This window comes from Notolepis coatsorum (assembly GCF_963971535.1).
Source record: "Notolepis coatsorum genome assembly, chromosome: 11".
Classification (NCBI taxonomy): domain Eukaryota; kingdom Metazoa; phylum Chordata; class Actinopteri; order Aulopiformes; family Paralepididae; genus Notolepis; species Notolepis coatsorum.
This window is the reverse complement of record NC_140175.1, coordinates 112416279-112560457: the sequence shown is the minus strand read 5'-3', so window position 1 is coordinate 112560457 and position 144179 is coordinate 112416279. Positions and strand designations below refer to the sequence as shown.

At 42.0% G+C, this 144179-nt stretch overlaps 1 protein-coding gene across 1 annotated transcript; it reads right to left on the bottom strand.

The window, feature by feature from the left end:
• Positions 1–33677: 33677 nt before the first annotated feature.
• On the bottom strand, positions 33678–124419 carry LOC311236958 (uncharacterized protein). The gene is made up of 6 exons (XM_084324765.1): positions 124406–124419; positions 74992–75154; positions 65075–65185; positions 61351–61464; positions 52642–52757; positions 33678–36418 (listed from the first exon to the last, which is right to left on the bottom strand). Exons 2-6 carry the CDS (start codon positions 75137–75139, stop codon positions 34640–34642), a joined length of 2268 nt encoding a protein of 755 aa, XP_084180891.1. The 5' UTR covers positions 75140–75154; positions 124406–124419; the 3' UTR covers positions 33678–34639.
• Positions 124420–144179: the final 19760 nt, after the last annotated feature.

The window sequence follows — 144179 nt, the reverse complement described above, 5'->3', positions numbered from 1 at the left end:
ACATCAGGGTCCCCCATTTTCAATTCATAGTGACATTTATGACATACACAACATGACATTGATGGCATAGGGACATACATGACATACAGGTATTTAGTACTGTTACATTTGTGACATATACGATATGCAAATATACAGTACTGTTACCCATAGATCCTGACAGAGTATATTATATATACATATGATGGGGAGGGGACTGTACATTAGGAGGGGGTGGGTGGGAGAGAAATATACATATGGTTACAATTAGCCTTCTGAAATCTAGTCGCCAAATGAATTTTCAGCCCTGGTTATACTAAAATGTACCTGTGCTTTGCATAGCAGTGATCCACGTGATCCTCCATCGCGTGTGCGTCCTTCCTTGCAACGAGGGAAGGATTCAAGGATGAGTCATGTTGTTGTAAATATGTTATTACAGTTCTGCGTTTTGTTTTCATGTGAAAAGTGATAAGTGATGCTGCTGAGAGGGTCGTTTCTTGACTCAGAGTGGCGTTGCATAAGATTTACATTTAGTCAGCTAGCTGATAACTGCATAAGCAGCATAAGATGACTGCGTTTCTTGACTCAGAGTGGCGGCGCGACAATATTATAAAATACAATATTATAAAGCACTTAGCAGCACTTAGCACTTACTTGATGTGAAAAGTGATAAGTCGTTTCTTGACTCAAGATGACTGCATTTCTTGACTCAGAGTGGCGTCGCGACAATATTATTAAACAAGAGCAAAGCTCGACAATATTATAAAATACAATATTATAAAGCACTTAGCAGCACTTAGCACTTACTTGATGTGAAAAGTGATAAGTCGTTTCTTGACTCAAGATGACTGCGTTTCTTGACTCAGAGTGGCATCGCGACAATATTATTAAACAAGAGCAAAGCGAAAGTCTCAGAAAGCTCAAGTCGAAAGTGAACGAGAACTGGCGGTGATGCGGGGGGCGTGCCAGCGTAGGGTCACGTGGGCGTCGTGGCCAATCAGAGGAACCCGGAAACCGAACGGCGTTGTATTTGGCATAGCCGCGTCCCACGTGCGTCTATACTTTCCGTAGCCGCATTTCTGGCAGACGTTCTCTGATTGGCCGACGTCAGTTTCTACACTGGTTAGGCTTAGGCACTCTTCGAAGTTGGTTAAGGTTAGAGTTTGTCTTTAAGCATGACGGCAAGTTCTTTCGACGGTTAAGCTTAGGCACTCTTTCAAAGTTGGTTAAGGTTAGAGTTTGTCTTAGAGCATGGTGATAGAACGCCAGGTAGTTTGCAGGCTGTTCGACGCGGAAATGGGCAAAGACACAGCTCGTCACGCTATTGGGCCAACGCGTCAGTGGCCAATCAGAGAGCGTCAGTCAGTGCCAATCAGAGAACCAATCATTACATAGGCCCAATGGAAAAGAAAACCAACCCAGTCTATCTCAGGTTGTAAAACATTATCCCTGATACAGATCAGGATTATAAAAATAGTGCAGCTATCTAATTATATGTAGGATAAACTAAGAGCAAAATGGATACCACATCAGATACATCTAACATGTCACCTACTAAACTATTATCCTCCTAATATGTCACATTATGGTAATTTCTACTCCTCAGCATTTTGGAGACAGGGTAAGGGAGAATTCTACTGTAGGATCTGATTCCAGACCAGAAGGGGTATGTGGCTCCAGAGGGTGGGGACACCATCTCTGGGCATTTCACATCTAGACCATCTCTGAATCTAACACCAGTAATGTTACAACCCCAATAAATCAAGGGCAAGGGGCAACTAGCATACAAGATGATTGTGTTGTAACCTGGGATAAATGAACCAAAGAAAAAATTAACCAAGGTCAACAACAAATGAGGTGAAAGAAAGTGATATATTTAAGCATTACATCACGCGCAGGAGTGGTTTGTGAAAAATAAACCATGCCTAGGGGTGGTCGTTAGACCCCCCTAGGCATGGTTTATTTTTCACAAATCACGACTGCAAGTGGTGTAATGCTTTTATACAACTGCCACATTCATCCAACCTTATTGCTATACAATAAATACACATTAATCGATTTTTTTTTGAAAAAAACATCCGCCACAAAAAGTAGTTCCCACAACAACAAAAAAGAGAAATTGCCTCCATGTAGAAGCAGCTCAGAAGTGCATCCAACCAACTAACACATCCAACTGTCTTTCAACTAAGACATCCAACCAACTAACACATCCAACTGTCTTTCAACTAAGACATCCAACCAACTAACACATCCAACTCTCTTGCAACTAAGACATCAAACCAACTAACACATCCAACTGTCTTTCAACTAAGACATCCAACCAACTAACACATCCAACTTTTCTTTAGTTTTTAATTATGAAGTTAAGTTAATGAGGTTGTTATTGGAATGATTGATTGATTGATTGAAAATGTTATTACCAGATGCAGAATGGGTACAATACAGTACGGCTCAATACACACAATTGTTAAGGGGATGCAGACCTACTTTCTATAGAACTTCATTCTTAGATGCTTCTATAGAAAGTAGGTAAAACAAATTAAAACGTTTTCTTTGCCCTATAGGAAAAAAAAAGTTTTCTTCGCCCTATTTTTTATTTATTTTTTTAAACCTACTTTAGAGGGCCTAAACTTAACCAGTTGGAAACCAGGCATACAGTAATACAATTAGCAATCAATCAATCAAACCAATAGGCCATGCTCACTTAAGACAGCGCAGCACTCAGCTGCTTCTATGTCTCTCAGTCTGACTCTCCTCCGCCGTTGCAGACAGGAGTGTGTGTGTGTGTGTGTGTTGTAGTGTAGTGTAGGACTACAACTCCCCTGATGTTAAGGTGTCACGTGTCTTGCTTATCATTGGTTACTGTTACGTGAACCAGAGGCGCCCCGGAGCGCTCTGTGTCAGAATAAGGTAGCAGCCAGAGGGACTGGCTGCGGTTTCACTGTTTACCTGTATGAATACCAACTGTGAATAAAGCACAACTGAGCACTACCACGGTGTGTGTGTGTGTGTGTGTGTGTGTGTGTGTGTGTGTGTGTGTGTGTGTGTGTGTGTGTGTTTGTTTTTCTATCCTGCTGGGGACCATGACCTGACATATCACTCACGCCGTGGGGACCCATTTTTCCCGTGGGGACCGAGTCCTGGTCCCCACGGGCACGAGCATTGCAATCAATAGAAAACAGCTTGCTGATATGCCTGGTGCTATTTTTTTTGAGAAAAAAAAAAGGTCCCCTGGAAGTAAATTTTCAAGACTTTGTGTGTGCCCTTGTGGTCACACGGTATTGCGGTGTGTGAGTTTGCTTGGCGGGGTCCGGTTCCTGAATCTGTGTGTGTGTGTGCCCTTGTGGTTACACACGGTATTGCATGTGTGCGCTCTTGTGGTTACACACGGTATTGCGGTGTGTGTGTGCGCTCTTGTGGTTACACACGGTATTGCAGTGTGTGTGTGTGTAAGTGTGTAACATTTGGTCATTTGTGCACATAGTACCACTATAAAAACAATAGTCCTCATTTCATTGGACTGTAAATTTAATTACTGTATTCAAAGGATTGAAAATGTTATTAACAGATTGCACATTACACACTGGTGCTGTAGAGACATCACATTACACACTGTGTAGTGCTGTATACATTGATTGATTGATTGATTGATTGATTGATTGATTGATTGTACATTTTATTAACAGATTGCAGAATGGGTACAATACAGTACGGCTCAATACACACAATTGTTAAGGGGGTGCAGACCAGAGAAAGACTTTCGTCTTGTTTACATCAGGGTCCCCCATTTTCAATTCATCATAACATACATTACATACATGACATACAGATAGACAGTACTGTAGACCCTGGCGTTGGAAACTCTGATTAATAGACAGTTTCTAAGAAGAGAGTACTGTTACATTTACATTTGAGAGTATATACATTTGAGGGGGAAGAAACTGTACATTGGAGGAGGTTGGGTAGGTGGGGTGGGGGGGGGGGGTGAGTAGGTGGGGTGGGAGACGGGGACTCTGTCTGTAAATAAACAGTACTGTATATTTGTATATCTTGTATGTCATAAATGTTATGATTTGACTGCCTCTTTGAACTGCTCAGGCAAGCGATACCGGAGTCTCAGGGAAAGCACAGAGATACTCAGAAGGAGCTTCTATCCCCAGGCCATCAGGATCGATGCTCAACGACAATAACACTATGTAACAAACCATCAAATACACTCACAGCACACACATCCACACGTACACACTCACTTTAAATAAACAACTCACTGTAGCACCCACTTTAGACACATTAACACACTTTATATTTATTGGTAAAGAGATTTGCACTACAACTGATACGTCATTGCACCTTACCCTAAGTTGTACCTCATCCCACTTCTGCATTGTACTGTATATTGTATTGTAACTCAGTAACTTTTTCTCTACTCTGCATTGTATATTGTATATATCATGCATATTGAACACTTTTGTTTACACTTTCTATTTTATACTTATTTTATACTTATCTATTTTTATCTAGCACACTCTCAGGAGCAAAACAGAAAGAAGCATTTCATATAAAAGTATTCTGTATTTTTGTATGACAACTAATAAAGAAACTTGATTAATTGAAAATGGGGGACCCTGATGTAAACAAGTCTTTCTCTGGTTTGCATCCCCTTAACAATTGTGTGTATTGAGCCGTACTGTATTGTACCCATTCTGCAATCTGTTAAATAAAATGTTCAATCAATCAATCAAACCATACAAGCTAGCTGTCTAGTTAGCTTGCATTAGCTCACTCTAATTAGCTCGCTAGCTAGATTGCTAGTTAGTATGATAAGCCAAAAGCTTATCATAAAAAAACACATATTGACAGAATCATTGGTCCAAGTCATAACTGGTAGCTAGCTAATGCGATCTAGCTTGCTAGCATGAGCTATCTTACTAACTACATAGTTAGCACAAGCTAGCTTGCTAACTAGCTAGCGCAAGCTAGCTTGCTAAACAGGAAGCTGACTTGCTAACTAGCTAGCGCGAGCTAGCTTGCTAAATGGGTACAATACAGTACGGCTCAATACACACAATTGTTAAGGGGATGCGGACCAGAGAAAGACTTTCGTCTTGTTTACATCAGGGTCCCCCATTTTCAATTCATCATAACATACATTACATACATGACATACAGATAGACAGTACTGTTACATCCAGACATTTATGACATACCAGATCTACAAATATACAGTACAGTACTGTTTAAGAGTACAATGCCTGTCATATATTGTAGACCCTTGCGTTGGAAACTCTGATTAATAGACCGTTTCTAAGAAGAGAGTACTGTTACATTATATACATTTGAGAGTATATACATTTGAGGGGGAAGAAACTGTACAACTGTACATACAAAACTGTACATTGGAATATTGACAAGACCATACTTGGTAATTTACTGTACATTGGAGGGGGTTGTGTTAGGACAATTACAGGGGCCAGTTTCGAATTGCAGTCTCCCGGATCTATTGTACATTCAAAGGAAAGCTGTAGCAGCCAATCAACTATAGATGTAGGCAAAGAAGTTTATGCCTGTATTTTTTTACTGTTGTGAAGCACTTTGAACTGCAATTTCTGTATGAAAAGTGCTATACAAATAAAATTATTATTATTATATTATTATATTAATATGTATTAATATGTAATATGTACCTACACAAATAAAAAAATGTGTCCATTGAGCACATTAACTGTACGTTATCTCTCCAAACAAACAAGCACACGTTGTCAAGAACATGTCCTGACTTTTGCCCAAGCCCAGAGCTGCTTAAAAATATACTGAATTCTGTGGACCCCACGTTTACCAACGCTCTAACCGCATTCGCCCATCCCCCACCCAGGTGCAATTCACACACACCGGTCCCCATCATGGCTACGCCCATCCCCCCACTTAGCTTCACCTCGAGGGAGTCGAGGCTGCAGTAACCTCGTTCCCAGCTTTATCGTGAGAAGGTGCTGTGAGCAGGTACTTTCAGTTCAGACTGGACTGAGAGGGAAGTAGCATGTACTCACAGAGACCAATATATGAAGATACATTATTGCTAAGGAATGCTAAGACAAGGTAAGCCAATTAAAAAAAAGCGAAATATGTTGGGCCAGTATATTGGTAGAATTGATTGGTTCATGACTTCATGGTTAAACAACGATTAGCATGCTAAGCTAGTTTCTGTTTAGACTATACTGAATTCGGCCGAATACGTTAGTCATAACTGGTAGCTAGCTAATGCGATCTAGCTTGCTAGCATGAGCTATCTTACTATCTTGTAGCAATTTAAAGGTGGCTACAAGGCTCATTCTGATAGTGGCTTTGGCAAGTCAGATCACGCATCCATTTTCCTTACACCAAAGTACAGACAAAGAATTAAAAGTACTCCCGTAGTCTCGCGAGAGGTGCAGAAATGGGATGTGACGTCAGAGGATACACTAGTGTCAGTGTTTCACAACACAGACTGGATTGTATTCCGCGACACAGATAACATTAATGCCTACACGGAGACAGTGCTGGACTATGTCTGTACTAGGGTGAAAGAAACAATCCCCACTACCAAAATGAAAGTTTACCCAAATCAAAAACCCTGGGTAGACAAATCCGTCCGTGAAGCTCTGAGAGAGCGCACCAAAGCATACAATGACGGCCTAGTGGCAGGCAACATGAACGACCACAAGGTGGCGCAACACAACGTAAGGAGGACAGTGACAGAGGCCAAACGACGCTACAGGGATAAAATTGAACTCCAGTTTGAACAAGCTGACTCTAGAGCTATGTGGCAGGGGCTCAAAACGATGACAGACTACAAAGGCGCCTCCCTCAAACTGAACAGTGACATCTCCTTAGCAAACGACCTCAATACCTTCTATGCGAGGTTTGATGCTGGTAATAACAACACCAGCTCACAAGCCTCGGCAATGGGGGGGGGGGGGTCGGCTGCTGATGGAGGCGCAGTGTTCAGGGTAACAGAGCATGAGGTGAGGCGGACCTTTAAAAAAGTGAATATCAGGAAGGCAGCAGGTCCGGACGGCATCCCCGGCCGCGTCCTAAAAGTCTGTGCCGACCAACTGGCCCCAGTATTCACTGACATATTTAACCTGTCCTTAGAACAGGCTGTCATCCCCACCTGCCTGAAGAAGTCCACTATTATCCCTGTACCCAAAAAATCCAAGCCTGCTTGCCTCAACGACTACCGCCCTGTAGCTCTCACCTCCATAGCCATGAAGTGCTTTGAGAAGCTAGTAAAGGGCTACATCTGCTCCTCCCTCCCCATCAACATGGACCCCCTGCAATTTGCATACCGCCCCAACAGGTCCACGGAGGACGCCATATCCCATGTGCTGCACACAGCAGCATCACACCTGGACAAGAGGCAGGGGAACTATGTGAGAATGCTATTCATCGACTACAGCTCGGCATTCAATACCATAGTCCCCTCCATACTCATAGCCAAGCTCAGGGACCTGGGCTTGGGCTATGACCTCTGCCAGTGGGTCTTGGACTTCCTGACTGGCAGACCCCAGGTGGTGAGAGCAGGCAACTGCACCTCCTCATCCATCACCCTCAACATAGGGGCCCCCCAGGGCTGTGTTCTGAGTCCCCTCCTCTACTCCCTGTACACACACGACTGTGTGGCTCAGCGGAGTAGCAATACAATCGTCAAATTTGCTGACGACACAGTGGTGGTGGGCCTGATCTCTGCCAACGACGAGAGGGCCTACCTGGAAGAGGTCAAGGTCCTGGCGGGATGGTGCCAGGAAAACAGCCTCTCCCTGAACGTCAGCAAAACAAAGGAGATGATTGTGGACTTCAGGAGGTCGGGGGTCAAGGACTACAGCCCCCTCAGCATCGACGGGGCACCGGTTGAGAGAGTCAACAGCTTCAAGTACCTCGGAGCCCACATATCCGAGGACTTGAAATGGACCATACACATTAACAGTGTGGTGAAGAAGGCACGACAACGCCTCTACTTCCTCAGGCGCCTAAGGAAGTTCCAAGTCAGCCAGAAGATCCTTAAGAACTTCTACTCATGTACAATAGAGAGCATCTTGACCGGCAACATCACCTCCTGGTTTGGGAATAGCACTGCAAAAGACCAAAGCAGACTACAAAGAGTGACACGTGCAGCCGAACGCACAATCGGAGGGGGGCTCCCCACCCTCCAGAACATTTACTACAAGCGTTGCAAGGGGAAGGCTAAGAGAATTATTAAGGACTCGAGCCACCCGAACAACTGCCTCTTTGAACTGCTGCCGTCAGGCAAGCGATACAGGAGTCTCAAGGCGAGCACAGAAAGACTCAGAAGTAGCTTCTATCCCCAGGCCATCAGGCTGCTAAACGAACAATGAATGAACACTACACAACAACAACCACCAAACACACATAGCACACACATCCACACGCACACACTCACTTTAAACAAACACACTGTAGCACCCACTACACACACTTTATAGCACACACCCACTTTAAACAAACACACTGTAGCACCCACTCCCCACACTTTATATTTATGGATGAAGGATTGCACTACAACTCGTACACCTTACTGTAAATTGTACCTAAAATTGTACCTCATCCCATTTCTGCTTTGCACTAGATAGTACTGTACATTAGTACACTGCATAGTTGTGTATTGTATATTATATGGTAACTCAGAACATTGTACATATGTCTATACCGAACAACTGTGACCTTTTTTTCTCTTCTAAATTCATGCTATATTATGTTATTATGTTATTTGATACTATCTTGTCTAGCACAGTCTCTGGAGCGTAACAGTAAGAAGCATTTTGTATGAAAGTATTCTGTACTTCTGTATGACAACTATTAAAGAACTTGAACTTGAACTAACTACATAGTTAGCACAAGCTAGCTTGCTAACTAGCTAGCGCGAGCTAGCTTGCTAAATAGGAAGCTGACTTGCTAACTAGCTAGCGCGAGCTAGCTTGCTAAACAGGAAGCTAACTTGCAAACTAGGTTGCAAGCTAGCGACACAGCTATAACTTGTATGGTAGTAATACATAATGGTAGTAAGACTAGATTACAGTAATAGCTTGCTAGATATACTGTTCAGGCTAAAGGATCATGCTAATCTGGCCAAAGGAACTAGCTATTTGCTAGACATCACAAGCTATAGCTCTATGCAGTAACTAACTATACAAGCACATCAAGTCCTTTCAGACTATAGAAACCCTAACTCTAACCCTAACCCTAGGGTGAAAGGTGTAATACATTTATGCAGTTTGCTCAGTGGTGGCCATTATTTTAACTGCCAAGTGTTTAACCCTTAGAAGTCAACGGGGCCTATTGCTCCCGTGGGCGGAGAACAAAAGAATTAGAATCTCTCACAAATGCTCAGGAAGTCCCGTTTTTCAAAAATCTGTAAAAATAGCACAAAGACAATTTCGAGTGCATAATAGTGTAATCTATATGTATCCTTACTTGCTAAACATAATACGACTTGTAAATATGTTTAATTCTTGCTCAATTGTATAGTTCTAAATATCCCTGTATTCCCCCGAAACTACAACGCGTCACGTACATGCACGCGCGCACACACACACAGCGCATAGGTGTTAATCACTGAGTGATCTAATATGCATATTCTTCAGCGCGAGAGGGGGGGGGGGTTGTGTTTCTCACTGTCTGTCGTTGATAATAATAGTCGTGCAGTTCGCAGTTCATTCATTCACGGTGATGACAGCTCTCTAGTCTAGAGTAGAGAGGTGGCCTGTTACTGTCCCGCGCTACTGCGGTCCGTTCTTGACGAGTTCGAATCCCATTCAATCTTTTTTTTTAACGTGATTTTTTTTTTACACGTGTATTCTTTACTGTACTGATACAATAGTGCATATTCAGAGAGAGATATAGGGAGAGGCAGCGTCGAGACGAAACTTGTGTCGAGTCTGCTTCTATGTGCAACAGAAACTCCTGAACGAGTATACCGAGGCGCTTTGTGAAGGAAAGATGACGTCGTCTCTCTCTCTCTCTCTCTCTCTCTCTCTCTCTCTCTCTCTCTCTCTCTCTCTCTCTCTCTCTCTCTCTCTCTCTCTCTCTCTCTCTCTCTCTCTCTCTCTCTCTCTCTCTCTCTCTCTCTCTCTCTCTCTCTCTCTCATGTTTCACAGACACACACACACACATACACACACACACATACACAGACAGACAGACACACATTTACATTTACACATTTACACATTACATTTACATCTAGTCTAGTTTGCTTTTTTTTTTGATATGGTACAGTACTGTAGATACAGACACAGACACACACACACACAGAAACACACACAGGCTAGGCCTCCTGCTGGGTCCATTCACTGGAATAACAAAGGAATGACTGGGCCTTTGCTCAGGTGTGAAATGGTGCTAGTGACAATGATCACATTGAATTCTGGGAGTGTAGTTCTCTCATCAGATAGCTGAATGAACTTGGATCTAGTTCAAAGTCCTATACTGAAAAGGTGTTAGGATTTTACCAGAATGTTTGATAGGACATTGATTGAAAACTATCGTCTCAAATTTGACAATTGATGGCTTATTTTGAAGGTATGAATCTGTAATTTTATATTATGTAACAAAAAAAAGGGGGAAATTCTCAGGAGGAGGAGCTATTTAGGTTAGACTTCTAAGGGTTATTAATTATTAGAACACTTGGCATATTTAAGAGTTTTCAGTTGTTGTTGTTGTTCTTCAATTGACCATTAAAATAGTATCACTGTTAGCTAGCCAAATTCGTTAGCTGATGTTAGCTTCTGCAGGGCAGTATCACTGGCAGTGTTAGGTATCCTAGCTAGCTGACTGTAAAGGACAGGAACAGTCAATTATCATGTTTTTGTTTCATTTTGTGAAAAATGCACTTTGTAATATATTTGCTTTTCAAAAGCTCATAAACACTGTTGGTGACTTGAGCATAATTATTAACTTAGCTACTGTAGCTGTTCTTGTCATTTTAAGCTATCATGAATGCAATGCTTTTTACTATAATTATATAATTTTCTTATCTCTCCTAGGGTCATTATTGAAGTATTTTGGCACCCCACCTCCTGCCTATAATGTGCAAGAGGATATACCAGCCCAGGTGGATATTGACCAAGCTCAGGAGGACACACTAGCCAAGGTACATGATCCCTTTCAAAGTGCTCATATTCATAACTGTTCTTAAAGTCTTACATTTAATAATCACAATTTTGGGCCCTAAAAAGTCAGTCTTAAATGGTATTGATTAGGAAATGACTTCTATGTTGCGATAACTTCTCTCTATCATGTTTAAATGTGTTTGGGGGGGAAATGTCGGGGCTGCCTGAATACTTTAGACAACAAATGTTTGTTTCCGCGTCTCTGATTGGCCAGGTCATTTCTGGTCATGTGACATGTACGCCCAATCGTGGGACCGTAAGTGTCTACACTGGTTAAGCTCAGGTGCTCTTTCGGAGTTGGTTAAGGTTAGAGTTTGTCTTAGACTTAGAGCATGGCGATAGAACACCTGCCCTTCTTTCGACGGTTAAGCTTAGCCACTCTTTCGAAGTTGGTTAAGGTTAGAGTTTGTCTTAGAGCAGTGGTGCCCAACCAGTCGATCGCGATCGACAGGTAGATCGCGGGCTGATTTCAAGTAGATCTTGATTAATAAAATTTGATTATTAAAAAAAAAAAAAAAAAAAAAATTTTTTTTTTGCTAAATCAACTCTTCCTCTCCTTGTTAACTACAACAAGCAATGCTGTTTGTTATTTAAGATGAGGTCGGACTCGGCACTGACAGATTTGTGTTCATTATGCTGCTTTTATAAAGCCTCAAATGACGGCTTACAATATACAATTTTGGCTGGTAGCTCTCGGGCTAGGTGGTAAATAAAAAAGTAGATCTTGGTTCAAAAAAGGTTGGCCACCCCTGTCTTAGAGCATGGCGATAGAACGCCAGGTAGTTTGCAGGCTGTTAGACCCGGAAATAGGCGCAGAACTTGCTGTCCCACGATTGGCGCACATGTCACATGACCTGGCCAATCAGAGCGCAAAACTCGCACGCGGAAACAAACATTTGTTGTTGAAAGTATTCACCCGTCCGGGCTGCAGAGTAACAGCCTATCAGGCCAATACATATGGAATTACTTCTTAGTCATTTTCCTTAATAGTTCTTTAGATATTTATTAGATTCCATTGAAAGGGGTCTTAAAAAGGTCTTAAAAATTCTTAAATGTAACCTGTTGAAACTTGCAGGAACCCTGTCCGTTACCTTCAGTGAGACCATAACACCTGCCCATCATGAAGATGACGTGTCACCCACCTCTGCAAGCAGCAGTATCACCATCACCACTAAAGGTTTGACCTCACAAGACCCTGCACTATGGCCAAGTGTCATAGGCCATACCCAACAATGTTGTAATAAACGTTGTTATTTTGCTACCTTTACGATTAATTGCGAATATTTTCATCTTGAGCTATAGATTGTGGATAAATACGCACAGAAAGGTACACCATGCCAACGTTAATGCTTTATTTATCTAAAACGAGACTATTTAGAAATGGTAAATGGGGAAATACATTGCATTCCACAGAGGGTGGAACAGGAAAAAAACGAAAATGACGTAACCACTACACCTCCCTATACAGGTCAAAGATAGTTTCCTCCCCAAAATACAGCGAACATGGCTTCTGTATTCGGTTAGCACAGACTCAGTCTTCTGTTTGATATTATAAAAAAAAAAAATTAATAAATGCCTTGTAGTTAAAAAAAAGCTTGAATTTCTGACTTCTTTATTACATTTCTTTTTTTTATCTCTCCCGTCCTCCCCAATTTTTTAACTAACCAGCCACCACTGACACACAATGGGGGATGTTTAAAAAAAATAATTGTCTACTGTCTAACTGTATCCATGCATGTTTGAATGTGCCTGCAGGTGAGAACTCATCAAGAAGGTGTCTCAAGTGTACCTACACAATCTACAGATGGACGACAGCACAGTCTGCAGCATGTGAGCCCACAAAGGCAGCATTTATTGACCCAGAGACCTCAGACAGCCACAGCCGGTCCACGTCTGAGAGCCCAATAGCAGAGGCCACTGGAGGCCAGAGCAACCAGGATCGTTCACCAGGTCAGAGCCGGTATCAAAGAGTCAATTATAGGCACAACTCCCAATATTATACGTGTACAAACACTGTGGGCTAGATCCACAAAGAATGGATTGCATGGTGCTAATTGCACCATTACTTACAATTCATCATGGATTGAAAATGGGGGACCCTGATGTAAACAAGACGAAAGTCTTTCTCTGGTCTGCATCCCCTTAACAATTGTGTGTATTTAGCCGTACTGTACTTCTCTGGATCATGTTTAAATGTGTTTGGGGGGGAAATGTACAGGCTGCAAAGTAAGCAGTATGGTAATAGCGAATACATGGAATTACTTCTTAGTAATTGTCCTTAATAGTTCTTTGCTGGTATGGCAACATATTAGATTATATTGAAAGTGGTCTTAAAAGGTCTTAAATGTAACCTGTTGAAACTTGCAGGAACCCTGTCCGTCAACATCCACCTTCAGTGAGACCATAACACCTGCCCATCATGAAGATGACGTGTCACCCACCTCTACAAGCAGCAGTATCACCACCACCACTAAAGGTTTGACCTCACAAGACCCTGCACTATGGCCAAGTAGGCCATACCCAACAATGTGGTATCAAGGGGACCAATACAGGTCAAAGATATTGTTTTTCCCCAAAATCCAGCGAACATGGCTTCTGTATTCGGTGTAGTCAGTCTTCTGTTTGATATTATAAAAAAAATATATATGATGAATAAATGCCTTGTAGTTAAAGAAAGCTTGAATTTCGGACTTCTTTATTACTTTTAATCTCTCCCGTCCTCCCCAATTTTTTAACGTACCAGCCACCAATGACACACACATTGTGGGATGTTTTAAAAATAAAATGTTTGCTTCACCAAAAAATTTGGTCAGCAGCCGCCACTGCACATCACATATACCATTTACCATTTACCATATAGTCCCTTTTGAGCCATGTCTTCAGGCTGGACTTGAATCTAACAGCATTGACTACGATTTTCAGGTCACTGGGCAGACAGCTGCAGAATACAAAAATTACTCCTTCCCCATACAACTCCTGTATCTGACTGGCACAACCAAGATATTTCACAGATGTTTTGTCGGTGAGAACAGTATCTCCTATTCTAATGTTAAAACCTGGTGATTTTCTGAGCCTGACCTTTGACCCAAATAGGATGGACTCAGTCTTCCCCACATGGAGGGACAGCTTGTTGTAGCCTAGCCAGTCACTAACCATCTCTAGTTCTGCACTCAATATCTGCTCAACCACTTGTTTGTCTTTATGAGACACTAGTAAGACCTCGGTTTACTGTATTACATGGTCAACAATTGTGGTTATAATTTCATTTGAGACAGATGTTCTTCTGCCTCCTTGGCCACGACCCCGTCCATGACCCTGTCCTTCGTTGTGCAACCTCAGCTGCACCAACTTGCTCCATGTTGCTCCTTTCTTCAGGTTTATAAGCAGCTTTTTATGTAGTGGTGAAGATATTATCAATTGTATTGCAATGCTACTCACCTGGGCAAGGCTGTTGAAGGTAATGAGACATTAGTACAAACACCTGTTGGAATTGATTTAGTGATCTGGGGTTACTGGGGTGTCACGAAGAGCGCTATATAAATCCAATCCATTATTATTATTATTATTATTATCTGCCTGTGTAGCAATAAGCAATTGAACATTGATGTAGTATTAGGTGGCTGTATTCTGAGACTGGAGCATATGATTTAGAGTTTTGCACTTTGTATTAACAGTTTTGCACTTGATATGTAAGCATAGCATTTAGTATCTTAGAGTATGCATTTTTAAAGTCAGTTTAGCAATTAGCATTTTGAGTTTTGCACATTGAAACTCTGATGTGCAAAATGCGTCAAAGCAGTCGTAAAAAACTGTAACAAGAGCCCCAAACAATGGAAGGTAGTGTATTGTTTTGAATTGATTGTATGTTATGTGCAGTGCCTAACAGTGGTGTTACAAAGGATCAGATTAAACCGAATATATATATTTATTTATTGATATATATTGCATAGTATTTGTATATCGTTTGATATCCCCTGTATATTCCTTGTACATATACACGGAATACCCCTTTAGCCCAGACCATAATAGTTCATTCTCCTATTGGACAGCGGTCCACCGGCGCCAGGGACCGGCCTCCGGAGCCAGGTTCAAAGTCACCGTCAAGATGTGTCTGGACATGCCCGGCCTTGCCCAGGGATACGCGACAGAAGTGAGAGTGGAACTAGTTTTGTTCACCGTGCGTATAAATACGGCGCAGGTGAATGTAGAAGCCCCTTACCTTCCTTAGCATGTTACCGATAAGTTGAAGCCTCACCCACTATGCAACGTGCGGTGAAGTGGGCCCGTATTGCCCCAAAATAGAGTCTTGTTTTATCCTAATACGTTTGTTCAACGTATCGTTCGCTCCTTTACTAGTAAACCTTCATTACGAGTCAAAGACCAAGTGAAGTGAGTAATTGTGCGTCTAAATAGAGCACTTATAGCCGCGTGCGAATAGGATAGTAAAGTATCATAGCTTAGTTGAATAACGTCAAGTTCGACTTGGTTGGTGTGGAGTACCGCGCAACGGAAGATCTACACCGGTGATTGCAGAGCCCCTTTCCGGCTGGATTATTATTCTTATTGCTTTAACCAGGCTGTTTGAGCGGAGAAGAATCGTCTACACCCACTGCTGTGGGACCTGCCCGTGAGGACATCACTCGAGCCCGTCTCTATTGGAGAGGCTGACCGGCTTTCACCTGTGCGCGCACGCTGGGATTACAGCTGCCTTTCGTCCGCTGATACAGGGAGTAGTACCGCCTCCAGGAGCCTATTGATTCCCCGCTGACCCGGACTTTGCATTAGAGCATTGCCTCCCCCTGCTGGCTTACAACCGGTGGAACCCCCCTTCCAGTATCTCTCGCTATATATATATTACTAGTGTACCATAGATATAATTCCCTAAGATTCAGGTTGTATAATTACCTCCTGCGTAACCAGAGAATGGACATTCGTTATTGATTTGCCTACGCATACTCCTTTGCCTTACAAGTGCATTCAAAGAATAATGTAAAGTATCCTATGTACCTTTTGCTCCATTAAATACTTGATTAATACCTTTGACTGGAACCGATTTCATTGTGGGAAGTGTTCATCATATTCATATATATATCGTAATTAAAGTACATAAAGCGGTAGTGGTTTAATGATACCATACTTATCAATACAGTCAGGGAATTGTACCCCTCAGTTACAATTGGTCCTTCGAGCCGGATAATAATTAGCGTAATATTAATATAATATTAATATTGACATGGCCTATGATGAACACTCCACAAAACGGTTCTCCTAAAGTAGATCGCCCGCAGCGTAGACGGCAGACACCTCAGTACTTAGAGGATTACGTTGCCAATATACTACCTAGCCTTCTACAGACGGTAAACGCGGAAAAAGTAGATAGTAAAATTATGTCCGACCCTATCGCCCAGGCTACCCCGCCAATAGAGGCCCTAGTGGGTTCTAACGTAACTGACCAAGCTCACGGTAGGGACCAGGAGGGACCTGACACGACTTTACCCCCCGCCAAGACCGAAGAAGTAGTCCCCGGAGAGCTCCAGGATAAAGACAGCCCTCCAGGGATGGAACCCGACCCACCACAAGAAGAGACGCGCACCCAGGAGATGGATCTCCTCGGTACGCGACAGGAGAACGGATCTCCAACGAGTACTGCCGGGAGCCGATCGCCTCGACCGGCGTCTTCCCCCAGCGAGGCGGACAAGATGCTGGCGCAGGCACTCATCGCCACCCTGGCAGCCTCCACCGAACGTGATCGACTCCAAGCACAGACGCTTAGTGAGCGCGAACATTCCTCCATGGAAAGAGAACGCCTTCAGGCGCAGCAACGGAGCGACGATGATCGCATAAGACTGGAGACCAGACGCCTTCAGATGGAAGAGAACATAGAAAGAAGCCGCGCCGATGCACAGCACGCCGCCGCTAATGCACAGCGCGACGTCGCAAATGCACAGCTCCACGCCGCCCAGGCCAGCGCCAATGCGCAGCGCGACGCCGCCAACGCACAGCGCGACGCCGCCCAGGCCAGCGCCAATGCGCAGCGCGACGCCGCCAATGCCCAGCGCGAAGCAGCGCGCGACGCAGCCCATGCCCAGCGCGAGGCAGAGCGCGACCGGCTGCAGGCGCAGCTGATGGACAAATTGGTTGCTCCCAGAGATCGTCACGACACGGGTCTAGGACGCATTCCCCTACCCGACCAAGCGACCCGGGACCCCGCCAACAGGAGGATCCTGTCCACGTCTCCGAACCCCTTCCCCGACCGGTCCATACGAGACCCAGCAACCGGGAAGAACCGGACCACGCCGAGAGACTGAACAGAAGACTCCAGGTCCTCGCAGAGGAAGAGGAGGAGGAAGAGGAGGAATGTCAAGCCGACCAGCAGCAACGTACTCTGGACCAGGAGGCCCAGTACAGCCCCGACCAGCAGCAACGTACTCTGGACCAGGAGGTCCAGTACAGCCCAGAAGTCAGCCCCGAGGCACTGCGCTACAAACCCCCGACTCAACTCACGGGTGAGTTTGACGCACCGCCAGCCCAGAGGAACAGCACCTGGGTACCCGGCCCTTGGTACCCACCAAGTACCAGCCCAAGACGACACGTAAGGGGAGACTCGCCTAGGAGGCCTCTCCCCCAACGCTCACCGATGTGCCAGTCATCCATGGCATTGTACCTTGGCGCACCGACGTTCCCGGACTTCACACACGAGAACCGAGCACAGTACACAGAGCTACGAATGTGCTTAGAGACAATGATGTCCGATGTAGTTGATGAACCGTACAAATATGCTATCCTACTGAAGCACCTCAAGGTGCCCCGAGCGCACAATATAGCGCTGGCCTATGCCACCTCTACTACCCCATACACCGCGGCTCTAGCAGCACTCGACCAAAGATATGGACGCATATGGGACTACGTAATACAAGAGATAAGGCATATTGACCGCCTACCCCCAGCCACAGACAATCGCTCACTAGATGACCTGTCTATCAAGGTACAATCCCTGGTAGGGATGCTGGGGGCGCAAAGAGAAAAGGGTATGCACGAACTGTACTCGAACTCTAATGTCGAGAGGATTTTAGAGAAGCTTCCGCCCGCCCGACAAGAGCGCTTCAGGCGGCAAAGAGACCACCGTGATCATAACGGTCCCGAGCCATCCCTCCTAGACCTAGCCGACTTCCTGGCGAGAGAAGTCAACAGCCTACGGTTGGATACGTTCATGCGGAGCACACCAAGCTCCAACAGACATTGAGTAGTGGACCGTGCGGTTAATCTGTCTCTGCTTAGCTAATTAGGTGGGACTAATTAGGGGGCGGCTGTTACAAAGGATCAGATTAAACCGAATATATATATTTATTTATTGATATATATTGCATAGTATTTGTATATCGTTTGATATCCCCTGTATATTCCTTGTACATATACACGGAATACCCCTTTAGCCCAGACCATAATAGTTCATTCTCCTATTGGACAGCGGTCCACCGGCGCCAGGGACCGGCCTCCGGAGCCAGGTTCAAAGTCACCGTCAAGATGTGTCTGGACATGCCCGGCCTTGCCCAGGGATACGCGACAGAAGTGAGAGTGGAACTAGTTTTGTTCACCGTGCGTATAAATACGGCGCAGGTGAATGTAGAAGCCCCTTACCTTCCTTAGCATGTTACCGATAAGTTGAAGCCTCACCCACTATGCAACGTGCGGTGAAGTGGGCCCGTATTGCCCCAAAATAGAGTCTTGTTTTATCCTAATACGTTTGTTCAACGTATCGTTCGCTCCTTTACTAGTAAACCTTCATTACGAGTCAAAGACCAAGTGAAGTGAGTAATTGTGCGTCTAAATAGAGCACTTATAGCCGCGTGCGAATAGGATAGTAAAGTATCATAGCTTAGTTGAATAACGTCAAGTTCGACTTGGTTGGTGTGGAGTACCGCGCAACGGAGGATCTACACCGGTGATTGCAGAGCCCCTTTCCGGCTGGATTATTATTCTTATTGCTTTAACCAGGCTGTTTGAGCGGAGAAGAATCGTCTACACCCACTGCTGTGGGACCTGCCCGTGAGGACATCACTCAAGCCCGTCTCTATTGGAGAGGCTGACCGGCTTTCACCTGTGCGCGCACCCTGGGATTACAGCTGCCTTTCGTCCGCTGATACAGGGAGTAGTACCGCCTCCAGGAGCCTATTGATTCCCCGCTGACCCGGACTTTGCATTAGAGCATTGCCTCCCCCTGCTGGCTTACAACCGGTGGAACCCCCCTTCCAGTATCTCTCGCTATATATATATTACTAGTGTACCATAGATATAATTCCCTAAGATTCAGGTTGTATAATTACCTCCTGCGTAACCAGAGAATGGACATTCGTTATTGATTTGCCTACGCATACTCCTTTGCCTTACAAGTGCATTCAAAGAATAATGTAAAGTATCCTATGTACCTTTTGCTCCATTAAATACTTGATTAATACCTTTGACTGGAACCGATTTCATTGTGGGAAGTGTTCATCATATTCATATATCGTGTACTGTATGGCCAGTAATTAAAGTACATAAAGCGGTAGTGGTTTAATGATACCATACTTCAATGCATCAATACAGTCAGGGAATTGTACCCCTCAGTTAGAAGTGGTGTTGATAGTATGCCAATGAACATAACAGAGATAATTTTGTTTGGCCCCCCCTCTTCCACCCAAACACTCTCCAACAGCCTAGGACAACTCTCCACCCACCTCAAACCCCACGTCAAGAGCCTGGGTGTAATCTTTGATCTTCAAGGCACTATCGGGTGCAGTACCCCTATACATCACCGAGCTCATCACCCCCTACGTAGCACCCAGGTCACTAAGATCCTCCAACCAGGCTCGGCTGCCCCCCCCCCCCCCCCCCCCCCCCCCGCACCAGACTAAAAAAGAGAGGCGATCGCTCCTTCAAGGCCGTAGCCCTCAAACTATGGAACCAGCTTCCCCTGGAGATTCGATCTGCCCCTACGCTGGAGACATTTAAGGCCCGTTTAAAAACCCACTTTTATTCCCTAGTCTTCGATTAATCCTGATTCTCGGATACCCTAACCCACACACTCCCATGCAATTCTATCCTGGCCCCTCCCTCTTGTATCTCTTCTTGTGCTCCTCTGTCCCCGGTGTGCTATACTGTACTTTGTGATCCCCTATCCGCTTGTCCTTTTGTACTGTCCTGTCCTGTTGTGCCTTTTTATATTTGTGTATTTTATAGGACATTGATTTTATGCTTTGACTGTACTGTACAGCACTTTGGTTGGCTCTCGAGCTTTTAAATGTGCTCTATAAATAAATTACTTGACTTGACTATAACCTGTATACAGCCTGATGGGATCCAGCCTTTCTAAAGGGTCTAGAGACATGATTTTAACTGCTAAAATCATTATATTTGTTTGTTAACACACAAAAAAAAGAAACATGAAATCCCTCCCCCCCATGGGGACCGGTCCCCATGGGGGTAGGGATTTCAGGTTTCTTTTTTTTTAAGAGTTGGGAAAATGTCAAGTGGTATACAGTCATGTGGTCCCCATGAGGTAGTATAAACCAGTAGATATCAGATTTTTTTTTTGGGGAGTTTTGAAAATGTCAAGTGGTTTTTGTGTTAACAAAAAAATATAATGATTTTAGCAGTTAAAATCATGTCTCTAGACCCTTTAGAAAGGCTGGATCCCATCAGGCTGTATACAGTCATTGGTCCCCACGATGTAGCATAAACCCGTATAGGGGGGGGGGGGGGGGGGGGTGTGGGGTGTGTGTGTGTGTGTGTGTGTGTGTGTGTGTGTGTGTGTGTGTGTGTGTGTGTGTGTGTGTGTGTGCGTGTGCGTGCGTGCGTGCGTGCGTGCGTGCGTGCGAATAATTTTTTTCCAACATTGTGTAAGAGACTAAGACATTTGTTAAGCTAAACAGGCTACAACAGAGGGAGCTCATCATGCGGTCAGCCCGTACCAGTCTCTGCGGTCACAAAGTGGCCATTTTCAAAGACTTTACGCCAGAGGTTCAAGCACAGAGAGGCGAATACAAAGTGGTCATGGCCAGGCTGTGGAAATTGGGCCTGAGGCCTACGGTGCTCTTCCCCGCAAGATTATCTGTGCTGCTTAAGGACGATGAACGTCGATCTATTTGGTCGTTGGCTAGAGCGGAGGAATATCTCGGGGGGGTAGCCGAGACCGTAGCTTAATAACTGTGTCGGGTGAGTGACATGACGATGTGGGCCTAATACATTGATATGGCTGAATAATCACAAATGTCTAATATCATGCCCAAACAGGCTAACTAGCCCTTGCCCATCCAAACTAGCGGGGCATCCTAATGACTTCTGTTACTTGCTAGCCTCGTGGCCGCACATGTGTATCGCCTCTATGAATGCTAGCGAGCTAGCTGGATTCATCACTAGCTGACGCGCTAGCCTCGGGCTAACTAGCATGCAGTGGAGGTTTCTCTATGACAACACGTGAAACACAAATTCACTCATAATTCATAATTATTATTAATTTACATATATATATATATATATTTTTTTTTTTATTATTATTATTTTTTTTTTTTTTTAGAAATGGTTTGTGAATGTCTAAACAGGGCCCTTTTCCCCGTACCTGGTTCAACTAAGTCGATCAAGAGTCCCATTATCCAGATTCAATTAACCCGATGTTTGAATCCGGGATTTTCCTGTTCCTCGAACGCTGATTCAGTCTCGTTCATTCGAACCAGACTTGAGACTCAGGATAATTGCGGGCGGCCGCCTCAGCTGAAAAGACAGCAGGTGTCGATCGCAGAAATCCATCAATGGACAAGAGACCCGTGTTTCTAATATTTTTTTTTTGAATGAAGTTTTATCTCTTTATTCTCAAATGCATTAATGTGACGTCAACGGCTCATTCAATTGCTCAAATCCGTCAAACAGCGCATCTCATCAGACATTTTAATCCCAGTTACAATATCACAATAACGTGTGAGTGATGATACAATTCAACAATCCTCAGATTCCTCGTAATTCATAATCCACAAAGACCACAATCCACGCATAGACACTTCAATTTTATGCTTGAATGAAACACAATCCGGGCGCTCCGTTAAGCAAATCTACAGCGGAGAATATATGAAACTAATCAGAGCCAAACGGCCGATTTCATTAATAAAAAATATTAGATAGATCTATCTGCAGCCTTCGACACAGTCAACCACCAGATCCTCCTCGCGGCCCTCGCAGGAATGGGAGTGGCTGGCTCTGCGCTGACATGGTTGTCATCATACCTCAATGACCGCTCCTACCAAGTGTCATGGAGAGGGACCCTGTCGGCCACCCGCCCCCTGCGGACGGGTGTCCCCCAGGGCTCGGTTTTAGGACCCCTTCTCTTCTCCCTCTACACTAAATCACTGGGTAACATTATCACGTCTCATGGCTTCTCCTACCACTGTTATGCCGACGATACTCAACTCTTCCTCTCCTTCCCTCCCTCAGATATCCACGTCTCTGAGCGGATCTCGGCCTGTCTGTCCGACATCTCCGCCTGGATGACGACCAACCACCTCAAACTGAACCTAAGCAAAACAGAATTGCTCCACCTGCCGGCCAAATCCTCCCCCCTGACCGACCTTTCCATCACAGTCGAGAATGCAGCTGTGACCGCGTCCCCGACCGCCAAGAACCTTGGTGTTGTCCTCGACGACCAGTTGAACTTCTCTGCTCACATCGCAGCAACAACCAGAACCTGCCGATTCCTCCTGAGCAACGTCAGAAGGATACGCCCCTTCCTGACAAAAGAAGCCACCCAACTCCTCGTCCAATCAACAGTCATCTCCCGCCTCGACTACTGCAACGCACTGCTCGCTGGCCTCCCGGCCACTGCCACTAAGCCTCTTCAACTCATTCAGAACGCAGCGGCCCGCCTGATCTCAAACCTACCGAAGTCGGCCCATGTCACCCCACTTCTTAGGGACCTGCACTGGCTCCCCATTGCTGCACGAATCCGCTTCAAGGCCCTTGACCTAGCATACCGTGCGGCAAAGGGAACTGCTCCCGCCTACCTCCGGTCAATGGTCTCTAACTACACACCCTCAAGACCCCTACGCTCTGCATCTTCTGGCCGCCTCAGACCTACTCCTATCCAAGCTCCGGGAGGGTCATCAAAGAGAAGTCGCCTATTCTCAGTCCTTGCCCCACAATGGTGGAATGAACTACCCACCCCAGTTAGGACAGCCGAAACACGTCCAATCTTTCGCCGTCGACTAAAGACTCACTTCTTCAACCATTATCTGAATTAAAAAAAATAAAAATAAAAATCTAACCCTAACTAACCATACTGTCATGCACTTGTCCTAATAAACTAACCTACACTGTAGCACTCAACACTTTGATGAACATTGTTACTCAGCTGATAGAGTTGTGCTCTTCCTGATGGCTTGTCGTACAGAACTTGTAAGTCGCTTTGGATAAAAGCGTCAGCTAAATGACTAAATGTAAATGTGTAAATGTAGACTGTGAGAAATATTTCAGGAAGCGAGCTGGCATTTCTTTGCGAGGGCGTGGCCATGCAGGTTATCCAGCTAACTGAACTAAACCCTGCCCTCGACCAAGTTCAAACTTTCTGATCTGTTACCATGGTGATTTAGAAAATCCGACTTCGGGGAACGGAAAGGTCTGGCTTAAGTCAAGCTATGCTGAAAATTATCCGGCTAACTCAGTTAGCCAGGTACGGGGAACGGGGCCCTGGGCTGATGGCATTGATGAAGATGATATCAATAACAACAATGCCTCTCCATGGCCCTATCTGGAATGAATGAATGGAAAAGATGACGTTGTGGGATGCATGCAGCAGGCGCGGCGCATCTAAGGTAAGGGACAATAATAATGTTGTTGTTTAAACTGCCGCCGTGCAGCATCAGGCATTGGGCTGTGTTGGCACTTTCTTCGAGAGTATATATTTTGGTGTTTATTTGATTGATTTGGCCTTTTATTTATTACGTTTCCACAGTTCTTGCTAGCTAACGTTATGTTGTAACGTTATGCAAGTCTTGTGAATGTCTAAACAAACGGCATTGTTTGATTGATTGAAAACTTTATTAATGATGCAATGAAGCATATAGCACTAGTTAGAGGGGAAATTCGGATTCCTCTCGGATTCATTCATTGAGCAGAACTGCAATTCGCTCAGCTGCAGAAAAGTTGAGGAGACAATACCCACAGGACTTGGAGGAGAACTTTGTTTTCACTGTCTGTCTATTGTCTACACATTCTGCCGTGAATTTAATTGAATTTAATTGTAAAACTTTATTAACAGATTGCAGAATGGGTACAGTACAGTACAGCTCAATACATACAATTGTTAAGGGTATGCAGACCAGAGAAAGACTTTCGTCTTGTTTACATCAGGGTCCCCCATTTTCAATTCATCATAACATATAGGACATACATGACATACAGATAGACAGTACTGCTACATCTATACATTTATGACATACCAGACTTGCAAATACAGTACTGTTTGTGATATAGAAAGAGTCCAAAAAAGGGAGTATATACATTTGACGTAGAAACTGTACATTGGAGGAGGTTGGGTAGGGGGGGGGGGGGGGACTGTACATTGGAGGTGGGGGTGGGGGACATACACTGTACAACTGTACAAACAAAACTGTACATTGGAATATTGACAAAACCATACTTGGTCATTTACTGTACATTGAGGGGGTTGTGTTAGGACATTTACAGGGGCCAGTCATAGCATACTGTGTTATTTTTTGATGGGCCCGAGCCATACTGTACATGGTCTGCTTGGTTTGATCGGGCCGCCGAGCCACTGTATACTGTACATGGTCTGCTTGGTTTGATCAGGGGCCGCCGAGCCACTGTATACTGTACATGGTCTGCTTGGTTTGATCAGGGGCCGCCGAGCCACTGTATACTGTACATGGTCTGCTTGGTTTGATCGGGCCGCCGAGCCACTGTATACTGTACATGGTCTGCTTGGTTTGATTTAGGGGAGTGGTCTGCCCTGCGGGGGGGCCCCGACATATTGCGCAACGCCACTGCATACCATTGACTCAGAATGGTCTGTTTTATTGAAATCGTCACAGCAGTATAGTTTGTTTATACTTCAGAAGGATGATATTTAAACATAGTCCCCAAAATGAATGGAAGCGAATGAGGAGCCTGACACTTGGGAGGAATGGGGGTGTTGCAGCGTTGGGGATGTTTAAAAAATATAATTTAATATATAATATAATAATTTGTGCTTCACCTAAAAATTTGGTCAGCAGCCTCCACTGCTAGCATGCTATATCTATCGCCCTTATCGGGACATTCGAGACCCGTTAATGTTTAAATTTTTTTTTTATTGTTGCTGTTTAAATAACATCTGTTTGCACAATTTAACTGTGATCGGGTCCTGCCTTAACTAACTTCTTGTATGCTTTAATTTTTTATATCCATTTGTATTTGAGTGTCGGGAGTGGGACGCTAAAAGCTGATCATGCAGGAGCAACGCACTGTGGTAACCGGAGGTTTTGAGCACATGCTCATTTGCTTATTACACTTGTGTTTATATAAATGCTTAATGTGGTTACAAGTGTTACTGTCGGCGGTGATTTAGATTCAGATACAGACGCTATTTGCTGCTGGCTGAAGCATTAGGATGGCGATACGCAGATTCAGAAGTAGTTAGTTAGTTACAGGGATGGCGTTATTATATAATAATAGCACATTTTTCCCTTATGGTTGGGTCATATTAGGGCCAATTTTCACGTTTGTTTTCACTAGTAATACCTTCGGTCGATCTGTTTTGCTTTAGACTGGGTTTGACCAGATTTGAGCCTTAGGTTCAGGTCATTGAATGTCAGGTTATGTATATATAATATATAATATCAGGTTGTGTCAGGTATAGCTTATTACTACCTCCAAGTTAATGAAGGTGTTTACTCCTATTCTTACATAGGATTTTTGTCATTTCCAGCCTATGTGCCTGACCAGAGGGACTGTGGTGCACCTTGACCAATAACTTTATTGTTTTGTTTCTTAGACTAGTGGGGGGTTTAATCAGGGTTTTATCAAAAGAGGGGGTCGGAGTGAAAAGCGTCTTATTGGATCCATGATTCCAGTGGGAAGCGGTAGGAAGATGACCATACTTAGCGGATGGATCATAGGGAGGGGATTAGATAGTGGGTATAGGAAGGTTAATATTAGGATGGGTGGGTTAGTGTATAGAGTAGAAGTAGGGAGGGTTGTAATTGGGGAGGTATATTTCTGTGTTTTCTGTACTGTTGTCCTGTGCGTGTGTAATTGTTCCTCCTCCGAACTTTTGGGATTGACCGTGTGTGTGTTCATGTGTGCTTGTGTGTGGAGAGATCAGTGTTCTGATGGCCTGGGGGAAGAAGCTGAGTTGGAGTCTCTGTTCTTGCAGCATGTATGCGGAGGCGCTTGCCTGACCGCAGCAGCTTTAACAGGCTGTTGTTGGGGTGGTGAGGGTCCTTCATTATCCTGCAGGCTCTGCACCTCCTGGTGTACAAGTCCTGCATGGGTGGTAGTGCAATACCCGTAGTACGCTCTGCTGAGCGCCTGTAGAGCCTTCCTGTCCTGAGCAGTGCAGTTGCCAAACCAGCATCATTTGTTGTGTATTTAGTCTGCCTTTGGTTTATTGTACACACTGTACATATCAATTGCACAATATATCACGTTCTTTCACCTCATTTGTTGTTGGCCTTGGTTTATTTGTCCTTTGGTTAATTTATCCCAGGTTACAACACAATCATCTTTTATGCTAGTTACCCCTTGCCCTTGACTTACTGGGGTTGTATCATTCATTACTGGTGGTAGATTCAGAGATGGTCTAGATGTGAAATGCCCAGAGATGGTGTCCCCATGGAGCCACATACCCCTTCTGGTCTGGAATCAGATCCTACAGCAGAATTCTCACTTACCCTCTCTCCAAAATGCTGAGGAGTAGAAATGCTCATAATGTGACATATTAGGAGGATAATAGTTTAGTAGGCAACATGTTCCATGTATCTGAAGTGGTATCCATTTTGCTCTTAGTATATCCTACATATAATTAGATAGCTGCACTATTTTTACAATCCTGATTTATATCAGGGATGACCATATTTTACAACCCGAGACTGGCTTGGTTTTCTTTTCCATTGGGCCTATGTAATGTAATGGTACAGGAAGGGAAACCTCCTCCCACCTGGGACACCCTGTACTGTAAATGAACCATGTGCGCCCTCTGCCTGTCAGCTGGTGAATAGCCATCACCTGCTGCATGACCTCCTACACAGTGTACCCTAACCACTCCCATAACCCTATCCCTAACACTCTCATAACCCTATCCACTCCCTAATGTTTAAATACATGTAAACATATACTGGGCTTGCAGGCCCCATGGGTGCATTTAGTCTCCTGATGCTGAAATGTGAATAAGTAACTTCAAAGTAACAAGAATGAAACAAAAGATTAGCAAAGCTCGAGATTCTGATCGTAATGACTCCTCACTGTTCTCTCTCCGCTGAGACAAAGAACTGGCACAGATGAAAGGAATGCAGGCCATCCTTGGAGGTGCCAGTCATTCCCTGTAAATCTGTCAATGTTGTTTTCTCTACCAGACTCCATCTTCTTCAGGCGTCTCAGGTCAGGTTGCCTTGGTAAGGTGTCCTGATGATCATTTAAATGATGATCTTCATACACAGGAGGAGATATTGTCTCTTTCTGCATCCTGCCCTGCTCTACCTAGGAGCCACCCCTCTAAACCACATGCAGTATTTCCCACTGAGTCCGGTTACAAAGCTTACAGATGTCAAAGAATAGTTGGGAGGGACGCAATCTTTCAAAACTTAAAAATGCATTGTTGCATCTATATTTAGCACATATGATTCAATAGAAAATAAACAAATAATAAAATACAATTACCAGCAGCCAGAAAATGGCAGGTGCTCAAGCACCATGTTGGAAGAGAGGATTAGAGAGCAAGACCTCTATTAAAAGCATGAAACTGGTTTTTGAAGATGAGTGTCAGAAGTTCTTCTGATGCAGATCACATTAGTTGGATTGCTGTCCAGGATGAATGTGTTGTTAACCTGTTAAGCCCGAGCCATATTTTCAGAAGATTCGCCTAAAAATACGTAAATGGAAGATTGCACTTCTACAAGGTCCATTTGCATGTTCCTGGTATCTACGGATCTATGGATTTCAGGGAATGTATCCCCATTGTCAGAAATATTGTGTCCGTTACTAGGCTTGAGTAAATTGTAATGAAGCAAAGGAGAATATACTTTTTTTTTTATATTTGACAGTGAATAACACCATGCTAACATTGACCAGACGTGAAATATTGCCACTGAGCTCATTCACCACCTCCTTGAGATCAGGTGTACAATAAATCTAAGCAAATGAATAAAGGGCAGATGATTTACAGGGGGCTTTGTAGATAAAGTACTGAATTTTTCCATCCGGACACATGCAATTTGAAATATGAATATAGAATATCAGGCCTATAAATTACCTTATTATGGTCACACATCTATGGATCGGGACAAATCTCCCCTTTCCAGTGGCAGAGTTCAATCTGGATTTAGTACCACTAGGCGCCCCCGAAAGGGCAGCAAAAACCGTGAATAAAATCTACTGTAAGTACAGTACATCCATTTTTCATCAGATTGCAATGCATTTTTTTTGCTAGACGTTCACAGACAGGTAGATAAACTAACTGCGTTCTGACTGATGGCAATAATGTTCAGGTTTGTTCGACCCGTGAGATATGTTCCCAAAATAACGTAAAAAAATTAAAAGTTCACGCTGGAAATCAGACGATTGACAGCGGCTGGCGTGATCTGGAAAGTGTAGTTTTATGAAATTTGAAAAGCCATCAAAAGCCCTGGGTTTCAGGGGGACCCTGATGTAAACAAGACGAAAGTCTTTCTCTGGTCTGCATCCTTAACAATTGTGTGTATTGAGCTGTACTGTACTGTACCCATTCTGCAATCTGTTAAAAGTTTTCAATCAATACACTCAAGTTAGGTTGCCCCATGTCCTCGCATCTATATACGCCGGATTCCACCTCAATGCGCTGAGATTTCTATAAACTCATATGAATTCATATAACACTTAAAATCATTGGTAAACAAACAGTGCTGAAAATATACACTTTGACTGCTGTTTTGACAGGTGTTACATCCCAATGTATGTGCTTCCCCAGTGTGTGTTCTCCATTTTGTTTCCTCCCTCCAGCCAGAACCTGTCCTCCACCATTGGTCCCTGCTAGGCCTGCCCTTCCATTAGCAGCACAGCACCGATTGGTGGATGGGTTACAAGACTCCAAGACTCAATCAACAACCATCACCCACCACCCAATCATGGATCACCACACACCTGTTAAAACATGGCTTCTCACTTCAGTCACGCTCTCTCTCTGGCACGAGGCTAGGCCTAGTGATACTTTGTGACATTGACTTTGATATTTGCATTTGTTTATTGGCCTTTGTGTTTTTATTTTTGTTATCTACTTTTTCTCCCATTTTAAATTTTTCTCCCATCCCAATTTCGTATCGTCCAATTCTACCCTCCCCTGTCTCGATCGTTGTATAAGACCATGCCTCCCACTGGTCGGCTGCAATGTGGACAATGCCTTACATCACGTGTCCCCTCCGGTACTCGAGGAAGCAGCAGTCGCATCTTTTCACCTGCACAGCGCAATCTCTCAGCGGCGGGGGTCTGCGTGGGAGGGACACGCCGCCCCCGTCGCTTCCTGATTCTGCTGCGCAGGCGCACCAACCGACCTGTAGGAGTCGCTGTCCACAACGTCCGATCCCCACCAATCAGCTTCCCACCCCCTAATACTGCCAATTGTATTAGTATGAACGACCAGCCAAGCTGATAGCAATGCGGAGAGCTGGGCTCGAACCCAGCGTCTCCTGCATTTGTGGTGAGCGCCTTGCCCACTGCACCACCTAGCCGCCCGGCCTTTGTGTTTTTGGACATTTCCTGTGTGTATGGCCACAGAGAGAGCATTGTTAGCTTTAGATTGTTTTGTATATATTTTGCCATTCTTGTCTGTACCATTAATGTGTTTTCTCTCTTTTCAGGAAGCACAGATGGGGTGAGCTGCCATTTCATTTTGGATATAGTTTTTTCCTGTTTTGGTTAGGTAAGGGTAGTTTAGGTAATGTAATTTCTTTTACCATAGATTATGTTGGTTTATTTGGAGAATAGTGGTGTTTGTTTGTTGTTTTGGCCTTGGCTCACCCTTGAGCTACATGTGCTTCCTTTGCATTTACCAATAAATATCCTTGTGTTTACAAACCTGGTCCACCATTTCTTTCAACCAACTGTTATGTTACAGGCTTACAGCCCTTTACCCTTAGGCCCACAGGGGTCGTAACAACAGAGTTAGGGTCTTTACTCTTGGCTACATTTGAAAAATAAACGCAACATGAATGAATACGTTCTGTATTAATCTATTTATGGCATGATATCAATCTCGAACCGGTACCGGACCACTCAGGCTTAAACTCTTTAGCCCAAGCGGTCTGTTGGCGGACCGCAAATGACGTCACTTCATAAATCCATATCTACAGACTGTATGGAATAATGTTGCGTTGTAGCCAAGAGTAAAGACCCTAACCATGTCAAAACAGCAGTCATAGTGTATATTTTCAGCAATACATTTGTTTACCAATAGGTTAAAGTGTTATTAGTGAACTATTAGTTTGGAAAATGTATTCATAAATGAGCGAATATCCGCCATTTTGTTTGTAGTCATATGAGGAGAGGACACCCAGAGGTTTCGATGGAATTTCGAAAAACTACACTACCCAGCTCAAGCCAGCTCCTGTCAATCAAATGATTTGTGGAATAACTTTTTTATTTACACAAGAGTTACCTTTGTGAACCTGTTAAACTGCACTCTACCTAAACCTTTACGATCACCTTCCAGAAAACCCCCTTCTCGGGGTAAAAGAGAGAATTTCCACACAATCTCTTTAAATCCAATGATTTTTTTATTCAAGCTTAATTATTTTTGCACATGGGGAAATAAGCCACAGTTCAAATTAAATAAGAAAATAGAGTAAACTAATTAAAACAAATTAAAATCATAAAACTGTGACTGAGTATATAACCATTCTGGGGGAGTTTAGTAGACTGATCAGATCGACCTTACCTCCCCTTATCCAGCTCAGATGATGTATTCCACCAATAAGCCCGATGCCCAGTACAGGGAGTCGGACCGTGGGCCAATGCCCTCGGTCGAGCAGGGAGAGCGATGGACCAGAGGAGAATTATAGCCTCGCACTCAGCTAGGGACTCCGAGGGTTTACCTGGGTCGAGAGTGCCTCCCCGTGCCCACAATCCTGACTTGAAACAAGACGGGAAAGTAAGCTGTGAACGCACTCAGTTCGACCCGCAGCTCTCAATCCTGACCAATGGAGCCTTGTATACTCACTTGTCGGAGCTGCTAATGATCCCCTTGAAGAAATCCTCCGATCCTCATCTGGTTGGTTCAGGCAGAGGACAACTTACCCTGAGAGCTGATCCCAGCGCTCTGCCTAAAACTAGTAAAACAGCCTTTTATATAGGCCTTCCGATCCGCCTGGTCCTCCCTCCTTTATCTGCTCAACCAATAACAATTTTTTTTGTTCTGACCAATCTTACTAGAACGTTCCTTTACGACCTCCCATCTCATCCCATATGAATTGCCCCACGCGGGATCAATAAAATTATCTGAATCTGTTCTTGCCCAGACACAGCATGAGTCCCTTTTTCTGTGGGCCATTTCCAGCATGAGTCATTCTTTCCATGCAGTTACGGCCCTACTCAGTCACAACCTGCTTGAATCATGTTACACACAGTACACTTTATTCATTTATTTTTCCTTCAGTATCACACTTCCCTTGTAGATACGGTTTTGTCTTTGCTGATTATAATACATTTATAATCATGTTTCTGTGTATGTTGATTATAATACATTTATTTCATTTCAGTCATACTTGACATTGATTATTAGTATTCGCTCCTTTCATCGCCCTCTGGAGGCTACTTGTGTTTGTTGCATTTATTCTTCTTGGTACCTACTTTGTATTCAGCACCAGTCCTTTAACTCATTCAACGCCTGACCCGATGATAGTCGGGTTAACTCAGCGGCAATCACGAGTATAGTCAGGTTTTAATCGTTATTTCGATTAGCGTTATCCATTCATTTTCATCCATCCAACCTGTTATCGTTGGGAATGGGTCTGAGCTCGCAAGAGGGCAAATACCGCCGCCTACGCCTTCCAGCTGATATTGCACTCCATTGGGAATGGTGTAGTTTATTTTCTGGGACGATCCACGCCGAACAGTCACACCGCCCGCACGCCCATATGTAACGGTCGGTAATGTGGTACGGACCTCCACGAGCAGTATTTGGAATGGCGATCAGATAATTGGATTCTTTCTTTTGATATCAGATACAAGGTAAGAACACTATATATACATTTGATCGTTGATCTGATATTTATTTTTACCCCGATCGACGCTGTCTCTGTGTGTGTGTGTGTGGCTGTTTACCGTTGAGTGCAGGAGGTGGGGGTGGGGGGGGGGGGCGCCGCGGTCCAGGGCTCTTTTCATTCTTGCACGAGGAAGGATAATAATGATGATCTAGCGTTGATTTCAGGAAGATTCGATAATCAGGCGAAAAATTACAATGTGTTTAGTGTATTCCACTAAAGGGCTATTGTCGCGTCTTTTCCTGGAATTACTAAGAATCACCAAAACTATAAAACGAAAATGTACAGATGAAAAAACTATCCGTTTTGTACATGTTGACTGGAAGCAACTTACTGATAATCGACAGGTGTATTAGACCCATAGCTATAATTTAAGATATATTTTAAGCACTCGCAAATCTCGCAGTCCCCCCATTGATTAAAGCGGTGGCGTTCTAGCGCCCTCTCGCGCACTTAAAGGGGAACTCCAACATTTTGGGAAATTAGCTTATTTAACATCTTCCCTGGAGTTAGACAAGAAGATACATACCTTTTTTGTCTCCGTGCGTGCATTTTAGCTTTGGGAATAGACGCTCCGTTAGCATAGCTTAGCTTCATCACTAGAAGTGAGGCAGGACAGTAGCCTTACAGTGCCTTACAGTGTATTGCAAGGTCCGACATTGACCAAATTTTATATGCATGACCTTGGTGGGCTCTAGGTCAACTCCTGAAAAGGGGGTCAATGTCAGACCTTGCAATCAAAAGTTAGGGGGCGCACTGAAATTATGGCAAGGGTTATTAGCCCCCTAACTTTTGATGCACAGTCTGACATTGACCCCCTTTTCAGGAGTTGACCTAGAGCCCACCAAGGTCATGCATATCAAGTTTGGTCAATGTCAGACCTTGCAATACACTGTAAGGCTACTGTCCTGCCTCACTTCCAGTGATGAAGCTAAGCTATGCTAACGGAGCGTCTATTCTCAAAGCTAAAATGCACGCACAGAGACAAAAAAGGTATGTATCTTCTTGTCTAACTCCAGGGAAGATGTTAAATAAGCTAATTTCCCAAAATGTTGGAGTTCCCCTTTAAGCGATGGGCGCAGAATGAGTTAACAAATTGTCCATTGTCATGGTATTTCCAGTATATCATCTGGAATCTCATAATCTGGGGCATGTATTTCATCTAAAATCTCGTCATTCTCCGGCCCTTCCTGGATCCCCAGGATCAGTGGCGCTGAATCAATCATCTTGATCTGCTTTTCCTTCTGCTTGGTCTTTCTGGGCCTGTTCCATCTCCAGGAGTCCGCAGTCTGCAGTTCTCCTAGACCAATCACACTTTTCTCCATCTCACCTGATTCTGGGTTTCTTGTCAGCCATCCCTCGGTTGGGCTATAACTTGGGGCCAATGGTGGGCTGTAGTTTAGTAGGAAGAGTGAGTAGAGCTCCTGTCATACGGCTTCGGGCTGCACTCTAGGATCTGTGGGATGAAGATCCATCTCTAGAGTACTGTCCGATGATTCTGACAGCTGTTGTTCCACCCCTCTTCTCTCTGAGTTGCAGGCCCAGTTCCACCTGGTCCTGGTCTTCTTGTACCTTGGTTCACTCACCTTATTCTCTACCATCACCCTTGGTCTCTTGGGTGATGGTTGTTGGTCTGGGGACTCTGGGCTCTCATACTGCTGGAACCACTCCAACGTCCCTGGCTGAGGGGGGTCTCCTGGATTCAGCCATGCCATCACGTATTCTTCTGCTGGGTCCTATAGGACCCGCTCTCTTACCCATTTCGGCTTTGGTCAGGTACAGATCCCCTGGTGAGGTCCAGTTTGTCCTGGCTGGGAAGGTTGGGATTCTTGATTATTCAGGTCTCTTGACAGTATGTTGAGTTTTTAAGCATATTCCTACACGATTTTAGGGTTTGACACCTGAATGAATATATTGGTGCTTCTTTAAGTGGTAAGGGTTCTCTCCTGTATGTATTCACTGGTGTAAGTTTCTCTCCTGTATGAATGTGCTGGTGTGTCTTTAAATTGAATGTTTCCCACACTGTCTTTAAGGCTTCTCTCCTGTATGATTACGCTGGTGTGTCTTTAAGTTTCCAAGTTGACTGAAGCTCTTCTCACACTGGTCACAGTGGTAAGGCTTCTCTCCTGTATGAATGCGCCGGTGTGTCTTTAATTCTGCAGAGGTCTTGAAGCTCTTCTCACACTGGTCACAGTGGTAAGGCTTATCTCCTGTATGAATGCGCTGGTGTGTCTTTAAACTTCCAGAGATACTGAAGCTTTTCTCACACTGGTCACAGTGGTAAGGCTTCTCTCCTGTATGAATACGCTGGTGTTTCTTTAAGTCTGCAGAGTTACTGAAGCTCTTCTCACAATGGTCACAGTGGTAAGGCTTCTCTCCTGTATGAATGCGCTGGTGTATCTGTAAGCTTCCACAGACACGGAAGCTTTTCTCACACTGGTCACAGTGGTAAGGCTTCTCTCCTGTATGAATGCGCCGGTGTCTCTTTAATTCTGCAGAGGTAATGAAGCTCTTCTCACACTGGTCACAGTGGTAAGGCTTCTCTCCTGTATGAATGTGCTGGTGTGTCTTTAAACTTCCAGAGGTACTGAAGCTCTTCTCACACTGGTCACAGTGGTAAGGCTTCTCTCCTGTATGAACGCGCTGGTGTGTGCTTAAGCTTCCATAGGTACTGAAGCTCTTCTCACACTGGTCACAGTAGTAAGACTTCTCTCCTGTATGAATGCGCTGGTGTTTCTTTAAGTTTCCAGAGGTACTGAAGCGCGATCCACATTGATCACAGTAGTAAGGCTTCTCTCCTGTATGAAAGCGCTGGTGTGTCTTTAATTGTCCAGAGGTAATGAAGCTCTTCTCACACTGGTCACAGTGGTAGGGCTTCTCTCCTGTATGAAAGCGCTGGTGTGTCTTTAAACTCCCAGAGGTACTGAAGCTATTCTCACACTGGTTACAGTGGTAAGGCTTCTCTCCTGTATGTATGCGCTGGTGTTGCTTTAAGTGGTCAGATTTGCGAAAGCGCGTTCCACACTGGTCACAGTAGTAAGGCTTCTCTCCTGTATGAATGCGCTGGTGTGTCTTTAAGTTTCTAAGTTGACTGAAGCTCTTCTCACACTGGTCACAGTGGTAAGGCTTCTCTCCTGTATGAATACGCTGGTGTTTATTTAAGTCTCCAGAGTTAGTGAAGCTCATCTCACACTGGTCACAGTGGTAAGGCTTCTCTCCTGTATGAATGCGCTGGTGTATTTTCAAGTTTGCAGATTGACTGAAGCTCTTCTCACACTGGTCACAGTGGTAAGGCTTCTCTCCTGTATGAACGCGCTGGTGTATCTTTAATTCTGCAGAGATACTGAAGCTCTTCTCACACTGGTCACAGTGGTAAGGCTTCTGAGGCTTCTGTCCTGTATGAATGCGCTGGTGTGTCTTTAAACTCCGAGAGGTACTGAAGCTCTTCTCACACTGGTTACAGTGGTAAGGCTTCTCTCCTGTATGTATGCGCTGGTGTTTCTTTAAGTTTGCAGATTGACTGAAGCTCTTCTCACACTGGTCACAGTGGTAAGGCTTCTCTCCTGTATGAATGCGCTGGTGTATTTTCAAGTTTGCAGATTGACTGAAGCTCTTCTCACACTGGTCACAGTGGTAAGGTTTCTCTCCTGTATGAATGCGCTGGTGTATCTTTAATTCTGCAGAGGTACTGAAGCTCTTCTCACACTGGTCACAGTGGTAAGGCTTCTCTCCTGTATGAACGCGCTGGTGTTTCTTTAATTCTCCAGAGGTACTGCTTGTTGTTGGGGAGAAATGCAGCAATTGTACCTGGAGAAGAGAGAAGTACACCAATGAAGGTCAGATTTTGTAAGTTCTCAAAATGTTTTATGCTCCAAATTTTGTTGTTGATGTGATTTAAAAGTGAATCTGCTCCAAGGGCGGTCATTGAAAACTGGCCAACATTAATAAAATACTGAGATGAAGATCCATCTCTAGAGTACTGTCCGATGATTCTGACAGCTGTTGTTCCACCCCTCTTCTCTCCAAGTTGCCTGCAATATGACATTGTGGTTTTATCCGCCCTTGTAACAATATCATTGTTGTTCCTAGTTTGTGTTGTTCTGGGGAGCAATTAAGAGTACACAGACCACTAGTACAGATAATTATTATTATTACATATGAATCCATGTATTGTTTAGCTTTAGCCAAAGAGTAGCCTATTGATAATTCGTTTGTAATATGTTTATCAGATCAAGAATTAAGATCACATTTTGCCTGTTTCTTTCAACAGTCTTATAGTATCCAGCATATTTCCACCTATAACCTTTTAGTCTGCCCAGCACCAAGACAACTGTTGGCATTGATGTTGCTTGTTAATCCTGTTGGAGGAAATACTTTTTCTGTTGATTTGGTCACATCTGTCTGTCATAGTAGTTACCTCTGTGGCCATAGATGTAAATAAGCGTGTGAACTGTTGTATAATTTGTCAGATTTCAAAAGGAATAAAAACCACAGACATCCTTTCCTCTGATAGTTGTTTCCTATAAACTGAATCCGTTACGTCATTCTCCCCACTGAGTCCAGGGCCCTATTCCCCGTACCTGGTTCAACTAAGTCGATCAAGAGTCCCATTATCCAGATTCAATTAACCCGATGTTTGATTCTCCTGTTCCTCGAACGCTGATTCAGTCTTGTTAACTCAAGACAGCATGTGTCGATCACAGAAATCCTGATTTTCTAACGGCATTGATTGATTCATTTAAAACTTTATTAACAGATTGCAGAATGGGTACAATGCAGTACGGCTCAATAGCCTCACCGACAAGTTAAATGCATAATCTATAGGCTAATTTTAAGTCCCGCATTACCCCAATCAATCAGATTATATTTCTTTAAACGTGCCTGCTGGCAGTATGTTTATGGAATGGATAATCAAATGAGATCTTGCTAGCGAAAATAATTAGTTCAACTCTTTCAGAATAATGATAAAAACAAGCCCAAATAGTATATCTAATTGATACGAATTATATTATTTTTTATTTAATTTTTTTATTATTTTTTAAACAAACACATAAACAAACATGACGACACACGATAAGATATACAAGCATTAATTGTCAGAGCACATCCAATGAAATCACATTTTAGTTAATTGTCTTATATAAGATATACCCCTAATACCTGTTATCTAAAAACCTACACACATATGCTCCAGCTCGAACCCCCCCCTCCCGGACCCCACCTTGGGAAGTACCTCCATTATCTCTCGCACCTAACCAGACACTACCATTATAAGCTAGCTTTTATTCTCTCCACCACTTCTAACCACATTGACATTTTGGATTCATTGAGACCCAGAATTCTTGCTGTAGATATTTCTTGATAAATCACATCGAGATATGTAAGAAACCAAACTTTCCGGCAAATTTTTTCCGGTTGAAACCAGCGTGATGCGATCAGCTTTTTAGCTACTGTGATACCCGATAAAACCAATCTCTTTAGTTGTGGATTTACTGAAAACTCAAAAATATCATTCAATAGTAATACCGAGGGGTGTCCCAAGATACGAGTTTTGATAATTGTTGGGTCACATCTTTCCAGAATGCCTTAACTGGTGGGCAGTCCCAATACATGTGCATAAATGTCCCTTCGTCCCCATTTGTACATTGGGAGCATTTGGAGTCTTGTTTAAGACCCATTCTGCACAGTCTTATAGGAGTCAAGTATGTCCTGTGAATATAGTTAAGATTGATTTGTTGATGATCCGGGTTCCTTGATGTAAGTCGGACATTTGCCCAGGCTCCTTGCCAATCAAAGTAATTTTCCAGGTCTGGTATATCCCTCCTCCAGACAGAGTCTAGTTGGAGGGTTTCATACGAGGACGTTAGTAATTGATGATAAAAATCTGAAACAAAACCTCTCGATGTCTCTCTTTCATAGAAGAATTTGTAGTATCTGTGGTGTTCAATTGGTATGTCTAATGGAACACCGTGAGACTTCAAACATAGCTGTAACTGTATGTAAAAAAGCCATGTGGACTTGGTGAGATTACATTTTTTGCGTATTTCTTTATCACTACAAAAACCCTGTTTGTTAAAAACATCCCCTAATGAGTGTATGCCTTGCTCTTCCCATATAGGGAATCTTATAGGTCGTTTTTCAATTAAGAGTGCATTGTTATTGAATAAGGGAGTATGATTGTGCCATTTATGTGGGTTAGGATTTTTTTTTTGTGATTCACGCCATATCCGGATCGCATGAGTAATTATGGGGCCAAATTTCCGTTCACAGTGCTTGATTGGTAGTTTAGTGTATGCTATGTCCTTCAGTCTATGTGGGGCTACTATGTTTTCTTCTAATTTTCTCCAGGATACTAATGCTTGGGGGTCAAACCATGTTGTCAATGGTCTTAATGTGTACGCCTTAAAATATTGGAAAAAATCTGGAAATGCCATGCCACCATCTGCTTTATTTCTCTGTGCGGTGGATCTTTTTATACGTGGTGGTTTGTTATTCCAAATAAATTTGTATGTGGAGGAGTGTAATCTTTTCCAGTAACCCTCTGGAGGGGGTAACGGTAGCATTGAACTGAAGAAGTTGATTCTAGGTAGTACATCCATCTTAACTATTGATATCCGTGCTTGTACTGTGTTTTTAAGTTTTGCCCATCTATCAAGGTCGTCTTTGATTTTGTTTTGGATTTTTGTGTAATTGTGCTTCACCGTTTGTCTTATGGTGGGGAATATTTCCACTCCCAAGCATCTAAAATGTTTTACCATCGGTATCTCTCCTGGGAGGGTTATATCTTTTTTTGCAGGGGTGTTAAGTGGAAGGAAAGCCGACTTCGGCCAATTTATCTTAAATCCCGATAAATCACCAAAGTTCTCAATCAACTTGAGCAGATGAGGCAATGTGGTGTTGGGGTTTTGCATGAACAATATTACATTGTCCGCATATAAACTAATTTTTTGTTGTGTGCCCTTGATTACGATTGGTTCTATGGATTGGGATTGTCTTATATATTGTGCTAAAGGCTCTAATGATAGATTGAATAGTCCGGGACTAAGAGGGCAACCCTGTCTGGCAGAGCGTGATACCGGAAAGATTTGAGATGATTGTGCCTGTTGTAATCATGGCCGATGGGTCTTTGTATAATACTTTAATCATATCAATGAATCCTTTTCCTAACCCCATCCTTTCTAATACTGCCCATAGATACGACCATTCCAGCCTGTCAAAGGCTTTCATAGCATCCAGGGACAGCATCGCCTTAGGTATGGTGTCATCCTTGTCGGCATCTAGTACGTGCAGTATTCGTCTTATGTTATCAGTGATCAGGCGGCCTCTTATGAAGCCAGTTTGGTCCGGGTGAACTAAAGACGTCATATGCTTTTGTAATCTGATGGCTAATACCTTAGAGTACAGTTTGATATCGGTTCCGAGGAGGCTTAAAGGTCTATAACTACCGCACTCGTTGGGGTCTTTGTCTTTTTTAAGGAGGACTGTTATGAGTGCAATATTGTCATTCTTATGGAAGTTCCCCTCCTTGACTGAGTATAAGATCATATTTAGTAATAAGGGTCCAATTATGTCCCAACAAGAAAGGTACATTTCTGATGGGATACCGTCTCTTCCAGGAGCCTTACCACTTTGCATTGCGGTTATGGTCTTCTTGAGTTCCTTTCATTATATTATGAGGATATCTGTATGTGCTTAGGTATTATGTACTATATAAATACATGGTTTCCAAAGAGAGGCTTGGAGGGAGGCTTGCAGTTACACTATTAATCAGGTTTTAATCTGTTTCGGACCTAATCCATACATGCATTGAATTGATTACCATTTGGTTTATACCAGTGACACCTCATGTTCATCATCAGATAACAGTGCTTGAAAAGATAAATGCATTTTCTCAAATTCATTCATCAAAAACGCCAAAGGCTCATTCAATTTATCAAGTCACGTCACGTCATCAAATCCATCAAACAGCGCATCTCCTCATATATTTTAATCCCAGTTACAATATCACAATAACGTGTGACACTGTCACACGACAGTGATACAATTAAATACTCCACAGATTCAGATTCCTCATAATTCATATCCACAATCCGCGCATAGACGCTTCAGCTTGAATGAAACGCATCCGGGTGCTCCGTTAAGCAAATACACAGCGAAGAATATTAAACTAATCAGAGCCAAACACCCGATAGGTTTCATTCATTAAAAATATCCCAGCGGGATTCACATTTGCAATGATCCGTTTAGTCCGTTATTAAAATAACTGTGTGTCGCGACTCGCGAGCGCCGTATCCGTATAAATATGACGTGCATTATATAGGACAAAGTAAATGCATAGGCTGAATATGATTTATTATCAGCATTACTGCAGACCTATTATTTTACATTTCAAACGAAGCACAAAAACATAATTCAGAATGGCATAATGGGATCTAGACTATTTCAGGAAGGGAGCTGGGATTTCTTTGCGGGGGTGTGGCCATAGTTCATCCAGCTAACTGAACTTAACCCTACCCTCGACCAGGTTCAAACTTTTTGATCTGTTGTCATAGTGATTTAGACAATCGAGCGTCAGGGAATGGAAAGGTCTGGCTTAAGTCAAGCTATGCTGAAAGTTATCCGGCTAACTCAGTTAGCCAGGTACGGGGAACGGTGCCCAGGTCTTGTTACCTCGGCATGCAAGCCTCCCTTCCTATTTGGCAACGATATTGCAGATCTGACAATAACGACCAGTGTTACGGGAAGTATTGGTACGAGTTCGGTACAACAGGAAAAAAAATATTTATAATTATTAAATATTTATAATAATAATAATAACAATTAAATAGAATAATTTTCTATAGGCTTGCCGTGGTAGTCAGTGATACTGGTGTCATTCTGTGTTCAGGCATCCACTGAGTAAATTAATTGCCTACTACCCCCTTAACAACTTAGGCTTGTTGAGTTTCAGTTTCACTTTTAGAGAGGTGAAGCCGAGACTGAAGACTTAAGAACAGATGACATGTTACACAGCAATGGCAGCGGATTTATCAATATTTTGGATTTAATCTATCTATGCCAATAACGTTCAGTATTGTGATAGATAATCCAGATAAATAAAAAAAAGAATCATACAAGTAATTTGCTTGCAGGAAGCTGCAATTCGCTAGGAAATGTAGTTTTTTGAAATATCAACGCTCATTGAGAGCTCTGGATGCCCTCTCCTCATATGACTACAAAACTTTTAGCGACGTAAATTCAAAATAACACTTTACCTTATTGGTAGACAAACATATTGTTGAAAATATACACTATGACTGCTGTTTTGACAAGATTATAGTCTTCACTCTTGGCTACATTTGAAAAAGAACCGCAACATTATGTCATACAGTCTAGAGAGAATGATTTATGACGTGATCTGCCATTAACTGTTCTCTTAATGCTATGGTCGAATAAAGAGCGGCAGCACAGCCGCATCTCTCCCGCCTGATAATAAATATGCTACACAAGGCTAGTAAAGACCGCTCGGGCTAAAGAGGTTAATTGAACTCTCAGTAGACTCAGTTAATCTTTAGCCTTGTGTAGCCATATTTATTATCAGGCGGGAGAGATGTGGCTTTGCTGCTGCTCTTTATTCGATCATAGCATTAAGAGATCGGAACAGTAATACAAAGGTAGCGTCAGTGACGTCATGTCCTGGACGTACTGCATACAACATCGCCCTCTGTAGGACACAATGAGTAAGAGCGCACATAATGTTGTTACATTTAACACCCCCACTCGAACTTAGCTTATTGTGGTACAAGTACATAACTGGGAACAAACTAAAATATTCTCCCTCTTTGGCCTTCAATACAAAATAAATAACAAAAACACATGGCACACACATGCTTTTCTTGCACTCTAAGTGCCAAACAAATACTGAGCAAACTTCTTAAGTTGTAGCTTAGTGGCTGGTTTTGTCATCACATCAGCAATCATGTTGTCAGTAGAACAATATTCGAAACCAAGACCACAGTGTCAAACACTCTCTAATGCTCTCCACCTGATCAACCAAGACCACAGTGTCAAACAGACTCTCTAATGCTCTCCACCTGATCAACCAAGACCACAGTGTCAAACAGGCTCTTTAATGCTCTCCACCTGATCAACCAACACCACAGTGTCAAACAGACTAACTCTCTCCACCTGATCAACCAAGACCACAGTGTCAAACAGACTCTCTAATGCTCGCCACCTGATCAACCAAGACCACAGTGTCAAACAGACTAACTCTCTCCACCTGATCAACCAAGACCACAGTGTCAAACAGACTCTCTAATGCTCTCCACCTGATCAACCAAGACCAGTGTCAAACAGACGAATGCTCTCCACCTGATCAACCAAGACCACAGTGTCAAACAGACTAACTCTCTCCACCTGATCAACCAAGACCACAGTGTCAAACAGACTCTCTAATGCTCTCCACCTGATCAACCAAGACCACAGTGTCAAACAGACTCTCTAATGCTCTCCACCTGATCAACCAAGACCACAGTGTCAAACAGACTGACATTGTCCACCTGGTCAACCAAGACCACAGTGTCAAACAGACTAATGCTCTTCACCTGATCAACCAAGACCACAGTGTCAAACAGACTAATGCTCTTCACCTGATCAACCAAGACCACAGTGTCAAACAGACTCTCTAATGCTCTCCACCTGATCAACCAAGACCACAGTGTCAAACAGACTAATGCTCTTCACCTGATCAACCAAGACCACAGTGTCAAACAGACTAATGCTCTTCACCTGATCAACCAAGACCACAGTGTCAAACAGACTCTCTAATGCTCTCCACCTGATCAACCAAGACCACAGTGTCAAACAGACTGACATTGTCCACCTGGTCAACCAAGACCACAGTGTCAAACAGACTAATGATCTTCACCTGATCAACCAAGACCAGTGGGGCTGCTCACCAAACTCACTATGGGCACTGGTAACCGGTAATAAAGATAAGATTCATAGGGAGATACGAGGCAATCCAATTATCTATAACTCTATCAGAGTGTGGCGACAGATTACCATCTACACAGGGAGAGGAGACCTAAGATCATTGCTAATACCAATCTCTAGCAACCATGAATTTGGACCTGGGTGCAGTTCGGCCATCTTTAAGACCTGGCACTCACTAGGGCTTCGTGTATTGGGGGATCTGTTTAGGGATGGTGTGTTGATGTCGTTTCAGAAACTGCAAACACAATTTAACCTCCCAAGAGAATTCTTTTTTGGTTTCTTGCAAATACGACATTTTATTAACTCACTACAGCTGCCAACACCAATGGGCTCCCTTTACAGTAAAACAGAGAACTTCTTATCCAACTGTAGTAAGGTATCACATTTCATCTCGGCGTTTTACTCACTGCTGTACTCACTGGACTCACAGGAGTTACCATCCCTCCGCAAATGGGAACGAGATTTTAACAGTGAATATATTGAAGATGACTGGCAGGAGGCCATTGACTCAGTTAAAAAGGTTTATACTTGTAACAGACTAAGAGAGACACAATATAAAATTCTTCACAGATTACACATCACACCTGTGTTACTAAACAAAATGGACCGTTCAATATCTCCATTATGTTTGAAATGTCAAACAGATCTGGGCACCTACTATCACTACTTTTGGGAATGTAAGTGTATATCCAGGTTCTGGGGCCAAGTGGCACGTGAGCTGAGCGACATTTTCAAGGTGAAAATAAAGAAGGATCCAGGAGCTTTTTTACTGGGACTCCCATCAAAGGAAATTAATTTGACACCCTTACAATTCAAACTATTTGATAAACTTCTGCTTTCAGCCCGGAAATGCATTCTGATAAACTGGATTAAGGATAGGCCCCCATCCATACAGATGTGGTACAGAGAGATCTTCGGTGTGCTACCCCATGAAAGACTGTGCAATGCATAGAGGCAACGACGCTTCCTTTCAGGAGGTGTGGGCCCCACTATTGGACTACTTTCCTGCTACAATTTCTCAGATCCTTCTAAAGGCCCAATGCCCCATTGTATGGACAGACTTTGGATAGAAAAAAATAATATATGTATATATATGTATGCCTACATGTGAATGGGCTCGAGGCAAGTGCAGTACTGTGCAGTGCCTGTCTGGGTTAGATTTCCTTTTTTTTTTGGCTTGTTTTTCTTTTGTATCTGTTTTTGCTGGCATGACGGCATAGATTAATTGGAGGAACCCCCCCCCCCCTTCTGTCCCAATGTGTGTTTTGTAATGTAAGTAACTATGTGAAAAATCTTTTAAAAAACCAATACAAATATCAAAAGAGAACCAAGACCAGTGTCAAACAGACTAATGCTCTTCACCTGATCAACCAAGACCATAGTGTCAAACAGACTAATGCTCTTCACCTGATCAACCAAGACCAGTGTCAAACAGACTAATGCTCTTCACCTGATCAACCAAGACCACAGTGTCAAACAGACTAATGCTCTTCACCTGATCAACCAAGACCAGTGTCAAACAGACTAATGCTCTTCACCTGATCAACCAAGACCAGTGTCAAACAGACTAATGCTCTTTTTTTTTTTTTTTTTTTTTTACTTAATTTTTTAGCGTTTATCGCTTTTCTGGTCAAGCATGACCGACAGTTGTAGGGTGAAACGGGAGAGAGAGCAGGGGGAGACATTCGGCAAATGACGGCGAGTCCGGGAATCGAACTCGGAGTCAACCAGATCCGTGACGCAGCACGGAGTCCCGCGACGCAGCGCGGTAACATGGTGTGCTACTGGAGCACCCGACTAATGCTCTTCACCAGATCAACCAACACCAGTGTCAAACAGACGAATGCTCTTCACCTGATCAACCAAGACCACAGTGTCAAATAGACTAATGCTCTTCACCTGATCAACCAAGACCAGTGTCAAACAGACTCTCTAATGCTCTCCACCCAGGGATTAAAGCAAAAAAAAATCTCCTGACTGAAATTTTTTTCAGGCCAAGTCATATTCTTATTTTAACCTCCACTGTATTTCTTTTTAATAGCGTTGGCGTTTTAAGGGAGCCTACTTGTTTCGGTTTCGTCGATAATCCAATGTACAGTTACCCCCCCACCCCGCCTACCCAACCCTTCCCTCCCCAACCACCTCCAATGTACAGTCCCCCCCCCCCTCCACCCAACCTCCTCCAATGTACAGTTTCTTCGTCAAATGTATATGCTCTCTTTTTTAGACTCTTATTGTATCACAAACAATACTGTGTAAATCTGGTACGTCATAAATGTATAGATGTAGCAGTATTATCTATCTGTATGTCATGTATGTCATATATGTTATGATGAATTGAAAATGGGGGACCCTGATGTAAAGAGGAAAGTCTCTCTGGTCTGCAACCCCTTGACAATTGTGTGTATTGAGCTGTACTGTATTGTACCCATTCTGCAATCCGTTATAACAATCAATCAATATTTAACCGATTGCAGAATGGGTACAATACAGTATGGCTCAATACACACAATTGTTAAGGGGATGCAGACCAGAGAAAGACGTTTGTCTTGTTTACATCATCAGGGTCCCCCATTTTCAATTCAGTGACATTTATGACATGCATGACATTGACATCATGACATTTATGGCATAGGGACATACTACAGGTATATAGTACTGTTACATTTGTGACATATACGATATGCAAATATACAGTAATGTTACCCATAGATCCTGACAGAGAATATATACGGTGGGGAGGAGACTGTCTACAGATACACCTGTGTGATGTTGCTACGGAGTTAAGCTAATAAACGTATACTCACAACCACAGCAGGGGACTCACATATTGTACTGTGAAGTAACACGACAATGACAAACGTGTTGTTTCTGTTTTTCTTTTTGACATCGTTGCGGCACACGGAACAAGTTAACTCACCACTACAGCCCCCAGTAGCGCTGCCTAGCCAGTCTCTTCAAACGTCCTCTCCTCTCGAAACTTTTTGTTAGGTGGTCCCGCTGATCCTTTTCATCTGAGAACCCCGCGGTGGGTTCTCTTTTTAGTGGCCGGCTTACTCCTTCCATTTAACAGACGCTATTAAGCTAACGTTAGCTAATCGGTATATAGCAGCGAGTGCAAGCAGCGTGGTGGCTGTGACGTTGGTAAACAAGCAGTTGACGCGTGAGGCTGCAAAAAAGGCGACCTGTCTCTCGAGTCGCTGAGTGATGATGACTGCTTGGCGCGATAGGAAAAAAAAGCCCTTTTCCATATTTGGCGCCTCTGATTGGCTCAATTTTGTTTCAATCTGTATGCATCTACAAATCATGCAAATACTTCCGTCAGACTGCGAATCAAATGGACGGATCTCCCCAATCAAATTGACGGAAATCCGTCTGGAGACGGAATGCTTTAATGCATGTCTCCACCTGATCAACCAAGACCACAGTGTCAAACAGATAAATGCTCTCCACCTGGTCAACCAAGCCCAAAGTTTCTCTAAAAAAAAGTCCTGCAAATCCACCTGGTCCCACCAGGTCTCTGATATCAAGGCCACCCTATCATCACTTCCCCTTAATTGGTTGGTATCAATCCCCGTTTCCTGAGCCTTTCAGCCATTGTTCAGTTCAGTTCAGACTTTATTGTGCCTCAAGGGGACATTTTCTTTGCAGCAGTGGTAGAGACAATAACAACAACAAATAACAACACAAGAAACATCACATCTTATAGAATCCAACCAGGAGAAAGAAAAGGGAAATGAAAATGCATTACTGTTATTTTAAAGGAAGTTATGTGCATTTAGTGCCCTGGGGATGTATGAAAATGTAAATCTGCTCTTTAGCCTGGGGAGCCTATATCTCCTGCCAGAGGGGAGGGGGACAGACTCCTCCAAGAGAGGATGGTCAGAGCTGTCTAAGATCGTCTGAGCCTTCCACAGAATTTCTGTTATAAATGTCTGTCAAGGAAAGCTGCTGGGTCCCAATTATCTTGCTGGCCATCTTGACTATGTTGGCCAGACTGTTTTTGTTCTGTATTGACAGGTTGCCATACCAGGAGACAATACAAAAGGTTAAAATAGACTCAACAAAAGATTTGTAAAACAAAACCATAAGTGTTTGTCCACATTAAAAGTGTTTAGTTTGCGCAGGAAGTCTCTGCAGACCTTTTTTTGCAGATTGCAGATGTATTCTGATTGTGGTTTAACTTGTTATCAACTACTGTTCCTAGGTACTTGGAGTGATCAACCTTCTCAACAGATGAGCCCTTAATTATGGTTGGGATGGATGGGTGGGAGGTTTTTCTGAAGTCAATGTCCATCTCTTTCGTTTTTGTCACGTTTAACTTCAGGAAGTGGTTGTCACACCATTCTATAGTGTTCCACAATGGGCCCATGACCAACCTCTCAATCCTGAAGCAGACTGATTAAAACAGTGTCATCTGCAAACTTCAGTATTTGCCTGTCATCGTGGTTGCTCCTGCAGTTGTTAGTGTACAAAATGTACAATAATGGGGACAGGACACATCCCTGGGGTAAGCCTGTAGATGAGACCCGCTTCTCTGATAGAGCACCATTTGCCCTGACTACCTGGGGTCTACATGTTAAAAAGTCCAGGATCAATTTCACCAAACCAGCATCAAGGTTGAATGTTGACAGTAGCTTCCTAACTAGAAGATGTGGTTGGATCGTATTAAAAGCTGAGGAAAAATCTACAAATAAAAGCTTTGCATGGGTTTTTGTCTCCTCAAGATGTTTGTATAAATAGTTGTATAGTGTGATTGTAGCATCATCAACCCCTCTATTAGGCCGATATGCAAATAGCGTAATATGCAAGTTGTGTAATGTGATGTGTGCCTGGTGCCAGTGTCTCGCAGCCATTGAGCCTGTAGCCCATGGTTGGGTGCTACCCATTTATTGATTGAAAACTTTATTAACAGATTGCAGAATGGGTACAGTACAGTACAGCTCAATACACACAATTGTTAAGGGGATGCAGACCAGAGAAAGACTTTCGTCTTGTTTACATCAGGGTCCCCCATTTTCAATTCATCATAACCCAGAGGTGAGGGAGGCCATTTACATCCTACACTGTAAAGTGCTAGGAGTGTCTACAAAAGAACTATATAAATACAATGATAATTCATTCATAGTTTCAGGTCATGACCATGAATTACATGCAATAGTATTGATTCTGAATTCCAACTCAACTCCTAACATGAGGCAACAGTGGCTCAGGAGGTAGAGCGGTCGTCTGGTAATCGGAATGTTCCCGGTTCGATTCCCACTCCTGTCCTTGAGCAAGAAAACGTAACCCTAATTGCTCCCAATGAGCAGGTTGGCACCTTGCACCGTTGCCGTGTGAATGTGTAAGTGAATAAGTGAATGTGAGGAACAAAATCGTAAAGCGCTTGGGATGAAATCGCTATATAAATGCACCATTTACCATTTAACACACACATAAGAAAGAGACATAAAGAGATAAAGTAACACTCTTGTCCGATCCAGATTTGACCGTTGGGCTTTAAGGTTAAAACCACTCTGATTTTCTAATTCTCTCTGACACAAAAGTCAAAACACCACTTCAGAACCCTGACTTGTATTGTTAAAAGTAGAAGTGTTTACACTCATGAGAACAGATATTATGGTTAGATGATGCCTCAACCACAATCTAAATTTTTTATTGATTTTCTTGATTTATTAGGATGTATCTTAGCTAACCGACTAATCGTCCAAGAATCAGGAATAATCCAACACCAATCTCTCTGAGCAGGGTTTTGGTCTGAGCCGGGTTTTGGTCTGAGATTTGTTAAAAAGGTACATTGTACATCCCACTATTGAAGCAGGGCCGGACTGGGGAAATAATTCATACCGGGAGATATAGCGCAAAATATAGCCCCAGTCAGGCCACTTTTTAAGCGGGGGGTCTGGGGGTCCCCCACCATGATTTTTTTTGTTACAAAGACTTACTTTCCTGCATTCTGGTGAATTTTAGTGCATGTGAATCACAAACTAATGAGCCAACAATTGCTTAGTACAATGTACTGTTATGGACCTCAAATAAAACTGTTGTGGCACTAGCAATGCTACTCTCTCCACCTTCAAAAAGAAAAAAGCAAGAGCACAACATATTTTTCTATTTACTATTATAATACAGTTAACCACTCTCTCCTGTAAGGGCCTTTCTTTTTCTTTGTTTTATCCCTCTCTCCTCCACCCTTTCTCTTTCTTCCACTGTCCATCTTGACATCAACGTTAATTAACTTTCGCTCTACTGTATCTCTCCCGAGTCCCTCACTACCTGGCTCATTGCCTGGCTGTTATTCTGCATCTGAGTGCCGTCTGCCATTCCATTCGCCGCCTCCACTGTCAATCAGTTGTATCGCCTGGTCCCGCCTCCACCAATCACAAGCGGCAGCACGGCTCCATTGTGTGTGTGTGATCCGCTGGCCCGTGAGAGAGAGAGTCAGATAGTTCTCCAACTCTGTGGCAGACAGTGAAATCCTGGTTGTTCCCCACCCATCTAGGTTATCTAACTATCGCGCCGCGCCGCCGCCACAACTAGAAACAATCGCCTGGCAAAAAAATAATAATAATAATAATAATAATAATAATTTTTTTTTTTTTTTTTTTTTTTTTAATATACTTTTTTTTTTTTTTGTATCTGTGCAGGCCAGGCCACCGGGAAAACTCCCGGTGCTCCCGATGGCCAGTCCGGGCCTGTATCGAAGTATCGACTTTTTAATCTGCTGTGCAAACTAAACTGAGTGTGTTTGGTTAGAGCAGGGGTGGCCAACCAGTCAGAGACTAAGAGCCACAAAAATGACTGTGGTACCACAAAGAGCCACACCATATACCAGCGTTTCTCAACCTTTTTTTTCAGTCACGGCACCCTTCATGTGTTTATAGGTCTCACCCTCTGGCCTCTGAAGTTGCTAATGTCTTTTTTATTTGGGCCTCACAGGGTTAAAAGTACCCTGTGAGACCCACGGTTGCAAAATTACAAAATCACTTTTAGCCATTTAAAAAAATTATGTTTATTTAAAAATTTTTAAAGGGGAACTATTTTACTATTTCTTTCACTATTTGGGCACTTTTACACAATTCCTGTGAGTCTATGGAACACCTAGGTTTTTTTTTTTTTTTTTAAATGCATTGTTTTGTATTTCTAATCAAGTACTAAAAACCGCATTTTTCTACCTCAAGATCTTAAGCCGTTTTTGAGGCTGGGCGCCAACCACTGTGTGGCCTGGTGCCAACTGCCACATCAACTGCCACATTATTATGCAGCTGAGAAATCTCTGACATCACAGATATGCACATTTTCAGATGACTCAGTTCAGTGAGGGTGAATATTGTGAGAGGAGAATTGGAAGAATGCGCCAATATGAGAATTAGAGACATATATCCTATTAATATAAGTCCACATAGCTAAGAAACAATGGTAAACACTGTAAAAGGCCATTTATAAGATAGTTCCCCTTTAAGCACATGTATAGTCAATTGGTCCTGTTGTTCAGCCTCACAATGCTATTTTATAGTAAATGTGTTTATATGTCCCACCCTCTGGCCTCTGAAGTTGCTAATTTCTTTTTAATTTGGGCCTCACAGGGTTAACCTCTTAAGCCCGAGATATACAGTAAAAGTGTATATTTTCAGCATTACGTTTGTTTACCAATTATTTTAACTGTTATTAGTGAAATATAAGATTATAGAAATCTCAGGGCATTGAGTCGGAAACCGGCGCATATTGACAGGAGGAAGTGGCACAGCCAAAAGTGAGTGTAGTCTTTTGAAGGAAGAGACTCAGGGCTTTCAAATTTCGAAAAACTACCCTACCCAGCTCACACCAGCCCCTGTCAATCATCTGACTCCTGGATTTACTTTTTAATTTCTCTTATTTTTTCGGATTATCTCCCACAAACCTGAACGTTATTGCCATAAAACAGAACGCAGTTAGTTTCTCTACCTTTCTGTGAACGTCTTGCAAAAAACGGTGTTGCAATATGATGAAAAATGGTGGAGAAATTTACATTATAAAAAAGATGGCAGATTTCAGTACTGTATCTACAAAACCTTCTGTTTAATCATCTTCCCTTTATTCATTTGCTTAGATTTCTCAGGTCTGGTGAATTTTAGCATGGTGTTATTCACAGTCAAAGATAAAAAAAAAATTAAATAGAATTGATATTCTCCTTTGGTTCATTACAATTTTCTCAAGCCTAGTAACAGACACACTATTTCTGACACTGATCCATATATGTCCCTAGATTCAGATACCAAGAACATGCAAATGGACCATTTAAAAAAATTTGTAAATGTTTATTCTACGTCCTTATGGAATGAGTGACATAAAAAAAAAAAAAAAAAAAAAAAAAAAAAGTAAAAAAAAAAAAAAAAAAATTATGGATGGAAGAGCCGCACATTGACGGGCAAAGAGCCGCATGCGGCTCGCGAGCCGCGGGTTGGCCACCCCTGGGTTAGAGTGTCTCTCTCTCCACACCTCTCTCTTGCTAAGAGACAGTAGGCTACAGACAGACACCCAGTCAAGCCCAACTCAGCTAGGAACAAGACTAGACAAGCCCAGTTAAGCAAGACCCAGCCAATAACAAGACTAGGCAAGCCTAGTTAAGCAAGACCCAGCCAAGAACGAGACTAGGCATGCAGAGTTAAGCAAGACCCAGCCAAGAACGAGACTAGACAAGCCTAGTTAAGAAAGACCCAGCCAAGAACAAGACATGGCAAGCCTAGTTAAGCAAGACCCAGTCAAGGACGAGACTAGGCAAGCCTAGTCAAGCAAGACCCAGCCAAGGACGAGACTAGGCAAGCCTAGTTAAGCAAGACCCAGCCAAGAACGAGACTAGGCAAGCCTAGTTAAGCAAGACCCAGCCAAGAACAAGACTAGGTAAGCTTAGTTAAGCAAGACCCAGCCAAGAACGTGCCTAGGCAAGCAATTATTATTATATATATTTTTTAATACAGTATATCTATATTTTTATCATGTAAAAGTTTATATATAAAATCTGCAAATGGATTATGCAAAACAACTCCCAATGTAATATTTCTTCCCCATCTTACCGCTGACAATCTGTTGAGCGGGATTTCCAAGAGTCTTGTCTGTAGTTTAGCTCCACTTTTCTCTCCAAGCTCCTCATAACCTTGGATTACAAACCAGTTTGTGTCCTTTTCTGAAACTGAGAGAACAGTCATATTTTTATTTGTTTATTAAAAAAGATCGCCATTAGCTGATGCCAATGGCACCAGCTAGTCTTCCTGGGGTCCAAAGTACCACATATCAATATATACACATACACACATGCACATATATACACACCAGTGTTTCCCTTATATGCATTCAGCAGTGGCGCTGAATCAGGACCGCTGCTGCTATGAACTAGAGTCTAGACTACCCCCCGGAATTATTTTTTTATTATTTTTGAATTTTTTATCATTCCATTTGGGCTGTGGGTGTGCTTAATGTCTGAAGGAGTCGACTGAAGGCTTCTTGTCCTCTGCGAAAGCATGCAGATGGATACATCTTGATATTTGTCTAGTGTGTTCATTAGACAGGTAAGGCGAAATCCTCTTTCAGTGCCTCTGTGCCCGTTTTCTTAGGCAGTTAGTAGGGATGCCCCGATCACGTTTTTTGCCACCGATACCGATCACCGATCATTGTGAGCCATATCGGCCGATACCGATCCGATACCGATCGTTTGATAATTTTTTTTTATTTATTTTATATAATTTTTTTAATTTTTTTATAAAATATATATATTATATAATTAGACTTGTACTTGTATTATCTGCGAGACATCGCCACCACGCAACAAGCTCCAGTGTATACTCTAGTAGCCTCCAGCTACGGCCAGGATTCTCCGGAGCTGCAGCTGGACCTATACTCGAGTAGCCTCGAGATACGGCCAGGATTCTCCTGCGCTGCAGCTGGACCCTAATGGTATAACGTTACTGTGGTCATATCACATTCAACATGCCCTCAGCTCGAATACGCATCGAATCAGTGTTATAAGACATTGATATCAGGAGCTATCTGTAGCTACTGCTAGCCGGATATATAACGTTAATACAACGCCTCAGTGAATTATTTAGTTCAAGGGGACATTTCGTTTTGAACAGTGAACTAACTTGCGCTAACGTGAGCTAACAGCTAACATACACGTCTCTACTAGACTTGATGGAGCGTTTGGTGATGTCAGGAGCTATCGGTAGCTGGCCGGCTAGATACCGTTCGGTTAGACAATGCCTCATCATGTATTAAACTAAAAGTGAATAGTTGACTGGGTCATTTTGTAACGGTAGCTAAGCTAACGTTAGCTCAGGGAGACGCTGTCCTCCCGTGTCCCGTCCCACTAGACTAGAGTAGACCCGTGTTTACATGCGTGCGGGAGGGGCTGGAGGGATGAGCAGACGCCGCACCACCCGGTGTCTGAGACAGAACTCAGCGACAGCGAGTGAGATCGGTTTTGACGATCGGCGAAAATAAAGCATTATCACAGATCACATATTTATACGGATTATCGGCCGATAACGATCGGTGGCCGATCGATCGGGGCATCCCTAGCAGTTAGCCTTGCTGGTATGTGAGCCATTAGCGTTAGCCACGCTTATAGGCCTCTTTGCTTTTGGAAAGAGTGACAAAAAGAAAATATATATATATTGTGCATTCGACTAAGAGGTTGGCAGTTGACTACGGCTCCTTTTGATTGATTCGTCGACTATTCGACTAGTCGTGGTCAGCCCTAGTAATTTGTAATCAGATTTGTTATTTGACTTGCCACAAATCTCACCCCACTTATTGTCTAGTCTAGTGAATAATTCCATATTTACGGGTGAAAACTGACCTGAGGAACAGGCTGCAGGGAGACCATCTGCCCGCTTGTATGCGTCTCAGCATCAATGGGCCCCTACCAGTGAAGTCTCCTACCAAAGAGCCCTGGAGCTTTTCTTTCAAAAGCGCAGGAAAATGAAATGCTCTAAGGCAGAATGTAGCCTATGCCACTGAGACTTCTTAGGTATAACGTGCTGTTGTAGTGTTATGATGTTGTAGTTAGTATGTTCTATGTATCTAGGTCTATGTTTTCTATGAAAATATCTTGTATTTGGTACAATAAGTCCAATATTGAGTAGAATTATCTTGAATTATATGATCCGACTGGCAGATAATTTAGCTTTTTTCTGATTTTGGTCCATGTAATCTTGTTTTAAGAAAACAAGATTAATATTTTCTTAAAACAAGATTAAATTGACAAAAATAAAATAAAATAAAAATAAGTTAAATTGTCTGCCAGTGGAATACGATAATTCAAGATAATTCTACTAAATATTGGACTTATTGTACCAAATACAAGATATTTTCACTTGATAATATTTCATTTTTGGCAGTGTACAAACATGCAGCTACCTGGGCCTCCAGAGCACTTCTAGTGTCAGCGGACACACCAAAAACATCCTAGCAAATTCACACGCACATGACTCCATGAGCATGAACATGAATAACCTATCTCGAACAATTCTAAGGTAGTTTTAAGTTATTTCTCCGGCAGCGTGCGCTAATATGGATTCCAGCAGCGTGCGCGCAGCACAGCACCGCTGTTGAATATTTTTTCAGGGGAAACACTGAATCCACACCATCCACAAGGGTAAATTAATAAACCCACACATCTAGAGACCTAAGAATATTGTATCTATGTTGCAGAGTATTCAATCTCTGGACCAAAAGATTTCCCTATGGATTTAAGATAAGATAAGATATTCCTTATTGATCCCCTTGGGGAAATCCAGGAAATGTATTCCCAACTTTGACCAGGGACCAGCCATATACAGGAGGGTCTACCGGCTAGTGCAAGACAGTCAAAGCTATTCCCTTTATAAAGAGTAATGAAACATTTATTATTTTATTTTCCATCTATCAGACTCTTCAAGTATGTATATTTTAAAATACCTCACTTTATTATGGTAAATGAAAATCACAGATTGGGGCTTGATTGATTGATTGAAAACTTTATTAACAGATTGCAGAATGGGTACAATACAGTACGGCTCAATACACACAATTGTTAAGGGGATGCAGACCAGAGAAAGACTTTCATCTTGTTTAAATCAGAGTCCCCCATTTTCAATTCATCAGGACATATATGACATACATGACATACAGATAGACAGTACTGCTACATCTATACATTTATGACATACCAGATTTGCAAATACAGTACTGTTTGTGATACAAAAATAGTCCAGAAAAGGGAGTATATACATTTGACGTAAAAACTGTACATTGGAGGAGGTTGGGTGGGGTTGGGTGGGGGGGGGTTGGGTAGGAGGGGTTGGGGGGGGGGGGGAACACTGTACAACTGTACAAGCCAGACTGTACATTGGAATATTGACAACCATACTAGGTAAATTACTGTACATTGGAGGGGGTTGGGGGGGGGGAAACACTGTACAAACAAGCAAAACTGTACATTGGAATATTGACAAAACCATACTAGGTAAATGACTGTACATTGGAGGGGGTTGGGTTAGGACATTTACAGGGGCCAGTTTCGAATTGCAGTCTCCCGTAGGTGTTCTTTGAGAGTGGGTTTGAAAGTGGGTAGTGATTCACATTCCTTTACAGCTTTAGGTAGGGCGTTCCACATTGATGTGGCATAATTGCGAAACGTGTTTATGGCTTTATGGAAAGAATGTGAGGAGGGAAAGATATGGACACATAGACAGAGACAGATAGTCTAGATGGAAACATAGGTCCACCATAGGTCCACCTGCATAGTCTGGATTTATTTTTGTCACCTGTTTTTTCTTAATCCTTGAAGTGTCTATTTTAAGATTTTAACAGGTAAAAGGTTGAAGAAGAAAGCCTTCTCTCAGATTTAAATTTTTTTTTTAATGGCAGCCTATAGTACAGACATGTTTCGGAACAGGTGTTCCATCTTCAGTGTAATAGGCTAGCAGTGATAGCTGTTTTTCTTAATCCTTGAAGTGTCTATTTTAAGATTTTAACAGGTAAAAGGTTGAAATAATGTCCCATGGGGTTTATTTTTAACCCTTTATTACACCTATCCTGAAAAAAAATCTGAAAAAAAATAAAACGGCATAACTTTTGAAGTTAACATATAGACAAATTAAAACATTTCCCCAAACAATATTGACCCAAGGAATTCAGTAAAATTGTTATTTTTAAGATTCAAACACATCTTGATTCTATTTAAGGACAAGAAAATGCAAAAAAAAGCTGAAAATGTTTAGATCACATCTCTATTTTCCCACTTTACTCAAATGTAGTCCATCGGATGAGATCAATTTGAGGTTAATATTGGAAATACAATGTTAATAAAGATTGTATCATGCTGTTATGCCTTAAATATTGTAGATTTTGTGTAAACAAGGCCAAAAGTGGAAGACTAATGTGAAAAGACTAATTCGTCCTAGACAAATTAACACATTTTCCTATACAATTTGAAATCCAGTGAAATATGTTTTGTTAAGGTTCAAACAAAGTACTATTACAGTACATCTTCTCTGTTGGCACAACATTAAAACCTAAACTACTAATCATCATCATCAAAGAGATTGTCAAAGTCTATCTCTCCAATCTCCGTATCTTTCTCATCACACTCGTACTCTCCATCCTCCTCAACCACTTTATGTTTTGCATAATCTGCCTCCTTATTAAGAACTTCTTGCTCTTCTGACTCCGCTTTCTGGGCCAGTACCTCAACAAGAGAAGGAGGGAGGATGGGTGCAATCGTCCAGACAGGCTCTAACACCCCCTCATCCATCATCTTCTCCCAGCCCATATCCTGATCATAGGGTTTGGGCATCTCAAATATTGGCTGGTCTGCTCTTTTGTAGCAGGCAACTCTGAAGTTTACTTGCTGTACATGTGGGATGAGACAGACCTTGGGAGGAGGCAGGTGTTCATGGTCTTCTTTGGATCTGGATATGCCCATCAACTAGGGCTGCAACTAATGACTATTTTGGTAGTCGACTAATCGAAAAACAATTATATTAAAAAAAAGAAAAAAATAGATATATGAGAAGCCACTTTCACAAAGATAGGTAGTGCAAAAAAAATTATAATATTTTTTTTAATGACTAATCGACGCAACAATATCTCGTCGACGATTTTTCATAATCGAATCGTTGCAGCCCTACCATCAACCTCCAATAACTCATGCATTACCCCCTCTCGCCTCATGCACTTGGCTCTCCCGATGGCTTTTTTGCCAAGACAAACAATAATGATCCTCCTCTACCATGTCAGCATGACCAACCTCTCTATATACTGATGATCCTCCTCTACCATGTCAGCATGACCAACCTCTATATACTGATGATCCTCCTCTACCATGTCAGCATGACCAACCTCTATATACTGATGATCCTCCTCTACCATGTCAGCATGACCAACCTCTATATACTGATGATCCTCCTCTACCATGTCAGCATGACCAACCTCTATATACTGATGATCCTCCTCTACCATGTCAGCATGACCAACCTTTATATACTGATGATCATCCTCTACCATGTCAGCATGACCAACCTCTATATATACTGATGATCCTACTCTACCATGTCAGCATGACCAACCTCTCCATATACTGATGACCAACCTCTATATACTGATGATCCTCCTCTACCATGTCAGCATGACCAACCTCTATATACTGATGATCCTCCTCTACCATGTCAGCATGACCAACCTCTCCATATACTGGTGATCCTCCAACCAGCATGACCAACCTATCCATATTAGGGATGCCCCGATCGATCGGCCAGCGATCGGTATTGGCCGATATTCAGTATAATTATGAGATCGGTGAATTTCGATAATGCTTTATTTTCGCCGATCGTGAAAACCGATCGATGACACGGAAAAAATTATCCAATTCTCAGCGGAGTTCTCACTCGCTCTTCTCTCACAGCCACACAGAGCTCTGCTGCTGAGCGTCTTGCCCGTCCTCCCCCTCCCCCTCCCAGACCCGTGTCATGTCAACAAACCCTTCTGCAAGAGTCGAGTGCATGAGCACCGCAGAGCTCCTCTTTCAACATAACCAGCATTAAACAAAATGGCCCAGTCATCTATTCACTTTTGTTTAATACACGAGGCGTTGTCTAATGTTATCTAGCTACTGATAGCTCCTGATATCAACGTGACAGTTTGGCATTCGTTTTCGCAAGTGCTGGGTAGCGTTGGCTAATTAGCTATCGCTCGTGAGCTAACAGCTACCGAGCTAACATTACTGTTTAAACAAAACTACACAGTCAACTATTCACTTTAGTTTAATACATGATGCATTGTCTAACTGGCTAGCTACGGATAGCTCCTGATATCAACAAATGCGCATTTAAGTTTAAGAATGATAGGGATGCGCCAGCATGAGACCTCCGTTAGCATAGGTAACTAACGTTAGCTCACGTTTGATCACAACAAAACGATCCAGTAAACTAAATAGTTCACTTTATTTTAATACATGATGCATTGTCTAACGTCATCTAGCCGGCTAGCAGTAGCTACAGATAGCTCCTGATATCAATGTCTTATAACATAATTGAGATTATTCGTTTTTGCAGCTGAACATTGGCTAATTAGCTATCATGCTTCATAACACGTTTCAGACCCTGTTGAACTATCGCTCTGACTCAATAGTATCCATCTGCAGAACGTCAGCCCCAGCACTCTCAGGCCCCACGCTGAATGTGATTTGACCAAAGCAGATTATACACACAGACAGTGGAGCTGTTTGCAGATAGCGAGCATTTTGACTTGTTGCGTGGTGGCGATGTCTCGCAGACAATACAACTACAAGTCTAATTATATAATATATATATCTTATAAAAAATTTATATAAAATTATTATTATTATTATTTTTTGTAATCAAAAACTATCGGTATCGGATCGGTATCGGCCGATATGGCTCAAGACGATCGGTGATCGGTATCGGTGGCAAAAAACGTGATCGGGGCATCCCTAATCCATATACTGATGATCCTCCTCTACCAGCATGACCAACCTCTCCATATACTGATGATCCTCCTCTACCATGTCAGCATGACCAACCTCTATATACTGATGATCCTCCTCTACCAGCATGACCAACCTCTATATACTGATGATCCACCTCTACCATGTCAGCATGACCAACCTCTATATACTGGTGATCCTCCTCTACCATGTCAGCATGACAAACCTCTATATACTGATGATCCTCCTCTACCATGTCAGCATGACCAACCTCTATATACTGATGATCCTCATCTACCATGTCAGCATGACCAACCTCTCCAGATACCTGGACCACGGCACTGGCACCTTGACCACGGCACTGGCACTGCAAGCTAATACATGTGTCCGAACTGGCTGAGTCTCTGGACTTATTCTGCTGGGATACTATGACTTTTCTGGGGATGACTGTGCCAGCGCTTTCAAAGGAAAGAGACAGGTGAATCCATTGAATAATCTGCAGAATTATTAGATACTAGATTCCAGAAGGCTTTTAGTCAGCTTGGCGCATTGTTGCTGGTAACAGATGAGCTCCAACAGGAGATGGAGTCCTTCACATGCATTATGGATAGTCATGGTTGGATGAAGTCAGTTGATGCTGTGTGAGCCAAGATGCTGCAGAAAAAGTATGGGTGCTGATAAAGTCCTGGATGCAAACTCCAAAGTAGACATTGAACGCCTGCCTCCCCCCAAGGGCTGTCTCATCCCACATGTACAGCGAGCCAACTTCAGAGTTGCCTGCTACAAAAGAGCAGAACAGCCAATATTCAAGAGGCCCAAAGCCTATGATCAAAGTATGGACTGGGAAAACAATGGATGAGGAGGTGTTAGAACCTGTCTGGACGGTTGGACCCATCCTCCGTCCTTCTCTTGTTGAGGTACTGGCCCAGAAAGTGGAGTCAGAAGAGCAAGAAGCTCTTGATAAGGAGGCAGATTACGCAAAAAATAACATGGATGAGGAGGATGGAGAGTACAAGTGTGATGAGGCGGAGGAAGAGATGGAGATCGAAGAGATAGACTTTGACAATTGTTTTAGTGATGATGATGATTAGTAGTTTAGGGCACAAAATACAAATAGAAAAAAACACTTGAACGTTGTGACAAAGAAGATATCCAGTCCATGATATCCAGTGCATATGAAAACATATAGTTTGTATACAATAAATAAATCACTGATCAAAATCGCATAGGATATGTGTTAATTTGTCTCTATAGAATTGTTTATGCAAAACTATAATATTTCGGGCATAACAGCATGGAGACAATCTTTATTACAATATTATTTCCAATATTAACCTAAATCGATCTCATCCAATGCACTACATTTTTAGTAAAAAGGGAAAATAGAGATGTGATATACATTTTTTTAGTGGTTTTTACTTTTTCTGTCCTGAAATTTAATCAAGATGTGTTTGAATCTTAAAAATAACAATTGTACTGAATTCCTTGGGTCAAACTTGTTTGGGAAAATGTTTTAATTTGTCTCTATATGTTGTTAACTTCAAAAGTTATACTGTTTTCTTTTTCAGGTTTTCGTTCAGGATAGGTGTAATAAAAGGTTAAAAATAAACCCCATGGGACATTATTTCAACCTGTTAAAATCTTAAAATAGACATTTCAAGGATTAAGAAAAAACAGGTGGCGAAAAGAAATCCAGACTATGCAGGTGGACCTATGTTTCCAACTAGACTAAGACAACTGTGCTGCAACAGAGGAAAGACAACAAGAGAAAAGAAAGACAATAAAAAGAAAAGTAACATACTGGTCTCCTGATGGTCTGTGGGCTCCTCCTTCAGCCCAGTGGACATATCCATGGTTGGGTCTAGTGTGTCCTGAGCCTCTTCTCTCTTAATCATCAGTAGGTCGCTGGGTGGATCTGGAGCAGAGGGAGACAGCAACTAAGTACTTACAGTAGCATGGAAAAGTATTTGGCCACTTTCTGATGTCCTCTGTAATTACATCCTCCTTCCTATTGACCCAATTTGTCTAGTGTGTTCATTAGACAGGTGAAATTCTCTTTCAGTGCCTTTGTGCCCATTTTCTTAGGCAGTTAGCCTCGCTGGTATACATGCCATTAGCGTTAGGCACGCTTATAGGCCTCTTTGCTTTTGGAAAGAGTGACACATTTTTTTTTAATATATTGTGCATTCGACTAAGAGGTTGGCAGTCAACTATGGCTCCTTTCGATTGGTAGTCGACTATTCGACTAGTTGTGGTCAGCCCTAGTAATTTGTAATCAGATTTGTTATTTGACTTGCCACAAATCTCACCCCACTTATTGTCTAGTGAATAATTCCGTATTTACAGGTGAAGACTGACCTGAGGAACAGGGAGACCATCTGGCCGCTTGTATGCGTCTCAGCATCAATGGGCCCCTACCAGTGAAGTCTCCTACCAAAGAGTACGTGCTGTTGTAGTGTTATGATTTGTGTATGTTAGACAGTTAGTATCTTCTATGTATCTATGTCTATGTTTTCTATTTATATTATCTATTAAATCATCTATATCTATGTTCAATACAAATAGTGTACATTTTCTTAAGTGTTGAGGCATGTCATTAATCTTTACCCTGATTACAACTACACTGCACATTTTTTATCAAGTGAAAATATCTTGTATTTGGTACAATAAGTCCAATATTGAGTAGAATTATCTTGAATTATCTTATCCCACTGGCAGATAATTTAGCTTTTTTTCTGATTTTGGTCGATGTAATCTTGTTTTAAGAAAACAAGATTAACATTTTCTTAAAGGGGACATGCATTGCTATTCCTTGCACTATTTGGGCAACTTTACACAATTCCTGTGAGTCTATGGAACACATCTGTACGTTTTTTTTCAAAATAATCATTGTTTTATATTTCTAACCAAGTACTCAAAAGCATCATTTTTCTACCTGAGGATTTTAGGCTGTTATTGGATGGGCTCCGCCCATAAGCGCTTTGAGTGACAGTCACCCACACAGTCTGCGACTGGCAGACAGAGAGAGAAATAGAGAGATTGAGGGGGATACTAATTAATTTCGCCGCGGGCGGCATAATCCCACGGGACAATGCATTGGTAACTTGTTTCAAATGACAATATATACCTCTGAATATTATTGCACGGATCGGAATACGGGCGTGCACGTGGGAGCATACGCAAAGATATTTTGACAGTGATATGCGAGTGCTCCTGACTGCGAGGGAGAGGGAGAGAGAGATAGAGGGACACACGGAGCATTTACACACAACCTCCCGACCGCACGCGCGGGGCAGGAGCTTCTCTCACACACGCATGAGAAAGAAGCTCCTGCCCCGCACGCACGGTCGGGAGGTTGTGTCTAAATGCTCCGTGTGTGAGAGAAGACCCAACCCCGCAGCACACACATTTTTACACACTCCTGCGTGCGGTCCCTCTCTCCATCTCTCTCTCCCTCGTTCTCTGCCGTCTGTCGGACTCTGCACCCTGTTTGAGGAAGTAATTACGCTCGCTCTGTTGAGCGAATTGTGGGCGGTGACTACAACCACAGAGCCAATCAGATCAGTGACTTATTCACGTCAGCAAAACAGTCAAATCAGAACGGCTTAGTTGAGTGAGGGAAGATCTTGTGAACTCGAGACTAGACTGATGAGTCAATATGATAATTAGAGACACAGACCACATTGATATAATCCCCCATTGCTAGGAAACAATGCTAAACGGCCTAGGCTAAACGGAAAAGGCCATTTATAATTAGGGCTGTCAGTTTATAGCGTTAAGATTAATTAATTACACAGCAAATTATCGCATTATGAAAATGTACTCAAAATGTATTACAAAAAAAAGATTTTTTTTAATCTCATTCATTCCATTAAAACGTAGAATAAACATTTACAGACTTTTTTTTTTTTTTAAATGGTCCATTTGCATGTTCTTGGTATCTGAATCTATGGATCTCAGGGAATGTATTCCCAGTGTCAGAAATACTGTGTCTGTTACTAGGCGTGAGTAGATTGTAATGAACCAAATGAGTATCAATAAAAAAAAATGTTTACTGTGAATAACACCATGCTAAAATTTACCAGACCTGAAAAATCTAAGCAAATGAATAAAGGGAAGATGATTAAACAGAAGGTTTTGTAGATACAGTACTGAATTCTGCCATCCGGACACATGCAATTTGAAATATGATTATAAAATATCAGGCCTAAAATGGTTATGCGATTAAAATGAAATTAATTAGATTAATTAATTACAAATCCTGTAATTAATTAGATACATTTTTTAATCACCTGACAGCACTATTTATAATGCATGGGACCTTTAAAACAAGATTAAATTGGAACTTTTTGTTATGTGCTCACGCTGCCGCGGTGGGTTTTATTTTTAGCGGTCGGCTTACTCCTTCCATAGTTTCACATATTTGTAACCCATTTAACGGCTAACGTTAAGCTAACGTTAGCTAATCGTCGGACATAACGTTAGCTCCCTAGGCTACAGTGCAAGCCGTCAGGACAGAAGAGTAAACACGTCGGTAAACAAGCCACAAATTAGTTATGTAAGACCAAAACACACCGCAGAGCGGGTCTTCTCCAAAGCGGGTGACACAGTGATTGTGGAGCGAAAAAAAACTGCTAGAATACTCAATCAGCAATGATCAGAGTAGTTAATTGCTGCTAGATTGTTTGTTTGTTTAATCAGTTGTAAAATACTTTCATTTATTTGTTATTTAAATATATAGATGAGTATTTGACAATTTTTTTATCAGCAGAAGAGTTAATTGCTGCTAGAGTGGTTTGTTTACCCTTGTTTTATACTTGTTATTTTGAAAAATACAATACCTTTATTTAATTATTTTGTATTTAAATATATATATATTTTTTTTTATATATATTTTTAGTTCATTTGTAAAACATATTTTTTTAAATAAACATAACATTTATTTAAAGATGCGTGTGTGACTGTATATATATATATGTTGTTCTAAATTAATAATAACTATTTGTATAGCACCCTTCATACAGGGGATTGCAGTTCAAAGTGCTTTACATCAGTAAGATGTAAATAATAATAAAGTAATAATACATTATTTATTTATTAAATATTAAGTTTGGATTTTTTTTGACAACCGAGGTGTTAAGTTAACTTCTACTGCAGCCTTTACGGTAATCTGTGAAGAGGTGAATGGGCGCTGTTGTTGTGCGTCACTTATTATGGACTGTACGGAGGCTGTGGCCACTACGCTGTGGAGAGCGTGAAATAAACTTGAATGCAAAGAAAACAGTCGTCTTATTTGCAACCTGGATTTTTTGGACAACTGGAGGTATGTAGATTAAATTTTTAGAGACTAAAGAACCAAAAAAAGGTACCGTTGGGTACCGGTATCGATTCACAGGTACCGGTATCGGTTCAAATGTGAAAGGTACAGAATGAGAGACAAAGCTATGGAGACAAAGACATACAAATATGATAGAGCAGAGGAAGGAGAAGACAGAATCAAGATAAGAGAAAGAAAGGTAACATACTGATATCCTGGTGGTCTGTGGGCTCCTCCTTCATCTCAAAGGAAGTATCCTTGGGTGGGTCTAGCGTGTCCTGAGCCTCTTCTTTCTTAATCATCAGTTGGAGCAGGGTGTCTACAGGTATTAGTAAATTCAAGATTAAGACCTTTTAATGCCACGGTTTAATTACATTTAAGTTTTTTTATATAAAGAAAATAAAACTTGCGGTCATAAGCAGTAGCCTATCGGTTAAATGTTTTAAACTGATGATTCGTTGCATCTCTCTCTCTCTCTCTCTCTCTCTCTCTCTCTCTCTCTCTCTCTCTCTCTCTCTCTCTCTCTCTCTCTCTCTCTCTCTCTCTCTCTCTCTCTCTCTCTCTCTCTCTCTCTCTCTCTCTCTCTCTCTCTCTCTCTCTCTCTCTCTCTCTCTCTCTCTCTCTCTCTCTCTCTCTCTCTCTCTCTCTCTCTCTCTCTCTCTCTCTCTCTCTCTCTCTCTCTCTCTCTCTCTCTCTCTCTCTCTCTCTCTCTCTCTCTCTCTCTCTCTCTCTCTCTCTCTCTCTCTCTCTCTCTCTCTCTCTCTCTCTCTCTCTCTCTCTCTCTCTCTCTCTCTCTGAAGTTGAATAAAATATTGTATTATTTTCAATCTGACATTACAAAAAAACAGAAAATCCATCAAAAGCAGTGTTGTTGCTAATCATACATATGCTAGCCTGTTTTTTAACAATAATTTGTGATGCCATCACAAACACTGGCATTTAAAGGGTACAAATAAAGAAATGCCTGCACCAGAATGCAGGAAATGAAGTCTTTTGTAACAAATTTTTATAAATAAATCAGGGTGAAGTAATGTAAAAAGACATGAAATTACTTTATTGACTTTGTCATGACACAGAATATATGTTGTGTATAGATAGAATACAGTGTTTCTCCTATAAATAGAAAACATAGACATACAGTAGATACATACAAACGGTCTAACACACAGAAATCATAACACTACAACAGCACGTGCACGTTACACCTGCGGTTACATGAGGGGAAAACGGGAATGTTGCATTTTCGAATGATTTCGTTTACATGTCCAAGTCAAATGGCAACGGAGGAATTTAAATGTCGCAAACCGTTTTCTCTCTCTCCTCTCTCTTTCCATCTGGATGGGGAGCGGGGGCATAGTCCGGTAGAGGGAGAGAGAGAGGAAGAACAGGAGACAGAGCGGGGGGAAGACATTCGGCAAAGGACGCCTGGTCCGGGAATCGAACCTGGGTCGGCCGCTTCGCGACGCAGCTCGTTACATGGGTCGCCACTTAGGTGCCCAACACAGAGTTTATTAACAAACTATTGATTACATGCATATTATACCGTGCGTGTGTGTGCATGCGTGTGCATACTAAGGGACAAACATCTGTGCAATAGCACCACCAAAATCACACATTGGTCCATGCCTATACTAGACAAAGTGATGAACTGCACTACTTGTGGTTGTTTGTTTTGAGAGATTTTAGATACGTTTTATACTCGTGCTACAAGATTTTGGCCTGTGCTACAAAATTATCAACCTCTGTAGCACCAGTGCTATGTGGAAAAAAAGTTATCGTACAGCCCTGGCCCATTTTTGTACACTGTAGTGCACATTAGGTTTAGCTTGATTCCTCTAATACAGTGGTCACCAACCCGTGGATCTTGATCGACTGGTCGATCTTTGAGACTATCCCTGTAGATCTTTCCATGAAAATTTAAAAAAAAATAAAAAAAAAAAAAAAAAATTAGATCTTACCCTGAGAGTCCACATTACAGTTCTACTTTTGTTTTGATGTGAAAAGTGATGCTGCACTTAGCACTGACTGAGAAAGTACACATACAGTTCTACTTTTGTTTTGATGTGAAAATGATGCTGCACTTAGCACTGACTGCACTTAGCACTGACTGAGAAAGTACACATTACAGTTCTACTTTATAAAATGCTAATTGTAAATATGTTTGTCAATGTTAATAATATGAGAAAGTCCACATTACAGTTCTACTTTTGTTCTGATGTGAAAACTGATGCTGCACTTAGCACTGACTGCACTTAGCACTGACTGAGAAAGTACACATTACAGTTCTACTTTATAAAATGCTAATTGTAAATATGTTTGTCAATGTTAATAATATGAGAAAGTCCACATTACAGTTCTACTTTTGTTTTGATGTGAAAAGTGATGCTGCACTTAGCACTGACTGCACTTAGCACTGACTGCACTTAGCACTGACTGAGAAAGTAAACATTACAGTTCTACTTTTGTTTTGATGTGAAAAGTGATGCTGCACTTAGCACTGACTGAGAAAGAAACATTACAGTTCTACTTTATAAAATGCTAATTGTAAATATGTTTGTCAATGTTAATAATATGAGAGTCCACATTACAGTTCTACTTTTGTTCTGATGTGAAAACTGATGCTGCACTTAGCACTGACTGCACTTAGCACTGACTGAGAAAGTACACATTACAGTTCTACTTTATAAAATGCTAATTGTAAATATGTTTGTCAATGTTAATAATATGAGAAAGTCCACATTACAGTTCTACTTTTGTTTTGATGTGAAAAGTGATGCTGCATAAGATGACTGCACTTAGCACTGACTGAGAAAGTACATAATAGTTCTACTTTGACGTTTTAATGTTGGACCAAAGCATTGCATGTAATTAGAATACAGGCAAATAAAAGTCATTTAGTTTAAAGTACAATCTTGGCTGTCTTTTTCTCTCAACGCTTCAATAGGTAGATCTTGCCTTCACCAAAAAAAAAAATGATCTTGGGCTTAAAAAGGTTGGTGACCACTGCTCTAATACTATACATGTCACTCTATTGAGTCCCGACGTTCCTTACAAAGGACAACCGTAGCTTTCCAATGATATATCATGTGTGAGTGAGTGCCTTTTTTGTCTTTTAAAAATGGCTGTCAACCCAAAAGGCACATTGCACGGAAAAAATAAAGATAAGCATGATATTCATATTTAAAATTATATTTTGATTGTTTTTAGTAAGTAAACACCTAAGGAGCATTTTAACACTTTGATCGCCATGGTTCAAATTCATAATTTACCATCCCTAGCCAGCTCTATTTGTCTATGGAGAAGTTCCCCTTCTTTGCAGGGCTATAACTTTTTAAATTCTATTGCTAAATTGCCATTATTATGGCCCATTCGTGTAGCAACGATATACTTTTTCATTCACATATTCATACTAAAATATGGTCTAAAGTATAAGTATGTTTTTATCGTTTTCTGCAGCTTTCTCCAGGACTTGATTTATAGCTCCAAATGCATTATATTGATGATCAAATACAGTTTGGTAGCGATCGTTGCCAGATGAAAAATTTCAACTGGAGGTACTTCTAGAAGTTACTACGTATCATCCGATATTGACCGGATGGGCGAGGGGGCGTTTATAATTCCGTGGGCAACGTTATAGCATTCATCTAGTGTGGGTCATATGATCATCAGATCAGTTAGTATAGAATACATTAGAAAATAACGCTGGATCTTACCATATCTTCCTCGCGCTGTTGGATGATCAGCGTGGAGTAGACAGTTTTCGATTATGGGATGTTGATCCTGATGAACCATTTCCAGGTTGTATAATACTATATACGTCCAAATAACGTTGTTTATTGAGTTAGGGCGAGCGATTGCCGATCGGCCACCAGATGGCGCTCTCGAACCGACAGTTGAGTGGAGCTCACCAGTACATCTCATGTCTCCGGAGGAGAAATATGATTTCGATCACAGATTTTTGAATTATTGATATCAAAGACGAGTTACGGCGTCTTCGGCAGAATGAGCATGGCGAGGAATGACGTCTAAACACGTCATCTGCGATTAAAGTGTGTTAAGAGAGTTGTCAGAGTTAAACATTTATTTTCAGAGGAAAAACATGAATTGATTAACACATTGTGCGCCATAAACGGCGTAAGTCGTTATTGCCCGCCATGCGTTGAATGCCAACAACGGCGTAAACCGTTTTTGGGATCAATATTTAATTTTTTCACCATGGCATTCATAATTGATCCAGCCTCCCTCCGGACTGCAGTGGCACCCTGTCTGAGATTGCAACGCCTCAATACCGCCGCCTGGTGGATGGTCGGGCAAGTTACACTCACGCTAAACCAGAAGTGGCGATCGGTGCATCGAGGAAATTCCTCCGGCAGTAATATCTTGTTACGAGGGTCCAGACAAACACTCGAGTGCATTTGGATCGCTTTGGAAACGCAATAATCGATATGATTTCAGCGTTTATTGCGCCATACAAACCGGAAATGGATCTAGGAGATCGACGTCAAATAATTGGGATCTTTTTCCTCCAGTCTCATCGGCGAACGGTAAGAGGACACTAACGTTATTTTCAGCCCGATTGTCCATTCCTTTGTTTGCAATCAGTCTGATCAATATATCAACCCATACTAAATAAAGCTGTTACTGACGATCAAGGAATTATAAAAGACCCCCCCTTTCCTTCACGCATGATGAAGCATAATGTATACCGATCATATAAATCTGCATTTTTTAATATAGCGTGTATAGGAAAGAAACGGCAATCGATAATCTATCATATGCGTCAGGGCCTATAACTAGCGTTTTTGGAATTACAGCAGAAAAGTCTAAAAACATACATATATGTTAGACGCCACGGTATTAACAATGTATGAATGAAAAAATATAACGTTCCCACATCGGGAACGATAGATAATCGATGTTGAATGGGCCATAGTAATGCAGATATAGCTATTAGGGGTGTAACGGTACGTGTATTCATCCCGCGAATTTACGGTACGGCCATCACGGTGCGGTACGCGCACCATACGACGAATACGCCTCAGCGCAAACACACCAGTCGCACATGCGAGAACAGCGCGCGGCACACTGTCACAGTCGGGATACAGACTGTGATGAGCGAGAGAGAGAGAGGGACACGGAGCACCCCACACACACGGCGCGCGTGGGGAAACACACACGCAGTCGGGAGCGCACGGCGCATCCCTCCCTCTCCGACTTCAGTTCAGAGCGGGCGAAAGTGCACAAGAAAGGCACATTTACATTGGAACAGCTGCAGGGTCGTTTTCTTGTTCGCTCAATAACGTTAACCAAATAAAACCAATGGAAAGACACACACACGTGTCGCCGACACACACACACACACACACGCACGCCAACAAACACATCAACATTCTCCCCACAATCAAATAAAAAAAATGAAACATACTTTTCCGGACAGATCATCTGAGCTCCACTGTGTTTAAATCCAAATAATCCTCTGCCATTGTTGTAAGTAACATGTCATCTGTTCTCTAGTATTCAGTCTCGTCGTAAAGTTAATTCTCTCTGGAAGTGAAACTGAATCTTAAGGATGCGCAAGGATAAGTTGTTAAAGGGGCAGTAGGCAAGTGGATGCCTGAACACAGAATGACACCAGTATCACTGACTACCACGGCAAACCTATAGAAAATTATTCTATTTAATAATAATAATTATTATTATCAGTAGTTTTCTGCATAAAGAAATGTGCTATAAAGAAAGGCGGTACGCCCAAAAAGTATTTTAAAGGGGAACTATTTTACTATTTCTTTCACTATTTGGGCACTTTTACACAATTCCTGTGAGTCTATGGAACACCTCTGTAATTTTTTTTTTTTAAATTCATTGTTTTGTATTTCTAATCAACTACTCAAAAACAGCATTTTTCTACCTCAAGATCTTAAGCCGTTTTGAGCCTGGGAGACCACGGTGGTGCTGCAAGGGGCCAACCGTGCACATTATTATGCAGCTGAGACATCTCTGACATCACAGATCAGCACATTTTCAGATGACTCAGTTCAGTGAGGGTGAATATTGTGAGAGGATAATTGGAAGAATGCGCCAATGAGAATTAGAGACATAGATCATATTAATATAAGTCCACATAGCTATGAAACAATGCTAAACACTGAAAAAGGCCATTTATAAGATAGTTCCCCTTTAAGACCAAACAACCTTATTGGAATAATGAATTAAATGGGCTATGGCTTAATTTAAGGGCAGCCGAAAAATCTTTTCTAAAATGCAAGGAACAGAGTGTGAGAAGAGACTTAGGTCGCTTTCACATAATAGTTTTGGTGGACTCGGTGCGGTTCTGGTGGTGAAGTTGCAACATTGTTGCATTCTTCATTTGGTTCGCCTGCGTTCACACTAAAATCTGTGAGGCGCACCCTATGCACCGAACTATCTGAACAATGTCACACGGTCGAAAAGGGCGCTCGTCTATTGGACACAATGGAGAGTGGAAATCCCTCCCTTTCAGGAAGTGAAATGCGCGTCAACACAAACTGCGTGAGCGTTATAGTAGCAGAGACGTGGCATTGATCCATCGTTCGATTATAATTCCCATTACCGCCATCCTCTCGCTAAACAACTTGTACACCTCGTTGTTTTTGTGAGTGCCCACATTCCCCACAAGCAGCTGTTTTATTTGGTCTTCAGCCCCCCAAGTCTGTCCACGAAGACATGTTTACACAGTGTGCTTGTTTTGCAGTGAATGCGCGCCGCGGTAATATTAATAATAATAACAGCTGTGTTTTTTTTCTTCCTTGTTCTACCCCAAGATGCACAGTAGATAGATAGATAGATAGATGCAGTGTGCTTGTTTTGCAGTGAATGCACGCCATGGTAATATTAATAATAATAACAGCTGTGTTTTTTTTCTTCCTTGTTCTACCCCAAGATGCACAGTAGATAGATAGATGCAGTGTGCTTGTTTTGCAGTGAATGCGCGCCGCGGTAATAATATACCCAAGATGGTTTATCAGGTGACTTCCTACGTTTGGTTCGATGAAGCCGAACCGAGACCTACGTTTTCAGGCGGACCAGAGTTCGCCTGCTTGGTCCGCGGACCGAGTTCGACACACAAACCCGAAAAACCGGACTATCGAATTCTGGTCCCAAAGTCCGGACCAAACAGCCCCTGTGTGAAAGCGACCTTACTGAATGAATTTAAAGCTTGTCAAACCAAATTGGATAAAAAACTCAGATTTTTCAAACGACGTTTCAAGAGAGGACAAGCTCTCCATATAGAACAACTACAGGTCAGTAATCCCCAGCAATTCTGGAAAGAAAGAAATAAACTAGGCCCCAAAAAGAACCAGACAGTCCCAATGGAGATTGTATTGGACAACGGTGAATCATGTTTTGAAACTGAGCAGATTCTGAAAAAGTGGGAGACCGATTATAGTAGCCTGTATGCTTGTAGTAGTCACCCTTTATTTGATGATGGTTTCCTGATAGAAATATGTAAGTTAAAATGTGAGGCCGAACTTGGGATGAGCAATAGCCCTACAGGTTGTGAATTATTAAATAGTGACATTACGTTAGGGCTGGGCGATATGGCCAAAAACGTTATCGCGATAAAATTATTAAATTATTTTCATATAACTCGATATCGATAATTATCGTCGATATAATGTCTGTCAAGTTTAATTAACTTCTTATGCCCGGCGGCGATGGACGGGCTATTAATAGCATAGATATATATAATAGACTTGTTTTGCTGCTGCGAATGTCTCGAGTCGAGTTGATGTCGTCATCAGTCCGCGCACGTTAGCAGTTAGCTGACAAGCGGAGTATCTCATGACAATGTACTAAATGACCCTAAAATACTCTCTTCCGCCCCAATATATTGAAACGACGTCCACTGTATACCCCACACTACTATAAACGTGGCCTCAGAATTCACGCCACACACATACTCGGCACGTAAATATATAATATAGCGCCGTGCAAGCTAGTTATCCTAGCCAGCCTGTTGTTTCTAAGCGGTGTATTCCATAACAATGTACTAAGATACGACACTAAAATACTCTCTTCCGCCACAATACATTGCAACGACGTCCACTGTATACCCCACACTACTATAAACGTGGCCTCAGAATTCACGCCACACACATACTCGGCACATAAATATATAATATAGCGCCGTGCAAGCTAGTTATCCTAGCAAGCCTTGTTGTTGTCGAGTCCTACCTCTGGGTCTCCTTCCGGGTCTCCTTCGCTCTCGGCCATCTCCTTCACCGATTGGTTGTTAGTGCGTGTGCTCATATCCAAGCTTGGAAAATCGTATATCGAAACTTTGCGACCACGTTTCATGTTTATTTCGAGGAAATAATTTATCGCGATAGTTATCGTTATCGTTTTATCGCCCAGCCCTACGTTAGACGAGGTACAGAGTGTAGTGGACAGAGCGAAACTGAAGAAAGCTATGGGTATTGAGGAGTTGTCTAACGAGGTCCTTAAAACTCCCTATCTGCTGAATGTATTACACTGTTTATATCAAACTTGTTTTAACACAGGCACCATCCCCTCGATATGGAACAAGTCCATTATTAAGCCCATCCCCAAATCTGCAAAAGCTGACCCTAGAGTCCCACTAAATTACAGAGGTATTAGTTTGATCAGTACAGTTTATAAATTATACTCAAGTGTTCTTAATAATAGATTAAATAAATACTTAGAATATAATGAAATGTTGGTGGATGAGCAGAATGGGTTTAGGGCTAAGAGAGCTTGTATTGATCATGTTTTTGTTTTATCATCGGTGGTGAAAGCCAGATTGGATGAGGGCAAGAATACATTTGTTTGTTTTGTTGACTTTAAAAAAGACTTTGACTGGATTAATAGAGAGCTTTTGGACTATAAATTAATCTGTTCTGGTATTGATGGTCTATTTTATAAGGCTATCAAAAGCCTGTATAAGGCCCCATCTGCCTGTCTGCAGCTGAATGATGTTAGGACCGGCTGGTTCCCCACCCCATTCGGTGTAAAACAGGGAGATGTGCTTTCTCCTACTTTATTCGCCCTTTATGTTAATGACCTGGCGCAAGAAATCAAGCAAGCCAATCTTGGTATTCCAATAGATAATATAATCCTAAGTATTTTATTGTACTGATGATATTGTTCTGTTTGCAGAAAATGAAGCAAATTTACAAAACATGTTGAATATTATGAGTTCTTGGTGCATGAAATGGAGACTTGCGATTAACAGTGAAAAAACACAGATTATGCACTTCAGGAAAAAAACATGAACAGCAGAGTAGCCATAAGTTTCAATTTGGACCAACGCCCCTGATTTACACACACTTATAAATATCTTGGTTTCACCTTTAATGAGTACATGAGCTTCATAGAAGGAAGGAAAATAATGTCTGAGTCAGCAGGAAGGGCGCTAGGGGGTGTGTTGAGTAAAATGAAAGTGTGCACTGACCTTGGGTTTTCAACATTTACACAATTATTTGATTCAATGGTGGGTTCTGTTTTATTTCATGCTGCTGGAGTATGGGGTTTTGATGATGCACCTGAATGTAATGCTATCCATAACCGGGCCATAAGATACTTTTTAGGAGTCCATAAATACACACCAAAAGGGGCTATAGAAGGGGACATGGGGTGGGACTCTTGCTTGGTCAAGCAAAAAGGTGAAATGGTGAGGTTATGGAACCGCCTGGTCCAGCTGCCAAATGGCAGGGTGACAATTTTTTTTTTTTTTTTTTCTTTTTTTTTTTTAAATCTTTTTCCCCCTCCTTTTTCTCCCATCCCAATGTTAGTCGTTATGCCAATTCCCAATCCCCTTCCTGGTCGCTGCGCACTTACCCCCCACAGTCGATCTGGGAGAGTGGAGGCTATCACGTGCTTCCTCCGACACACGTCTAGCCAATCAACCGCTTCTTTTCACCTGGCAGCGCGGATTCTTATTGTTTTACTATCAATGAAGTCCGGTTGTGCACTACAGTGCACATTTAGTAAAATATGAATAGAGTAAAGTAAAATATATATATATATTGTGTTCTGTGTTCTTTAGCACCCAAACACTTAAATTATCCCCAAAAAATACAAGTGATTTAGACTTAATAATGTTTTCCCATCCCACGTCATTCTCACCTTCCTCTTTTTCACTTTCTGCCTCATCTTCCTCTTCTTCACCTCTTTCATCTTCTGAGTTTTCACCCCCGCCCTCCCTTCTCTTCTTCTGCTGCAAGTCCACTATGTGAGCTCCAGTCTTCATCGCTCTCATCGTCTGCTTCCTCATCCTCCTCCAACGACTCTGAACAGTAAAAAGATATACAATCAATGTATCAAGGAAGAACACTGCAACAAGCCAGCAAAATACTATATCTGTGTTGAGGAAAATACTATATCTATGTTGAGGAAAATACTATATCTATGTTGGGGAAAATACTATATCTATGTTGGAGAAAATACTATATCTATGTTGGAGAAAATACTATATCTATGTTGGGGTAAATAGTGGGGAAAATACTATATCTATGTTGAGGAAAATACTATATCTATGTTGAGGGAAATACTATATCTGTGTTGGGGAAAATACTATTATCTATGTTGGGGAAAATACTATATCTATGTTGGGGAAAATAGTGGGGAAAATACTATATCTGTGTTGAGGAAAATACGATATCTATGTTGAGGAAAATACTATATCTATGTTGGGGAAAATAGTGGGGGAAATAATATATCTATGTTGGGGAAAATACTATATCTATGTTGGGGAAAATACTATATCTATGTTGGAGAAAATACTATATCTATGTTGAGGAAAATACTATATCTATGAATGAATGAATGAATGAATGAATGAAAACTTTATTTAACAGATTGCAGAATGGGTACAATACAGTACGGCTCAATACATACAATTGTTAAGGGGATGCAGACCTGAGAAAGACGTTTGTCTTGTTTCCATCAGGGTCCCCCATTTTCAATTCATATAGACATATATGACATACATGACATACAGATAGTCAGTACTGCTACATCTATACATTTATGACATACCAGATTTGCAAATACAGTACTGTTTGTGATACAGAAGGAGTCAAGAAAAGGGAGTATATACATTTGACGTAGAAACTGTACATTGGAGGAGGTTGGGTGGGGGGGGTTGGGTACATTGGGATATTGACAACCATACTGGGTAATTTACATTGGAGGTGGTTGGGGGGGGGGGGGGGGCCGGGGGGCACACTGTATAAACAAGTAACACTGTACATTGAGGGGGGGGGGGGAGACACTGTACAAACAAACACAATTGTACATTGAACTATTGACAAAACCATACTAGGTAAATGACTGTACATTGGAGGGGGTTGGGTTAGGATATTTACAGGGGCCAGTGTTGAGGAAAATACTATATCTATGTTGGGGAAAATACTATATCTATGTTGGGGGAAATACTATATCTATGTTGAGGAAAATACTATATCTATGTTGAGGAAAATACTATATCTATGTTGGGGAAAATACTATATCTATGTTGAGGAAAATACTATATCTATGTTGGGGGAAATACTATATCTATGTTGAGGAAAATACTATATCTATGTTGGGGGAAATACTATATCTATGTTGAGGAAAATACTATATCTATGTTGGGGAAAATACGATATCTATGTTGAGGAAAATACTATATCTATGTTGGGGGAAATACTATATAATCTATGTTGAGGAAAATACTATATCTATGTTGAGGAAAATACTATATCTATGTTGAGGGAAATAGTATACTATATCCATGTTGGAGAAAATACTATATCTATGTTGGAGAAAATACTATATCTATGTTGGGGAAAATAGTGGGGAAAATACTATATCCATGTTGAGGAAAATACTATATCTATGTTGAGGGAAATACTATATCTATGTTGAGGGAAATACCATATCTATGTTGAGGAAAATACTATATCTATGTTGGGGAAAATACTATATCTATGTTGGGGAAAATACTATATATTATCTATGTTGAGGAAAATACTATATCTATGTTGAGGAAAATACTATATCTATGTTGGGGAAAATACTATATCTATGTTGGAGAAAATACTATATCATCTATGTTGAGGGAAATAGTACTATATCCATGTTGGATAAAATACTATATGTTGGAGAAAGGGCGGCTACGTGGCGTAGTGGGCAAGGCGCTCGCCACGAATGCGGAGACGCTGGGCTCGCCTGTTCGAGCCCAGCGCTCCACATTGCTTTCAGTTTAGCTGGTCGTTCATACTAATACACATTGGCCGTATTAGGGGGTGGGAAACTGATGGGTGGGGATCGGGCGTTGTGGACAGCGACTCCTACAGGTCGGTTGGTGCGCCTGCGCAGTAGAATCAGGAAGTGTCGGGGGCAGCGTGAGCCTCCCACGCGTTACTCCTCGCCACTGAGAGATCGAGCTGCGCAGGTGAAAAGATGCGACTGCTGTTACCTCAAGTACCGGAGGGGACTTGTGCTATGTATGACTTAAGTCCACATTGCAGCCGGCTTGTGGGAGGCAAGAAACAGCGTTCGTGACAGGGGAGGGTTGAATTGGATGATACGAAATTGGGATGGGAGAAAATATAGAAAATGGGAGAAAAAGTGGATAAAAAAAATCTATGTTGGAGAAAATACTATATATATTAGGGATGCAAAATTTACAGATATCCCTACTATTAAGGCACAGCAAGGACTTGTTACAGACCCTAAAAAAATCAACGAGACATTCAAAAAGTTTTACTCCAACTTGTACAAATCAGAAATGGCCTTCGATCAAAACAAAATGGACATATATCTTAATCAAATTAACCTTCCTAAACTATCAGCGGATGACGCTAAACAGCTAGAAACACCCATCACACTAGATGAACTTAGGGAGGCCATAGCTGAAATGCAAAGTGGTAAGGCCCCTGGAAGGGACAGTATCCCACCAGAAATGTACCCCTCATGCTGGGATGTAATAGGACCCCTATTACTTAATATGATTTTATACTCAATTAAGGAGGGGAATTTCAATAACAATATTGTGACAATATTGCACTCATAACAGTCCTCCTTAAAAAAGACAAAGACCCCACTGATTGCGGTAGTTATAGACCCTTGAGCCTCCTCGGAACCGATATCAAGCTGTATTCCAAGGTATTAGCCATCAGACTTCAAAAGCATATGACGTCTTTGGTTCATCCTGATCAGACTGGCTTCATAAGAGGCCGCTTGATCACGGATAATATAAGACGGATATTACACGTGTTAGAGGCCAGCAAGGATGACACCCCACCTATAGCGATGTTGTCCCTGGATGCGATGAAAGCCTTTGATAGGTTGGAATGGTCTTATTTATGGGCAGTACTAGAAAGGATGGGATTAGGAAAAGGATTCATTGATATGATTAAAGTATTATACAAAGACCCATCGGCCATGATTACAACAGGCAGGGTTCGAAATTAACGGGGGCTCGGGGCAAAATGCCCTTGAAAATGGACAAAATGCCCCCGAATATCAGTTAAGGGGGGCAGAAAATGCCCCCGACAGTTTACTAATTATATATATAATTATATATATGATCTACAGTGCGAGCATTTCCCTTGTATTTGGCCCTAATAATATGTGTGTGTGCGCCACCCGGAAAAATCATTTACTCGAGACGAGTGACGATTACAAAACAGCTCCGCTGTTATAATAGTCCCACATTACACAAGGCGCATAAACGTCCAATCACAGTAGCGCCCGAAAACAAAGTCACGGTACCGGCTTAGGCAAGTTATACATTCAGAATCAGACAACGCAAAAAAATCAGCCAGCCATGAAGCCCATTCATTTTTATTTTGAGCAAAAGATAGACGAGGAGAAAGAGAGGAATCCGGCTGACATGGCTTTTGAAGTGATATTCGCACGTGTTTTTGCGGGTCCAGTCCCCACGGTATGTTGACAGAATTCGCAAAACACCTTATCGACTGAAGCATAAAAGTCATTAGGATACTGCTCTGCTCTGAATTTAGGGCTTAGTGGGGAATTTCTTCCGACGTTAACGTTAACGACGCACCGAAGCAGCTAGACCATTTCTCCGTGTTGTGTGTAACACGCAGCGGTCCCCGCCTCCTCCCTCCTTGCAACAAACGTTCCACCCAAAAACGGAATTTCTATTTCATAATGAATTAAATAATTGTATAAAGAATTTTCAATGTTCTGTCATCTAATAATATATTCCATTACCTTTCCTATCTGTATCAAAGTCAAAATGTTGGTATCATAACAACACTACAACATACAAAAGCAGCTTGACAACCGATATCCTTTGCGTTTGATTGATTGAAAACTTTATTAACAGATTGCAGAATGGGTACAATACAGTACAGCTCAATACACACAAGTTAAGGGGATGCAGACCAGAGAAAGACTTTCGTCTTGTTTACATCAGGGTCCCCCATTTTCAATTCATAGTGTGCACACGCACAGTATAATAATGCATGAGATAAATAGTTAATAAACTCTGTGTTACTTGAACAATTTTCACTGTGCTCCTAAATTTCTTTGTGTGCTCCTAAATTTTTATTTAGATTTTATTTATTAACATTTTATTTAGGAGCACATGTGCTCCTTGGGAAAAAGGTTAGCGTAGAGCCCTATATATGGAGACATTAACATTACATTATCAAACATAGGGACGAAGACTGTAAAAAAAAGTGTCAACAATGTTTTATAATCCTTATGTTAATTTTCATCATAAAAATTCAGTGCCCCCGAAATACAAAAAAAAGCCCCCGAAAAGCAATTAAGGGGGGCAAAAAAAGCCCTTGAAAAAAAATGTTAATTTCTAACCCTGACAACAGGTATAATCACCTCCGAAATCTTTCCGGTATCGCGCTCTTCCAGACAGGGTTGCCCTCTTAGTCCCGGACTATTCGCTTTATCACTAGAGCCTTTAGCACAATATATAAGACAATCCCAATCCATAGAACCAATCGAAATCAAGGGCACACAACATCATATTAGTTTATATGCGGACGACGTAATATTGTTCATGCAAAACCCGAACACTTCAATGCCTCAGCTTCTCAAGTTGATTGATGACTTTGGTAATCTATCGGGATTTAAGATAAATTGGCCAATGTCGGCCTTCCTTCCACTTGATGCCCCTGCAAAGAATATACTCCTTCCAGAAAAAATACCAATGGTTAAACACTTCAAATGTTTAGGAGTTGAAGTATTCCCTACTATAAGCCTTTTCCTACTACTATAAGGTGAAGTACAATTACATAAAATTCGAAGATAAGATCAAATACGATTTGACAGGTGGTCCAAACTTAAAAACTCAGTACAGGCACGGGTATCAATAGTTAAGATGGATGTTTTACCTAGAATCAACTTCATTAGCTCAATGTTACCGTTACCCCCTCCTGATGGTTACTGGAAAAAATTACACTCCACCGCATACAAATTTATTTGGAATAACAAACCTCCACGTATAAAAAGATCCACTGCACAGAGAAACAAAGCCGACTGAGGTATGGCATTTCCAGACTTTTACCACTATTTTAAAGCGTACTCTTTAAGACCACTGACAACCTGGTTTGATTCCCAAGCATCTGTATCCTGGAGAAACTTAGAAGAAAATATAGTAGCACCACATAGACTGCAGGACATAGTATACAGTACACCATATTATCAATTAAGCAATGCGAATTGAAATTTGGCCCCTTATTACTCATGTGATCCGGATATGGCGTGAAACACAAAAAAAATATTCTAACCAACATAAATGGCACGGTCATACTCCCCTATTTAATAACAATGCACTCCTGATTGGAAAACGACCTATAACATACCCTAAATGGGAAAAGCAGGGCATTCAACAAACGGGGTTTTTGTAGCTATCAAGACATACATAAAAAAAATTATCTCACCAGTTCCACATATTATTTTTACGCACAGTTATTGGTTTGTTTGAAGGCTCATGGAGTCCCATTAAGGATACCAATTGAGCACCACGGATATCACAAATTCTTCTATGAAAGAGAGACATCGAGAGGCTTCGTATCTGATTTTTATCATCACTTACTAACGTCCTCGTATGGAATCCTCCCCCTAGACTCAGTCTGGAGGAGGGATATACCAGACTTGGAAATAAATTTTGATTGGCAAGTAGTCTGGGCAAACGTTCGAATTGCGTCACGTAACCCGGACCATCAACAAATTAATCTTAATTATATTCATAGGACATACCGGACTCCTATAAGATTGAACAGAATGGGACTTAAACAAGACTCCAGATGTTCCTTATGTACAAATGGGGATGAGGGTACATTTATGCACATGTATTGGGATTGCCCACCAGTTAAGATATTCTGGAAAGAAGTGTCCCAGCAATTATCAAATTTCTTATTTCTGAACATACCTGTACAACCCTCTGTATTGCTGTTGAATGATGTTTTTCAGTTTGCAGCCCCTATACAGCTAAAGAGACTAGTTTTATCTGGTCTCACAGCGGCTAAAAAGCTGATAGCATCACAATGGTTTCAACCGGAAAAAATGTGCCGGAAGGTATGGGTTCTTACCGATGTGATTTATCTAGAAATATCTACAGCAAGAATTTTAGGTGTCAGTGAAACCAAAATTGCAATCTGGTTAGAAGTGGTGGAGAGAATAAAAGCTAGCATATGAATTGTAGTGCCTGGTTAGAAACTAATGATAATGGGGGGGGGGGGTGAGCGAGCGAGAGCATATGTATGTAGGGTATTAGATAGCAAGTATTAGGTATATATCTCGTATACTACATTTATTTAAATGGTGATATCATTGGATGTTTACTGTTAATGCTTGTGTCTAATTTGATGTTATGTTTAAAAAATAATTAAAAAATAAAATACAAAAAATATATATATTATTAGGGATGCACCGAATGGGAAATTCTTGGCCGAAACCGAATACCAAAAATAGAAAACAGTTGGCCGAAAACCGAATGCCGAAATATGATTAATATAAATATATATAATGTTATTTTTTTCTTTTTTAGCTATCTGATTATGTCAAAAGACATGATTATGGCAAAACTTAATTTAAATAATATTAATAATCACTATTATGGGTCCATAAAACATTTATTCAGCACTTTTGAATGCATACATACATTAATTCCAGACTGACTGCTGAAAGATTGTGCAATTTAAACATTTTCTCTTTGCATACAACAAAATGTGCCTTAAAGTCAAGTGCATTTTCTTTTCTCTGTAGGATAACTACAACAAAGTGCATTCAGAACAAAGCCAAGGTGCTTTAAAACTGCATAAAGACACACACACGAGAGGGAGAATAGCTTATAGCAGACTTAATGATGTTACTGTAGTGGCTACTGAGTCACAATTCACAGCGTTCTAGCCTACATGAAAGGACTGTTGTATTTACTACATCTCCCATGACTCTTAGCGGGGGATGACGTCGCTTAACACATTGAGTGCCACGCCCCTTTGACCATATATTGCCGTTTCGTGCCAGCACTGAAGTCAATGGGAGAACGGGGAAATTTGCGAACACTTAAACTATATCTTAAATTATGGCTATGGGTCTAATACACCCGTCGCTTATCAATTACTTGCTTGAAGTCAACATGTACAAAATGGATTGTTTTCATTGGTACATTTCCGTTTTATACCGTTTTGAATACGAGTATAGTGTTGAAGATTTCGAGTGATTCCAGAGAAATCCGCGATAATAGCTCTTTAGTGGAATACACAAAACACGTTGTCATTTTACGGCTGATTTATGAATCGTTTTCAAATAAACGCTAGATTATCGATAGTATTATGTGTACTTATGCACACTAGAGAAGCGGGCTGAAAAATCTATTATCCATGACCTGGTCAGCGCTAACGTCATATATACACACATACACACACAGACACGCTGCGATGGCTGAGAAAACAAAACATCTGATTAACCCAATACTGGTAAAATAGAGTCCTTACCTCACATCAGATGTTCTGCAAAAAGATGAATCCAATTCCTGCTCGCCATTCCAAATATTGATCGCGTTTATTGATCCAACGTTATAGTCCGAAACACAATCAATGCTGCTCTGAGGGTCCTCAGCAGGGCTTGACATTAACACCGGCCACATGCTGGTAGAATTCGGCTGTGGCCGGTAACTCCGTCATTCTACCGGCCACAGTGGCCGGTGACTTTTTTTCTATGGAAAAAAAACATTGTAGTCTACCAAAGGCATCAGCAATAATTAAGTCAATCCAAGTGATACTACATAATACTACAACTCCCACAACAATTCGGAAAAGTGCATTACCGGCCAGATCCTGGTAGTGGTGCTGTCTCGAGAATGGAGTATTCCTTGTTTTCAGACTGGATGTAAATATTTTTCATTCAGGCCTACTTTTTCTGTTAGCGTGAAGCTATGCCTTCATCAGATCGCATGGAATACCTTTTGCGACGCCGAATTCAGTATGCAGTAAAGGAATATAGCATCAGCCAATGGACATATCGATCTACCAGATGGCGATCAATAACTGGGAAATCCTTTTTGGGATCCAACCGGCCACAGGTAAGAACGATTTCACGTAGATTTCATGCTGATCAGGCCTTGTTAGCATAGCCAACCAGCCGATGAATGAATGAAAACTTTATTTAACAGATTGCAGAATGGGCACAATACAGTACGGCTCAATACACACAATTTGTTAAGGGGATGCAGACCAGAGAAAGACGTTTGTCTTGTTTACATCAGGGTCCCCCATTTTCAATTTATAGTGACATTTATGACATAAACATACATGACACATCAGTGTATGATGCTACAATAACGAATGCCGTTATTGGTAATCAATAATCAGAAACTACGTCCCCCGCCCCCCTCCCCCCCCCCCTTTCATGCATTCATGGTGGAACATGATACCGATCATATGCATTTTGATTTTAAACATATTCATCACGCTATAAAATGGGAACGTGCTGAGTGGCTAGTGACTTTGGAAAACCACTAGCCACAGTGGCTAGTGAGCCAAAAAGTTTATGTCAAACCCTGGTCCTCAGTCAATCTGGTAACACGCTACTGCTTGCCAGAGATGGGAAAACCCTGGACCGGACTTTTTTTCTGATGCACATGGCCACCCAATCCAATCCAATGATGTGCATTACCATCCGGGAGACGATAGGCGGCGGTATTTGCCCTTTTCAAGCTCAGACCCATTCACAACATAATGTCAGGCTGTATGGATGAAAAATGAATGGATATCGCTAATAAAATAAATAACGATTAAAAAACGAGAAAACTGTGACCTGCAACAGGGCAGTTTTAAAACCAGAGACAGTGGACAGACTTGTCTTTCTTGCCTGCAACTTAAAGTAATGGCTTTGCTTGTCCAAATGACAATACTGACTTTTTATTTTTCTCTTGTCATTTATTTTGTTTGCTTTCTAATTTAAAATACAGTTTGAAACCGTCTGTACACAGTAGGCTATGTGTGCTAGCAGAACTAGACTCCAGTCACGAGTCACAGTGCACATGTGCGGTGGTTTGTCCACCAAAAAAGCGCCAAAAGATCGAAAATAAACTAGCAGAGCCAGAACTGTTCAACTCCCCTGGAGCCACAGCCAGCAGAGAAGCCGGTTTACTTTCGCTTTTAAACCAGCTGCAGCCTGAGAACTGGAGTGTGAGGGGATGTAACACTAAAGATGGAGGCAACGACAAAGAATTGCTGCAAAATAAACATACATCTGTTGTTTATAAAAAAAAAAGAAAAAAATTTATACTTATAACAATTTCGATAATTATCGATATCGAGAAATATGATAACATTATCATATCGTTATCGCGATATGATTTTTTTCCATATCGCCCAGCCCTACATGACGTGGTGTGTTGTTATCTGAAAATAATGCTCAATGCTAGTGGTGGGAATCACCAGTTTCATCACTGTTACAAAGGATCAGATTAAACCGAATATATATATTTATTTATTGATATATATTGCATAGTATTTGTATATCGTTTGATATCCCCTGTATATTCCTTGTACATATACACGGAATATCCCTTTAGCACAGACCATAATATTTCATTCTCCTATTGGACAGCGGTCCACCGGCGCCAGGGACCGGCCTCCGGAGTCAGGTTCAAAGTCACCGTCAAGACGTGTCTGGACATGCCCGGCCTTGCCCAGGGATACGCGACAGAAATGAGATTGGCACTAGTTTGTTCACCGTGCGTATAAATACGGCGCAGGTGAATACAGAAGCCCCTTAGCCCCTTAGTGAGTTACCAATAAGTTGAAGCCTCACCCACGATACAACGTGCGGTGAAGTATGGCCTGTTTGGCCCCAGAATAGAGCATTGAGACCGCGTGCGAATTAGCAACTGAATTGTCAGAGTTTGGCGCTATACCGTCGAGTGCGACATATTTCTATTAAGTCATTAATAGTCTATTTGTGTATAGTGTATCGTGCGGTTAAAGTTCTACAGTGACCAGCATCTCCAACGCTTCCTAGTATTAGCTAGAGTTCTTATCCAGGCTGGGCCGACCACATGGCGCTTTCACCCGAGGAGACCTAGACGAGAACCGTATGGACATGTACACTGGATTAATCTACCCGACGACTACATAGCCCTTTGCGGCTGGAATATATTTGCTTTGGTCCTGTGATTTATGGAGCGGATAATCGCCGACGCCTGCACGTGTTGGATTTACCCCGCGAGGAGTCAAGTCGAGTCGGCGCCTCAGAGAGCCTGCGGCCGACTAGCTTTCTTCACTGTGGAGCTACAGTCTACGGAGAACAGCTGTATTCGTCTGTGGATCAAGAGGCTACTGCACCGGCTCCTGTACCTGGAGTCTCCTTAGTCATCGTTGACCAGACGTCCTACTACCGACAGATCTTCTACCCCTGCTGGCTTACAACCAGGGGGAACCCCTTCCAGTATCTCCCGCTATATTACTAGTGTACCATAGATATAATTCCCTAAGATTCAGGTTGTATAATTACCTCCTGCGTAACCAGAGAATGGACATTCAGTGTTGATTTGCCTACGCATATTCCTTTGCCTTACAAGTGCCTTCAAAGAATAATGTAAAGTATATTATGTACCCTTTGCTCCATTAAATACTTGATTATACCTTTGTGTGGAACCGATTTCATTGTGGGAAGTGTTCATCATATTCATATATCGTGTACTGTATGGCCAGTAATTAAAGTACATAAAGCGGTAGTGGTTTAATGATACCATACTTATCAATACAGTCAGGGAATTGTACCCCTCAGTTACAATCACGATACGATACGATATCGATTCTTTGGACAACGATACGATAATTGCCGATATCACAAAGTCTGCCACGATACGATTCGATTCAGGTGCCTGCGATCGATATGAGGCGATATTATGTGCCCATTTAACACAATCAGTAACATTTAGATCAACTAAAAAAAGGCTACAGAAATATCAATTGATGTTTTTATTTTTGAGCTCTTCCAGACATTTAAATGAAAAACAATCTATTGTTTTTAATACAAATAGACCTCCTGTTCACTTTTTATATATTGAGCTTTAAACTTTAAGTAAAATGTTTTGGAACTCACAACACGCAAGCTAAAACCCCTTCCTCTCCCAAACCTCCTACAATTGTTTTATGTTGCATGATGATCATGAATACATTTATTCATGTTTAAATATCAACATTATCTGTCCATCCTCAGTCTCTCATAGAGCCATATGAAATCTGTTTTATTTTTTTCCAAATTCCATTTAATTTTTTTCCAAATTCCGTTTTTTTCGTTTTAATATTTCAGAATTCTGTATTTTGCTTTGTACGCTCATTTTACCATCAGAAATAGTGTCTGATAAGTGGGAATGAATAAATGTCCACAATTTAATAAGATATAACAGTCCATTTAATAGGGCTGTCTTAAATACTTTGAAGCTTCGTTCGATGGGCATGGGATTCAAATATGAAAATAAAATTCGATTATTAAAAAAAAAAAAAAAAAAAAAAGTATATATATTTTTGCTAAATCAACCCTGCCTCTCTTTGTTAACTACAACAAGCAATGCTGTTTGTTATTTAAGATGAGGTCGGACTCGGCACGGACAGATTTGTGTTCATTGTGCTGCTTTTATAAAGCCTCAAATGACGGCTTACAATATTTCATGAAAGCAAAGTGTTTTGTTTGTCTAAGATTTAAAAATGTTTAAACTTTACAACACTGACAAAGTTGAACAAAGTGCTGTACAAGTCCCACAACATAAAAAAAAAAATAATAATAATAGTTTATTCCATTTTTATTGCTCAATTCCGCGATTCCGTCCGCGATTCCGTGATCGCGGATTCCATATGGCTCTAGTCTCTCTCTCACACACACACACACACACACAGCTCCTCCCCCAGTCCCCCACAGAAAGGTAGACCCCTCCTCCTTCCCAAGTCCCCTCTCCTCTCTCCTCTCCTCTCACGGTTAGCTGATTAGCTTAGTTCGCTTAAGCAGCCAACATGACGTTCATTTAGATATTTAACGCGACGTGGGCATAAAGGAATGGCGACGATGCAAAGCATGTTAGATGCATTTGAAAAAATGCACAGACTTATATCGGGTCGCAAAATAGACGCTCTGTAGTGCTGCTCTGGAGTTTCACGGAGTTTCACAATACTGGGCGCCGGCGGATATGACTCGCGGGATTTTCAAAATAAGAGTATCGCAATATGAATCGATCTTTTTACGTTGCATCGATCCTATTTGATTATTGATAATAGATCGATATATCGATCTGGATCGATGCATCGTCCCACCCCTACTCAATGCACGGGGGTAATTAACGTTAGCCCTTTGCCGAGTGGTTTGCCTGGAAAGTAACGTTAGCTACAGCTTCATTAGTCTAGCTAACATTAGCTACATATCTAGCAAGCTATACAAAAATAAAGTTTAATGTGACTGATCTAGTGAGCTAGAATCTGAATATTCCACCCATAAATAGCTAATGTCAAATATAAATAACGTAACGGCCATACCAACCCGTTCGTTTTGACGGGAGCTAAATAACGTTAGCTAGCTAGTAGTACCGGTGATATGTTGCGAATTGATTTTGGTCGACTAACATTAGTGATGCACCAATGTGAAAATTGTGGCCGATACCGATAACGGATATTAATATTGCTGTTCTGGCCGATACCGATATTTACCGATGTCGATATCTGTATAGAAAACACTTTATGATAATCAAATAAAGAGCTATTTTCCAAAAAGCATTATTTTTTTTTTACTTTTGTAATTGATTTTCAGAAATGACTGATATTTTTAACCGTTGTGGCTCCCTAGAACTGCTGACACTGCTGAGCTTAAGAGATGAAATGATCAAAGCCATATCATTTTAACTGTTTACTTTTTTTTTTTAAATCCCCATGATTAACATTAATAGCCTAATCTCAAGATACAGTATCTGTAACAAATTACAAATATTTCCGAATTTTAACCACTTATATACGTGTTCGTTTGATACCAAGTCCGTTTTTATTGAAAAAAAAACTGAGAAACGGCCATATTCATCATATATCTATACATTTTTGACACCACATTACAGCGTGTGAAAACTCGACAAAATCCCTGTGAATAAGAATCTGCCATTATAAAAAAGAAAGGTTGACTAATTCGGTCAGAAATAGCGGAGACGCTAACGTTAGTAAGCGCTGATTATTATTATTATATTCTGCGGGCGAGCACTACTCGATCTCCCGGTATTAGTCTGAACACAGATCGCTGTCGGCCGAGCACCAGAGCACTTCCGTGCATGGAGCTCTAGTCACAGTTCCGCATAGAAGCGGGGGCCGGCCTGGGGGGCTTGTTTTTCAGCGTGTGACACGCGATAGGGGAGAGGGACCGGAGGAGAGGTGGAGGATGTGGTTTTTTGGGCTGAGCGATCTCTCGCACCCCCGCCCCCCCCACCGGAGCAGTCTGGTGCCTCTGTAGCCACATTCCCCAGCATATATCCTCGCCTCCTGCCTGCTTGGTAGCCGGCAAAGTGGGCTGTAGAGCAATTGCGCCACTGTGTGTTCTAAATCGTTAACAGCATCATGAGTCGAAAGCTTGAGGTCTGACATTGTGTAAAGAGATTGCATTTGATAATTCTATCTAGAATTGAACGAATGAGTGCAGATTAAAAAATGCGTTTTAACATGGAAGTGGAGCTGATGAAAATGGACACCAGGGATATATATGTACCCCTGTATTACTAACTTTTTTTTAGAGCGTTTCAAATCATAATCTTTTGACATAATGAAAATATATGTAAAATGAAGATATGGTCCCAATTTCATGAAATAATAATAAACACAGACACCGCTGTGCTCACACACACACAAAAGTCAAGAAAGTAGAAATCATGACCAGGAACGCACAATAAGACCAAAACATGTAAAGAAAATTATATCAGCCCTATTTTGACATCGGAACAATACCGATGTGTAATAAAATTACCATATCGGCCGATATTGGCCTACGTTCCGTTTAGGGCTGACCTTACTTTTTTTTTTTGGAATTCAAAACTTCGGGGCTGAGATTCGATTTTAATTCGAAGCTTCAAGATTATAAATTAAAAAAAATTAAAAAAAAATTGTGGGACTTGTACAGCACGTTGTTCAACTTTGTCAGTGCTGTAAAGTTTAAACCTTTTTAAATCTTAGACAAACGAAACACTTTGCTTTCATGAAATATTGTAAGCCGTCATTTGAGGCTTTATTAAAGCAGCACAATGAACACAAATCTGTCAGTGCTGAGTCCGACCTCACCTTAAATAACAAACAGCATTGCTTGTTGTAGTTAACAAAGAGAGGCAGAGTTGATTTTGCAACAACAATTTTTTTTTTTTTTTTTTATATATTCGAATTTTATTTTCATATTCGAATCCCATGCCCATCGAACGAAGCTTCGAAGCTTTGAAGTATTTAAGACAGCCCTAGTTCCGTTACATATTCATGAAAGTGTAGTGCCGAAGGATAGGAGTCTGAGGCGGGGTGTCGAAAGACAACGCTAAACATTTATTAAACATCAACTCAACGTCAACACTCTGTTGCAGACAGGAAAGTAACAAACAATATGGTCCGTGCGGAACCCTTATCCCCAACACAGTTCTGTGAGTGAATTATGTTGGATCCACCACAAAATATGAATTGTTTAAATGTATGTTTAATCCAGTAAGAATAGTACTAGGCTATATAACATACATAGGTGCAAGTAGATTACATTAACAAAAGATATTTCCCTTTTGACATGTAGCCTACATATTCATAATCATGAAAGTTTATTTGGAAGTACTTTTTGAATGAAATTAATATTATTCAGTCCCTTCTTAAGAAAAGGGAAAGGTGATTGATTTTAGATACTTACAGTACTATTAGTCCTCTTAACTGTAAAGACTAGAGTAACTCTTGAATGTTTCTGTACTGGAAGTGTACAGTATTTCAATAGGCAACCCTGAAAGGATTATTTTTCTAGAAGAGCAACACTAGCCAAAACATAGGCATTGTATGAATAAAAGGGGCAAAAGCTAAAGTTAAGTGACTGTTACTTTTGTAGCAGTAGTTATAGTATTGTATAGCTTGCGCTCTGCGCCTACTGGAATATATCCCTATATCAGTCTATATACTGAATAAATTCTCCACATGCACCTATACACACCCATCCGCCTGGCCACACCCCCATCCACTCCTCTACATAAGCAGGGGTGTGGCCATACTAACAGCTCCTTCCTTATTTTCACCACGGCGAGTGTCTGTATACACCACTTGAGTTTAGTGTAAAACAGTTGGAAAGGAGCTACGTTGAAGAGAAGGAGCTGCGTTGACATCTTTGTTTTCTCTCTCACTATTTTTCGAGGAAATACAGCGATAATGTCTTCGCCACCGGAGTGTCTAGAAGATGATGATCATTCTGACCTCCATTGGAGCTTCGTAGTAGGGGCTTGCGTCGCTGAGCAAATCCCCGCCTGCATTACCTCCGGCTCTGCAGTTGGACACGTTACTTGAGAGGCGGTCGGCTGTGTGAGGGCTGACGGCCTTTCTGGGGCGGGTGATGTGTTTGCAGCGCGGGCGCCAGGTGTGTTGGTTGTGGGGGGAACAACTACACAGTTTACGAAGATCCTGCCCCAGGCTGGTATTCTTTTTTCGCTGCTCTAGCGGCGTGGAGAGGGTTCTGGTTTGATACCAGGGCTGTACGCTAAGCTTTTTCACTAGGGGCACACTTGCCCCTAAATGAGAAATTTAGGGGCAAAGAATATTTTTTAGGGGCACATTTTTAAATAACTATTTTACCATTATAGTAGGGCTGGGCGATATGGCCTCTAAATGATATTGTGATATTTTTTGGCCATATCACGATACACGATATATATATCGCGATATTTTGACATTTCCTCTAAAGCACTTAAAAATGCTTGATTTACCCCTTTGATGCATACAGTCACGCCAATATGATGATTATAATAATTCCCTGCAACATATGTTATGTTTGCATTATTAAACCATGAAGATGCTTTAAAAAATTATTTAATGAAAATGTACTAAGAGTAGTCTACTGACACACTAATAAAAAAAATTATTTACATCCAAGACCATTTATATAAAAACTCTTGGGTGCCTTTTTTGCACAGTACTGTGTTTTCTATCCACTTTTCTATCCATATATATACACACACTACTGTGAGAAAATAATAATCACACACAAAGGGATAATAGATATAGCAGACTTAATGATTTTAGAATATTTCAGATAATGAAATTAAATGTTTATATCAACTATCCAGTTAGTATTTAATAAATACTAACTGGATAGTTGATGATATAAACATTTAATTTCATTATTTATACTGTCTGTAACGTTTGGCTACTTTAAATCATTGAATGTAGAGAGAGCGAGAGAGAGAGGGGGCGAGAACGAACAAGAGAGCCAGCCCCCCCCCCTCCCTCGGGTTTTGTTCTAGGTTCGCGTTTTGATCGTCTAAGCTGCCGTAGGTGATGACGTCACACTCGAATGTAAACAGGAAGAGTTTAACACACGGAGATGCAAAGTGGATGATATACAGAAACGAATAAGCAATAAATATGAAGTTATGTTTAAACTTCTGTTGTCAAGCGTTGTCAATATAACCTACCCCCTTTCCTCACGAATGGAACTAGTGTTGTGGAGTCCGCTTTGACCGTTTTCCAGGGTTAGCAGCAGCTAACGCTAGTTAGCTTAGCATAGTCCTAATGGATACCGTGGTTACCAGGCAGCTAACGTTAGCCCATTGCTCGTGTCAATTAAATTGCATGTTATTAAAGGTCCGCGCTGGTCTGTCTAATGAAATTACAACCGCAACATTATGTCGCGCTGTACAGCCCTGGTTGTAGGCTAATGTTTTAAAAAATGTTGTATCCAATTTGTATGGATTAATTTAGGAGTGAAATGCGAATGAGGGGTTGAAATCACTACTCGCAAGCTTGCCCCCAGATATTATTTTCCACTCGCACCGGCCAAATTAGGGGGCAATTTGCGATCTTCTCATCGCAGTGTACAGCCCTGGATGCCCACGTTAACATGAGCTTCTCATCGAAAGCTTTGTTTTCTGGGACCGTGCTCCGAATCTGCGGTTAAAAATTCCCCGGGTCTCTGGACAAACGGATCCCCTCTGTCACCGTACTGGCCCCGCTTTTCAAGATGAAAATCACCCGGCGCGAGGGAGGTGAGCTTGGTGTTTCATTATGAGAATATCCCCATGCGACACCGCCGTGTGGTAAACACCGTTCTGAAGACTGTGTTGCCTTCTTTTTCTCTTCTCTCTTCGGATGAGGAGAGGCACAGACAACGGCTGTCTGAAGTGTTGGCCTATATTGTTTTCTCACGTTGTACAGTTTCAGTGGTAGCTGCTTAGCTTGCTTCCTAGCCGGGTTGAGCTACGTGTTAGCCAGTTAGCTGTTTAGCTATGACGTTAGCTACCCATACGTTCGCTCGGCTGGGAACGTTAGCTTGATGCTATCAGTTAGCCTAGAGTTAGCTGTTAGCTTGTGCTACAACCGTTGAACATTAGCCGTGAGAATAGCAGGCCCTAGCATTCTGACTACGACGTCATCTTTGACAGAAGATGTAGTCGGGACTGCACCATGACCGGCTGCTGGAGGGGGGCGTCTCGCCGGAGCGGCATAGCTTCTTTTGCCCCGCCAGCGAGAGGCCTTTCGTCAACGTGGAGACCAGCCTGTGTTGCGGCCTTCTCATCCTGCGTTTGTTGGTGCAGGTAAGGGTCCATTGGACATTACCCAACTCTTCCTTCCCCTCCCGAATGTTTTGTTAATAACGATGTTTTTTCCAAAACGTATTTTTGGAGATACGACATGTGCTATGTGTGAATTGTCTTGGTCGCTTGTATAAGCTTGGGTACCGCTGGCCAAAGCTTGTGCTTTTCTCTGTACCTAGAAACAGTGTTGTTTTTTACGCAAGTAAAAATTAACTGGGTTTTTGTTGTATAATGAGGTTGTGTGTGTTCATGTAACGTTAGACAACGTGGCTGAGCCCACAACTGGCTGAGTTACCCTACAATGCTGTGCATAGTGGCATGTGATCGAGGGATGAGTCCCTCTCTCAGCTTGTGATGACAATAAACAGGTGGCAAGTTTTTTCACACATGAACAGGGCTGTACCTGTTCAAACAAGGTCTTCGGCTGTGCTGGCGTGCATGATGTAAAGCTTACTCTACACATTGGCGTCGTATCAGGGGTAAGGTGGTGAGGGGTGGGTTTCCCCGGTTATCCCCTGGGCCCCCCCTCCCCTCAAACATGATTTTGTTTACAATATGTGTGTTTCACTATGTTTTTGGGGATACGGTGTAACCCCTCAGCTTCTGCTGGGATTGTGCTTTTGCTTAGAGAGTGGGATGCCCCGATCGATCGGCCACCGATCGTTATCGGCCGATAATCAGTATAAATATGCGATCGGCGAATTCCGATAATGAGTCATATTCGCCGATCGCGGAAACCGATCAAGCGGAGATCTCACTCGCTGTCTGTCTCACACACAGGACCTGCAAACTGCCGCTGCTCCTCCTCCCTAGCTCCGCCCGCACCCGTGTACAGTTTGTAAACACAGAGGACTGAGAGGCGGCTCCTCTGCTCGAGTCATAGTGCATTCGACCTGAGCTAACGTTAGCTACCTAGCTATCGTTACTGTTTAAACAAAATTACCCAGTCAACTATTCACTTTTAGTAGGCATTGTCTAACGGTATTTAGCCAGCTAGCTACTGATAGCTCCTGATATCAACAAATGCTCCAGCAAGTTTAGTAGTCCATGTTGATACCTCCGTTAGCTTGCGTTAGCTGACTGTTCAAAACGAAATGTCCCATTGAACTAAAAAGTTCCGTCTTAACGTCATCTAGCCGGCTAGCAGTAGCTACAGATAGCTCCTGATATCAATGTCTTATAACATTGATTCAATGCGTATTCGAGCTGAGGGCTTGCTGAATGTGATATGACCAAAGCACAGTAACGTTACCAATAGGGTCCAGCTGCAGCACAGGAGAATCCTTTTTGGAGCTGAAGGCTACTAGAGTACACACAGACAGTGGAGCGGTTTGCAGATAGCGAGCATTTTGACTTGTTGCGTGGTGGCGATGTCGCGCAGATAATACAAGTACAAGTCTAATTATATAATATATATATTTTATAAAAAAAATAAAAAAAAATATATAAAATCATTTTTAATTTCTTTTTAACACTTTGATCGCCATGGTTGAATTCATAATTTACCATCCCTAGCCAGCTCTATTTGTCTATGGAGAAGTTCCCCTTCTTTGCAGGGCTATAACTTTTTAAATTGTATTGCTAAATTGACATTATTATGGCCCATTCAATGTCCTATATCTATTGTTCAGGGTGTAGCAATGTTATACTTTTTCATTCACATATTCATACTAAAATACGGTCTAAAGTATAAGTATGTTTTTATCGTTTTCTGCAGCTTTCTCCAGAACTTGATTTATAGCCCTAAATGCATTATATTGATGATCAAATACAGTTTGGTAGGAATCTGTGCAAGATAAAAAATTTCAACTGGATGTGCTTCTAGAGTTACTACGTATGATCCGATGTTGACCGGATGGGCGGGGGGTCGTTTATAATTCCGTGGGCAACGTTATATCATTCATCTAGTGTGGGTGATATGATCATCAGAGCAGTTTATATGGAACACGTAAAAAAAAACGCTGAATCTTACCATATCTTCCTCGCGCCGTTGGGCGATGGGCGTGGAGCAGAGATATTCCTATTATGGGATGTAGAAATACCCGATCCATTTCCAGGTTGTATAATAGTATATACGTCCAAATCATGTTGTTTGTCGAGTTATTTGCAACCGATCGACATCCATTGTCTCAAGATGGAGTCCTGCTAATGATAGCGAGTGCCCGGACAAAATATGGGTGAGCACCACTTCATCCACATGACTTCCTGTTGAACCGTTAGAGAGTTGAGTGGAGCTCAGCAGTATATCTCAGGTCCCCGGGGGAGAAATATGATTTCGATCACAGATTTTTGAAATATTGATATCAAAGACGTGTTACAGCGTCTTCGGCAGAATGAGCATGGCGGGGAATGACGAGTTTCGGCGTCTCCGGCGATTAAAGTGTTAATCAAAAACGATCGGTATCGGATCGGTATTGGCCGATATGGCTCACGACGATCGTTGATCGGTGGCAAAAAACGTGATCGGGGCATCCCTATTAGAGAGAAAAATTTTTCTGAAAATTTTTGGTCGCCGTCATGTGGACTTAGCAAGGCCTGTGGCCAGTACTTAATCGAGGACTTGTGTCTTCTCTCGTTATGAAAAACGGCATTCCTCTTTTACGGTAGTGAGAGTGTACTTTCGTCCTTTTTTGTTGCGATGGAGGGTTGTTGCTCTTGTACCAGGGCCCTTGGCCCTCTCTTGGTCTGTTTTTTCTTCCTTTAGGAAAAGGTGTAAAATTTCAGGTGGCAGGTTCGCACATGAGCCTATGTGAAGCTGTTCCCTTGACAGGTATACATGCGCTTCATGTAGTACGCTATGACTGGTGTCATGGCTCTGCTTTGTCATTGCACCGTATCAGGGGTGAGGGGTCATGAGGGGGTGAACTGATAAACCCTCCCTCCCCTTTTTCTGATTGGTCAGGGGGTTGGACCTCCTGTCCTTCGGGCTTCCTGTCACGTTGCTAGGTCAGCGCGTCACAGGGTAGGGGGGGGGGGGGGGGGGGGGGGGGGAGTTTTTTTGTGGAGGCTGCGACATGGTGCACAGTAGTGATGCACCGATGTGAAAATTGTGGCCGATACCGATAACCGATATTAATATTAGGGGTGCACCGATGTATCGGTCGGGTATCGGCCGATAAGTGCCTTGTTGACTGCAATCGGCCTATCGGCCGATGTTACAACCCTGGCTCATGGGTACGCAACCTATGTGTAATCAACACCAAAACCCTGTGCTCTAACTCAAAAATGCTACTAAACCAAGGAACTACTAATATAACTATAAGCTAATGTACTGGTAACCCAACGGACAAGGACTGTAAGAACCTGACAGCTCTTTCACTAGGCACAGACCGTGCATGTGTGTTTCTGGGTCTGCCTTTGAAGCTCCCCAGCAGGTAACCAATCAGCACTAATTGGCTAATTGGCAGCCCTCACCTGCCTGCCCTGGTGACACAGGAGTGACCAGGCCTCTAGTACATAACACCTCCCCCACCAAACTGGTTGCCCAAGAGGCAACCACTACACAACAACCCATAAACAAAACAAAAACAACTGTGACCCCTTAGTTGTCAGGGCCTCTACCACAACAGCGATAACGGGTACCACAAACACCGGTACTACGATCGTGAGAGGGCGTCTGCTAGCACGTTGTCCCTCCCACGAATGTGGCGAATATCCAAGTTATACGCCTGGAGGAACAAACTCCATCGCATCAAACGATGATTCGAATTCACCATGCTGCGAAGAAAAACCAAAGGGTTATGGTCTGTATACACAACAAGGGGTAAACTGGAGGATCCCACGTAAACATCAAAATGGTTCAAGGCAAGAACCAAAGCGAGCGCCTCCTTCTCTATAGTAGAGTAGTGCAGTTGATGCCTGTCAAACTTTTTAGAAAAGTAGCACACTGGGTGCTCCACCTCTAATGCATCCTCTTGCAGGAGGACGGCTCCAGCACCGAGGTCACTAGCATCCACTGCCAACTTGAATGGCAGTTGAAAATCGGGAGCTGACAGAACGGGAGCGCTAATCAGAATACCCTTGATGCTCTCAAAAGACTGTTGACAAGTCTCAGTCCACACGAAAGGTACCTTAGGACTGAGCAGATTGGTCAAAGGGGCAACAACAGAAGCAAAGTTCCTACAGAAACTCCTATAGTACCCTGCCATACCTAGGAAGCGCTTTAACTCCCGTCTGGTGATGGGAGCAGGGAAGCCCACTATAGCCTCCACCTTAGCTGTAATGGGGCACACATGCCCACGTCCAACCACCTTACCCAGGTAGGTAACCGTGGCCTGTCCAAATTCACATTTCGCAAGGTTAACTGTCAAGTTAGCATCACCCAACCGCTTGAACACTTCGGCCAGATGCTCCACATGTTGTGACCAAGAGGAACTGTGGATAACCAGGTCATCCAGATATGCCTCACAGAACGCTACCCCGCCCAGGACCTTGTTCACTAGCCGCTGAAACGTCGCTGGGGCATTTCGCATGCCAAAGGCCATCACTGTATACTGGCAGAAACTCTCTGGTGTGACAAAAGCGGATATCTCACGTGCTCGCGGAGTAAGCGGAACCTGCCAGTATCCCTTTAGCAAATCCAATTTACTTACAAAGGCTGCTGAACCCACCCGATCGATACAGTCGTCCATCCGAGGCAGAGGGTACGAGTCCGGCTTGGTTACTGCATTAACTTTACGGAAATCAGTACAGAACCGATGAGTGCAGTCTGGCTTATCAACAAGCAGGCAGGGGGAGCTCCACGCACTAGAACTGGGCTCCGCAATGCCATGTCTCACCATATAGTCTACTTCCTTACTCAAGATCCTTCGTTTTTCCGGATTCACCCTATAGGCATGTTGCTTAATTGGCCCTGCACTACCAACATCAATGTCATGCTCGAGTACATTAGTACGACTAGGGACATCAGAAAACAAACGTGTATGCTGTCTAAGTAGGCGCACCACATCCGTACGCTCAGGAAGTGGTAAGTACGACAGGTGTGAATCCAAGTCACCTAGTATCTGGGTGTTTGGCAACCGGCCCTGAGAAATCTCCTTCGACACAGAACAGTCGGCTACAATAGGAGATGCAGAAACTGTTAGAACAGCCACAGGCTTGACCCCTGACTGGTCAATCTGAGCCCTATCATTGTACGCCTTCAACATATTGACGTGACATAATCTACTCTTGCGCCTGCGGTCGGGAGTTTTAATCAAGTAGTCGACCTCACCAACTTTGCGCTCAATGGAGTATGGCCCACTGTATTTAGCCTGTAATGCAGACCCAAGAATAGGCGAGAGAACCAACACCTTGTCTCCCGGTGAGAACACCCTATGTCGGGCCCGCCTATCATACCACACCTTCATTTTTCCTTGGGCTACCTTTAGGTTCTCTTTCGCTAGTTCACATGCTCTACTAAGCTTAAGCCTGAAGTCACACACATAGTCCAACAAATTAGTAGAGGAAGGAGTCTGGTCAGCCAACCACTTTTCCTTCAGCAGTTTCAAAGGACCCCTCACTGTGTGGCCGAACACCAGCTCAGCCGGGCTGAATCCAAGAGACTCCTGGGTTACCTCCCTAGCAGCAAACAGAAGCAAAGGAATTCCATCATCCCAGTCTTTGTCGAACTCCGTACAATATTCCCGCAGCATTGTTTTGATAGTCTGGTGAAATCTCTCCAGCGCCCCCTGGGACTCTGGATGATAGGCAGAGGAAGGGCAATGCTGGATAGACAACTGCTGGAGGACCTGAGCAAAGAGACGGGACATGAAGTTAGACCCTTGATCTGATTGAATGACCTTTGGTAGACCAAAAGTCGAAAAAAAACCTAACCAGAGCTTTGGATATAGCTGGGGCTGTGATCTTGCGTAAAGGAATGGCTTCAGGAAAACGGGTCGCTGCACACATAATAGTCAAAAGGTACTGGTTCCCTGTCTTAGTTCGAGGGAGGGGACCAACACAGTCAATGAGGATCCGCTCAAAAGGTTCCCCAACGGCAGGGATAGGCTGCAGAGGAGCCTGAGGGATCTTCTGGTTTGGTTTACCAACCACCTGACACACATGGCACGAGCGACAATATTGTGCCACATCTGACTTCAAACCAGGCCAACAAAAATGTCTCAGCACCCGGTCATAAGTCTTCCTGACCCCCATGTGACCAGCAAGATCATGATCATGTGCTAGATGCAGTATATCAGGACGATACACGGCTGGAACAACAATCTGAAACACACTGCCCCAGTCATCCAGACTGGACAGGTTAGGTGGTGTCCACTTTCTCATGAGCACGTCATTGCTAACAAAGTATCCTTGAGACGTATCTACCATTTCATCCTCTAAAACCGCCTCTTCAAAGAGGGACGACAAGGAGACATCCTTGTTTTGCTCTAGTACCAACTGCTCATGAGACGGAATCACCTTACCAAACCCCTCATCAGGGCCACTTTTCAACTCAACAAAGAACGTGTCACTAAGTGTCATATCACCATCTAAGTTAACAACCTCATGGGTGTCACATTTGACCTTTGACATTGCGCGTGTTACCGCACACACAGGAAACACTCCTGGATGCTTCTGTGCGAGCTCATCAGGAACCTCAGAAACTACAGGGACGGGAATTACAACTGGAGTAGCCAGCACTTTGCCACCGGCCAAATCGTTCCCTAGAATGAAGGACACCCCCTTTATGGGAATGTGAGAACACACTCCTACGACAACATTGCCTGATACTAAGGGAGAGTTTAGCGAGACCTCATGCAAAGGAGTATTCACAAAGCCTCCTCCAAAGCCCTGAACAATGGCACCGGAATGCAATGAAGAATCTTCCGAAAATGGCAAAATCCCATCCAGAATGAGAGACTGGAAAGCTCCTGTATCTCTCCATATTGTAATAGCCTGCCTTGATCCTAATTCACCAACCAGTGAAACAAATCCATCCATCCTAAATGTTGAGGAGCCCTCTAGCTCCCTGTCTGCACCTTTGATACTTCGCACCCCACCCTCTAATGTCGGCATAGGTGTCCCGTCTATGATTTCTACCAGAGCCACCGTTTTTACATTTTTCTGCTTAAGCACAGGGCATCCAGCAACGATATGACCAGGCTCCTTACAGTAAAAACAGATAACCCCCTCTGGGAATGCACTAGCAGAGCCACCTTGCCTAGGAGTCGAAGTAAACCGACCAGCAGACACGGGTGCCGGGAACCGGCTCCCCTGAGAAGGACGCCTACTACCCCTGGACTCCACACGGCCCTCCTCTACAAAGACAGATTTGTGTGTTAACACAAACTCATCAGCCAAGACAGCAGCGTCGGCTATCTTCGATACTTATGCTCATTTAGATGTGTGGAAACGTTATCAGGAACACACCTCTTAAATTCCTCTAGGAGAACCAACTGTCTGAGCTGCTCCCTTGACTCTGCTTTTTGCGAGGTGCACCACCGGTCAAACAGGTTCTCCTTCTCTTTTCCAAATTCAACATAAGACTGCCCCTCCTGCCTACGATAACCTCTAAAACGCTGACGATAGGCCTCGGGGACCAACTCATAAGCCCTCAATATGGAAGCTTTAACCAGCTCATAATCAGCGCTTTGTTCAAGGGACAGAGCAGTGTAGGCTTCTTGTGCCCTACCAACCAAAACACATTGCAGCAGCAGTGTCCAGGCGGTCTTTCTCAAAGAATGGTGGCACCATCCTAATATTCCTGCCTACATCAAACCCGGAACGTGACTCTGGATGCAGAGAACCCGCCTGCAAGGCAGCATGCTTAAATGCAAGCTCCTTCATTGCACGATCGTGCTCTCTCCTCTCTCCTCTCCTCTTGTTGTAGCTGTTTTTCCTTAAGCTCCCGCTCTCTCTCATCTCTCCTCTCCTCTTGTTGTAGCTGTTTTTCCTTAAACTCACGCTCTTGTTGTAGCTGCTTTTCCCTAAATGCCAACTCCCTAGGCCCCCAATCGATGGCAACACCTTCCGCCACGCCAGAGAGTTGTGGAGACACCTCAGACAAAAGAAGCTCATCCACCGTTGCCACAATCACCTGCTCCTCAATGAGTATAGCCCTCAAAGTCCCCAAGGCAGTCGTTTTCAACCGCTTCTCAATGGCAGTAAGCTCCACATTGTAGTGCACAGCAAGCTTCAGAAGCTGCTCTTTGGAAAACCTTCCCAACATCTCGTCAGAGGGGTTCTCAACAAAATCCTTAATGGTAGCCATCGTTACTGTACCAGTCACCACAAGCTACTCACTTTACCCTACAGTCACTAAGAACCACTAACAAACCACGAAGAACCACCAAAGAACCACTGAAAAACCACTAAAGAACCACTGAAGAACCACGAAGAACCACTGAAGAACCATGAAGAATGCTAATGCCAATAATAACAACCATAAAGGGACGCTGTGGAAATGTGAGCTCTACGGAGCGCACATTTCCAGGTTGCACAAACAAACAAAAAAAAATAAAAAAAAACACACCCACCCTAAATAGACGTGTCATACACGCAGGGTGTTAGGTGCTACCAGGTATGCTCACCAAACACTTAAACAAACAAAATAAATCCAACAAAATATTCCAAACAGGTGTGCCTTCTAACCTGATGTGACCACATATGCTTCTACGTCTAAACTGCAGAAAACCCCGGCCTACCACATGTCTACCCTAAGAAACACTAAATCAAGCCCTACCACACTACCTGTGTTTCCTGGCCGCTCTAACCTACCTACCCTTAAACTAATGCCCTGTAGACCTAACTTTCTTCAACCACACCTGCTACCAGTCAAAGATCATATACAATCATTTCATTGACCGCCCCACCGGACGCTAACCAACAACCAGAAAATAATATCCCTATCTACAGATGTGGGACTGGAAAACGAGGCGTCTACCGCCGGTAGCAAGCTAGATGACGCTAGATGACGTCTTTTTAAGCTGCTCTGCCTGGTTCAACCAGTAGGGGGAGTCGAGTTACACGGTGGAGAGTGGGAGCTATTCTACAATCTGTGTGTGTGTGTGTGTGTGTGTGTGTGTGCATGCGACACTAGTCTTGGACATATTATTTTGCAATGTAATGCTTTTCTGTAGATTATTTGACTGTCATTGGTACAGTAATGGTGTGGTATTTTCGATTAACGTGCGTTTTTTATGGATAATCATCTAGATACTCAGATACAGTGCAGTATTATTCTTTACGAGACAACCTATACGTGCTGGCACCGAAGACCCGCCCTACTCTGCCTCTGATTCGCAGAATGTGGCTCTAGTTAGGCTCTGGTTGGGGGAAATGTAACTGGCCCGTCGATTATTGTGACCAGGCTGTCCTGTGGATTTCAGCTGTCGCTGTACTGAATTTACTGGTAAGCTAACTTCGGTTTAACGTTAGTTTGTTTACTACAGTTATGTAGTCAACTAAGGTAACGTTACAGTAGCAACTGCTCAAATAAAGCTGTATCCACATTGCTGTCAAGTTAACGTTATGGTCTCTCGAAAATTTAATGCGACCTCAAGGCTTTTCAACACTGGCCGCGTAATATTAGTTAACGTTCATTTAGCAGGATGTAATGTGTAACGTTTAATCAACGTGAAATGGCCCTGAATACATCATATAATGTGTTTCCCATGTGCTTATATTGTAAGTGTATGCCCAAAAATATATATCACTGAATTGAAAATGGGGGACCCTGATGTAAACAAGACTAAAGTCTTTCTCTGGTCTGTGCAATGTGCATCCCCTTAACAATTGTGTGTATTGAGCTGTACTGTATTGTACTCATTCTGCAATCTGTTAATGACATTTACATATCTGTAGATACTATATCTATATCTGTACATCCCTTACCTACTCTTACTAGTTACGCTGCTGGCCAGTATGACTTACTACCATATAGTGTCTTTATACCTGTATCACTGTACATATTAATACTATCTATATCTGTACATATCTCTTACCTACTCTTACTAGTTACGCTGCTGGCCAGTATGACTTACTACCATAGTGTCTTCTTTATATCTATATCATTTTCCATACCCAGTTCTCTTCTCTAATGGCTATTTTCTTTTTATGTTGCAGATACCTGTCAAACTGGAGACTATTTCCACTCCATCGCCATCAGCTACAGAGTGGGGTTTTGAGCTACTACTTAAAGGCACTGGGTCCTATGTACAATATATAGTTTTACTGCTATGCCCCTATGCTATAATTGCTATTACTAACTATATTATGCATTAATCACAACAAGTTATTTTCTTAAAGTGTCCTTTGTGTTTAAAGTGACCTATGGTGTGAGCGAGTGCACTGTGTGTTCATGTGTTTTTAAGTTACTGTAGACCCACATTAAAGTCAAGATAACTACTATTTGGATGGTATCTGTGTCAATGATTCCATTCAACCAAAGTGAGTATCACTGTATTATACTACAACTCTATACATACATCTGAGTAGTGATTAGCACTATTACTCAGTAGTACTAATTTATATATTTTACACAGTTTAATCACCTGTTCATTGTATATCACTATTGCACTTTACTGTTACATTTGCACTCTCAAAATTAGATTAGATTCAAATGTACAGCACACCATATACTGCTATAGTGGAATATACTACTCATAAATCATATACCATTGTATACCATCTTGTTGCGCGCTCCTGGCCACCGCAGTGTCATGATTAATTGAAAATGGGGGACCCTGATGTAAACAAGACGAAAGTCTTTCTCTAGTCTGCATCCCCTTAACAATTGTGTGTATTGAGCTGTACTGTATTGTACCCACTGTATTGAAACACAACATAGCAAGACGTAGCAGACTTTTTTTTATTACATTGGATCTCACAGCTAGGCTACAGATGTAAACTCCTAGTTTTTATCTTTGGCAGCCTAGGGCATGTGCACAAGTTGGTTGTGAGGGGCCTTCAATAATTTTACTATATTTCCAGACAGTGGGACCCTGATGTAAACAAGAACAAGTTACAGGTTGAAAAAGCCCTCAGCTCGGAACTAGGCAAAATCTGCATATGGCTCGCCGACAACAAACTATCATTACACATGGGCAAAACAGAGTCCATTCTCTTCGGTTCAAATAACAAACTCAGCAAGACCGACGGCTTCTCGGTTACAGTGGGTGACAATATTATCACAAGGAAAGATGAAATTACCTACCTGGGTTCCATCCTAGAGGCTAATCTTTCCTGTGACAAAATGGCATCCAATGTAATAAAAAAAGTCAACCAACGAACGCGATTCTTGTACCGGATCTCCTCTCTGGTAAACAAGAATACCCTGAAGACTCTAGCAGGAGCACTCATTCAAGGGTACTACGACTATGCTTGCACCTCATGGTACCAAAGCACCTCAAAGGCACTAAAAAACAAATTACAAACATCTCAAAACAAGCTAGTCAGACTACTACTTGACCTGACTCCTAGAACCCACCTCACCCCTGCCCACTTTGTCGTCTACTCTAAGCCATCCTAGGTTGTCAGAGTACAGCAACTTGCAATGGGCCTGGTCTACAAGATACACTACGCGACCAAGGTACCCATGTACATGTCAAAATACTTCCCAAAGGTCAGTGAATACCACGATCACAACACCAGAGGGAGCTCCACAAATCATGTAAAACCCAGATTCGGCTCAAACAAGGGACTAAACACGTTTCGCAATTATGCCACATCAATGTGGAACGCCCTACCTAAAGCTGTAAAGGAATGTGAATCGCTACCCACTTTCAAAAACACTCTCAAAAAACACCTACGTGAGACTGCAATTCGAAACTGGCCCCTACAAATGTCCTAACCTAGTTGTACAGTAAATGACCAAGTAAGGCTTTGTCAATATTCCAATGCACAGTGTAAAATGTGTGTGTGTCCCCTACCCAACCCCCCCCCCCCACCTCCAATGTACAGCCCTCACCCAACCCACCCAACCCCACCCCACCCAACCAACCTCCTCCAATGTACAGTTTCTACGCCAAATGTATATACACTCCTTTTCTGGACACTTTTGTATCACAAACAGTACTGTATTTGCAAATCTGATATGTCATAAATGTATAGATGTAGCAGTACTGTCTATTTGATTTGATTTGATATCTTTATTTCGAACATGCAATGAATACAAACAAACAATAACAAAAGCAAAACACAACTCAATCTACATGTTCGAAAAGGAGTAGGAAGAAGTGGCCAGTATGACTTACTACCATAGTGTCTTTATACCTGTATCACTGTACATATTAATACTATATCTATATCTGTACATATCTCTTACTAGTTACACTGCTGGCCAGTATGGCCACTACCATAGTGTCTTTATACCTGTATCACTGTACATATTAATACTATAACTATATCTGTACATATCTCTTACCTACTCTTACTAGTTTGCATCCCCTTAACAAGTGTGTATTGAGCCGTAGCCTACTGTATTGTACCCATTCTGCAATCTGTTAATAAAATTGTCATTCATTCATTCATTCATCACTATTTTATTTCACTGTAAAAAAATAAGTTTTATCTATTCTATTCTACTATTTTATTGCACTGCACTATTTTACTCTGTCTATTTTATCTTACTATTTTTATTATTGTCTATATCAGACTTTTTAAAACTAATTCCACTATCCATGTTTGATGATCCAGTTAATTATATTGACTTGTTATATTATTGGCAAGTGAGTCAAGTCTGCCATGAGTCAAGCCTGCCTGAACCATTGTTTCTCAAAGGCAAAACTACAGTAGTTTTGCCTTTGAGAAACAATGGTTCAGGCAGGCTTGACTCACTTCCCAACCCCCAAAATATAACACCTCCGTGTATACAGTGGGGGGTTGGCTTTGTGTGGAGAGATCAGTGACACAGAGTCATCAGACACCATCCAATCTGGAGAGCCACGAGCAGGCCGCTAATAGAATAGAATAGAATAGAATAGAATAGATCTTTATTGTCATTGTTACAGTTGTTGCAACGAAATTTAAAATGCAGCCCTAGGTGCTAGTAAAAATATAAAAACACAGTCCTAAACACAGTATTAAATATAAAAACAGGAGTAAGGCATAAATAACAAACAGGGGGGTATAAAAGATAATTGCACTATCCCTTAATGTTGTGTGTGCGTGGGGGGGGGGGGGGGTGCAAGGGAGACAATTTTATTAACAGATTGCAGAATGGGTACAATACAGTAGGCTACGGCTCAATACACACAATTGTTGATTGATTGATTGATTGAAAAGTTTATTAACAGATTGCAGAATGGGTACAGTACAGTACAGCTCAATACATACAATTGTTAAGGGGATGCAGACCAGAGAAAGACTTTCGTCTTGTTTACATCAGGGTCCCCCATTTTCAATTCATCATAACATATATGACATACATGACATACAGATAGACAGTACTGCTACATCTATACATTTATGACATATCAGATTTGCAAATACAGCACTGTTTGTGATACAAAAGTGTCCAGAAAAGGAGTGTATATACATTTGGCGTAGAAACTGTACAAAGTCAAATACTTTGAAGTTAAATGATCTTGTGGAATTTAAAACTGCACAATTAATGTATAAAGCAAAAAGTCATGCACTTCCAAGAAACATTCAAGAATTGTTCTTTGATAGGGAGGCGGGTTATAATCTGAGGGGAGAACACAATTTAAAAGTGCTAAATGTACGCACTACCATGAGAAGACACTGCATCTCGATATGTGGAGTGAAACTGTGGAACAGTCTAAATGTGGTGCTAAAGAAATGTCCAAACATGAGACAATTCAAACTGATGTATAAGGAAATGATGTTCACAAGGTACAGGGATGAGGAAGGGACTTGATATTCACGGGTGTTTACATTTGTATTTTATTTCTTTCATGTTTTACATATATAGTTTTTGTTTTGCATATATATATATATTTTTTTTTTATGTTTTAAAATAGTACTCATTTGAGTAGTGGAAAAGGGGTAGGATTAAATAAGTGTATACTTCTTCCTACTCCTTTTCGAACATGTAGATTGAGTTGTGTTTTGCTTTTGTTATTGTTTGTTTGTATTCATTGCATGTTCGAAATAAAGATATCAAATCAAATCAAATAGACAGTACTGCTACATCTATACATTTATGACATATCAGATTTGCAAATACAGTACCGTTTGTGATACAAAAGTGTCCAGAAAAGGAGTGTATATACATTTGGCGTAGAAACTGTACATTGGAGGAGGTTGGTTGGGTGGGGTGGGGTTGGGTGGGTTGGGTGAGGGCTGTACATTGGAGGTGGGGGGGGGGGGGGGGGTTGGGTAGGGGACACACACATTTTACACTGTGCATTGGAATATTGACAAAGCCTTACTTGGTCATTTACTGTACAACTAGGTTAGGACATTTGTAGGGGCCAGTTTCGAATTGCAGTCTCACGTAGGTGTTTTTTGAGAGTGTTTTTGAAAGTGGGTAGCGATTCACATTCCTTTACAGCTTTAGGTAGGGCGTTCCACATTGATGTGGCATAATTGCGAAACGTGTTTAGTCCCTTGTTTGAGCCGAATCTGGGTTTTACATGATTTGTGGAGCTCCCTCTGGTGTTGTGATCGTGGTATTCACTGACCTTTGGGAAGTATTTTGACATGTACATGGGTACCTTGGTCGCGTAGTGTATCTTGTAGACCAGGCCCATTGCAAGTTGCTGTACTCTGTCGTCTACTCTAAGCCATCCTAGGTTGTCAAAGTGGGCAGGGGTGAGGTGGGTTCTAGGAGTCAGGTCAAGTAGTAGTCTGACTAGCTTGTTTTGAGATGTTTGTAATTAGTTTTTTAGTGCCTTTGAGGTGCTTTGGTACCATGAGGTGCAAGCATAGTCGTAGTACCCTTGAATGAGTGCTCCTGCTAGAGTCTTCAGGGTATTCTTGTTTACCAGAGAGGAGATCCGGTACAAGAATCGCGTTCGTTGGTTGACTTTTTTTATTACATTGGATGCCATTTTGTCACAGGAAAGATTAGCCTCTAGGATGGAACCCAGGTAGGTAATTTCATCTTTCCTTGTGATAATATTGTCACCCACTGTAACCGAGAAGCCGTCGGTCTTGCTGAGTTTGTTATTTGAACCGAAGAGAATGGACTCTGTTTTGCCCATGTGTAATGATAGTTTGTTGTCGGCGAGCCATATGCAGATTTTGCCTAGTTCCGAGCCGAGGGCTTTTTCAACCTGTAACTTGTTCTTGTTTACATCAGGGTCCCACTGTCTGGAAATATAGTAAAATTATTGAAGGCCCCTCACAACCAACTTGTGCACATGCCCTAGGCTGCCAAAGATAAAAACTAGGAGTTTACATCTGTAGCCTAGCTGTGAGATCCAATGTAATAAAAAAAAGTCTGCTACGTCTTGCTATGTTGTGTTTCAATACAGTGGGTACAATACAGTACAGCTCAATACACACAATTGTTAAGGGGATGCAGACCAGAGAAAGACTTTAGTCTTGTTTACATCAGGGTCCCCCATTTTCAATTAATCATGACACTGCGGTGGCCAGGAGCGCGCAACAAGATGGTATACAATGGTATATGATTTATGAATAGTATATTCCACTATAGCAGTATATGGTGTGCTGTACATTTGAATCTAATCTAATTTTGAGAGTGCAAATGTAACAGTAAAGTGCAATAGTTATATACAATGAACAGGTGATTAAACTGTGTAAAATATATAAATTAGTACTACTGAGTAATAGTGCTAATCACTACTCAGATGTATGTATAGAGTTGTAGTATAATACAGTGATACTCACTTTGGTTGAATGGAATCATTGACACAGATACCATCCAAATAGTAGTTATCTTGACTTTAATGTGGGTCTACAGTAACTTAAAAACACATGAACACACAGTGCACTCGCTCACACCATAGGTCACTTTAAACACAAAGGACACTTTAAGAAAATAACTTGTTGTGATTAATGCATAATATAGTTAGTAATAGCAATTATAGCATAGGGGCATAGCAGTAAAACTATATATTGTACATAGGACCCAGTGCCTTTAAGTAGTAGCTCAAAACCCCACTCTGTAGCTGATGGCGATGGAGTGGAAATAGTCTCCAGTTTGACAGGTATCTGCAACATAAAAAGAAAATAGCCATTAGAGAAGAGAACTGGGTATGGAAAATGATATAGATATAAAGAAGACACTATGGTAGTAAGTCATACTGGCCAGCAGCGTAACTAGTAAGAGTAGGTAAGAGATATGTACAGATATAGATAGTATTAATATGTACAGTGATACAGGTATAAAGACACTATATGGTAGTAAGTCATACTGGCCAGCAGCATAACTAGTAAGAGTAGGTAAGGGATGTACAGATATAGATATAGTATCTACAGATATGTAAATGTCATTAACAGATTGCAGAATGAGTACAATACAGTACAGCTCAATACACACAATTGTTAAGGGGATGCACATTGCACAGACCAGAGAAAGACTTTAGTCTTGTTTACATCAGGGTCCCCCATTTTCAATTCAGTGATATATATTTTTGGGCATACACTTACAATATAAGCACATGGGAAACACATTATATGATGTATTCAGGGCCATTTCACGTTGATTAAACGTTACACATTACATCCTGCTAAATGAACGTTAACTAATATTACGCGGCCAGTGTTGAAAAGCCTTGAGGTCGCATTCAATTTTCGAGAGACCATAACGTTAACTTGACAGCAATGTGGATACAGCTTTATTTGAGCAGTTGCTACTGTAACGTTACCTTAGTTGACTACATAACTGTAGTAAACAAACTAACGTTAAACCGAAGTTAGCTTACCAGTAAATTCAGTACAGCGACAGCTGAAATCCACAGGACAGCCTGGTCACAATAATCGACGGGCCAGTTACATTTGAGTACAGCTGTAACAAAGTCCAATATGCCCTCGTTCATTAGATCCAAAGCATCAATTGCTTTTCCTCGACTCTAACGCTAGTTTAATAGCTAATGACTAATGGCTAAACAGCTGATTTTGTAAACATGAGGCAGAGTAGGGGCGGGCGCTGGATGGATATAATTCCAACTTGACTTTGCGCCTCCTGGCGGCACAAAACAGAAACCGCACCCACCCTAATAAAACCATTTGACAAGAGCCGTTAACGGGCGGCAGAGGGCGTTGAAACGGCGGTAGGAGGGACCTCAATTTGCAATGCTGTAACTGTACATGTGGTGCCTACTAAACTATATATTTTAACAGCATAAGTAGTCACATCAAATTACAAACAAATACGGCATACTCACCTGTTTGATGAAAATGGCTCAGCCCCCACGTTAGACCATGTGTAACGAACACCACCCAAACCATAATATGATGACACCCCGTGCAACACAAAAAAAAAATCACCAAACAAAGTGCTAGGGGTAAAAGATCCCGGACGAGCGCCCAATTGTTACGACCCTGGCTCATGGGTACGCAACCTATGTGTAATCAACACCAAAACCCTGTGCTCTAACTAAAAAATGCTACTAAACCAAGGAACTACTAATATAACTATAAGCTAATGTACTGGTAACCCAACGGACAAGGACTGTAAGAACCTGACAGCTCTTTCACTAGGCACAGACCGTGCATGTGTGTTTCTGGGTCTGCCTTTGAAGCTCCCCAGCAGGTAACCAATCAGCACTAATTGGCTAATTGGCAGCCCTCACCTGCCTGCCCTGGTGACACAGGAGTGACCAGGCCTCTAGTACATAACAGCCGATAAGCTCGAATGTGCCGATGGCAGTAGCCGATAAATTCAGTCGCATCCTGCACAACGCCGGCCCCGCCCCAGTCCCCCACACACACACACACACAAGCTACTGCATCAAAGTTACTACTAAATATTCAACATTCTCTTTTGAGACTCCGCTTCAGACTCTTTGGCACTAAAAGCTAAACATTGTCACCGATATGGCTGTCCGCAACATGTCATTAATTGTGTACGTGAGGTGGTCGCTCAGTGACGACGCTAACATGAGCTAGGTTAGCTAGCATTAGCTACCGGGAGATGCAAGACTAACGTTACTGGTGAAAATGTGATTTGCGTTGGAATACTCCTTTGCCAACTTGCTGTACTTTGCTTGCAGGTCTGCAGCCATTATTGCTGGATTATGAATAGCCCCAACTTTAGCCAAGGTAACGTTATGGCTAAACCTTTAACAATATTTTTTTTTTTTTTTTATCCACTTTTTCTTCCATTTTCTATATTTTCTCCCATCCCAATTTCGTATCATCCAATTCAACCCTCCCCTGTCACGAACGCTGTTTCTTGCCTCCCACAAGCCGGCTGCAATGTGGACTAAGTCATACATAGCACAAGTCCCCTCCGGTACTTGAGGTAACAGCAGTCGCATCTTTTCACCTGCGCAGCTCGATCTCTCAGTGGCGAGGAGTAACGCGTGGGAGGCTCACGCTGCCCCTGACACTTCCTGATTCTACTGCGCAGGCGCACCAACTGACCTGTAGGAGTCACTGTCCACAACGCCCGATCCCCACCCATCAGTTTCCCACCCCCTAATACGGCCAATGTGTATTAGTACGGACGACCAGCTAAACTGAAAGCAAATGTGGAGCGCTGGGCTCGAACAGGCAAGCCCAGCGTCTCCAGATCTCGTGGCGAGCGCCTTGCCCACTACGCCACGTAGCCGCCAACCTTTAACAATAGTTAACGCTAGCTTTCGGTAAGCTGTTCAATGCTATTAATAACACAACTCCCCGTCAACACCCTCTCTCGGGAAGATGGCATTTAAGAAAGTATCCGCTGTTAAAATGACAAACATTTGTTTTGTGGCATTAACGTTATATAGTTAGTGTTACACGTTCAATAACAAGCATATTATTTACCCGAAGATAGCAGTAAACAAGGCATTACTCCGTTAGTCCGTTCATAGCTCAGTTCCATTCCGTTGCTCATTCCGTACCCAACTACCCATTCTGCAATCTGTTAATAAAGTTTTCAACCAGACAAATGTATAGAAAGGCTTTGTTTTATTATAACATTTGTTGCAGTAAAATCATTATGTCTCATTTGGTCATGCTGTGGAGCGCTGGTCGGCGGGCCGGGCAGCTAACGTAGTTACGTTAAGTTTGTTGTGCTCTCGCAAACAAAACAATGGCGGAATGCCCGAAAGTAGAAAATGAATAAACGCTTGCCGATTGGTGGTAAGGACAGCAGGAGGTGGGTGCTAGCGGTGTGGCGTAATTGGCCGAATCGACTGTCAATCAAAATGGTTATATTGCATTGGCTGAGAGCTCTGGTTGAGAGAACAGTATCCATCTGCAGGCCGCCAGACGATACTTGAACTGATACAGGCTACTGGGAGAGGGATAGTGCTACATGGCATGGCGGAATTAATACCATAAACATATTTCTTGATTGTTTCCTTTTTTTAAGTAAGTAAATTTGGCCTACAAATACAAACATACAAATATACAGTAGTTTCATTAAAAAAAAATTACAAAAAGAAATATTAAAAAAAAGAAATTAAAAAATATTACAAATACTATACAAATAATACACAAATATCGGTATCGGCCGATTGTGTTACTTGAACTATCGGTATCGGTGGCCAATTTTCATATCGGTGCACCCCTAATTAATATTGCTGTTCTGGCCAATACCGATATTTACCGATGTCGATATCTCTGTATAGAAAACACTTTTTTTATGATAATCAAATAAAGAGCTATTTTCCAAAACGCATTTATATTTTTTTTACTTTTGTACCTTATTTTCAGAAATTACAGATATTTTGAAACTATTTAAGGCCAAAACATGTAAAAAGAAAAAAAAGGAATTAAAATAAAAATTATATCGGCCCCATCTTGATATCGGACCGAAAACGGCAATATCGGCCGATATTATATCGGCGGCTGATATATCGTGCATCACTAGTGCACAGCATACCGTACGCCCCTTCCGCCAGGGTGCTGTTTTCAGCAGACCCCTTTTGCGCCTGTCTAGTCCGCAGTGCTCCAGGCTCAGGTCGAGTGACCTGTTGCCTGGATTGAGGGATCGACCTCTTTTGTGGGTTGTCTCCCCGGTGCGCTGCCTGGTCCCACTGTGGGTGTAGCCTCTTGAGTGCTTCAGGGGGTCGTGCTGTAGGGGGGGTGTTGTGAAGGGCCAGATTAAACCGAATATATATATTTATTTATATATATATATTTAATTGTATTTGTATATTCTCTAATATTCCCTGATATCCCTTGTATATTCCTTGTACAATATGCATTGAATATCTATTCTAGCCTACTGAACATCCCATAATAGTCTCCATTCTACTATTGGTCGAGACCTTGGTGCCAGGCTGCCATACCCCCCAGACCCAGTTCAAACGTACCGCTCAACATGTACGAACAAGTCCTAGTTCCGCATAGGAATCTGGCTACCGCACCACTAATGGGACTATTTGTTCATAGTGCGTATATATACTGCGCTACTAAAGTAGGACTTCCTTTTCAGTCCAGTTTCTTACCCTCCAATAGAGTCACAGACGTAAAGCCTCCCCGCGACGCCACGTGTGGGAGTAAGGCCAAGTTCGCCTACCATCGGTATTGAGACATCGTGTATATTAATATTTGAATAGTCATATTTGGCACTATATCGTCGAGTTGGACGTAGTCTATTAAGCTAATAATAGTCTGTTAATATATAGTGCTTCGTACGGTGAGAATACTACCGTAGTCAGTACCCCATCGTTTCGGGCAGAGAACTGGCTGCTTATCCAGGGTGGTTGACCCCACGTGAAGCTGCACCCGAGGAGCCCCAGAGCCGACGAGCGAGTGGACCTGTATACCGGATTATTCTACCGACGACAGCCCGCCTTCCCAGGCACAGATTATGCTTTGTATACATTGATTATTCCATGGATAAAGACCCCCGACACTGCCGTGTGTTGGAAACCCCCCCCCTGGAGAGGACGCAAGGTGAGGAGACGCTCTGCAAGACGAGGTCGCTTCACGTCTCTCCTCCGTGGACCGGAGGACGCCGGCCCACAAAGAGTCCACCTGCTTTCATCTGTGGTCCAAGGATCGCCGGCGCATTGAACGGCACTACAGTGGGTTCACCTGGGATACCCTTGGCCGGATGAGGCAGCCGGATTCTACCCCCCCCCCTTCCTACTCCTGTCGGCTTACAAGCGACCGGATTAACCCCCCCTAGTGTATCCAGTATATAATCATTAAAGTATCATTGCTGTTATTCCTTAAACTATTCCAGGTTGTATATGTACCACCTGCGCCTTCAGAGATTGGACATTCTCTATTGATATACCGACGAATACTCTTGCCATAAAAGTGCATACTAATTCCCATTCATAAATGTGATTGATTTGATTAAGTGCTTGCTCTACACACCATCGCTGTGTAGAAATAAAGACCTATTTCTAATTCGTACATTTGTGTTGGATCCGTTTCATCTACGTGACAGTGTTCATCATAATATATTTATGCAGAGTACTGGGTGGCCGAATATTAAGTACAAAGGTAGTGGTAGTAAGTATCATATCTAGTAATACAGTCAGGGAATTGTACCCCTCAGTTACAGGGGGGAAGGGCCTGCTCTTGGATGGGCCCTGTCCGAATACGCTGGCGATGTGGGGGGGTGGTGTCACTAGTGACCGCCTGGTGGGGTCTCAATGCTGCGGCGTTGTTGGCCTCGCCAGGCCCCTTTTTCCGGGGGGTCCAGTCCCTTCCTGGGGCTGGGTCCTCCTTCGCGCTCCGCTGCTACGGCCTTGCCACGGGGTTGGGTTTTTGCCCTTGACACTGTGATTTTAGGGGGTTCTTCTGTGGGAAGGTAAGTCCCACGGTCTGCTCACCCTGTGCGTTTGAGTTGCAGTACACACTATCCCACTACTACACATGCAGAGCCCTAACCTAATGCAGTACACACTATCCCACTACACACTGCTACACATGCAGTGCCTTAACCTAATGCAGTACACACTATCACACTACACACTGCTACACATGCAGTGCCCTAACCTAATGCAGTACACACTATGGCACTACACACTGTAAAGTGCCACGTTTTGATAAATTGAGCTTTAAACTTTAAAGGAAAACTCCAACATTTTGGGAAATTATCTTATTTAACATCTTCCCTGGAGTTAGACAAGAAGATGCATACCTTTTTTGTCTCTGTGCGTGCATTTAGCTTTGGGAACAGTCGCTCCGTTAGCGTAGCTTCATCACTGGAAGTGGGGGAGGACAATGGCCTGACGTTCCCTTACAGTGTATACAGTCACCAAATACACTCCAAATACAACTCCAAAACTTTCATGTAAACATGTTGTGACCTGTGTATTTACCACATGGAGAAATACAAAATTATTGAATTAGACAATTACGTTTTCTAAGCAAATATACTCGGAACAATTTTTTATATAATATAATTACTTCCTTTCTGGGGTTTTCAAAATAAAAGTGCAACGTTTATAGCAGCGGAAAATTTTTATTTTGTACATTATCTAACGTTAACACGAACCTAAACTAACGTTACAACTAACCTAAAGTTAGTTTAGGTTCGTGTTAACGTTAGATAATGTACAAAATAAACGTTTTCCGCTGCTATAAACGTTGCACTTTTATTTTGAAAACCCCAGAAAGGAAGTCATTATATTTGCTTTAGTGACCATCCGGTTCTGTGTTAGCTCCGGTTAGCTACGTGCAGTAGTTAGTATTATATTATCAATACCAGCCATTGGATTACTGTTTTTTAAATTGGGGAGGCTTTTAATCGTCAAGGTAATAGGATTTTAAGTCATGGTATCCATAAACTTCAATCGGTTCGGATCCTTTGAATTAATGAGAATGTCCACAAACACGGCTTCACGTAGAAATCACTGACTGCGCGCAGAGACGAGTGCTTAGGCAAAAAAAATCAAGTATATTTGCTTAGAAAACGTAATTGTCTAATTAAATAATTTTTTATTTCTCCACGTGGTAAATACACAGGTCACAACATGTTTACATGAACGTTTGAGTTGTATTTGGAGTGTATTTGGTGACTGTATACACTGTAAGGGAACGTCAGGCTATTGTCTTCCCCCACTTCCAGTGATGAAGCTAAGCTACGCTAACGAAGCGACTGTTCCCAAAGCTAAATGCACGCACAGAGACAAAAAATGTATGTATCTTCTTGTCTAACTCCAGGGAAGATGTTAAATAAGCTAATTTCCCAAAATGTTGGAGTTTTCCTTTAAGTAAAACATTTTGGAACTCACAACACGCAACCTAAATCCCCTCTTTCAAAACGCAGACACACAGAAAGGTAGAATGCCCCCCCCCCCCCAGTCCCTAATGGACCTCTGCTGTTCTCTCTATGGCTCTGATCAGCTTAGCTAACTTAGCTTACGCTAACGTAACGTTAATTTCGGTCTTTAACACGACATGGGCATAAAGGAATGGCGAGGATGCAAAGCATGTTAGATGCATTTGACCAGTTGTGGAAAAAAAACAACAGGCACTTATTTTGGGTCACAAAATATGCGGAATCTGGAGCTATGCTGTAACACGCAGAGATAGTTGTTGTTGTTGGGGCGGGGTGGATATGCTCACCAGGGGATTTTCAAAATAAGAGTATCGCAATATGAATCGATCTTTTTACGTTGCATCGATCCTATGTGATCATTGATAATAGATCGATCTGGATCGATGTATCGTCCCACCCCTAGTACACACTGGCCACTACACACTGCTACACAGGGGAGGAAATTAGGCCATTTGACTCGCCAAATGAGAGTATTCTTTATGTTTGGCGAGTAATTCATGAAGAGCACTCGCCACACTGGCGAGTAGTAAACAAAACCAAAAAAATCATTCTGCAATCTGCTGATTCACTCACTGGCACAAGCCGAACTATGATTCCTCCCATTTGCGCCTCATAATAATCCATAACCAATGAACATCATCGTTGCGCTCTAAGCTCCTCCAATGAACACTTGTTTTCTAGAAGATGCCGCCCATCTAGGGGAAGTGGACAGATCACTGCGTGCGGACCTACAGACTCCTGTCACCGGCTTGACAACGTAGACAAAAACACATCAGTGGATGAAAATAATTGCATGTAGATGTAGAGTCGTCGCTTTCGGATATAAGTGCGGTCTGTCTGACATGGGCGGCGAACAACAGCATGCGACGTGTCTCCTTCGAGTCGGATGAGAATGACAAGTGGGCGTGAGGCTCACTCAAGTCAACCAGCATTAGCCGGCTAGCTACCTAGCATGTAACAAGCTACCATAACGCGGGTAACGCGCGTTCAACATAGTGGACTATACTGAGCGGCTTTGCTTAAATGCAGCCGAGTGACATTTTATTATTACCGAATTATTACCGGGTTTCCCCCCATATCACCACTCGCCCATATGCCCTTCACAACGGTGATGTTGTCATACTTGTCATTCAGAATACACCTGCTGAACCCCTAGCGTTGACATGAGATTTGATTCCAATGTATTGTGATCATACAGCACAAGTACAGTACAACCAGAATACGTTTGGCATCCAACCAGAGTGCAAATGTAACAAGTCAAGTTCAAGTTGTTTTATTTAGCTATTACATTACAGTGAAATGCTTGGTTCTTTCACTGCCCAGCCCAGTCCAGCCCAACCCAGTCCAACCTAGACCAGCCCAACTTTCCCTGCCCAACCCAGCATCTTTCACTGCCCAGTTGAGCCCAACTCAGTCCAGAATAGTTCCCTCTTTCATGTTAATATGTGATATCGTAATATTTTGAAGAGTAGAGACGGTGTGATTAATATATGTTTTATGCTAATATTGTGAAGAGTAGAGACACTTAATGTTTTATGGTAATAAATATTTTAAAGAGTAGAGAGTAGAGACGTGTGTAATTATTGCTATGATTGAAAATCAATTTAGACGAAGACATACAAAGAAGTAATTATCACAATTAGCGATTTATTTATGGCTAGTAAAAAATCGGTTTGGCTGGTAAAAAAATCATATACTCGCCAGTTGGCTGGTAAGCCAAAAAGTTAGTTTCCTCCCCTGCTGCTACACATGCAGAGCCCTAACCTAATGCAGTACACACTATCCCACTACACACTGCTACACATGAGCCCTAACCTACTGCAGTACACTGGCCACTACACACTGTTACACATGCAGAGAGCCCTAACCTACTGCAGTACACACTATCCCACTACACACTGCTACACATGAGCCCTAACCTACTGCAGTACACTGGCTACTACACACTGTTACACATGCAGAGAGCCCTAACCTACTGCAGTACACACTATCCCACTACACACTGCTACACATGCAGAGCCCTAACCTACTGCAGTACACACTATCCCACTACACACTGCTACACATGCAGAGTCCTAACCTACTGCAGTACACACTATCCCACTACACACTGCTACTAGGGATGCCCCGATCACGTTTTTTGTCACCGATACCGATCGTCTTGAGCCATTTCGGCCGATACCGATCCGATAGATAGTTTTTGATTAAAAAAAAAAATAGTAATTTTATATAAAAAAATATATATATTATTAAATATATATATTATATAATTATACTTGTAGTTGTATTATCTGCGAGACATCGCCACCACGCAACAAGTCAAAATGCTCGCTATCTCCACTGTCTGTGCACAAAACTAAATAAAACTAAAAGTGAATAGTTGACTGGGTCATTTTGTAACGGTAGCTAACGTTAGCTCACGGAGGTCCCACTAGACTAGACCCGTGTTTACACGGGTGCGGGAGGGGCAGGGGGAGGAGGAGGGGCCTGCAGGCAGCTCTGTGTGTCAGAGAGAGAGCGAGTGAGATCTCCGCTAAGAATTGGATCATGTTTTTCGATCGGTTTTAACGATCGGCGAAAATAAAGCATTATCACCGATCACCGATCTCATATTTATACTGAATATCGGCTGACACCGATCGCTGGTCGATCGATCGGGGCATCCCTAACTGCTACACATGCAGAGAGCCCTAACCTACTGCAGTACACACTATCCCACTACACACTGCTACACATGCAGAGAGCCCTAACCTAATGCAGTACACACTATCCCACTACACACTGCTACACACTGTCCCACTACAGTACACACCATCCCACTACACACTGCTACACAATACAGTACACACTAGGGCTGACCCCTATTAGTCGACTAATCGATCGAAAGGAGCCGTAGTCGACTGCCAACCTCTCTAGGTCTAGAAGCGTGGCTAACACTAATGGCGCGCATACCAGAGGCTAACTGCCTAAGAAAACAGGCACAGAGGCACTGAAAGAGGATTTCACCCATCTAATGAACACACTAGACTAGACAAGAAGCCTTCCGTTGACTCCTTCAGACATTAAGCACCCCCCACAGCCCAAATGGAATGAGAAATTTTTTTTTACTTTTTTTTCAAAAAATAAAATGTCATAGTCGACTAATAGTCGACTATCTGCTAATTTTGGCCAATCATAGTCGCCTGTCCAAATCCTTAGTCGGGGACAGCCCTAGTACACGCGAATAACCACAACACACTATCCCACTACACATGCAAAGAGCCCGAACCTACTGCAATACACACTATCCCACTAGATTCACTCTGAAATACACCATAGTTTCACTGTGAAATACACCAGAGATTCACTGTGAAATACACCATAGAGTTTCACTGTGAAATACACCATAGAGTTTCACTGTGAAATACACCATAGATTCACTCTGAAATACACCATAGAGTTTCACTGTGAAATACACCAGAGTTTCACTGTGAAATACACCAGAGATTCACTGTGAAATACACCAGTTTCACTGTGAAATACACTTCAAGTTTCAAGTGTCTTTAATAGTTGTCATACAGAAGTACAGAATACTTTTATACAAAATGCTTCTTACTGTTACGCTCCAGAGACTGTGCTAGACAAGATAAGTATGAAATAAAATAGTATAGCATGTAAAATAGAAGTAAAAATAGAGGTCACAGTGTTCAGTATAGACATATGTACAATGTTCGATGCAGAATAGAAGTAACTGAGTTACCATACAATATACAATATACTATGCAATGTACTACAATACTATATAGTGCAAAGCAGAAATGGGATGAGGTACAATTTAGGTACAATTTACAGTAAGGTGTACGAGTTGTAGTGCAAATCCTTTACCAATAAATAGAAAGTGTGTTTAGGTGATCTAAAGTGTGGAGAGTGGGTGCTGCAGTGTGTTGTTTGTTTAAAGTGAGTGTGTGCGTGTGGATGTGTGTGCTGTGTGCATTTGATGGTTGTTGCATAGTGTTTATTGTTCATTGAGCAGCCTGATGGCCTGGGGATAGAAGCTTCTTCTGAGTCTTTCCACCAGAGATTCACTCTGAAATACACCATAGAGATTCACTCTGAAATACACCAGAGATTCACTGTGAAATACACCAGAGATTCACTGTGAAATACACCAGAGATTCACTGTGAAAATGAATCTATATATATATATATATATATATATATATATATATATATTTTTTTTTTTGTGCAAAATAAACTCTGCCTCTCTTTGTGAATTACAACAAGCAGTGCCGTTTATTATTTAAGATGAGGTCGGACTCGGCACTGACAGATGTGTTCATTGTGCAGCTTTTATAAAGCCTCAAATGACGGCTTACAATATTTCATGAAAGCAAAGTATTTTGTTTGTCTAAGATTTAAAAGGGTTTAAACTTTACAGCACTGACAAAATTGAACAAAGTTCTGTACAACTATCACAAAAAAATATATATATATAATTATTTTTCAAAAATACGTTTTTTATTTATTTTTTTATTTCGAACCTTCGAATTAAAATCGAATCTCGGCCCCGAAGCTTCGAATTCCAAAAAAAAATCGAAGGTCAGCCCTAGTGAACACTGAGTGATACAGTGGATGCTTCACTCTTTGTGCCTCTGGTGCACCAACACTTAGTGAACCAGGGAGGAGGAGGGACTGGGAAAACGTCAGTAAGCCTGAACTAATCGGTTAGATACATGAAGAATGTGGTCCCCCCGCCAACTTATTCTGGTCTATTGACATGGCTGAGAAAGGAACAGAATTAGAGGAAGGAAAGAAAAAAAAATACAGTACGGCTCAATACAAAGCAACTGCTAAGAGGATGCAGACCAGAAAAATACTTTTGTCTTGTTTACATCGGGGTCCCCCATTTTCAATTAATCAGGACATTTATGACACAGATATACTGAACTGTGTAGTAAAAATATCATAAAAAATATATACATCCGAAGGGGAAGAAACTGTACATTGATGGGGGGGGGGGGATTTGGACATTTACAGGGGCCAGTTTCTAATTGCAGCCACCCGTAGGTGCTCTTTGAGAGCGGTTTTGAAGGAGGGTAGGGATTCACATTCCTTCACGGTTGTGGGTAGGGCGTTCCACATTATTGTACACAGGTATCCTTCTGTTGATTGCTAGCTGACCAAAATGACAAGAAGGAACCGTCACACAATAAAAGTCAATGGGGAGCGATGGAATGTTTCCCCTGTGTGGGCGGGACCTATCTCTATGGCCTTTCAGCTCATAGCCCCTAGGCTGGTAAAGCTATGCCTCCTAAAGTGTGAAAACGGAAGTACAGGAAGTACCGGCTACAGGCTTTCCGGTTTCGACAAAACAATTATAGAAACGTGTGAAGTGCACAATATTTCCTCGTTTAAAGGGGAACTCCACTTTTTTTTGGAAATTAGCTTATTTAACATCTTCCCTGGAGTTAGACAAGAAGATGCTCTAGGTCAACTCCTGAAAAGGGGGTCAATGTCAGACCTTGCAATCAAAAGTTAGGGGGCGCACTGAAATTAGGGCAAGGGTTATTAGTCCCCTAACTTTTGATTGCAAAGTCTGACATTGACCCCCTTTTCAGGAGTTGACCTAGAGCCCACCAAGGTCATGCATATCAAGTTTGGTCAATGTCAGACCTTGCAATACACTGTAAGGCACTGTAAGGCTACTGTCCTGCCTCACTTCCAGTGATGAAGCTAAGCTATGCTAACGGAGCGTCTATTCCCAACGCTAAAATGCACGCACAGAGACAAAAAAGGTATGCATCTTCTTGTCTAACTCCAGGGAAGATGTTAAATAAGCTAATTTCCAAAAAAAGTGGAGTTCCCCTTTAAGCCACTGCAACGGCTTTGCCTGAATAATTTACTACATGACCGGGACGTTCTAGCTTGTTTGCCGACAGGATTCGGGAAAAGTTTGGTCCGTTCGGAGGCAGCTTCCAGGGGAAGTACATACACTGGAAATTCTACCCCATGGCATACACACTTTCGGCCGTTACACCAGTCTTTATCTCACGGAGTTGATAAACTGGGAACGAGGTTACATAACCCCGGCTTCCATGCTCACGCCCTAGAGGTGCTTGGCTTATCATGCTAAACACCTCCGTCACCACCATGCAGACCATAAACCATTCCCCCCACCATCCTCTCACCAACCATCCCACTGTAATCAGCACAAGCTGCACCATGGCTGCAGACAAAAGGCTGCTGGCTGTGATTCAGGCTGGTCGTGATGAGATGAGCATTTCACCATCATTGATTGATTGACAATTTTATTAACAGATTGCAGAATGGGTACAATACAGTGCAGACCAGAGAAAGACTTTCGTCTTGTTTACATCAGGGTCCCCCATTTTCAATTCATCATAACATATGACATACATGACATACATATAGACAGTACTGCTACATCTATGACATACCAGATTTACGAATACAGTAGTTTTTGATAGAAGAAGAGTCTAAAAAAGAGTGTATATAGATTTGACGAAGAAACTGTACATTGGAGGAGGTTGGTAGGAGGGGTGGAAATCATGAATTAGCCTATTCAGCTGTTCAGGAGAAACGTTGTTCAATGATGCACCTCTATGGTTTTCATATCACATCATGAAGCGTTGGGTACAGAGGTCTAGTTTATAGACTTGGCCAGGATCCTTAAGATATGAATGTTAACTGTCTCAAAGAGGTCAAGTAGCACTTTTATTTGTATACAACCAGTCAGCTTGTGACTAACTTGATTGATTGATTGATTGATTGAAAAGTTTATTAACAGATTGCAGAATGGGTACAGTACAGTACAGCTCAATACCTACAATTGTTAAGGGGATGCAGACCAGAGAAAGACTTTCGTCTTGTTTACATCAGGGTCCCCCATTTTCAATTCATCATAACATATATGACATACATGACATACAGATAGACAGTACTGCTACATCTATACATTTATGACATATCAGATTTGCAAATACAGTACTGTTTGTGATACAAAAGTGTCCAGAAAAGGAGTGTATATACATTTGGCGTAGAAACTGTACATTGGAGGAGGTTGGTTGGGTGGGGTGGGGTTGGGTGGGTTGGGTGAGGGCTGTACATTGGAGGTTGGGGGGGGGTTGGGTAGGGGACACACACATTTTACACTGTACATTGGAATATTGACAAAGCCTTACTTGGTCATTTACTGTACAACTAGGTTAGGACATTTGTAGGGGCCAGTTTCGAATTGCAGTCTCACGTAGGTGTTTTTTGAGTGTTTTTGAAAGTGGGTAGTGATTCACATTCCTTTACAGCTTTAGGTAGGGCGTTCCACATTGATGTGGCATAATTGCGAAACGTGTTTAGTCCCTTTTTTGAGCCGAATCTGGGTTTTACATGATTTGTGGAGCTCCCTCTGGTGTTGTGATCGTGGTATTCACTGACCTTTGGGAAGTATTTTGACATGTACATGGGTACCTTGGTCACGTAAGTGTATCTTGTAGACCAGGCCCATTGCAAGTTGCTGTACTCTGTCGTCTACTCTAAGCCATCCTAGGTTGTCAAAGTGGGCAGGGGTGAGGTGGGTTCTAGGAGTCAGGTCAAGTAGTAGTCTGACTAGCTTGTTTTGAGATGTTTGTAATTTGTTTTTTAGTGCCTTTGAGGTGCTTTGGTACCATGAGGTGCAAGCATAGTCGTAGTACCCTTGAATGAGTGCTCCTGCTAGAGTCTTCAGGGTATTCTTGTTTACCAGAGAGGAGATCCGGTACAAGAATCGCGTTCGTTGGTTGACTTTTTTTATTACATTGGATGCCACTTACACATCTACTAGCTAGCTAACGTTGGTAACAATACTTCCAGTGAAATGTGATCACACTCTTCAATGAGTGCAACTAATAACTAGCTGCTCCTCGTCTTTGTTCCAAACCTCAGAGACAGACAACACCTCAGGACAACAAGCTAGCAGCCGTTAGCCGCACAGCGTTAGCTCGTTAGCTAACAGAACGTTATCAGATCTAGAAGGAATATGGCTACAGTCTCACCTTGCATGCCTTGGTTGAATCCGCAAACAACGTTTAAGGTCTGTCTAGATTTAATGCGCTGTCTAGATATTCTCTAAATCCCCGCAGAAATGTCCAACAGAACACACTTGTTTAATTCTTGTATTTCGCAGCTCGTCTTCAACTGGACTGACATCTTCTTCTTCTTCTTCCTCTGATTTTTATTGGCGGTTGGCACTAACGTTTTGGTGCATTACCGCCACCTACTGAAATGGAGTGTGGATCTAGATGGATTATGCACATGATAATCACTATTGTCTACTCTATATCCTGTTTCATTATGTTCTGTCCGTGTCCCGACTGTACACAATGAAGGGTTAAAGCAGTCTTGCTTACTTGTACTTTATTCACCGTTGTTATAGTTACATAAGCTTGGTTCCACCACAAGTGAACCCTCGGTGTCACATCTAAAAGAGTCCTACGTGCAACAGCACTTAAATAGAACAATCCTATTGTTACATCTTTCTTTTTCTACTTAAACTACTTAACCTGTGTTCTGCTTACTTACAACAGATCCAAACAACAACAACAACAACACTGTGTAAATGACTCATTACCTTTGTACCCCTCAAACAATCAACAGATCAAAACATGTGCACACATAACCCATTTCACTCTTTTTTTTCTCTCTCCCCCGTCCATTCTCTAATCACGAAGTATAGTCCTTCAGGTATTGAGGTCTGACAACCTGTCGACCAGACCTGGTAGTGACCGCACCTTGGCTCCCTACCAGGTTGACTGGCGGGCCGGCCTTCTCAGTCACTGTTGATGCAGGTGTGATTGTACCTGGTGTGTCTGTAGTGGTGTGATTGTGTCTGAGGTCAGGTGGCGACGATTTCTTCTCAGAACACCTCCCGACTCTAACTCCACCTCATATGATCTGTGGCTCACTGGCTGGATCACCTTTGCCACTCTCCAAGTCTTGTGTGTGTCACCAGGCTGTACTCTCACACTGTCTCCTCTTTTCAGAGTGTCCATGTCCTTTGCTGTGCGATTGTAGTATTTTTCCTGTCTCTGTCTGTTGTGTTTCAGTCCCTGGTCATTGTCTGTTACCTCTGGCTCCAGCAGAGTGTCTTTTGTAGGAAGCAGGGTTCTGGTCCTCCTGCTTAGGAGTCTCTGTGCTGGACTTGTGTTGAGGCCCTGGCTCGGTGTGTTACGATGGTCCAACATAGCCAGGTACAGATCCTCTCTCGCCGCTGCAGCCTTCAGCATCAGGCCCTTGGCTGTCTTTACCGCTGACTCCGCCTTCCCGTTACTCTGTGGGTATCCCGGCGAAGATGTCCTGTGTTCAAATGGCCCTATACCCCACATTCCCTGAGCTCAGTCGCAACACTTCTCTCACCTCCAGCTTGATGTGGTCTCTCTCTAACCTTTCTTTGAGGATCTGTCTCTCTTGTTTGTACTTGCTACACTCCACTGTTTCCTGCCTACTACAATACTCACACCTACCCGTCTCATGCTTGCCCATTATCCTAAGTGTACTATTTAGCCCAGTGTGTCCAAATCTCATTCTTGAAACAATAACTTCTTCCCTCGTACCTCTGCCCACATCTCTCATTTTCCCTACTGCCCTCTGGACATTATAAAAATGCCTACCTTTATTTCCTCTATCCCACTCCTCCTGCCACTTCTTTTTCATTTCACATTTAATTATACTCTTAACTTCTGCCTTGCTGTAACTCACATCCAGATTTATTTCTATTTTATTAGCTGCTTCCTTTGCAAACTTATCCGCAAGTTCGTTCCCCTCCACCCTAGCCCCTTACGTGACTGCGATCTGCAAGCCAGGGGCTTTTGGTATCCGCAGTCACTCTCAGCTATCTAGCTACCAGGCTAGTTTGGATCACCAAGCGCTGCTTCTGAGCTGGGGGTGTGTCAAAAATCAGATATGAATTTCAAAGGTACCCAGCATACAATATAGTGTTGTCAAAAATATCGAAGTATCGATACATATCGATACTGAATATTTAAAACGGCTTCGATACTCATTTCCCGAATAAATAATTCACGATTTTTTATTGGTTTGTCATGACAAACCAATTACATAATCCAACATATGTGTAAAGAAATAACATATTCCAGTTAACAGTATATTTTTTTAATGATTTGTTACGGATGAAATCAATACTTCCATTTGTATAAATTAGGTTAACTCGAGTTTAGTATTCCTGCCTGGCTGAGGGGCTTATCGCGGCTCATGCGCATGCGCGTGCGTAGGCCAATCAGAGCAACGCGGAAGGGAGGGTTGGTTGCCGAAAGGATACAGGCGGCTGGGCAAGGTGCGTTATTTTTAAACCTAGCCGCATTTTGCAGAGACGCTCTCTGATTGGCCAACGCCTGTTTCTACACCGGTTAAGCTTAGGCACTCTTTCGAAGTTGGTTAAGGTTAGAGTTTGTCTTAGAGCAGGGCGATAGAACACCAGCCCTGATTCCAAACTCCAACCTTAACCAACTTCGAAAGAGTCGCCTAAGCTTAACCAGTGATAAACTAGGCGTTAGGTAGTTTGCTGCTGTTAGACCCGGAAATGGGCAAAGACACAGCTCGTCACACGATTGGGCAAACATGTCAGTGGCCAATCAGAGAGCGTCAGTCAGTGGCCAATCAGAGAGCGTCTCCGCAAAATGCGGCTAGGTTTAAAAATAACGCGGCCAAGGTCCCCTGTCGTAATGCATTTTAGGTAGCAACTGTTCTGCCTTGTATTATTATTATAATTATTATATTATTATAAAAAAAGGCATTTTTTGCTAAATTGACAAGTACTTGATTATATTTGTGCGCAATACATTGTAACCCTGTGCAAAGTGACTGTTTCTGACTGAGACTTTCTATGTCAGTAATAATGCATATCGTTAGCCTCATAGCATAATTGCCTAATTAATTTTTAAACCAAATTGATATTTCTGCCTAACTCTACTCTCCTCACACTGCTGCACCACCCTGGCTTAGTGGCTGTGTCCTCAGCCAATCAGAACCTTGTTATGTTAAAAATCCCTTTCTGCCTAACTCACTCGTGTGACTTGTGCGAAAATTAGTTTTTCTTCTTTTCCGAAAGTCTTGAAAAATGACTTAGGCAATTATGCTATGAGGCTAACGATATGTAGCACGGTGTCTGTGGATGATTATCTGTTCTTGAAATTGTTTTTGCAACTTGTGAGATTACGTTTAGGTGTGGCAGAGCCTGTGTGATAACTAGTGGTTGCTAAGGGGATAATTGGTGATTACTGGTTCTAAGAAGAGGGTCTCATGTATTATTGGGTTAGGACATTTACTGTACATTGGAGGGGGTTGGGTTAGGACATTTACAGGGGCCAGTTTAGAATTGCAGTCTCCTTGAGAGCTCCTTGAGAGTGGTTTAAAAGTGGGTAGTGATTCACATTCCTTTACAGCTGTGGGTAGGGCGCTCCACATTGATGTGGCATAATTGCAAACTTGTTTAGTCCCTTGTTTGAGCCGAATCTGGGTTTAACATGATTTGTGGAGCTCCCTCTGGTGTTGTGGTCGTGGTATTCACTGACCTTTGGGAAGTATTTTGACATGTACATGGTAGTCGTGTAGTGTATCTTGTAGACCAGGCCCATTGCAAGTTGCTGTACTCTCGCGAAATTTTATTTTTTTATGACAGTAGACAGTATTTCCTGATGGGCTGATAAGAGGACATAGCCACAATCCCCTCTGAAAAAAGTTTTGTTTTGAATGTATCAACAAAATGAAACCAAGTTATTGAATCTGGCATTATCCATGTTGGTGATGCGAGTCTTGGCGATACATGCAAATGTGAGCATATTTAATGGACTGTTTACTGTACTGTACTGTACTCTAGTTAGGCATACACATTATTACACTGTACTGTACTGTAATCTACTCTACTCTAGTTAGGCCTACACATTACACTGTACTGTAATCTACTCTACTCTAGTTAGGCCTACACATTACTGTAATCTAATCTACTCTAGTTAGGCCTACACATTACACTGTACTGTAATCTACTCTACTCTAGTTAGGCCTACACATTACTGTACTGTAATCTAATCTACTCTAGTTAGACCTACACATTACACTGTACTGTAATCTACTCTACTCTAGTTAGGCCTACACATTACTCTACTGTAATCTACTCAGGGATTAAAGCAAAAAAAAATCTCCTGACTGAAATTTTTTTCAGGCCAAGTCATATTCTTATTTTAACCTCCACTGTATTTCTTTTTAATAGCGTTGGCGTTTTAAGGGAGCCTACTTGTTTCGGTTTCGTCGATAATCCAATGTACAGTTACCCCCCCACCCCGCCTACCCAACCCTTCCCTCCCCAACCACCTCCAATGTACAGTCCCCCCCCCCCTCCACCCAACCTCCTCCAATGTACAGTTTCTTCGTCAAATGTATATGCTCTCTTTTTTAGACTCTTATTGTATCACAAACAATACTGTGTAAATCTGGTACGTCATAAATGTATAGATGTAGCAGTATTATCTATCTGTATGTCATGTATGTCATATATGTTATGATGAATTGAAAATGGGGGACCCTGATGTAAAGAGGAAAGTCTCTCTGGTCTGCAACCCCTTGACAATTGTGTGTATTGAGCTGTACTGTATTGTACCCATTCTGCAATCCGTTATAACAATCAATCAATATTTAACCGATTGCAGAATGGGTACAATACAGTATGGCTCAATACACACAATTGTTAAGGGGATGCAGACCAGAGAAAGACGTTTGTCTTGTTTACATCATCAGGGTCCCCCATTTTCAATTCAGTGACATTTATGACATGCATGACATTGACATCATGACATTTATGGCATAGGGACATACTACAGGTATATAGTACTGTTACATTTGTGACATATACGATATGCAAATATACAGTAATGTTACCCATAGATCCTGACAGAGAGAATATATACGGTGGGGAGGAGACTGTCTACAGATACACCTGTGTGATGTTGCTACGGAGTTAAGCTAATAAACGTATACTCACAACCACAGCAGGGGACTCACATATTGTACTGTGAAGTAACACGACAATGACAAACGTGTTGTTTCTGTTTTTCTTTTTGACATCGTTGCGGCACACGGAACAAGTTAACTCACCACTACAGCCCCCAGTAGCGCTGCCTAGCCAGTCTCTTCAAACGTCCTCTCCTCTCGAAACTTTTTGTTAGGTGGTCCCGCTGATCCTTTTCATCTGAGAACCCCGCGGTGGGTTCTCTTTTTAGTGGCCGGCTTACTCCTTCCATTTAACAGACGCTATTAAGCTAACGTTAGCTAATCGGTATATAGCAGCGAGTGCAAGCAGCGTGGTGGCTGTGACGTTGGTAAACAAGCAGTTGACGCGTGAGGCTGCAAAAAAGGCGACCTGTCTCTCGAGTCGCTGAGTGATGATGACTGCTTGGCGCGATAGGAAAAAAAAGCCCTTTTCCATATTTGGCGCCTCTGATTGGCTCAATTTTGTTTCAATCTGTATGCATCTACAAATCATGCAAATACTTCCGTCAGACTGCGAATCAAATGGACGGATCTCCCCAATCAAATTGACGGAAATCCGTCTGGAGACGGAATGCTTTAATGCATGAATCTACTCTACTCTAGTTAGACCTACACATTACACTGTACTGTAATCTACTCTACTCTAGTTAGGCCTACACATTACACTGTACTGTAATCTACTCTACTCTAATTAGGCCTACACATTACACTGTACTGTAATCTACTCTACTCTAGTTAGGACATTACACTGTACTGTAATCTACTCTACTCTAGTTAGGCCTACACATTACAGTTCAGATGAGGGGAATCATTCCTCAGCTGGAAAAATGTGGCAATTGCTGCACAGCATACCATTGCCCTTTCTGCAAGCCTGGTGTGTTTAAGACAACAGTTAGGAACAAGCTCATAAAACAAGCCTGGTGTGTTTAAGACAACAGTTAGGAACAAGCTCATAAAACAAGCCTGGTGTGTTTAAGACAACAGTTAGGAACAAGGTCCTAAAACAAGCCTGGTGTGTTTAATCCAACAGTTAGGAACAAGGACCTAAAACAAGCCTGGTGTGTTTAAGACAACAGTTAGGAACAAGGTCCTAAAACAAGCCTGGTGTGTTTAAGACAACAGTTAGGAACAAGGTCCTAAAACAAGCCTGGTGTGTTTAAGACAACAGTTAGGAACAAGGTCCTAAAACAAGCCTGGTGTGTTTAAGACAACAGTTAGGAACAAGCTCCTAAAACAAGCCTGGTGTGTTTAAGACAACAGTTAGGAACAAGCTCCTAAAACAAGCCTGGTGTGTTTAAGACAACAGTTAGGAACAAGGTCCTAAAACAAGCCTGGTGTGTTTAAGACAACAGTTAGGAACAAGGTCCTAAAACAAGCCTGGTGTGTTTAAGACAACAGTTAGGAACAAGCTCCTAAAACAAGCCTGGTGTGTTTAAGACAACAGTTAGGAACAAGGTCCTAAAACAAGCCTGGTGTGTTTAAGACAACAGTTAGGAACAAGCTCCTAAAACAAGCCTGGTGTGTTTAAGACAACAGTTAGGAACAAGCTCCTAAAACATCTGGACGGACACAAAAAGCGAGCAGTGCAGCACAAAGGTATTCCCTGTTGTATTCATTGCATGTTGTTTTCTTGCACTGGTAACTCCTGTAAATGATGGACCAACATGTGGAAACAAAAACATTGCAGTTTGACATACACACATCAGCCATAACATTAAAACCACCTGCTTAAACCAGTTTTGTCATGCCTTTCATGAAGAAACTTTCACCTTTCATACAGAAAGTGCTTCACAACATAAAAAAGACAGGTATAAAATGAGCACATAAAGTGCAGACATATAAAATCACAGTTTTTCACATTAGGATCTAACATCCCAACAGGCCACCTTGTTTATGGTTTGATTCAGTTTTAAATAGACAATAATAAAAAGAGTAAGATAAAATAGACTGTAATTCCCTCGAAGCACAGGCAGACACAAGTGGGTTTCTTGCTACAGGTTTATTGCAGTCTTGTTACTCCAATCCACCTGTGTCTGCCTGTGCTTCGAGGGAATTACAGTGAAAACTCATTGGCTGCATGCTACACAAAGGGGGAAAATCTTCAGTCTTCTGTTGTCATATTAGTTAAATTATCAACTTGTACCGGAGCGTAATTCTGACCATCCCTGCTGCTTGCTCGCAGGTGTCACAATTAGTCCCAAAAAACACACGTGAGAGCAGCCCAACGGGACACTATATATAACTGAGACGTCAAAATAAAGGTACTATAAATTGTAGCAAATTAAATAACAAAGAAATAAGAAATGCAACATAAATACATTCTCAAATATTACACTATATGCTTACAAAACTTAAAGAACATATAAATTATGAAAAACATATAATGGCCACAGTTACATAGACAGAGTAAAATAGTGCAATAGTGCAGTGCAATAAAATAGTAGAATAGAATAGATCAAATCTTTTTTTCTTTACAGTGCACATTTTCTTTTCTGGATTACTGTTCAACAGTTCAAAGTCGTCTTTACCTTCTCTGTTTGGTATCCACATTTTAAAAGTTGACAGTCTTCGTTCTTGTTTGATACCCACTTTGACCCTTCGAACCTCTCTCAGGGTGCAGTTCTAGGCGTCCTACAGTTTTAAAGCCCGACAGTATTTCTTGTTTGATACCCACACAGTTTAAGACAGTCTTGAACCTGTAATAAAAAGTAATAGACAGAGTAAAATAATACAGTGCAATAAAATAGTAGAATAGAATAGATAGTAAAAATATGCAACAGTGCAGTGCAATACAATAGGGAGGTGTAGTGGTTACGTCATTGCCGTTTTTCGTGTTCCACCCTCTGTCCAACGCAATGTATTTCCCCATTGCTCATTTCTAAATCGCCTCGTTTAAAACAAATAAAGCATTAACATTGGCATGGTATACCTTTCTGTGCTTATTCATCCACAATCTATAGCTCAACATGAAAATATTCGCAATTAATCATAAAGAAAATCACAAAATTTTATTTCAACCAAAAATGTTTAAACAATTATGTTAGTGATAGAAGGGCAAACATGTGTGAAAAAATTGAAAGCTTTTCAATTTCCATCCGGCAGAATTGTTACAATAGCCAATAATCCATTTTCCCAATGATAAATCCCTATACGGGTGGAACAACCAGTGACATCAGACTACACCTCCCTATAGAATGGACAGAGTAAAATAGTGCTACTGTACTACTGCAGTACAATAAACAGCAGTGTATTAGGTAAGCTTTTAGCTTATTTTTGAAAATATTAAGAGATCTAGCTTCCATAATGCCCATAGTGTGTTCCATAACTTTGGTGCATAGTTTTCAAAGGCTGCATAGACTGGCTTGGAACCTTCAATAGACCAGTAGTAGATGCTCTGCACTCTGTGCTCAGTGATGCAGTGAGGCACAGTGATGGATTGTAAAGTCTGTAAAGGCTGTCGGAATGAAGGACTTCCTGTGCCGTTCAGTGCTACATTTAGGGAGTGTGAGTCCAGCACTGAACATGCTCCTCCTGTCAGCCAAGTCTGTGTATAGTGGGTGGGAGGGGTTTTCCCTGATGGCCTGGAGCTTAGCGAGGTTCCTCCTCTCCGCCACCCTCGCTAGAGTCCAGCTCCACCCCAACCACGCTGCTGGCCTTCCTGACCAGCTTATCCAGCCTGTTTGTGTCTGTCTAGTGAGCTTAGCATTATATATAACTGGATCAAATCCTTATACTTAATATATCAAAAACAATGTGCATTATTTTTATTATAGACTATCACACAATCCCAAATTGAATTTACAGATTTAGGGTCAAACCAGACAACAAGTAAAGACTGTGAAGGATACATAAACAGACAAACAAACATTTCACATAATGGTTTCCACAGTACAGTACAAACACTCCTTAAATAACATTGGTATCAAAACTACAAGGATTACATTACTTAATTAAATTATATTTATTTGCCAAACCTTAATCGATAAACAACAAACCATAACTCACTGCACGCTCCAAGGAATGCAAAACGTAATTCGAAAGGTCCTTTCTGTGTGGCCAAGTTCAGCTCCAACTCCATTGTGAAGTTCGCCGACGACACGGTGGTGGTGGGGCTGATCTCGGACAACGACGAGAAGGCCTACCGGGAGGAGGTTGAGGTACTGGAACGTTGGTGCCAGGACAACAGCCTGCTCCTGAACATTGGTAAAACCAAGGAGCTGATCGTGGATTATAGGAGAGGACAGCGGGAGACACACACACCACTGAGGATTAACGGGGCTACCGTGGACAGGGTGAGCAGCTTCAAGTACCTGGGGGTCCACATCTCAGAGGACCTGACATGGTCAACACACATAGGCACAGTAGTAAAGAAAGCGAAGCAGCGCCTCTACCACCTGAGACAGTTAAGGAAGTTCAGAGTATCGGGGAAGATACTTCAGTCCTTCTACTCAGGAGCTGTAGAGAGCATCTTGACCGGAAACATCACTGCCTGGTATGGGAACAGCACGGCACAGGACAAGAAGGCCCTACAGAGTGTGGTGCGCTCAGCCGAGCGTACCACGGGTATTGCTCTACCTCCCCTGCAGGCTCTATACAACAAGAGGTGCAAATCCAGAGCCTGCAGGATAATGAAAGACCCCCACCACCCCAATAACAGCCTGTTCCAGCTGCTGAGGTCAGGCAGACGCCTGCGAATTCTAGAGACTAAGACGGAGAGGCTTAGGCTAAGCTTCTTCCCCCAGGCCATCAGAGCCTTGAACAATGAACATGGAGAGACACAGAAACTGAACTATCCACACACAAGTACATACACGACACGCACGCTGAGCACGCTCACACACTAGCAGCCACTTTAACACTCATGCCGCACACACGCACACTTATGGCCAGAGGAAAGGCCACTTAAAATAGTATAACATCAGGAACAGTGTATTGCACTACTAAAGCTAACTAGCATGTCCTATATGCTCTGTAAATACTAATGTACAGATACCGAGATGGCACACCATGTACCTGTTTATTGCACTGTTTTATTGGATTCTATTAATATGTTGTACCACTGTATTTTATTGGATTCTATTATATGTTGTACCACTGTATTGCACATCGTCGCGGGCAAGACCAGCCGCATTTCATTGTATACCTGTATGCCGTGACAATTAAAACTCTTGAATCTTGAATCTTGAATCTTGAATCTTCTGTTTAAAACACGGTCAACACACGGAGATACAAAAGGATAAAAAGTCGCATAGAGATAAAAAACAGATACAAAAGTCGCATCAAACTCTCCTGCTGCTACTTTAAGCAGGCGCTTCCATTTGCTCTACGGTGCGCCCAGAGGGACAAACAAGGACTACAGGTACATTGAATTTCGGGGTAAAATCCTGCACGTCATTTCAAGGCATACAAATATCTGAATATTATTGAGTAAATTACAAAGGATATTGCCTAGACATTTGTATACATATTCCCAACATGTATCCCTAACACCCATAGCACACACATGAATCCCAAGTGGTCCTTTACAATAATAAAGTTAGTAGGATCAAACTCTTCAATAATGTCTGAAAATACCCCACACTGAAAGGTAACACAAAAAATAAATAACAAAATACATTTAAAAAATCACAGAATGGGCCTTTCACCGATATATCTGTAATCACTAAAGACACTTTCTAACTGCTGCTGTGGCCCACTGTCACCTCCATGTATGTTGTAAATACTGATAGGAACGTGCAATGTTACTCACTGTGCCTTGTATATATATATATCTATCTTTTTTTACCTTATTTTCTAGCACTCGCTTGTATTTAAATATGTTTAAGTTAAGTATTGTGTGATTTTGTGTGAAGGGCGGACTAGCAAAGTAAGATTTTCATTGTATGGCAAACTGTCTGTTTAACTGTGCATATGACAATAAACAATCTTGAATCTTGTTATATATATATTATTTATATATCTGTTGTTGCAAGTATTCAGCCATGTAAATCATGTAGCAGGGACTCCCAGACACAAGCTTTTGATCAGGTAATATTTTGGTAACATTGGTGCCAGTTGACTGAGGAGGTTAGGTTGGTCTGCCAGTGTTTATCAAGTTTCAAGGTTCAAGTTTGTTTATTATTTGTCACATATAAAATACATGTACTTTACGGTGAAATGCTTGATTCTGTATAAGCCCCTGAGAGTGTGCTTCATACAGTAAAAAAGTAAGTAAAAGAGGAATATACAATCTAAAGTACAACCTAAGTACAATGAGTAAAAATGCAGACAATGAGGTACAAATGCGGACAATGAGGTACAAACCTTAAGGTAAGGTGCAAATGAGGTATGAATGTAGTGCAAATCTCTTTAATAGATAGATAAATACAGTATAATGTAGTGTTAAAGTGTCTAAGTGAGTGTCAAGGTGAGTGTTTGTTTCAAGTGAGTGTGTGCATGTGAATGTGTGTGCAATGAGTGTAGATGATGGGTTGTTGCAGAGTCATTGAGCATCCTGATGGCCTGGGGATAGAAGCTCCTTCTGAGTCTCTCTGTACTGGCCAGGAGACTCCGATAGCGCTTGCCTGACCGCAGCAGTTCAAAGAGGCAGTTGTTTGGGTGACTAGAGTCTTTGGTTATTCTCTTAGCCTTGGCCCTGCAACACTTGGTATTAATGTCCTGGAGAGTGGGAAGCCCACCTCCAATTGTGTGTTCGGCTGAACGGTCCACTCTCTGTAGTCTGCTGTTTATCTAACGTAATTTACAGCAGACATTAAACAACCAACAAACCCTTCATCACGTTACCTTCCCTTCCACATCTACTGTATGTATGTTATTTTCACGTTATACTCCCAACAGTGAATATGAGTTAAAACAGTAAAGCAGCCTGTTACCTGGTTTGTTTTCCCTTTCCAGCCAGACACATAGGTTTGTGAGTGGGTGAGTGAATGTACTGCCCTCTGCTGGATAAGAAAAATATATCATGTAAGGAGTGACGTTCAGGTTATACATGGTGACATTCTGCCCTCTAGTGGTAAATGTGCAGAACACATCTGGAGGGTCAGGGTGTCAACATTGAACAGAAGAGCTGTGTTCAGCCATTATAGTTATGATAAGGAGGGATAGAGTGGGACCTTTCAGCTCGCTATAGGTTTTCATTTGGATTTAAGATGTCACACCACGGCCTAAAGGTCTTCTACTCACATGGAGCAACATTAAACGTTATGCTTTAATCTCTCTTGCAGCAGGGAGCACCCCTAAGAGTAGAACCACCTCACCAAGAATAACTATTACCATTGACATCTATTCTGCATTATAATAAATGGTTAAACTAATGATGTGGGTGATTTGGTCTATCACTAGTTTGTAGATTATTATAGGTAATCAGGTTAATTGATTGACCTAGTCGGTCTATAACTAGTTTGTAGATTATTATAGGTAATCAGGTTAATTGATTGACCTAGTCGGTCTATAACTAGTTTGCAGATTATTATAGGTAATCAGGTTAATTGATTGAGCTAGTAGTTAATGGTATGTTCTGATGGGCGGAGTCACCAGAATACAGTATAAGGAGCTCCTCTGTCAGAACAAGGTTGTTTGAGTCAAAGCTCTGTGTTGTTGAGTCACCAGAATACAGTATAAGGAGCTCCTCTGTCAGAACAAGGTTGTTTGAGTCAAAGCTCTGTGTTGTTGAGTCACCAGTATACAGTATAAGGAGTTGGCCAATCACAAGCCCTGCATGTGTCTAGCATGAATTAGCCTGGCTGTAAAGAGTCAAGTCAGGTCAAGTAAAAATGTATTTCTAAAGCACATTTCATACACGGAGGCAATCCAAAGTGCTGTACACACAAAAACGATAAAAAAGAGAAGGCACAGCATAAACAAATAATGATTCTCTGGAATAAAAAAATATATACAGTAAAAGGAACACAGAAGGGTACAGTATAAAAGCGGTACATTCTCACAAATATAATTATTTGCAGTGCACTAAAACAAGCAAAACAAAAAAAGTGCAGTAAAGTGCAAAAAAGAGTGCAGTAGTTAAAAGCAGAAACAAACATACAGGTCTTTAGCATATTCTTAAAAAAAGGCAGAGTTGGGTCAGATCTGAGATCAGTTTATTCCAGCTATGTGTGGCATAGTAGCAGGATGCGGCTTCACCATGTTTTGTTCAGGTCCTATAGGAACAGTTAGCAGACCAGTCCCTGATGACCTCAGAGGTCTACACGAGGGTTCATAGTGTAGAAGCAACTCAGAGATGTATTCAGGACCTGGCCCGTTAAATCATTTAATAGACTAGTAACAGTATTTTATTTTAGTAACAGTCTATTCTATGACACACTGGTAGCCAATGCAGAGATGTGAGGACTGGTGTGATGTGTTCAGCTTCCTATAGTCCTTGCTAACCCTTTCACTACCAAACAGTTAACCCTTTCACTGCCACACTACAGAAGGTTAACCCTTTACTATCATAGTAAAGGGTTAACCTTCTGTAGTGTGGTAGTGAAAGGGTTAAACCTCTAGCAGCAGCATGAATGAGCTGCAGTTGTTTGATTTCTTTTTTTGGGGAGGCCTGAGAAAAGACTGTTACAATAGTCTGACCTGCTAGAGATGAAGGCATGAATTCGTTTTTCTAGGTCTTGTTTGGACATAATAGCCTCTAATTCTTGCTATATTTTTAAGATGTTAAAAGGCTGATTTTCCTATAGACTTGATGAATTCATGCCTTCAATTCATGATGAATTGAAAATGGGGGACCCTGATGTAAACAAGATGAAAGTCTCTCTGGTCTGCATCCCCTTAACAATTGTGTGTATTGAGCCGTACTGTATTGTACCCATTCTGCAATCTGTTAATACAATTTTAATTCAATCAATCACCTGATCTAGCCCATAGTGTGTGTGCCCTGCCCCTGACCGGCTGAGGCTTTAGGCTTGTTGGGACCCATTTATTATCACAACTAGACTTATCTGATGAGAGGCTTTCTTGGCTGTCTACCCGCTCCTATTTCAATCAATCAATCAATCAATCAATCAATCATGTGGGAGTTAAAGTTCAGAGTCAATAATAACTAAAGATATTTTACCTGTTTTCTTGGCTTCAGAGATAAGGACTCAAGATGTACAGTACAGTGACTTTAAGCCTTTCTTCTATAGCACCAAAGACTCCGTTTTGTTTTTATTTAGTTGGAGGAAGTTCTGGCACATCCAGTCATTTATTTGGTCGATGCACAGACACAGTGAGTCTATGGGAGCATACAGTTTTATGTTGAAACTTGTTGTGTGCTGTGTTGGTCAGGACTCCCTGGAAGAAGAGATCTTGTATCTCAATGGGACATTCCTGGATAAATAAAGGATAAAAAAAAAAAAAAAAAAAAGTATCATCCCATGAGAGGGCTATAGTAGTCACCTGCATAGTTATGGTAAGCTATTTTGTTCTTTTTCATAATTAGGCCTAGTGGGAGCATATAAAGGTTGAATAATGTAACCTTGGGGTACCCCACATGTCATAATAGTTTGTTCAGACGTGTAATTGCCAATGGAAACAAAGTAGTTCCTGTCTTGCAGGTAGGACCTGAACCACCCTAAGACCGTGCCCGAAAGCCCAACCCATGTGTTCTAGTCTGTCCAGTAGGATTATTTGGTCAACAGTATCAAAGGCAGCTCTGAGATCCAGGAGCCCATTTTCATTCCCATATCTTGAGGTGATAAGTCAAGGGACCCCAAATGGCCCATTTTCCTCCCATCAAATCTAAGCTAGCAAAATCGACCCACTTTTGATTCCTCAAGATCTCTAGTTTCATGTGTTACCAGTATCTTTGCGCTAGCTTAAATTAGCCTACTAGAACCCTTTAAAGATAGCTAATCAAATGGTGGAATATCTGTAACAAACAAGCCGATTAATCTGTCAACCTCTACTTCCTATCACCCTTCCTAAGCTTCCAAACATCCTTCCTATGCTTCCTAACACCCTTCTTATGCTTCCTATCATCATTCCTGTGCTTCCTTAGTTACATCTTTCCTATGCTTCCTAACATCCTTCCTGTGCTTCCTAACATCCTTCCTGTGCTTCCTAACATGCTTCCTGTGCTTCCTAACATCCTTCCTGTGCTTCCTAACATCCTTCCTATGCTTCCTAACATCCTTCCTATGCTTCCTGTTACTTTCTAGCATTAGCATGATAATGATAATGACTACAATTGGAGAATGGTCAGTGTGTCTGTGGGTCAGTGTGTTTGTTAGCGTTAACATGCTAATGCTAATAACTATACGGAGAGCGGTCAGTGTGTGTGTCTGTGTGTTTGTTAGCGTTAACATGCTAATGCTATTGACTACAATTGGAGAGTGGTCAGTGTGTCTGTGGGTCAGTGTGTTTGTTAGTGTTAGCATACTAATGCTAATCACTACAATTGGAGAGTGGTCAGTGTGTGTGTCTGTGTGTTTGTTAGCGTTAGCATGCTAATGCTATTGACTACAATTGGAGAGTGGTCAGTGTGTCTGTGGGTCAGTGTGTTTGTTAGTGTTAGCATACTAATGCTAATCACTACAATTGGAGAGTGGTCAGTGTGTGTGTCTGTGTGTTTGTTAGCGTTAACATGCTAATGCTAATAACTATACGGAGAGTGGCCAGTGTTTTTGTGTTTGTCTGTCTGTGTGTCTGGCAATTTTCTAGACTGTAGTTTTTCTAAACTGTTACGTTTTGGACAAGTACTGTAAATAGCTGAGTACAATAGACAATCATTTTGTGTTGTCTTTAAATGTGTCCTTATATTCTGTGGACCTTAAAGGCCCATTCCAGAAAGGTTTTGACCATTGATTGATTGATTGATTAATTGATTGATTGATTGATTGATTGATTGAAAAAAAAAACTGATTGCAGAATGGGTACAATACAGTACGGCTCAATATTGGCTCATATAGTATAATGTGTACAGTATAATGTATATGTGTAGCATGTATTCACATTATGTTCTTGAAGACAACTATAACCAGGAAGCACCTCCCACCCCATACGATCAGAGTTTACTCTTCCTGAGAAAACGAAACAAGAGTGGGTGACAATATTGTCACAAGGAAAGATGAAATTACCTACCTGGGTTCCATCCTAGAGGCAAATCTTTCCTGTGACAAAATGGATTTTTGTACCGGATTTCCTCTCTGGTAAACAAGAATACCCTGAAGACTAACAGGAGCACTCCTTCAAGGGTACTACGACTATGCGTGCACCTCATGGTACCAAAGCACCTCAAAGGACCTAAAAACAAGACTACAAACATCATAAAACAAACTGGTCAGACTACTGCAGAGTACAGCAACTTGCAATGGGCCTGGTCTACAAGATACACTACACCACTAAGATACCCATGTACCTGTCGAAATACTTCCCAAAGGTCAGCGAATTCCACGACCACAACACCAGAGGGAGTTCCACTAATCATGTTCAACCCAGATTCGGCTCAAACAAGGGACTAAACACGTTTTCGTAATTATGCCACATCAATGTGGAACACCCTACCCACTGCCATAAAGGAATGTGAATCCCTACCCTCCTTCAAAACCGCTCTCAAAGAGCACCTACGGGTGGCTGCAATTAGAAACTGGCCCGATTAATGTCCAAACCCCCCCCCTGACCCAACCCCCTCCAATGTACAGTTTCTTCCCCGTCGAATGTATATATTTTTCTTGTAAGATCTTTCTCTTAAACAGTACTGTATATTGTGTATGTCTTGTATGTCACAAATGTCATGATGAAACAGTACTGTATATCTGTATGTCATGTATGTCATAAATGCCTTGATGAATTGAAAATGGGGGACCCTGATGTAAACAAGACAACAGTATTTTTCTGGTCTGCATCCTCTTAACAATTGTTTGTATTGAGCTGTACTGTATTGTACCCATTCTGCAATCTGTTAATAAAGTTTTCAATCAATCAATCAAGTGTCGTTGTCTGTGCAGGGAGACTATTGCTACAAGGCCTGTTCTGAAGAAAAACAACATCCTGGCTGAAGTGATAGTAGAAGACAAGAGTCCTGTCTTCATTAGTTGTTCTGTCTCTCTAGAACATAGGTGTCAAACTCATGATGTGGCCCCCCAAGAGCTCTGGTTAAAAAAATAAAATAAAAAATAAAACATTTTAAACATTAAACTTGGGTTAAAAAATAGCGGCGTTAAAATAATTGTGGGTTAATGCGTTAATAAAGCTTTAACTTTGACAGCCTTAGTTATTACACATTCTTACACATACATGTATGTTGAACATCTGAGGTATTGATGAAGTAACAAAGGAAAAAAGCCAAAAGCACTTACTCCTCAGACATTCTTTGACAGTTTTACAGCCCAAAATACAAAAAAGATCCAGGCGGAATAGGTAACAAAGGGTTGAAGAAATATTGTCTGAACTGTCAGATGAAAACTGGCTGTGTGACATAACCGAGCATCTCGCTCAATTGAATAAGAAGCTGTAGGGACGCAAACAAGTCCCACCCAAAACTTGACCAATATAGTTGTGAACTGAGACAACCCTTATTTTGTTATTTTTGAGTACAGTTACAGTTGTGCGTTCATGCAGACACATAATAGCAATTTCATTATGAATAGAAAATGGTGGACCCTGATGTAAACAAGTCGAAAGTCTTTCTCTGGTCTGCATCCCCTTAACAATTGTGTGTATTGAGCTGTACTGTACTGTACCCATTCTGCAATCTGTTAATTAAAGTTAATTAAACTATCTTCCATTAGTTGGATGTATGGCCTCTGCAAGGTTGTGTGCAGCCATTTGTTTTTGTAACATCTGCTACATCTGTCCCACGTGTTCTTTGCAGCTCAGTTGTTAGTTCTGCCCCTCTTGACTGTGACAAAAAGGTTTTGAACAAGCTTGTATTTGATGATCTTCTTCTTTGTTATTTACTTGCATGGTTTGATCATTGATTAATGGAGTAATATGGGGTTCTGATAAACTAAAATTATTTGTTAAAATAACATAAGCTAAAATTTGTACATCTATGCAAATGCATATGCAATATGTATAACTTGAATAAGTAATAAATACAGAAACAACATGTTTAACAATATGTAAATGAGTAGCTACATTTATTTTACATTACATTAACATTTATACGGTCTTTGGCCCTTTGAGGGCAACCATAATGCTGATGTGGCCCTCTGTGAAAATGAGTTTGACACCCCTGCTCTAGAAGCTCATACTGGCTGCATATCCTTTCTACTGTCTATCTAGATTGAAGCTCATACTGGCTGCATATCCCTTCTACTGTCTATCTAGATTGAAGCTCATACTGGCTGCATATCCTTTCTACGGTCTATCTAGAAGCTCATTGGTTTGGATAGATTTTCTAGAGATTTTTTGTTTTTAATGCATGTTCTGTAATCTGTATATTGGCCTGGCGAATGAATGAATGAATGAATGAATGAATGAATGAATGAATGAAAACTTTATTTAACAGATTGCAGAATGGGTACAATACAGTACGGCTCAATACACATAATTGTTAAGGGGATGCAGACCAGAGAAAGACGTTTGTCTTGTTTACATCAGGGTCCCCCATTTTCAATTCATAGACATTTATGACATACACAACATACATGACATTTATGGCATAGGGACATACAGGTATTTAGTACTGATACATTTGTGACATAAACGGTATTCAAATATACAGTACTGTTACCCATAGATCCTGACAGAGTATATACATATGATGGGAGGGGGTGGGTGGGTGGGAGAGAAATATACATACGGTGGGGTGGAAACTGTACATTTGGAGGGGGTGGGTGGGTGGGTGGGAGAGAAATATACATACGGCGGGGAGGGAATATATACATGCGGTGGGGAGGAGACTGTCTATTAGGAGGTGGTGGGGGGTTTGGGCATTTACGGTGGCCAGTTTCGAATTGCAGCCTCCCGTAGGTGCTCTTTAAGAGCGGTTTTGAATGTGGGTAGGGATTCACATTCCTTTACAGCTTTGGGTAGGGCGTTCCACATTGATGTGGCATAATTGCGAAACGTGTTTAGTCCCTTGTTTGAGCCGAATCTGGGTTTAACATGATTTGTTGAGCTTCCTCTGGTGTAGTGGTTGTGGTATTCACTGACCTTTGGGAAGTATTTTGACATGTACATGGGTACCTTAGTCGTATAGTGTATCTTGTAGACCAGGCCCATTGCAAGTTGCTGTACTCTGTCGTCTACTCTAAGCCATCCTAGGTTGTCAAAGTGGGCAGGGGTGAGGTGGGTTCTGGGGGTAAGGTCAAGTAGTAGTCTGACCAGTTTGTTTTGTGATGTTTGTAATCTTGTTTTTAGCGCCTTTGAGGTGCTTTGGTACCATGAGGTGCAAGCATAGTTGTAGTACCCTTGAATGAGTGCTCCTGCCAGAGTCTTCAGGGTATTCTTGTTTACCAGAGAGGAGATCCGGTACAAGAATCTAGTTTGTTGGTTGACTTTTTTTTATTACATTGGATGCCATTTTGTCACAGGAAAGATTTGACTCTAGGATGGAACCCAGGTAGATAATTTTGTCTTTCCTTGTAAGTAAGTAAGTAAGTAAGTAAGTAAGTAAGTAAGTAAGTATTTATAAAGCACCTTTCATACATGTCATGTAGCTCAAAGTGCTGTACACAATTATAGGCATATATAACGATAAAAGCAATAAAGTCATAGTGATCAGTTAAGATCAATGTTTAAAAAAATAATAATAATAATAATAGTAACGTAAAAATGAAAATAACGTAAAAACAGTCATTTGCTTACCAGTTTGGGAGAACAGGTCCGCACAAA

What these genes read in the sequence shown, in the direction of transcription:
- LOC311236958 (XM_084324765.1), bottom strand. Translation starts at nt 75,139, where the DNA reads ATGAGGAAGCAGACGATGAGAGCGATGAAGACTGGAGCTCACATAGTG. An exon ending in AGAAAGTGAAAAAGAGGAAG is followed by an intron (nt 65,186 to 74,991) that starts GTGAGAATGACG and finishes TAATACCTGTAG; the next exon opens with ACACCCTGCTCCAACTGATG. An exon ending in CGCTCAACAGATTGTCAGCG is followed by an intron (nt 36,419 to 52,641) that starts GTAAGATGGGGA and finishes TCTCTTCTCCAG; the next exon opens with GTACAATTGCTGCATTTCTC.